This window comes from Lissotriton vulgaris, chromosome 9 (assembly GCF_964263255.1).
Source record: "Lissotriton vulgaris chromosome 9, aLisVul1.2, whole genome shotgun sequence".
In the NCBI taxonomy this organism is placed as follows: Eukaryota; Metazoa; Chordata; class Amphibia; order Caudata; family Salamandridae; genus Lissotriton; species Lissotriton vulgaris.
The window spans coordinates 749,236,056-749,380,234 of NC_141697.1; positions in this window are offsets into that span (position 1 = coordinate 749,236,056).

A 144,179-nucleotide genomic window follows, 5' to 3' on the forward strand; every position below is an offset into this window, starting at 1 on the left:
AAACATTGGGAGGTGGAGTTGAAGTGTATATATGCGCCTCTATTATGCTGCCAAGTTAAAATGTTTGGCTGTCCATTCAGCTTGGATATGGGGAATGAGTGACCACCAGTGTCTAAGGAAACAAACCTTCACCTCTATAATGCTAGTGCTTAGATGTCTCATCTAAGTCCAAAATGTCATGCAAAATGGGCAGTTTAGCAGACTCCGGCAAAGGGGTAGTGACTGGTAGTATGTAATGTCCGCATAACCGTCCACCAATAGTCATTGAGATTAGGAAAGGCCCACAGAATGTGTTTCAGGTCACATTCTGCAGCTGTGCCTCTCCAGCAGCTATCATCTGGTGTCAATCTGGCCTTTTTTATTAGCTTGTAAGGGGACCAGTACCAATTGTGCATTATTTTGAAATAGGTCAATTTCAATCTTGCTTTCCTAAGAGTATGACCATGGTGCTCCATGACAGCAAACCAGTGATGACCAGTATTGTACAAGCCTAACACTGTCTATAAGTACCCCTTCACGAATGCACATGTGGATCTTGAGTTGAGGTGGTTGATAATTGAAATAAATGAGTGATCACTCCACAGGACTTACCCCAGGTTAGCAACTATTTCTGTATTGGAAAACTGGTATAGGGGCCTACGCTGAATCCAAGGGTATGCAACAAACAATGCCATACTTGGAGGTAGAGCCGGTGCTGCAACCTAGGGCGGCCACTGTCAGTACAGAGTGACTGGAAGGATTTGATGGAACCGTCTACATTGTAAAGATCTTCAACTGTCTGAATCACAACTTCCACCCATTGGGGCCAAGATATAGCTAATTCTCCCACCTAAACAGCAGTGTTCAACTATAGTGGGGTGTCCCTGTGCAGGTGGTCCTTAGTACCTAACACCCTGTTTCCATCCACCAAAGACCGACACATTGCTTGCACCATCAGCAAACACTCAGCAGAATGTCGGAGTGTCCTAATATAAAGGATACCAAGATGCAGTGGGGCCTCAGGAAGTGCCCGCTCAATGTAGACCAACGTGGACTGCTCAATATGGGCTATGAAGATGTGCACAAGTTTGGAATGTTGGCTTCCAAAGTGATAAAGGTACACCTCAGGTAAGTACAGTCCCCTCACCCTAATATCAGCATGAAGCCCTGCAAGTTTGAACCGAGGTCTTCTGCCTGCCCAAATAAAAAGCATGATGCATGTATTGAAAGTCCTAAGAGTTTCATTTGGTATGCTAAGGGATAGTATGTGAAAGATATATTTAAACTTCGGGTCTGTCACCATTTTCGCCATCTGTATTTGGCCCAACAGAGACGTTTGTAAGGCTGACCAGCAGAGGAAATCTTAATCAGTTTTGGTATTTAGGGTCTTCAATTTGCCTGATACCATGTTGTCTAATCCTCTGCTCACCAAGGTTCCCAGGTACCTTAACTTAGAGGCTTTCAAATTGAAGCTGTAATTAGTGTCATCATAACGCTTTGGGTAGTCGGATATTGAAAAGGCCACACCCTACACCCAGTCTATCCATTAGCTGGAAAATACCAAAAAAGAGTCAATGGTGGAGAGCAATATGAGGGCAGAGATATCCGGAGTGCTGAGAGTCATCAAGATATAATCCACATTTAGCAGGATCTTGACTGGTCCTGCCTTTGTGTCTGTCCTTGTTTTGCGCCCATCCTGTCATATAGCAGCAGCCAGTGGCTTTAGGGAGATAATGTTAGTATCCCTGCTAGATGGGGACAGTGCAATACCATTTCTTGGAACACCATCCGTCCCTCTGTAGATGGAGAGGTATCCATATCTTTAGACCCAGGGAATCCAAAATCTGATTACAAGTCCGCTGGGTCATCAAATTCCCTATGAGCACCAATCACTGTCGAAAGCATCCAGGCCAGTTCCAGAAGGCCAGAGCAAACGTCCAGCTTTCACAGGGGTACATTGGCAGATACTTTGTCTGAAACATGGTGTCATGCAAAAAATCAGCAGTAATATCAGCATTAGAACATTGATACAGGAAGGGGCTCCCATTGTGCTTTGCTGTGGTGATCAACTGTCGAGCCTGTTCATATCGCAGAAAGCAGGAGATGACAGGATGGGGCATTGTTTTGTGGCGATCAGTCTTAGTCGGGATCCAGTGCGCACGTTGGAACTAAAGTGGAAGTGAGAATGTAATGCAAGTCAAGACAGGCAGAAACATTGTCAGAAATCCCTCCATATCAGATGCCTCAGTGCCCTCTAGGACCCTGAGAAAGTGAATATTATTGCACCTGCTGTGGTCCTCCATGTCCTATCTCAATAAGGAGAGCAACCCACCTACTCCATGGGACAAGGTACCTTATACAGTCAATGTATCAGTAGAAAAATTTGCTTGGAGAAATCAACTCATTCAAGTATCTAACACTCTGCTATGTTCACATTCAAACATTCCTTAGTATCAATCTTAGAGGGGATTCAAAAGGCAATTATAAAAGACTTTAATAAAACAATCAATAAAAAACAACAATACAATTATATAACATTCATATTTTCGTGTTATTCAGATTTCTGAAAAACATTCTAAAAGACAATCTGAACTCCTACTAGAATATTGCACATAATATCAACAAGGGGTTATATTAAGAGAAACAGTAAAAGAGACATACATATTTGTCATTACAATTTTGTTAATTTGAAGGAGTCAATAAAATATGAACATCTAAGCATTATACTAAAATTAACAAGACAAAAAGGGGGGCAATGAAGTGTTTCAGTGGAAAAATAATGTAGGACCACCTTCTTCAGGACAACAATAATAATTATATCCTTCTAAACGAAATAGCAGTGTTCGCCTGCATAAAAGACAGAACATGTATCAGAATACAATCTTTTAACTCTTTTCATGCTCATGACGAGCTGAGCCCGTCATGAGCCAGGGCGCTCCGGTGGTCATGACGAGCTCAGCTCGTCATGAGCCGTGGAATGCTGGCATGCACGGATAATTCTCTTGCTGTGCTGCTGAGCGTTCCACGGGAACGGGTGTGGTCATGACGAGCTGAGCTCGTCATGAGCACAGGAGCGCCGTGCCTCATGATGAGCTCAGCTCCTCATGAGCATGCGGGCGCCCTGCGCAGGCCCGGACTGGCCTTAGCGGGCACCGGGCAATCCCCCGGTGCGCCGCACGGGTGGGGGCCGATTTTGTTACAGGGCTGTTTTTGCAGCAAATCGGCCCTGTAACAAAACTGGCACCCCTAACCCCAGGAGGGGGAGTGGCAGAGGCCGTCCAAGCACTTTGCCAGGGCCAGTTTTGGTTCCCTGTCCGGCCCTGGCCGTGCGCGCCCCCCTCCCCCCCAGCACAGCGGGAAAATAACCCCCACAGCGAAGGGGTTAAATTGTGAAACAAAATTACACTTATTTAAATTAACAAAAACGAATCATTGCATATTTTATTTAAAGAAAAAGTGACCTTTTGTCCTACCATTGTGTACTGAAATATTTTACCTTCGTCCTGTTTTTTATCAGTCACTGCCCTCACTTTGGGGCCGATTCCAATTCGGGAAATTCACGTACAAATTGCTGTACAGAGCATTTTTCCCATACAAATCGTATCCTCGAGCGTCCCTGTACGTACGATGTAGTACGATGCGTACCCTCTGGCAAAACGGACCCCCAGTACGATTCGTACACCTCATGAACTTAGGGGTACGGTTCGTACACCTACGATCATGGGATGTGGTTCGTACACCCCATAATTGTAGGGGTACGATTCGTACACCCCATGATCGTAGGGGTACAAACCGTACCCCTATGATCATGTGGTGTATGAACAGTACCCCATGTGATTGTGTGGCTCTATGTACGAATTATTCATACGCAACGTTTACCGTACAAATCGGGTACTCATTCCCCGCTCCGGATCGTACTTGTCAGGTCGTACCGCACTTTCAGGGTCTGTATCGTACGGATTTTCCCTTGCTGTTCATACGGTTCGCAACGATTCGGACGTATTTTTTTACTACAGATTGTACTACGCGATTCGGACGGATTTGTACGATTCGTACTGGCAAAGAGCTCGGTGGCACCCCTAACCGCCGGAGGGGGAGTGGCGGGGGCCGGTCGAGCACTTTGCCAGGGCCGGTTTTGGTTCCCAGTCCGGCCCTGGCCGTGCGCGCCCCCCCCCCCCCCAGCACAGCGGGAAAATAGCCCCCGCAGCGAAGGGGTTAAATTGTGAAACAAAATCACACTTATTTATATTAACAAAAACAAATCATTGCATGTTTTATTTAACCCCTTCCGTGCGGCCGCGATTTTCCCCGTGTGCAGCCGCCGGCAGAACACGGGCGGGCCATGACGAACCCCAGCCGTCATCAGCACACGAGCACCGTAGTGCATGACGGCTGGGGTTCGTCACCAGCATGGAAGGGGTTAAAGGAAAAGTGACCTTTTGCCCTACCATTGTGTACTGAAATATTTTACCTTTGTCCTGTTTTTTATCAGTTACTGCCCTCACTTTGGGGCCGATTCCGATACGGTAAATTCACAAACGAATTGCTGTACAGAACATTTTTCACATACGAATCGTATCCTCGAACGTCCCTGTACGTACGATGTAGTACGATGCGTACCCAAAGCAGTTCTCCGTCTAAATCGTACTAAAGCCCATACGGGACACTCACACGCCGAGGGCTTACCGGCGTTTTCCTATGATCGCTGTCGACATTGCTGTAGCCGCCTTTTGCTACAACTACCCGCACCCGCTCCGCGGGTGCCGCGTCGCAGTTTTGGGCACGTGAGGCTGTTGGGAGCACGTTTGCTCACAGCCTTCAGGAAGGACTCGAGGGAGCAGGGACACGCTCTATCCATCAGCGCTGCCGCTGCAGGGACTCAACTAACCAGGAGCCCCTGCGTTCCGGCACACCTGCTGACCTGTTGCCCCTCCCACCCCTCGCTCAGAGGGTGAAAAGAAGCGGAACTCTCCACTCCAGCGGGACACTCACACGCCGAGGGCTTACCGGCGTTTTCCTATGATCGCTGTCGACATTGCTGTAGCCGCCTTTTGCTACAACTAGCCGCACCCGCTCCGCGGGTGCCGCGTCGCAGTTTTGGGCTCGTGAGGCTGTTGGGAGCACGTTTGCTCACAGCCTTCAGGAAGGACTCGAGGGAGCAGGGACACGCTCTATCCATCAGCGCTGCCGCTGCAGGGACTCAACTAACCAGGAGCCCCTGCCTTCTGGCACACCTGCTGACCTGTTGCCCCTCCCACCCCTCGCTCAGAGGGTGAAAAGAAGCGGAACTCTCCACTCCAGCGGGACACTCACACGCCGAGGGCTTACCGGCGTTTTCCTATGATCACTGTTGACATTGCTGTAGCCGCCTTTTGCTACAACTAGCCGCACCCGCTCCGCGGGTGCCGCGTTGCAGTTTTGGGCTCGTGAGGCTGTTGGGAGCACGTTTGCTCACAGCCTTCAGGAAGGACTCGAGGGAGCAGGGACACGCTCTATCCATCAGCGCTGCCGCTGCAGGGACTCAACTAACCAGGAGCCCCTGCGTTCCGGCACACCTGCTGACCTGTTGCCCCTCCCACCCCTCGCTTCATGCCTCCATAAAGGAACGCCTCTACCCCGCTGTACGGGAGCACGCGGGAGCATCGCGGGAGAAGCCCGGGACAAGGGCGGGACCATCTTTGGCCATCAGGGGCCAGAAGAGGCCGGGCCGGGCCACATCTCTTGGCTCTGCTAAGCGGGCATGTGAATCACAAGAGCATGGCCACAGGCACTAGAGCAAGCAAATCTAGGAAAGCTGCGGGAGACGTAGTCATAGGCACAATGGATCAATTTATAACGCGGGCTGTCTCCATTGTAGAAAAGGAGATAATCCTAGCTGAACGAAGATTATCCCGGGACTCCAGGGTTCTATCACACAAGCGCTCATCTCTGGGCGCCCTTGCCCTAGCCCCCAGCCCTGTAAATGTACCTACTACACCATTGGTGGTAATTGACTCCCCGGACATTGATGAGAGAGTGAGTCGGATTAGGGCAAGCCTAGAAAGGGTAACTACCACTGCACTAGACATTGCTCATGATTCAATACACCCAAACCCACCCGATCCAACTGATCCTTCGCTGGGGGCACAAAATTATGAACTTGATTCTGAGATCAATAATGCCCTTAGCCCCTCTGCGATGCCCAACAAAGCCCCAAATCTTCCCTTCACAGCCGTACCTATCGAAGCTAGCACATCCCTAGCAGCGGCTCCAAAAACTACCCCATCAGGGAAACAAGCTCCAGGACTAGCTGCACACACGAAGAGAAAGCGTCCTGTTAGTCCTCGCAGGGGGGGCTCCCAAAAGCCGCACAGTAAAGTAAGTAGGCACAACGTGACCAAAGGGGGTACCACCACAAACCATGTCCTACACCCAAAAACCTCTACCATCCATACTAGAGACACTGTATCTGAGGGCATATCAGGTCCGTCAGCTTCTCTAGGTACCACCACACTCCCCCAGGCTGTGCATACTGACATCGCCACCCCACCTTTAGATGTCGAGAGCATAATCAGGTCTGTGGTGATGCCCCTTGTAGACAAGATTGACAGTCTCACACGTAAACTAGCTACCCTTGAGCAATCAATGTTGGATAATTTTTACGCTGTGAAATCACTGGTTAAATTCCACTCCAAGGCGCAGGGCGAAGACAATGGAGGGTTAAGGAGTGTTGCTGTCAACTTAGTTCCCTCTGAGCCAATGTCTCGCCAAAAAGCGCCTGCACCGGGGGAGGCCACTCAGTCACATCAATCTAACACTGGAACCAGCCCTGCCCCACAAACCCCTACTCTTGGGCCCAGCTCAGGCCGCCAAAAGAAAAAACCCAGTACCCAAGCGCTTAAGGCCCCCAAGGTTAACTTTGCTCCAAATCCCGAGCCTATAGCGTCCAACTTTAAAGCAGCAGGAAATTTGCCCGAATGGAAACATAACTCCATCCTTTTCCACTCCTGGCAATCAGGCTGCGCCTAAACCCCTAGCTAAACCCTTAGCTAAATCCCCAGGTAAAACACCAACAGACAGGGCGAAAAGGCACACACCCAACGCTAGCCTCCCCCCTGGTTGTAAACCGTATGTGGTAATTCTAACGGGGGTTCCGGAGCTTGAAGAGGGTTCTTGTGAGTTGTATTCTGATCTTAAACACAAGACGCTCTCCTGGCTCAAAGCAAATAGACCCCTCCCAGGGCACATTGATGGCAGAATAGCCTATGTTCGTCGTGTGGGGTGGATTGGCAATAGACGTAAGGATCTAACTGGGGACTGCGTGCTGATTAACTTCAGCGATCCTAGAGCAGCAGGTATGATCTGCAGCCAGCAGTCGCATCACAACTTCTGCGACATTCAAACTAGGGACTTGGGGTACTTTTATCGTCCCCCCCCTTCATCGGGGCACAAGAAGTTTTTGCCGGATGGGGGTAGAGGCGCATGGTACCCGCATTACCCAACCTTGGATGTTAGAGCAAGGGCATGGACACCGACCCAAGCAGCCCCATCCCAGGGTTGGGGTTGGTGACTTGGTGATAAAGTGGTAATAAACGCCCCCCCACCTGAGGTTATCGCACCATGCATAGCTGGGAGGGTCTCCCCGTCACTAGTTAACACCCCTGCGCCCCAACCCGCGCCCAACTCCCCCATCCCCTCTTCCTCAGGCTATCGGACTGAGTTCACTGAGTCCGTGGATGGGGTACAAATCTCGGGGGCACCGGGTGGGGAAGCTGGATGTGCTGAGTTTTCGAATCGTCCTACCCTGAAAGCTATCAGCGGAATGTGGCAGGTTTAAATAACAAGTTGGACGCCCCGGACTGGGTGGCGCTCACTGAGCCCCACGCAGTCTGTGCATTCCAAGAAACGTGGTGTGTGGAACCAAGGCATAGAGTAGGTTATGCTACCTTCTCTGTCCCGGCAGGTATCCCAGTATCGGGAAGAGGGTGCCCATTTGGAGGTCTCCTAGTCTGGGTCGATATATCCTTAGGATGGGGAGTACACCATCATCCCCAAAAATCTCCAGACTTGATGCGGCTCACTGTAAAATGCCCAAGGAAAGCTGAAAAGCTGGAGATCTTTAATATTTACACACGTGGGGTTTCAGGGAGGGCCTCGTCACCAACCCTCATGGCTCTGGAGGCAGCCTTAGGGGAGTGCCGTGGAGACTCCCTAATTTTGGTTATGGGGGACTTTAACTGCACATTTGAGCCCCTGTTGACCAACGAATCCTTGGACCTGTATGACGAAGATTCAAGGAGAGGCGTCCCGTCCCTCGATCTTCCAATTGTCAAAAGATGGACTCCTAGAATCGTTCAATTAAATTCCCTCACACTAGAGTACGGCTTGAGAGCAGCCAACGGGAGAACACGGTCAGACCTAGCGGGGGCACACACGTACAATAGGGTGGGTCACTCATCTAGGATAGATTACATCCTTTTAAACTTTCCTTTGTGGGCCCACATGAAGGACATGATAGTTCTACCTTCCTTGGATAGTGATCATAATGCACTCTCATTATCCCTAACATACTGGTGGAGGGATAGCGGCTCATCTTGTGGAGCTCATGACGCATCTGAGCTAAGGTCATCGGGGGGGTGGTCCCCTCAAATTGCCTCAGACGTTTAAAATGGGACAAAGTGGCTATTGATGAAGAAAAACTATCCTGCATCAGAGCCGTTACTGCTGCTGCTTGTGAACTTCTGGAAAGTCAGCCTCCCAGCCCGCACAAGATTTCAGCCATGTTTAGCGAGGTTTCGACGTCGATTGGGGACTTGTTCATGGTTAAACTAAAACCCAAGGGAAACAAAAACCTTGACAAGCGACAGGGCAAATCAGGCTGGTACTCGTCGGAGTGCCGTGCTGGAAAGAGAGCCCTAATTCTGGCAGTAAAGAGCGGTGATGCAACATTAATAGCTACCAAACGCAAGTGCTACAAATCTGTGCTAAAGGCAGCAAGGAGAGACTGGGAAGATGCCTTTTGGCAGGAACTTCGTGTCGCCAGCATAGAAAAAAATGCTAAAGGTTTTTGGGACTTGTTGCGAAAGAAAAACAGACCTCTAGACACTGTCATCACATGCAATATAACCGAAGATCTGTGGTATTCACACTTCTCAAAACTGTACACAGCATCTGCAGTAGAAGCGATGGACTTCCCACTACCACAGATCCTTCGAGGTGATGGGAGCTATGAGGAAAGTCTATTCTCCAGGAAAGAAGCTGAAATTGCCATAAAATCTCTGGTCCCTCGCAAAGCAGCTGGTCCTGATGGCCTTCCTGGCGACCTTCTTCGCATGGACACAGGCGAATGGGGTATGCTAATCGCATCGCTACTGAACGCTGCTATGGCAGGGGCCCCCCTCCCTGCTTCTTGGATGGCTGCCGAGGTGGTCCCCCTGCACAAGAAAGGCTCAAGAGACGACCCAGCTAATTACAGGCCGATCAGCCTTGATAGATTGTACCCAAAAAGTAGCGGGCAAGGTCCTCTTATCTAGAGTTCAGCAGTGGGCAGACGAAAACAAGATACTCTCGGACTTCCAGGCTGGGTTCAGAGCCGGCACAGGAACAATAGAACAATCGCTAAGGCTGCTCATGATCCACTGGAAGGTCGTCACGATTGGGAAGGGTACCTTATACCTGGCCTTCATTGACCTCCGGACGGCTTTTGATTTGGTGCCCAGAAACAACCTATGGAAGGTACTGTGTGACCTTGGTATGCCACCCTACTTGCTCCACTTGATCATGAGGTTCCATGAAAATAACTACGCCCAAATATGCTGGGGGCCAAATGGACAAAAGACCCCAAGAATAGAGGTGAATAGAGGCGTGCGGCAAGGTTGCGTACTTGCCCCAACCCTATTCTCCCTCTATGTAAATGGGGTGGTGGACTTCCTGACCCAGATACCAGCAGATGCGCCCCGTCTGGCAGGTCGTCTAATCCCTACCCTGCTCTTTGCTGACTATACTTTACTTCTGTCAAAATCCCCAATGGGCCTCCAGCAGTTTCTCTCTGGTTTTGACGATTTCTGCAAGCAGAGAGGTCTCTGTATTAATACAGATAAAACAAAGTATCTCATTTTGAACCCCCCACAAAAACTCGGCCCCCCTCCAACATTGGGGCCCGTTGCACTGGAAAGAACCAAGATGTTCGACTACCTGGGCATCCGGCTGGTGGACTCCATGAAATGGGACTGTCACTTGACCAAAATGTTGTTGAGCCTGAAAAGAGTGACTGGGGCCCTGCTGAAAGAGCAGAGAGCAGCTTCCACAAAACCAATAGCGGCAGTAATGGACATTTACTCGGCCAGAGGAGTAAGTGCAGCACTTTATGGGGCAGAGCTCTGGGGGATGTCAAACATGAAAGAGCTAACTCGAGCCGAGAATACCTTCTTGAAAAGTCTAATGTCTCTCGGTCCATCTGTCCCCATCCTACCATTGCAACTGGACATGGGCTGTCGGGCGATTGAAGACCAAGCAAAGTTACGCCCCCTGCTACTGTGGGCCCGCATCTGGAGAGTGCCAGAGCTCTCAAGTTATGCGGATGGCCTTCGGGAGATAATCAAATCCACAGGTTGGGCAAAAATAAAATGGCTAAGGGACATCAAGGCCCTACTTGCCAACCTGGGGCTGGAAGAAGCATGGCACCAACAGTCAGCCCCGCCCAAATCTACGTTAAAACAACTCTATTGGTCATGGGTGGCAAACAAAAGAAACTCTTCTACAACGACCTGCAAATCGACCAGAAACTTCGTGGAGTTCAAAGATGTCCCCATCAGAGAACTGTATCTGGACATTATCTCTGCCCCATGGGAAAGATCCCTGTACTTTAAATTTAGAGTAGGTCTTCTCCCTGTAATGGAGCTCACATGCCACTGGAAAATTCCATATCAGACTGCTCCATGGTACCCCTTCTGCCCTCAGCGCCGTGAATCTGTCCCCCATTTGTTATTCGAGTGCCCTGCCTACAAGGTTCCTCGTATGAAATGGATTAAACCAATGTGTCTCACCTTGGGCACCAGACATTGCAACGTGGCACTAAGAATAGTACTTACAGACACTCGTACATTTTTTGCATGCGCCACCTCGAAATACCTAGGGTGGGCATGGCGGATTCGGTCAAAAAGACTTAGGCAAATTGTTTAATCATTATTTTAAACTTACGGTCTATTTTCGGCCTATCTCTTTTAGCTAATTTATATAATTCCCCCTCTAGAAATTGTAGGAAAAAACGTTGATTCCTAGTATGTAAGGGGTTTTTTATGCTTTTTATCTAGCAATGTTTAAAATTGAATTTATCATGTATGTATGCTTTTTAAGATATTTTTTATGTCGAAATAAAGCCTATTTGACTGACTGACTGCCATACGTCTCAATAATCCGTATGAATCACATTCGGAACGCACAGTACGCGATGTCCGTACAGATCGAAGCATCATTTTTCCGACCCAGCAAGTACAATTCGTCCAGTCAACACTCCGTACGACTCTTTTTTTACGAGAGCTCAAAACGTCCGGAAAGCAGAATTTGACTCGAATGGGTGCAAAACGGACCCCCAGTACGGTTCGTACACTCCATGAACTTAGGGGTACGGTTCGTACATCTACGATCATGGGGTGTGGTTCGTACACCCCATAATCGTAGGGGTACGGTTCGTACACCCCATGATCGTAGGGGTACAAACCGTTCCCCTACGATCATGGGGTGTATGAACAGTACCCCATGTGATTGTGTGGCTCTATGTACGAATTATTCATGCGCGACGTTTACCGTACGAATCGGGTACTCATTCCCCGCTCCGGATTGTACTTGTCAGGTCATACGGCATGTTTACGATTCGTACGGTTCACTTTCAGGGTCTGTATCGTACGGATTTTCCCTTGCTTTTCGTACGGTTCACAACGATTCGGATGTATTTTTTTACTACGGATCGTACTACGCGATTCGGTCGGATTTGTACGATTCGTACTGGCAAAGAGCTCGGTGGCACCCCTCACCCCCGGAAGGGGAAGTGGCGGGGGCCGGTCGAGCACTTTGCCAGGGCTGGTTTTGGTTCCCAGTCCGGCCCTGGCAATGCACGCCCCCCTCCCCCCCAGCAGAGTGGGAAAATAACCCCCGCAGCGAAGGGGTTAAATTGTGAAACAAAATCACACTTATTTAAATTAACAAAAACAAATCATTGCATGTTTTATTTAAAGGAAAAGTGACCTTTTGCCCTACCATTGTGTACTGAAATATTTTACCTACGTCCTGTTTTTTATCAGTCACTGCCCTCACTTTGGGGCCGATTCCGATTCGGTAAATTCACGTACGAATTGCTGTACAGAGCATTTTCCCATACGAATCGTATCCTCGAACGTCCCTGTACATACGATGTAGTACGATGCGTACCCAAAGCAGTTCTCTGTCCAAATCGTACCAAAGCCCATACGACTCAATAATCTGTATGAATCACATTCGGAACGCACAGTACGCGATGTCCGTACAGATTGAAGCATCATTTTCCGATCCAGCAAGTACAATTCGTCCAGTCAACACTCCGTACGACTCTTTTTTTACAAGAGCTCAAAACGTCCGGAAAGCAGAATTTGACTCGAATGCGTGCAAAACGGACCCCCAGTACGGTTCGTACACTCCATGAACTTAGGGGTACGGTTCGTACATCTACGATCATGGGGTGTGGTTCGTACACCCCATAATCGCAGGGGTACGGTTCGTACACCCCATGATCGTAGGGGTACAAACCGTTCCCCTACGATCATGGGGTGTATGAACAGTACCCCATGTGATTGTGTGGCTCTATGTACGAATTATTCATGCGCGACGTTTACCGTACGAATCGGGTACTCATTCCCCGCTCCGGATTGTACTTGTCAGGTCATACGGCATGTTTACGATTCGTACGGTTCACTTTCAGGGTCTGTATCGTACGGATTTTCCCTTGCTTTTCGTACGGTTCACAACGATTCGGATGTATTTTTTTACTACGGATCGTACTACGCGATTCGGTCGGATTTGTACGATTCGTACTGGCAAAGAGCTCGGTGGCACCCCTCACCCCCGGAAGGGGAACTGGCGGGGGCCGGTCGAGCACTTTGCCAGGGCTGGTTTTGGTTCCCAGTCCGGCCCTGGCCATGCACGCCCCCCTCCCCCCCAGCAGAGTGGGAAAATAACCCCCGCAGCGAAGGGGTTAAATTGTGAAACAAAATCACACTTATTTAAATTAACAAAAACAAATCATTGCATGTTTTATTTAAAGGAAAAGTGACCTTTTGCCCTACCATTGTGTACTGAAATATTTTACCTACGTCCTGTTTTTTATCAGTCACTGCCCTCACTTTGGGGCCGATTCCGATTCGGTAAATTCACGTACGAATTGCTGTACAGAGCATTTTCCCATACGAATCGTATCCTCGAACGTCCCTGTACGTACGATGTAGTACGATGCGTACCCAAAGCAGTTCTCTGTCCAAATCGTACCAAAGCCCATACGACTCAATAATCTGTATGAATCACATTCGGAACGCACAGTACACGATGTCCGTACAGATTGAAGCATCATTTTCCGATCCAGCAAGTACAATTCGTCCAGTCAACACTCCGTATGACTCTTTTTTTACGAGAGCTCAAAACGTCCGGAAAGCAGAATTCGACTCGAAATGCGTGCAAAACGGACCCCCAGTACGGTTCGTACACCCCATGAACTTAGGGGTACGGTTCGTACACCTACGATCATGGGGTGTAGTTCGTACACCCCATGATTGTAGGGGTACGGTTCGTACGCCCCATGATCGTAGAGGTACAAACCGTACCCCTACGATCATGGGGTGTATGAACAGTACCCTATTTGATTGTGTGGCTCTATGTACGAATTACTCATACGCGACGTTTACTGTACGAATCGGGTACTCATTCCCTGCTCTGGATCGTACTTGTCGGGTCGTACGGCATGTTTACGATTCGTACAGTTCACTTTCAGGGTCTGTATCGTATGGATTTTCCCTTGCTTTTCGTACGGTTCGCAACGATTCGGACGTTTTTTTTTTACTACGGATCGCACTACGCGATTCGGACGGATTTGTACGATTCGTACGGAAACGGCTACGAATTCGAATCGTCGTACGGATTTGTTTCCCGAATCGGAATCAACCTCTTTGTCTCCATTCCAGGTGGTGACCCTATTTTCCAGGATGAGCCCTCAAGCAATGCCAAGACTCCACCAACACCTTTAGATATCTGCTCAGGTCCTATTCGCAAAGATATACAGGGCCAAACATACATTCAGTGACGCAAGTATAAAGTGAGGAAAGACTGAAAAGAAGATAAAAATATATAATTCATACTCATCCACTCAGACTGTTTTCTGATCATTCTTAAGAATAGATTAGTGCAGCAAATGTTAAAATAAATAGAAGTACTTAAAAGATTAATAAAAGAACACCCATTATAGTCACAGGGTAGAAATAGAAGCCTCACGATGTATGATCTCATCATAGTGTGTTATTAAAAAATCCCACATATAGTTTGAGATAAAAGAAAAGAGAACTTGTGTGGGACAGGATGCTTACTGTTTAGATTATAGCGGGAACTGTCTGAGCTCTCATCTGCTGGGTCTTGAAATAAAAATCAGCAAATTAAGTAGTGAAATTGTGATGATATGTACCTCGAGATGTGTGGAATGTGTGTAATTTGCTTTCGTGTAATTTCGCACAATTAAACTAAAAGCAAATCCATACCTTTGTACCTAATTTTTGTACAAATTGTGTATTTGCCTCGATTTTTGACGCAAAGATGCATCATGCACTAAAAAAGTAATGCAAAAATAAAAGCAAAACTAAAAACAGCCTCTCCCATTCTCGCACCTTTGAAATACATTTTTACGGCAAATTGCGTCTTCAGTGTAAATTCTACTGCAAATAAAGTGAAATTATGCAATGTAGCAAAATGGCATATTTTCACATAACAAGCATAAAGTGAAAATCCTTAAATTATGCTTGAGTAATATGGATCTTTTCTAGGCCTACTCCTATTCTACTACTAATATCTTTAACAACAGCGTATTGGGTTTTCAAAATGAAGTTTAAGAAAGAGCTTGCAATAGTGAAACCACAGCTTCAGTGTGTGAAGATACGCCTTTTTGCTAAGAAAAATCCAAACTACTTTTCTCTCAGAAGACATACTAGTCACGAAATACAGAAAATCAATAAATATGACCTACAAAAAAGAAAGTCAATAAAAACTTTTTTATGATATTTCACATATGGCAAAGATGTCTAAAGCTGTGCCACAGACAAGAATGCTTATGAGTTGATTTGTTTTGGATAGGTTCCCGGTGTAAGGTCTCTAGTGTAGTGCTGCTAACTTCCTAATACCAACTGTAAATCCTGGGAACAATCCAACCTGTAAACCCTGGGTGCAATCCAGTGGGTCCCATAGCTGGATTAAGCATGGTGTTTGATGCAATTAGATATGCAGTTGGCTCAATGCCAGGGAAGACTCTTTGTCAAAAGACTTTAGTCAGGATAACTAAGTCAGAGGCACACATTTGTGTTTTTTAATGTCCCCACAACACCTCCGATGGGCACACTTTTTATACTACACTTTTCCCTGAGCTCTATCTCTGGCCAAGGCTTATTTAGTAATCTGTGCTACGGCTCCATTGCATAACCTGTTAGGTCATTACTGATTAAAGAGGTAGGATCATTGGGCTCACCATCTGCACTCATCCAATTGTCAACTGGTCCCCAAAATTGTACATTTTTCCTCCCCTGCAGTACACTTCTGATCCAGCTCTTTCAAATATTTAGCTGATCATCACCACTCACAGCTTGTGTGGGATTCTGATTGACATAATTCTTTACATATCATTCTCCATGCCAGGAGAATTAGGTAAACATTTGATGGTCTTGAGGGGAAAATGGCAGCAGCTAGAGCAGCCAGTCAGGAGCTCTCTCCTTTGGGATAACATGAATTGGAGTTTATATCCCTTAATCCATTGCTTACCCCTGTAGCACTGGAATCGCTGACATTCTTTTTCCTTTTTTAGCTGGGAAGGTGTCAGATGCATTTGTCAATGCATTTGTTGGAGCTGCATTTGTTTACAGGAGCTGGAGATCTTTGGAGAAGGCGAGTCGTGCAGTGCTTCTCATTTGGAACCACACTGGCAGTCAGCGGAAGCCCAACAGCTGGCTGCACAGGAAGATCACACGAGGGCTCTGCTTTTTGCTGGAGCAAAAAAATCAGAGAATACCAGGAGCACATATAGTAGCGGCTTGCACCGGGTGCGCATGTTGCCCACAGTAGATGGCACCTGACAGAGCGAATGATCTATCTGGTAGGGCAGACCTGTTGCTTGAACCGTTCCAAGAGAGTGAGATGGAAGGGTGCCATGGAAGCTTTTTTTAGCGTCATGTTGTGACATCTAGTGGAAACCAACAAGGAATATCGCTGCACATGTACAAGGAAATGTCAGAGCGTGGAGCTGCGCCAAATTTGGCAGCACCCTACTACAACATTTCCAAAACGCAGGCATGCTCTGTATTTACAAACATAAGGCACACCCCTAGTGCTGATGCTAAAATTAGCTGCTTAGCGCCAATGCAGGAACCCTTGCACCATAGTGTGTTGAAGGGAATGACATAGAAGTAGCAAATTGCCATAATTTAATGATTGTTTATGTGCAGGAATATGTCTCATCCTGCACATAAACAATCATGTCATTTTGCTCTTTCTATGTGTGCTGCAGAATGCAAAACACGGAGAAATAAAAGTATTTCCCCTTGTGTTGCTTTTCTAACGCTTGCTCTTGTATGGCGTTAGTTTTTGGCACTGCCTCAGTTTTGAACATTCTTGTAAATCTGGGGCAGAGTAAGAAAGCAATTGGTATTGCTGTGGAATGCCCACAGCAACACCCAATGCGTGCCCCTTTCATGCAGATACCTGAGTAAAACGGTCCCATATTTACAAAGTAGTGTTAAGCCACAAAATGGGGGATCCTGGGGGTGTCACTCGCAGAGTGCACACGCCCGGGCGGCTTCGGGCAGCTAGTTTGGCCCATGGAACAGGTAGGCAATTTTGATCAGCCCGCGCGTTAGCTTGAAGCGCGAACGTTCTGCCTTGCGCACTTTATCCTGTCCGGGTGAGGTAGGAGGGGTGAAATTTGGGCGCTGCGGGGAGTACATTGTTGATACTGTTGTCGGAGTATGTTTAAATTAATTTAAGGCATGGAAGCCACCGCTTCAGTGCGTGAAGCGCTGCGGATGCTCTGTGAGGCCGCGAAGGGGATTTGATTATGCCCGGTGTGCTCTCCTCTGCCTGGGCTGGTTTAGAGCAGGGAGAGAGTCAGGTGGCTGGCGGGGGAAAAGTAGCTGTGTCTGCTTGGTGTATCATTAATGGTTGATAAAGTTGGTCAGGGACTTAAGGAGGTGGGTACAGCAGAGGATAAGGATAATACAACGGTAAGTGTAGATAATGTAGATAAAAAGGAGTCGGAAGATAAGTCCACGCTGAACTTTAAACGCCTGCCTTATATGGGGTTGTCCATACCTTTGGGGGCACATTTAAACAAAAACACAAAAGACAAAATATGTAAAGGGCAATTTATCGACGTAGTCAAGCTTCTCCATAGGGAAATACAAGCTAAAGAGGGCTCAAAGGAAGAGGCATGGGAGCTGTCTAAGAGACCTAGGGTACCAACAAACATAGACATGTGGACTTCGGCTTTTCCCATATTCGCTAGCATGTACTGCGAGAAATTTCCCGACAGGTCAGTGTCATTATTCAAATATTAGGACAGGATTCGAAAGGCAGCGACAGAATTTGGGGGCTATGCTTGGCTGCATTACGATGAAGAGTTTAGGGCCAGACTAGTCTTATTACCTGAAAAGCCGTGGGGGAGGTTGATAATGAGCTTTGGGTCCAATGGATGTACCCTCAATGGCCCCCACCGTCCAAGCACACGGCCAGTGGATTACTGGTTTCTTATCGGCCCTTTCATAGTAGACCCACCCTGGGGGGGTGATTGGAACAGACCTCAAACAAGCGTCTCCGGAGCCGCTGGAATTTCAATAAAGGGTACTGTGCGAAGAACCCCTGTAAGTATAAACATGAATGCTCTAAGTGCGGGGGTAAGCATGCAATGTTTTGGAGAACAGGCTAATTGGGGAAGTGGCTTGCCAAACCGAGGAAGAGTTTTCCTTTCCAATCTGGAAAAAAGGGCTTCTACTCCAATCAGGGTGGACAATTTATGTAAATGGTAGGTATTCTACCCTGATACACAAGAAGCAGCCTTGTTAGAATGGGGTTTCAAAGAAGGTTTTAAGTTGGGATATCAAGGGCCCAGATTTCGTAGATTTGCACAAAATCTAAAATCGGCAAATACATTTCCACATATTGTCAGATAAAAACTTCTAACAATAAGGAAGAATGGCAGGGCCTTTTGATTCTTGGCCTTTAGAGAATCTAATTGTGTCACCCTTAGGCGTAGTTCCTAAAAAGGCTGAAGGAGAGTTTAGAATGATCCAGCACCTTTCATGGCCCCAGGGTTTTGCAGTCAATGATTTTATTGCTAAAGAGGATTCCATGGTGCAATTTACATCAGTTGATTCAGCTTTAGCAATTATTAGAGACTGGGGGGTATTTTGGAATTGGCAAAGTGTGATATTAAATCAGCTTTCAGGTTATTGGTTCATCCATCTGATTTTTCATTGCTCGGGATCTTTTTTGAAGGAAAATTCTTTGTAGACAAAACACTCCCCATGGGCTGCGAAATATCATGCAAATTGTTTGAATCATTTAGATCCTTTCTTCAGTGGTGTTTTTCTTTCCGTACAGGGCACACTGGAGTCACGCATTACCTTGATGATTTTCTTTTTATGGGCAAGGCAAATTCCCAACAATGTGAATGGGAGTTACAACAATTCAAGATGTTTGCAAGGGTCATGGGTGTGCCTTTAGTAGAGGATAAAACTGAGGGCCCTAGCTGTTGCCTCACATATTTTGGAATTGAAATAGATACTAATAAAATGCAGGCAGGCTTCCTCAGAAGAAAATAAAAGAAATATCCAGACTTTTCATTCATGTATGCTCTGTGGAGAAATTAACATGGGAAGCCCATTGTTTGCTGGGCCATCTTCACTCTGCATGCAAAGTCATACGAACAGGAAGGTCCTTTTGCAGACGCTTGGGTTTTTCTATGTCAGGTGCAAAATTTCTGCCCCATAGAATCTAGATTACAGCACAAATGAGAGCAGATTTTGAGGTTTGGTCCACTTTTTTGTCAGATTTTAGTGGCATAACACTCTGGTCGCTTGATGAAGATTTCATCTGGCAGATGCAGCTGTTTTCTGATGCTTACGGAGCCAATGGTTTCAGCCTTTTTTGGGAGGGGAAATGGTGTGCAGAAAGATGTCTGACCAATTGGTTGCTTGAGAAGAGAAGTATAGTCTTTTTGGAATTTTTTCCACTAATAGTAGCTATAGCTGTGTGCGGTAAGATGCTGGCTAACAGAACTGTGATATTCAATGTGGACAATAAGACAGTGGTTGATTTAGTCAACGGTCAAAAAGCAAAGCACAAGCAGATGTTGAAGTTACTGCAAACTTTTATGCTAGGTTGTTTAAAGTTTAACATCACATTTATGGTTAAAAATATTGCAGGAAGAGAATGATATCGCAGATGCACTATCTCGTTTTCAGTGGGAGAGATTCCGTGGTTTGGCGACCGGAGCAGAATTACGGAAGACTCAGATACCCAGCGAGATATGGAATTTGGCAATGTGAACATTTATCAGCTCATCGAAAATATATCAGCAAAAAGCACTAAACTGGCATACAGAAGATCATGGCTGAGTCCATAGACTCAGGTGCAACGTATAGAACTCACGATAGAGCAGGGATGCATCGGCGTAGAGAAGATGTGGTTAATTTCATTATGCGTAACATCAGTAGGAACATTTCTTCCACTACAGTAGCTGGTAAATTAGCTGGTATAGCCTTTTATGGGAAGTTCTTTTGGGGTTATGAACCATCTGAAGATGAAATGGGCGGAAGAATATTACAAGGATGGGCAAAGACTAAAAAGAGAGGGCTATACAAAAAAGAGCTGATTTCTCTACAGTTGTTATATAAATTGATAATTCATTTTCAAGAGATCTGTTTTTCCGCATTTGAATTCCACTTGTTTAAATTGTGCATGATCTGGCTTTTCTTCGCAGCATTCAGGGTATTGGAATTATTGGGAACTGCCATAATGATGAAATGAAAACACACAATGTAATTTTGAGGCATACCGATATAGAAATTTTTCTTGAACATTCGAAAACTGACCAGACAGGCAAGGGTTCACAAATAATGATACAGGCAATAGGTGGTATGCTATGCCCCACACAAGCATGGTTAGAATTTTTAGCAATAGGGGGTGCAAATCCAATCTTTGTTTTTTGGCACCAAAATGGCTCTCCACTAAAAGCATCACAATTGTTATCTGTTTTGAGGAAGTCATTAACACAAATAGGAAAGGACCCAAGCAAATTGGGAACACACTCATTTCGCATTGGCGCAGCATCAGAAGCAGCAAGATGGGGGGTTTTCCATTAATTATGTTAAAAAATTGGGGTGATGGTCTTCAGATTGCTGCCTTCGTTATATCAAACTGTTGGAGCATGATAGGTAATCGGTAGAGGATATTAATTGTTTATTCTTTTTAGGCACGGTGGTAGGCTCAACAATGCCGCAGCATCAAGTATGGATTATTGGGCACTCCTTCATCAAGTAGGCGGCTAAGCAAGCAGAAAAACGTCATTTTGGGAAAAACTTAGGCTTCTCTTCAGAAGATGTGGTGCTATCTTGGTGGGGGGAAACGCGGCATGAAATGGGGCCAACTCAAGCCTATGATGTACGAGTTATCGGCAAAGAACAAGCCTGAAGTGCTCATGTTACACCTGGGGGAAAATTATTTGGTGCAAGGGGTGCCGCTCGTAGCCGTGGACAAAGGGAGCAAAGACTTTTCACTGCCACTTACCTGGGACCACTAACTACAACTCTGTGGGACTCTGAATCGCTGATCGGACTGAGCAGAGGAGCTCAACACAAGAGTGCAGGACTGCGAGGACCACAGGCCAGTGCGCGAGTGATAAGACGCACCTGGCACTCTTCACGTCCTCTTCCCGCCACTACCTCCCTGTAAGCATTAATACGGCTCCCGGCCCCCGCTCCGCGGGTGCCGCTCGTAGCCGTGGACAAAGGGAGCAAAGACTTTTCACTGCCACTTACCTGGGACCACTAACTACAACTTTGTGGGACGCCGAATCGCTGATTGGACTGAGCAGAGGAGCTCAATACTAGAGTGCGGGACTGCGAGGACCACAGGCCAGTGCGCGAGTGATTAGACGCACCTGGCACTCTTCACATCCTCTTTCCGCCCACTACCTCCCTGTAAGCATTAATACGGCTCACGTCCCCCGCTCCGCGGGGGACGCTCGGAGACATGGACAAAGGGAGCAAAGACTTTTCACTGGCACTTACCTGGGACCACTAACTACAACTCTGTGGTATGCTGAATCGCTGATCGGACTGAGCAGAGGAGCTCAATACTAGAGTGCGGGACTGCGAGGACCACAGGCCAGTGCGTGAGTGATTAGACGCACCTGGCACTCTTCACGTCCTCTTCCCGCCCAATACCTCCTCCTACTTAGCAATGCCCCTACTCCCTGCCCGCGGGACGCGCCCGGGCGAAGCCCGGGCCAAGGGCGGGCCAGTTTACATCCATTCAAGGCCGTTCTAGACCAGACTGGGCCCACCCTCTTTCTCCTGCGCTAGTGGACTAGTATGTACGATTCTAATCTGTGTAAATTTACTAACATCTATAATTTTAATTACACTTGAGCTGTGGGTACATACTTTGTTTGCTTTTTATCATGACCACACGAGTAAGTAGGAGTAAGATTGCAGCGGGAGGATCACAGTTAACTGGTACTCTAGACAATTTCATAATAAGGGCCAACTCAGTCATTGATCAAGGAATTAGCACAATGGAACGCAGAGTGTCCGAGGACATAGCGCTGGTAAAAAGATGGTCTCTGGGTCACATTGCGTCCGCGCACACTCCTGAGCATGCAAAACGAAATAATACAATAGAGATTCAAGCTGTTGTGCACAGCACGCATAGTGCGCTAGACCAGGCAAGTTTATGTCCTTCATCTGTTACACAACTTCTCCTGACACCAGAGAGTACCCCGGAAATTAGCATAGTCAGCGCGCAGGAAGAAACAAACACGAGGCAGTTGCGGTAGAGGAGGGAGGGAGCTATACAAAAAAGGAAACGTGTTAATATGACTGCCCCAGGGGTAGGAAAACCTAAAGTAGCTAAATCCGGCAGCATTAGTGATATATCAAGCAAGCAACGGGAAGCACATGAGCAACCTCAACAGACCGGGCGCGAACAACTGCAGTTAGGTGCAGTGAACAAGGCCACGGATTCTAGAAGCGTAGAAGAGCCCGCAGGCATTAATGGGGAAATTAATGAGGACGCTGAGAGTAAACTATTGGCTAAAATGGGGAAGCTATTTAAATCCATTCTTTCACCTTTGGAATCGAGATTACTGCACATTGAAAAGCAGCTCACTGAACTTGACAAGTTCGCAAGGAACTTGCCTGGTTCTGGGGCAGAAAAGCTAGTGTGCAATAGACCAGCAATTATTGGACAAGAAGGACTACCAACAAAGAAAACCCCGCTATTAGCACAAAAAACAAATCCTAACCCCACAATCGTACCTGAGAAGGAGAAGAAATCCACAGACAGACCTCCGGGTGTAACCGAGCAATCTAGGGGGAACAGATTCGAACTAACGCGCCTAATCTGAACCCTAGAAACAATTGGTCAAGGGGGGCCCCAGAGGGTGGACTTGTTGTTAATCTGCCCCCAGAGGCCAGTCCGTACATAGTTATATTGACTGGGGTCCCAGAACTGGAAGAACCCACTGAGGAACTGACTTGGTTATTGAAGAACAAAGTATCTCACTGGCTTAATACCAACTGACCACTACCACCACACATGATGAGTAAAATTCTAATGGTCCGTAGGGTGCCCTGGGTAGCCCACGATAGGAAAACAATTCACGGGGATTGTGTATTGGTCAACTTTGAAGACCCACGCACAGTCGACTATATATGCTCATGGAGAACCCCAAGTAGTAGGGCAGGCACGTAAACCAGACTGTTCTCATATTTCTACCCACCAAGGGGTCATTCTGATTGTGGAGGGAATTGGTCCAGGGCAGGACATCAAGTTTGGGGAGGGAACGACAATAGGGATCAAGGACATAAGGATAGTTGGGGAGGGATACCCACTGCCAATAGGTTCAGCTGCCTAGAGATTGTAGACTGACTGAAGCTGACCCCTGATAACATAAAAGCTTCTAACAAGGGGCAATGCAAGAAAAACTTGAGCGTTACTCACTCTCTAAATATAGGACCTGAAGTAACGGTCAACCACGCTGTTGATCATTCCATCTTAGATAGCCCAACAAAAAAGGGAGTAGACATCAGTGATATAACAGAGATTATGTCCGGTACCGAATGTGTCACTGGAGGCACAGAATGTGGGGCTGATCAACATAAGGTCATATGTGATGAGCTGGGGGAATTTGGAGAATGTTTAGATCCCGTATCTAGGGTAGACGGTATTCCCATTCGTGATCGGGAGATCCATTGAGGGTAATGCCCGAACCCAGGGGAAACGTCGCTCTGCTGTCTTGGAATATTGCGGGTTTGTAAGGACCCTGCTTTCCTTCCATTTATAGACAAATTTAACGTTGTTTGCCTACAGGAATGTTGTGATCAGTCTGAAACGCACATAAATGGTTTTCGTACCTTTTTCTCACCTGCTAAGCAGACTAGCAGGGGTAGAAACTCAGGAGGGCTGTGTACATTCAAATAAAACATGGTTAACATAACGGTCAAGACACTTAACACAGGGTGGAATTTTTATCAGCTTTTTTCGCTCAAGGTGGGAGGTAATCAACATGCACTCTTTATTAATTTGATTAATTTCTATAACAACATACCAAAGGCTGACTTGAATAAAGTTTTTGAGGAATTGGTTAATATCTCGCATAACCTATTTGAATCGGAATATACTGATAAATGCATTATACTGACGGAAGACTTAAATTGCCATATATGCCCTCACAATGATTCAGACATGTGCGGGTTGGTTAACCTTAAGGGTGACCCCTGTACCCACTTTGAGCATACAACAACAAGGAGTCTATTCAACAATTTGTTATTTGAGTGGGACTTGGGATTTGCACACGAACTCTGTTGCCTACAGGCTGTTTTGCAACCTACCTTCAATGGTCGGGGCCATCAGTCAGTGATCGGCTTTATGCTGGTCTCTACTAGCTATCACTGCAGTGTTCTCGGTTTTAATACAGAGGACATTGCATTGAGTGACCATTTCCCGATTAGTACAATTTTCGACTTGGGTCTTAGTCGTAGCCAGAGTACTAACGTGGTTGATAACTTATACCGCCACGGGATTGCCATGACTAGAGTGAATGGTTACTCTATAAAATGGAATAAGGTTGATCCTTATAACTTTCTTGAGAGCTTAATAAAAAGCCAGTTTAAAGACTTTATGACTTGTCTTTCGGAAAACTCTGACCCTACTTTGGTCATAGTAGCTTTCCAAAAGATTACTGAGCAGATTTGCAGTAATTTAACAGGGACGGCCCGGGAAGGTGAGCGACATAAGGCGGAGGGTTGGTTTGATACTGAGTGCAGTAAATCACACTCACTTTTAAAGAAAACCCTTAAAAAAGAACCAAGAAACACCCAAGACATAAGAAATGCCAGAGCACAATATTATTACGCATTAAAAAAGAGGAAAAAAGAGCTGAAAGAGGCTGCGTGGGAAGCGCTTCACAAGGCCTGTTCCTTGAGAGATAATACCGCCTTTTGGAAGGCCGTGAATGCTCCCTTTTTGCAGAAAGGAAATCTGACTCGATTGAGATTGCAATTGAGGAAGCTACATGGGTTACCCATTTTACGAAGTTATATGAGAAGGATGACCTAGTGAGTTTAATGTACCCAGAACATCAGGGAACTGTGGAGCCTGACCCCATTGGAATGTTTCCTTTGGAAATAGTCTTTTCCTTACCTGAAGTGGAATTAGCAATCTCTGAAAGCTCTATGGGCAAAGCCCCAGGACCGGATGGGGTTCCGATAGAAGTCTAACACTACATTGTGGACACCCCTCCTGACCAATGTACTTAATAGCTGCAACAAAAAAGGTTTCTTATTGACTAGGCAGGAAGCAATCGTAATACCTATATTTAAAAAGGGAGATCGAAACGATCCCAAGTGCTACAGGCCCATATCATTACTTGATTCCCTGATGAAAATTGCTGATAGAATCATACTGAATAGATTAGAGACGTGGGCTGAGGATCCGGGCATTCTCTCTAAGTTTCAGTACGCCTTTAAAGGAGGTTTGTGTACTGTTGAGCAAGGATTAAACCTGGCCCTGATAACGGGAAAGTATGTGGCGGCAAAAAAGGGTAATTTCTTCGTGACTTTTGTCGACCTGAGTTCGGCGTTTGACTGTCTGAGTCATGATGTGATGTGGGATACCCTATTAGGCCTTGGCATTGACCCTAATATTCTTAACTTTATTAAAGATTTATATAGAGGGGCTGGGGCGAAGGTGCGTACGGGAGGAAGGGCGAGTGTACAACTAAATTTCCCAGAATGAAAGGCGTCCGCCAGGGTTGTATTCTTGCACCCTTTTTATTTAATGTATATATTAATAGCGTGGCTGCCTATTTAATCAATAAAGATCTGGACTTCCCCCAAATTGAAGGAGCTGCAGCGCCCATCTCATTGTACGCAGATGATGCGGTTATTATGGCGAGAACCCAAGTAGGCCTCCAGAAAGCGTTAACCAACTTCTCAGAATATATGGGATCCAAGGGCCTAAAGATTATTATCAGGAAAACCTTCACCATGTGCTGCTCATCTAAAACTAACGTTCAATGTAATACCTTTTTAGAACAGTCAAAGATAGGACTCACAAGTACTTTTTCATATTTAGGGATCGTTTTTAATTAAAAGGGTACTTGGGCAACAGCTGCCACCACAAGAAAGTTAGCATTTATGTGCGCAATTGGCGTGGTGAAGCAGTTTGCTAATAATCTGAGGGGCAGGCCGGTTCGCATACTGCTCAATATATACAAGGCTAAATGCGTGTTGACTGCTATATATGGGGCTGGAATCTGGGGGGTCGCAGATTGTCAGGAAATTCAAATAATTGAAATTGCTTTTCTTCGATATCTGTTGGCCGTCCCTAAATCAACTTCCACCTATGTATGTCATAAGAAGCTTGCCTTGGTTTATATTTCAGACTTAATCAAGGTAAGCCCGGTCTTGTTGTGGCACAAGGTGTGGACCTCTTCAGCTACTGAGTTTAATAGGGCCATTATACAGGACTGTTTTAAACTTGAGGGGGTAAATAATATTGGTTGGCTTTCATATGTATAGGCATTTTTAATAGACATAGGTTACCCTGGCTTCTATGATACCCCGTCCTCATTGACCTCCATTACCAGAAAGGCATTAAAGGATGTTTACCTTGAGTTTCTGGAAGACAAACGCTGGCGATCAGAGGAGATGAAGGTATCTGTTATTCAGAACCAACTATTGTTACAGGGCCCTGGCATGCAGGTTTACTTGTCTTCTGTACAGAGCAGCTATATCAGGATATTATTAGCACAATTGAGAACAGGTAGCTTCTTTAGGCTGATCACCTTCCCAGACATAAATGACTGGTCAAAAAACCTAATACGGTGTCCGTGCGATGATTTTCATTGCAAACTACGATTCACTGTATTTTATTTTGGAAGTTCTACTTGTATGGCAGGAAGAGACATTTGTTACCTTTGCTGAAGGCCTGGGGCCTGAGACAGTGCAGACCTGCCCTCTTGAAAATCCAATTGTTAAAAGATGACATGACTATACTTTCGGTATCAATGTTTTTAAAAAGTAGTGTTAGATGTCGATCTACCATGCTTTAAGTTATTATCTATGAAATGTACTCGGGATTGTATCAATGGATCTTATCGTATGTATGTATTTTTACTGTGCTTTTATGATTACACTATTTAAATCGAACAAAGCTATCTTTGACTGACTTTGACTTTGATTTGGTGCAATTGTCTGATTTGGAACTTTTATCTAAGGCATGGCCCAACATAACAATCATCTTAACCGCTCTAATACCTCCCAGAATCTGGAGAGGGGCAGACAGATACGCTGCTGTTGAACGAGCAAGAAGGAAGGTCAACAGAGAGTTAAAGCGTTTTTGTTATATTAATAAAATACATTGGTTAATTCACGATGAGATTACTAAAGAAGATTATCAATTTTTAAGACATGACGGCGTTCACTTGTCTTTCATTGGAAACAAAATCTATCTTCTAAATATAAGAGAAATGATTGCTAAAATTTTGAATTTACACACATGGTATTGATGTTAGTCTGTTGAAGCGACAGAACTGATTGGGCATTATCTAGATCATAGAGGGTTCCTCTCTTAGAATAAGCTTTATTAAGTACTGCATATTTCAGTTATGTTAGTTTTTTCCATCTCTCTCCACCCGCCCCTCCTCCCCTCTCTCCTACCCCAAAATGTTTTTCCACATCTCCTGATTGAATCAATATTTATTAGTCTAGTTTATGGTGGTAGTTCTTAGACATACATTTAGCTGATGATCATTATTATTACCTGTTTGGGGACAGTATGTATTATTTGGAGATAACATAAAATGTGTAGATGATAATAAAATGTCACCTGTTGGGCGACAGCAGTGCTGGTAACAAATTTTTATTTACAACGGATGACAAGCATCCAGTTTTGTCAAAAACAGATGTACTTAAGGGGGGGACAGGAAAAACTCCTGAGTTAGGGTTTTTCCTGGTGACAGAGTTGGAGGAAATCAAGACAGGCAGGAAGGGATAGGGGGCATTAGGAATAGCTTTGGGCAGAGGGAAACAAGGGAGAGATGTTGGAGGCAAGAGGTAGGCAGGAGATGGAGATAGGGTTTGGGGAGGAGGATCCGGCAAAACAAGGTTGGGTAATAGTTGCTGCGGGGATACTGCTTAGGGGCAGGGGGTGTTAGGTTGGAACATGTGTTGTATTATGATCTGTATGCCAAAATATATTGTATTGCCTACCTGTCCAATAAAGTGGCCTTTTACCCCAGATTTTGGACTTGGACTTGCTAATTGCCTGAAGTGGTTTAATGCCATTTTGTAAGCATAGAGCAGTAAATTGCTCCACAGGAACATCATTAAAAGTGGTGTTCCTGTTGTATAATGCCCTTGTAAATATGCCCCATCTATTTTCTAGCAATACATAAAGCAGACAGTTGGCATTCTGCGGCGCTAGAAATGCGTGATGTGTCATTTGCCCTGAAGGTGGAATCAGGTGGGTGATGGTTGGGAGGGGCTGTTGTAGCTGGTTGGCTAAATGAATAGAAAGACAGCCCCAACTAATTATTGGTATGACGCTACTGAAAAAGAGTTAGAGTCTCAGAAAAAGGCAGCTATTAGTGGGGGGGGGTAACAAAATAGTGGTGGCAAAGAGTGTGAAGACAAACTCACTGAACCATGCATGATTCATGTAGGTCATTGCCCTGCAGACAAAGACAACGAGGCTTATTTACAAGCCCCATGCGCTGCCAGTATGTAACTTTTTTCCCATATTAAAAGTGACACACCTGTGGCGCACGGGGCTTGAAAATTAGCTCCAATGTATGCAACCAAAGAAACAAACAAACCACCTCGGACACTATGTAGGGTCTCTTGACAATAGTTGGCTAAGCCTCTTCTGATACGTATATTGAACATTATTTTAAGAGTGAAAAACATATTAGGTGTTCTACTTCGAAAATGGAAGATGCAGTAAATGTATATTATGAGCATTCAGATGTGTCTAACAAGAGCTTTGCAGACACAGAAAAAGCTTTAGGGAACCATAAAAAACTGGCAAAAGAACATCCTCCTAAACTTAAACTACACTTACAGTGGGTTATGTACAATCCAACTGCGTTGTCGGTGTGTCACCTTTTCCCATATTAAAGGTGAGGTACCGGCGGCAAGGGGCTTGTAAGTAGGCCCACAGTTTGTGAATCCCATAGAGGTGATGAAAATCAAGCATGGTCATCATAGGTGCCGTTCACGGCCCACCAAATGCACTCTGCACACAAGCACCAGCAAATGTTTCACGAAATAGACGTTAATCTCATCAGTATCAAACAGTGCAACACAATTTACATGACATAAGCGAGGATAGCGAAATGAAGAAATAAAATTGGCATAAGCCCAGATACAAGTTAGAAATTGTGGATCAAATCGATATGTTTGGGACTTGGTGGATTTTGGGAGATTTTTGTATTAGAATTTTTTTCAAACATTATAGCATGCTACAGATACCCGTATAGCCAGAATTGCTTAGTATATTTTTGTTCTTACATATATTGGGCTGATATTCCATATATTGGTTATGGAATGCTGATGATTTAGATCTTGAATACCGACCCTGTTTTATATTTGAGTGGTGGGGAGACATGAAAACTGGGCGTGTGCCTGAACATGTAGTGGTGCAAGTCTGCGGCATTTTAACAACATTTTGGAACATTTTGGAGTTGACTCGAACATTTTTTGATTAAGTAGGTAAAGATAAATGTTCTTGTTTTGTTCCTTTCCTTCTCTGCTTTCTGAATCTAGAACAACGTGTTTAAAAAACAAAATAAAAAACTAGCACCTACAAATAATAACTTTCCAAAAGAGATATGATAAAAGGCGGGCTTAAACTATACACAGTCTTGTTTCATTTTGTGAGAACCTGTTTGAACAAAATACTGATACAGACTTTATGCAACATATTCACAGAGTGCAGAAAGTTCCTTTATTTGTACAAAGTGCCAACAGAGACTTTCTTAGACACTGTGTTAGATATTGCATGTGGCAACAATCCAGTAACTGGATGTTCATTGGCTTGATGGACTGGGCTTTTCTAAGGCCCAGCGGTGCCAGGGGACAACACCTGAAACCTTCGTGGGTTACCTGTTCCGGCGTACAAATTACAGAGACACGGGACACTTCCTTCGGCGTCAAAGATCGAGGTTTATTTACTGCAGGGAACACAGGAGTCACAAGAAGTACAACGTATGTAGGTTCTAGGAGACTGCTTCAAATTGCAACTGTGGATCGCTCCTTTTATACAAATTTCTGTCATAGAACAACATGGCGAACAAAAGGTTACGACTCAGTGCCCACAATAAAGTTCAAAAGGGTCACTTTCATGTATTCAGGGTCCCGGAACATAATTACAGTAGCATCGCCGGTTCCCAACTGTAAAAGTACATTTTCCCACCATGAGTGCATTCCATTCCGGCTGTAAACAAGTTAAAGTAGAAGACAGAAACAGGTGCAAAGGAAGACAAAGATAGTCAACAGATTGAAAAGAGTGTAAGGGGGTGATATCGGAAACACGATTGCAGAATCAAAGGAGGCATGCCTAATGAATGCACGGCTGAAACAATAGACCAACACGGCAAAATGAGCCTCGAGCGGGGCCATCTGCCTCTGCAGTGTCATCCCCCTTGTCATACAGACACCCTCAAAGGAACACGTGTCTTCCGCAAGAGCTTGGGAATCCCAGGGTCACGAAGCGGACAGTGTCCGTTCGCTGGCTACTTGAGGGCAAGAGACAAAATGGCTGCTATATCTAAAATGGAACCCGTGGGTTCAGATGAAGAAACCCACGAACAAGATGAACGGTTCAAGTTAGTGTAGCGAAAACGCGGACACCCACTAAACTCGTCATTTGCGGTTCATAGATACCAAACTCGTCCATATTCGAGCGAGTCGAAAACACCACTTTAATTATCACGGAACCTCAGACGCTCCTTTTGCCCTCATGTAGGCAAGCACTAGTCGATATCAAAATCGATCTCGATGTTCATCAGACCATCCAGATGTTGCTGCAACATCATTCTATCCATCAATGCTTCCTTGGTAACAGGTGGCCGTCTTATACACGTCGTAGCACAAAGGCCACATAAGGCAGGACCACACTGTACACAAAGACAACACATGAACAGAAATGCTACAATAACCCCAATGATCATCAGAATCTTCCAACCCCACGTCGACATCAGGCCCCAAAACCATCCTAGTAGCGTCCAATCACCTACGTCCACGTGTATGGACTCGGAGATCTTATGCAACTTCGAGATGGCTTGATAGACAGTTGGAGCGTTATCAGGAATGAAAATGCGGCAACTCGAATGGATCACCTTACATACACCACCTCTATCTGCAAGAACAACATCTAAAACCATACGGTTTTGCAACGTCATAAGCCTGTCCGCCTGAAGCTCTGCTGTTATATTACCAAGGGCACTTGCAGTGATATTAGCAGTCGATTCCACCACTCGAGTCAACTGTCTCAGGTTCCTACTATTGATCATAGGTCCCCAAAACGGCAAGAAACCCTTAAAGAAGTCTCCTGCTTCTTGACCGGCAGTGTCTTCTTTGCTAATACCACCTCTCACAACTCTGGTCTTGTGATAATCTGACCCGACTGTGAAGGTCGGTGGCAACAGATTCGCAATATAACAGGTGCCTGAGAAGTCACGAGGCAACCATGTATATGCACGGTCATAACATAAAAAGTATGTACCCTTGGCAGTCAAAAGAACAGGGGAAGAGGCTGTTGGTAAAACATACGTTTCAGTACAGGCATTCCTCCCGAGCTGAGCTCGCGGGCTTCGGCCAAGACCTTTCAAACAGAAGTTACCGAGATGGGGTACGATCCAGATCGGAGACGAGCTTTTAAGCTGCCGATCACCCACTGACATGCTATACTCAGCCTCACTCAGATCTCTGTATGCTCGCACCTCTTCCTCTGGAATAAGCGATGCGTCAAAAATATCTCTATCTAAATCGGCAATCGCTCTTGCCAAAGGCTTGTGGTACGGGCCAGGACCATGATCTGCAGTGCGTGGCTCTCGATGGGGGTAGGAATCTAGTGCGCTACGAAACATAGTTTGGAATGCTCGAGCTGACCCCTGGGAACTGTAAGGAAGGACCAAGTACGGAATTCCCCTATCCATGGTATGTGGCATTAAACCACACACCCAACAGTTGGTAGTATTCATCACCAACTGATGTTGATGAAGAAGTTGGACAAAGGAGTTGTTCATGAATTCCGCACGTCTAACCTGTTCGTGTTGAGGCAGAGGGTGAAAGGAATTTTCGAGAAACAGTGGGAACAGATTTTGGTTCAGAAGAAAAAGTAGGTGAAGCAGAAAACAATAATGACTGTATTCCATAATATACTCCACCCACCAATAGCATGGAAACAGTCAAAAACAGCAGGACCACCTGAAACAGAAAGCATTTAGTTCGTACAACCCTGTGTAGTACTGATCTTTGCGCCAGAGTCTTCTCCACTTCCGACAACTTTGAGAATTCCATCCTCTAAAAACCGTCCGCAACTTTCTTGACGCACTTTGTTCTGAGTAGCGATTATCAACTCCCAGGAGTTCCTAGGAATCGACAAAAGTACTGACCTAGTGTCAGGAACCAGCTAAACAGAAGGAAGTACCCGCACGGCCCTACGGTCAACCCGGATGTAAGGTTCTTTAATCAAATATTCAATTATAATACAAAATCTCCTAGCTGTGGAAAAACACACATGGAAAAGAACTCAAAATTAACGAAGGCTGCAATTGTTCATAATATTCAAAAATGACAATAAGGGGGGTAACGTGAATTTCAAAAAAGGGGAAAAAAGCAAAAAGATATTTATTAGTCTTTAGTATGAGAACGAAGAAAATATCTGCTTCTTCCAGGACGAGTCTGCTCTTCGAATAATTGTTCAGATTGCGGAACAGAGTCCTGTCGGTCAGATGATAGTTCAAGTCTTGAGTTTTCCAATGATGAAGGTTCAACAAAGTTATCTGATTGCACTGAAGTGTCTCTTACAGGCTGAGCATCACTGAACGGCACAAATTTCACCGGAGTTTCTGTTTCTGTTGCAGCGATACCAGTTCTTATCCACGCGTCCGCTGATAAAGGTATGGGCACCTTCTTTGTGTGGGTGGCATGCACCCAATTTTTGCGGCCCTCCAAACGAACTGCAGTTCTCGTGGCGAGAAGAACCTGGTAAGGGCCCACAAATCTCGGCTCCAAATTCTGCTTCCGGCCAAAATTTCTGGTGACCACCCAGTCACCCGGTTGGAGCCGATGTCCAGGACCCTCTGTCTGTGCCGGCAGTGCTTCAAAGACCGGTTGATGAATTAACCTCAGTTTAGCAGTCAGATCATGAAGATAATCAATTAACATTGGGTACTCAAGACTATCGAAGGACTTAGGCCTAGGGACCCCCCAAATGTTTGCAGGACAGCCAAACACAATCTCATATGGGCTAAGCCCTACTCGAGAGTGTACAGTCGCCCTGGTTGACAAGAGAGCCAGGGGCAAGGCATCAGGCCATGACAGACCAGTCGTAGCCTGAATCTTTGCAAGTTTCAATTTTAGAGTACCATTGTACCCTTCAACCAAACCTGCTGACTGGGGATGATTGGCACTATGGAATTTTTGTGTAATTCCAAGGCCCTTACACACACTCTTCATCACACTCCCCACGAACTCACTTCCGTTATCAGACCATACAATCCGTGGCATTCCATACCGAGGAAAGTATTCCTTCAGTAGGACTTTCGCTGTGGACAGGGCTGTATTATCTTTGAGAGGATAGGCTTCGATCCATCTGGAGAACGCGCAAACCACAACTAAAACGTACTTCAGATTATTACATCTCTCCATATGGATGAAGTCTAGTTGGATAACCTCAATGGGACATGTGGGAGGAGCGAAATGGCCAGGTGGTGTAGGGGTGCCTTTGCCGGGATTGTACATCATGCATACCATACAATTCTTAACCACTCTCTCAGCACAATTAGCAATACCATCATTCTTCCATACAGGGGACAGCAACTTGCATATACCTTTCGCGCTAATATGTGACAAGCCGTGCGCCATAGTCACAACAGCTAACACATATGCATCCGGCAACATCCACTTCTGGCTTTCCGACAAATCAATCCAACATCCGTGCGCATCTAGCTTTCCTGTGCTCTCCTTCCACCTAGTCTTTTCAGTTTCGGTGGCCTCATTCTGAATTGCTTTCACGCTCTCAACAGTGTCCTCACACATACCAGTTTCTGCAGGCCACCTTACTGAACTTGTCACGTACATTCTGGTTGCAAGATTTCTAGCTGTCTCTTTAGCAATCTCGTCCGCAAACGCATTACCACGACCAACATCATCCGTCACCTTTCGGTGCGCATTACATTTAACAATCGCCACCTGCTTGGGCAATGTAAGTGCGTCCAAAAGATCGTTCACGAGCTGTCCGTGTTGGATCTTCGTGCCATGCGATGTCATAAAGCCTCTCTCTCGCCACAATCGACCAAAGCTATGTGCAACGCCAAAAGCATATTGACTATCAGTAAACACATTCACTTGCTTTCCCTTCGACAAAACACACGCTCTCGTCAATGCAATCAACTCTGCTGCCTGCGCGGAATTCTGATTCCATCTCGCAGTTTCCACAACCGTACTCAATGTCACCACAGCATACGCAGTCGTCACATCACCATTCGGCAACTTAAAACACGAACCATCAACATACAAGGTACCATCGGGATCTGCCAATGGAGTGTTTTTTAGGTTAACACGACCCTTCGTTTCTTCCCCAGTTTGCAAATAGCAATCATGTGGCGGTACGTCATCTGATTCCATATTGGTTGGCAACAACATCGCCGGGTTTAGGACATTACAACGCTTTATTTGAATATGACTTGCCAAAAGCGTCAACTCGTAACCGGACAACCTTGCGCTCGTCAAGTGTTGAGTTTTTGTACGATTTAAGAGAGTGTCAACTGCATGCGGAACCATAACCGTAAGCATATTATCCATGACCAATCCTGGGGATTGTCGAATGGACACCGCAGCCGCCGCTGTCGCTCTTAGACAACTCGGCAACGCTCTAGCTACTGGGTCCAAGGTCGAGGAAAAATATGCACATGGACGCTGCTTGCCGCCAAATTGCTGCGTCAAAACACTTAACGCACAACCCTCTCTCTCGTGAATGTATAGTGTAAACGGCTTACTGTAGTCAGGAGTACCTAACACAGGAGCCGAACACAACGCATCACGCAATTCAGAAAAACTTTTCTGACACTCGTCCGTCCATGGCAAAGGAGTTGGAACATCCTTGCACGTGAGGGCTACCAATGGTTTTGCTAGCAATGAAAAATTTGGAATCCATTGCCTGCAGTATGACGTGATACCTAGAAAGGCACGCACATCTCTCTGAGTTGTTGGCACAGTCATTCGAGCGATCGCTTCAATTCTCTCTGGGGTCAACCTTCTTCCCTCCTTTGACAATAAGTGACCTAGATAGGTTACTTCTTGACAACAATATTGCAGTTTAGAAGGTGACACCTTGTGATGTAAGTCACAGAGATGCTGTAACAGCGACACCGTAGCAATTTTGCAGATGTCTTTAGTATCAGCAGCCACCAGCAAGTCATCCACATACTGGATCAAAGCCGCACCAGCCGGTAACACAAACGCGTCAAGTTGACTCTTCAGGGCTTGGCTGTATATCGAGGGACTCTCACAGTAGCCCTGAGGAGCGCGTTTAAACCTAAAGCTGCGACCTCCTAATGAGAAGCCGAAGAGATATCTGCTTTGCTCAGCAATCGGAATGCTAAAGAAAGCATTCTTCAGATCGATCACTGAGAACCAAGAAGCAGAGGCTGGAATCAGAGTCAGTAAGGCCGTAATGTCGGGCACCACAGGAAATTGCGGAATCACAATTTTGTTCACCTCCCGTAAATCAATAACAAAACGATAAACAGGAGGCTTAGATGGATCAGTGCGTTTCAAGATAGGTAACACAGGACTATTACACACGTTTCCCCGGGTCTCCTCGATAACATCTTTCTCGATCAAGTCATAGGTGATCGCTAACAACGCTCGTTCACCATCAAGAGAGATACGATACTGGGGAATACGTGGCAATCGCACATTCGATTTCAGTTGAACAACATAACGAGAGATGTCGAGCAGGCCCACGTCATTGGGACCTGTTGCCCACAAAGATGCAGGAAGAGAACTCAATTCCGGTGGGAGCTTATCAGATGACAAGTACTCTCTGACCCAAAGTAAGCTCCACTCCCGCAGGAGAACAGTACAAGGTCGCATATAACCGTTTCAGCAAATCTAGGCCCAAAATATTCTCACCACAACCAGTAGTCAAAATCAAAGGAGCTTTCAGCTCACGAGGCCCAATTGTAAGGGGCAAAGGGCTAGAAACCGGATTGCTAACGGGGGCGCCAGAGAATCCAACAGAAACATTTGTTAAGCCAGACAAAGGTGCGCCAGGGAGTTTCGAATGCATGATGGAACTTTTCGCTGCACCAGTGTCCAACAGAAAAGGCTCAACTACGCCCGATGTGGCAACTGCGACGTAAGGCCCTCTCTGATCAACCGGAACTGATACTACTCCCTCTCTTTGTCTGTGGCTGTCCTAGTAGTTACCGTCATCAATATCATGCTCGATGTAATAATCATCCCCATGATACTGTGCAGATCTACCTGACGATGAACCACGCTGATCAAAACAATTATTGAAATCAGACGAATTATTAGAACGCTCATTTTGAGTCTGAGTAACACCACGACCTCTACTTCGCGAGGCCTGTTGAGGACCACTACGACCTCCTCTAGATGAACCACCACTATTTCGGTCGCACAAAACCGGACAATCAAACTTCAAACGACCCTCACCTCTACAGTATGCGCATTGATTGTATCCAAGCATAGATCTCGGCGTAGAAGAGTCATTCCGCGACTGTGACCTAGCAGGTTGTGATTGCGATCTATTCCGCTGCTGAGAATCATTCTGGTTTGAGCGCGGAGGATACGCTTGTTGTAACGAAACTTTAGTTTTAAGATCTTTTGTTTTCTTATCTGCACGATCATTTTCCTCCTTTTCCCTATTTTCATAATATTGAGCCGTGGCTAATATTTGAGCTGACATAATATCGACAGACAGAATATCGAAATGCAAAAATATCGGAGCAAAAATATCGACATCAAAAATATCGGAATCCTATCTTCAGAAAGGTAAGTACAAAAATATCAAAAAAATAATATCGTAGTACAAAAATATCGGAATCAAAAATATCGTTTTTTTAAATGTATTAATAATAATGTAAAAATAATTTTAAAATACATATAATTTTACAAATATTAAATAAAAATATTAAAACAAAATTAAAACTAATACATATACATTTAAAATAAATAAAACACTTATTAATTTAATGTAATTTTTTTTTAATGTTATTTATTTGATTTAATGTCATATTTTTTTGTTTTTACCCTGTACGCCTGTACCCCAAAAACCCAAAACTGACCCTGAACCCTAAAAATATCCCTGTATCCCAAAAACCCAAAACTGACCCTGAACCCTAAAAATACCCCTTTACCCAAAAACTGAAAACTGACCCTTATCCCTAAAAATACCCCTTTACCCAAAAACTGAAAACTGACCCTGAACCCTAAAAATACCCCTTTACCCAAAAACTGAAAACTGACCCTGAACCCTAAAAATACCCCTTTACCCAAAAACTGAAAACTGACCCAGAACCCTAAAAATACCCCTTTACCCAAAAACTGAAAACTGACCCTGAACCCTAAAAATACTCCTTTACCCAAAATTAATTAATATTATTTAATTACCAATTGATTATTAATTAACAATAACAATAAAGTAAATATATTAGCACATTAGCTGTAATTAATTTAATTTAATAATTAATATTATTTTTCCAAATTAATTAATTAAGAATAACAAAAAATTATATATAAAAAAATTACTATAATTAATGTAATTAAATAATTAATACTAATTATTTACCAACTAATTAATAATTATAAATATGTACAAAATTATATTAATTATTTAACTAATTAATATAAATTAATTACCAATTAATTATTAATTTAAATATGTACAAACATATATCAATTAATTAATTATTATTAAATTACTTCCCACCCTATTCCCCTATAAACCCATACCCCGCTACAGAACATATTTATCAATTATTCAATTAATTAAAATTAATTAAAAATTATTTCTCAATTAATTAATTAATAATTCCTACTAATTACTAATTAATTTAACATAATTAAATTACTTCCCACCCTATTCCCCTATAAACCCACAACCCGCTACAGTAGTAAAAGACAATATTTAATTAAATTACATTAAAAATAAATAATAAAACATAATAAATACAATATAATATACACTAAATTTATTTAAAAATTGATATTAGTAACATCGAAGTTATTTATTTCGATATTATTGACATCGATATTTAAAACTTCGATATTACTGATATCATACTAATATCGATATTAAGACTGTCGATATTACTTACCTTCGATATTTTGTCCCATCGATATTTAAACTTCGATATTTTTGTATATCGATATTTAAATATCGATATTTTGTCTGTGTACCGGTAGAAACAGCCCACGAACTCTCAGAATTTTTCAATTTGTTGCTAAGGTCAGGCAACAGATTCGATACAAATTTATCTACAAACAACCTCTGACCTCCCTCTGTGCTCATATCCTGACCACTATGATCAATGAATGCCTCCTCAAATCTCGTAAAGAAATCAGAGACACTCTCGTCCTTCTTTTGCTTACACGCAGACAGTTTATCCCAATTAACTTTCATTGCTGGCATAAGTGTCTTCATTAGCGTAATGATTCTTTGAGGCAAAGACGTAATTAACTGCTCAGGCTTAGCCCCACCAATCTGCAATGCATCGGCCGCTATAAGTGCAGCCCAATCACCACCTAACTCTGCTGCGTGATTCTCTTGACGTATTTTTGCCCAAACCGGTTGAGGTACTACGTTGCCGAACAACATGTCGATGTCGGCAAGATTCATGATAGTAGCATCCACTAATTGTGATAACTCTTTATAGTATCCTGCAGGATTTTTACGGGGATCAGGCAAAGATTGTTTCACCTGCAAGACTTCCGATCGCTTCCATGGGAGATGTATCCAAACTCTCTGAAAGTGTGGCGGAATAGCAGGATTGGCAGTCGCATCACCTGGCATGCACACTGGGGGAACTTCTCGCATGGGGTACTGACCAGGCGTTGCCATCCATTCCTCAGTTTCATCTTTAAACAATGCTCGAGGTATGACAGTGGGACGAAAAGATAGAAGATGTTCTACAGCACGTCGAACATTGCTACCCACAATCATACCACTTGAAAACTGAAGCTGAAGTTCAGTTACGTCAAGCGGTACATCGTTTACTTCATCATTTGATATCGCTTCACGTAAACATTTGCACATTTCCTCAAACACAAATCTCTGAGTGGGCTCATTGAATTGAAAGAAGGTCTCAAAAATTATGCGTGGGGTGTTTTTAAGGGGATACCTAATCCAATTACGCGCCATCCTAATTAACGTATCTCGCTCCCTACCACCAGGAAGCTGACTTCGTCGTTGGGGAACATCGGAAACATCGGACCCAAGAACCGGTCCGAAAGGAGAATATAGATTAGCAACAGCATTAGGAATGCGTCTTCGAACAGACGGAGAAGAGGAGAGAAGTACAGGGGCAACGACATGAGGACTAAACACAGGAGCAGTAGGAGCAGTAGGAGTAGCCAAAAGAGCAGAAGTAGCGGGAACAGTAGACTGAGAAGGTATAGGCAGTGGAGCAGTAGGAACAGGAGCAGGCAAAGGAACAGGAACAAGAGGATTCGCAAGAACAGGGCCGGCGACAGGCTGACCAGCAGCTGCCGGAACGACAGGTTGAGGAACAAGGGGAACCACAGGAGCTGTAGTGTCCTGTGCATATGGAGGTGGCGACTTCAATAGATAGGATAAAAAGGGATCCTCTACTGCTTCCTCTCCCTTCTTATCAGTACTCGATGGTAGAGCGGGATAACACTTATCCACCGCCATTCGTTGTAATCTATCAAAAACTTCCTTTTCCTTCTCATCTCTGTCTCGCTGAAACTGCTCTGCATTTCCCATCGTCGTAACGATACCTTCCCTCTTATTACGTTTAAGCTGTTTGATTTCTTTCTGCTTGGCTTCTTTACGCCATAACCGAAAGGAATTGAACATGGCCGGCCTTGCTTTCTTTTTAAACAATTTTGCTTCTAAATTATCCAAAATTGCTGTTTCGAAACTACCATGAGGTGGCCAACTAAGGACACCATCGTCTTTAGTGTAGCGGACCCATCACTCATTATATGCAATTGGACCCACACCATGACGACTATATAACTCATAGATCTGAGTTCCAACTGGAGGTATCGGACATGAGTCCTCCAATCGGGAATCCGCACCACAACCTCTAAAGCAGCTAAACAAAGTACTACGGCCAGGCATCGTGCACACTAACCGAGTTTCACAAACTTCAAGGGTTATCGATTTACGATAGCCTCACAAAAAAATGCAAGACCCTTGGTCTTTGGCGGTTGCAATCGTCAAATAAAACAACTAAGAACCAAATAATAAGAACCACAAATGCAATGGAACCATGAAAACAACCAAGCACCAACAACAACTAAGGACTCTGGGAGCGACCCACAAATACTTAACTGAAAGAGCAATAGCGTCACCAGGAAGGCCCGTCAATCGTCTCGCTGTACAAAGGTCTACGCCAGTCGCCAAAACAGGTCGACAGTCAGGGCATCAGTCCGTCGCAGCCGTCAGGAGGCAGAATTCTTCGCGGGAAAAGTCTTCGGGCCACTTATTTCGACAACAGGATCGATGAAGCGGGGTGCACCTTCCCTCGGAGATTTCACACGAAGTTCCTCACGATCGTCGGGCTTTGGATCGGTACCGCTGATGTCGCCCCACATTGGGCGCCAACTGAAGGACTGGGCTTTTCTAAGGCCCAGCAGTGGCAGGGGACAACACCTGAAACCTTCGTGGGTTACCTGTTCCGGCGTACAAATTACAGAGACACGGGACACTTCCTTCGGCGTCAAAGATCGAGGTTTATTTACTGCAGGGAACACAGAAGTCACAAGAAGTACAACGTATGTAGGTTATAGGAGACTGCTTCAAATGGCAACTGTGGATCGCTCCTTTTATACAAATTTCTGTCATAGAACAACATGGCGAACAAAAGGTTATGACTCAGTGCCCACAGTAAAGTTCAAAAGGGTCACTTTCATGTATTCAGGGTCCCGGAACATAATTACAGTAGCATCGCCGGTTCCCAACTGTAAAAGTACATTTTCCCACCATGAGTGCATTCCATTCCGGCTGTAAACGAGTTAAAGTAGAAGACAGAAACAGGTGCAAAGGAAGACAAAGATAGTCAACAGATTGAAAAGAGTGTAAGGGGGGGATATCGGAAACACAATTGCAGGATCAAAGGAGACATGCCTAATGAATGCACGGCTGAAACAATAGACCGACACGGCAAAATGAGCCTCGAGCGGGGCCATCTGCCTCTGCAGTGTCATCCCCCTTGTCATAAAGACACCCTCAAAGGAACACGTGTCTTCCGCAAGAGCTTGGGAATCCCAGGGTCACGAAGCGGACAGTGTCCGTTCGCTGGCTACTTGAGGGCAAGAGACAAAATGGCTGCTATATCTAAAATGGAACCCGTTGGTTCAGATGAAGAAACCCACGAACAAGATGAACGGTTCAAGTTCGTGTAGCGAAAACGCGGACACCCACTAAACTCGTCATTTGCGGTTCATAGATACCAAACTCGTCCATATTCGAGCGAGTCGAAAACACCACTTTAATTATCACGGAACCTCAGACGCTCCTTTTGCCCTCATGTAGGCAAGCACTAGTCGATATCAAAATCGATCTCGATGTTCATCAGACCATCCAGATGTTGCTGCAACATAATTACAGTAGCATCGCCGGTTCCCAACTGTAAAAGTACATTTTCCCACCATGAGTGCATTCCATTCCGGCTGCAAACGAGTTAAAGTAGAAGACAGAAACAGGTGCAAAGGAAGACAAAGATAGTCAACAGATTGAAAAGAGTGTAAGGGGGTGATATCGGAAACACGATTGCAGGACCAAAGGAGGCATGCCTAATGAATGCACGGCTGAAACAATAGACCAACACTGCAAAATGAGCCTCGAGCGGGGCCATCTGCCTCTGCAGTGTCATCCCCCTTGTCATAAAGACACCCTCAAAGGAACACGTGTCTTCCGCAAGAGCTTGGGAATCCCAGGGTCACGAAGCGGACAGTGTCCGTTCGCTGGCTACTTGAGGGCAAGAGACAAAATGGCTGCTATATCTAAAATGGAACCCGTGGGTTCAGATGAAGAAACCCACGAACAAGATGAACGGTTCAAGTTAGTGTAGCGAAAACGCGGACACCCACTAAACTCGTCATTTGCGGTTCATAGATACCAAACTCGTCCATATTCGAGCAAGTCGAAAACACCACTTTAATTATCACGGAACCTCAGGCTGCACCCACACTACAAGTGCTGCAGACATTTGAGATTCTATTACCGGACCGGAGGCTTCAGATTATGCTTCTCATTCTTTTACTGAAACTCACAGCAGCCAATGAAAATACGTATTTTTCATTCAATAACAGTAAACAAACTACATATCCCATCATGACATGTACTTAGGCACGCCCCCATAGTCCCCCATAGTCCATAAGACCCCTTGTGTGCAGCCATCATCCTCTTTCTTTGCTGCTCACAGCGAGATAAGTGCACTTGTTCCCTCTATCTGCTGTTTGGCATATTGGTTTTATTCAATGCTTATTAATATTTGATTCATGCTTGTTTTTAGCGTAATTTAAGGGTATACACCCACTTTTATTGTTGAGGGATTGTGTTGAGGGATTGTGCTTAGTGGTCGAGCGCGGGCCTTAGGGCGCGTCGCTTTGGGATCGCTGCAACCGCGTCATTGTTTACTTGTTGCACGGCATTCCCTGTGGCACGATTTTGCGCTGTATTGCGCGTAGGCATTGCAGTCGCTGACCGGGGGCAGACCGCAGACTGTAATACATTGAGCCTTTTGTTCCCGGTGCCTCAGAGTCCCTTTCACTTCAGCGCGCTCCACGCGCATGCACAAGGGCTCCCCTGATCGCCCATTGACGCTACACCGATCGGGTGGCTCTCGGTGTGCACGCGCTCCCACAGCACTGAATTGGGCTGCTTTTGGTCGCTTTTTTAGGCGCGATTGGGCGGCGCGTGTAGCGCACGATTTTCTAAGTACTTGTTACACCAGTTAGGAAAGGTCTTTGCTCTGTCCTGGACATCGCCTGATAAAGGTCGTAAAATACGGGCTTATTGAGTGGGCACTCGCTCAGAGGATCATTGATTTGGCCGGGGTCACTGACCCATTTGATTACAGCTTTGCTGAGGGGGTATTATAAGAATAAGATCTAGTGTGCAGGTGGGCTGACCACCCATTACTCTCCTTGTGGCTTACTAAGGGCTTATCAAGCTCCCCTTTGTTTAGTGTGTTATTAATACCAGATCTTTCACGCCACCCCTGATAATGGCTGAATGGGAGCAGTACCCAGAAGAGTACACTGAGGAGGAGACATATGAAGGACAGCAGGAGGCTGTCTTGGAAGACAATTTAGTAAATGCTTTGGAACTTCCGTCCAGTCCTCGATGAACAGGGCTATGGAGACCACGGTCCCACAAACTGTCCAACAAGCCCTAGCTGCAGCCCTACGCCCTATCAGGAAGCAACTGGAGGGCTTCGCTAAGAGGTACGGCTATGACAAGCCGCAAAAGAAGAAGGCAAAGGCATCTGCGTCAAGTCAGCCAGCAGCTGATTCTGCTAAGTGGCCACATGCGCAAGCCTTATCCACGTTGCCCGCCGGCGAGGCAGTTGATCACTCCTATTCCGGGGGCAAGACTAAGTCCAAGCGTAAAACCTATCCGGACACGGATACCGACACAAACACCACTAACACGGACACAGACACAGACACCTCGGAGGAGCCTCCTCCAAAGAAAGCGAAGACGTCGCAACCAGCTGGGGTGGCACCTATAAATACCCCATTTACTTTCGACCCGTCAGATATCATGCACCCCAGGTCCTCGGACTGGGTGCCCCCGGCCGCGGTCACGGCTTATCTGCATGAGAATCTTAGGAAAAGTTTCCAGAGGGAGGTGTGTAATTGCCTCAGGTCTGAGTGCCCTCGGTCAGATCTCCCGGACAAAGTGGCGGAAACGCTAGTCTTTTGACCTTTCTAAAAAAGTTTTCGAAGGACCCCAAGCGTGGTTTACACCGGGCTTGGAGGGGTTGCCAAGACAAAATGTTGGATGTGGTAGGCCCTTTGGCCAAGATCCTGGAAATGGCCCTAGCGGCCAAGGAATCCTCTACACCAGTGGACCCAGATGTACTGGCAGGATAAACCCAGTGGGCCATATGCCTTATTGGCAATGCGAATTGCACCATATCTTCTGAGCGGCGCAAGTCCCTCTTGATTAAAATGGATGGCAATCTGACTGAATTGGCAGACGCGGAACCGGGACCCCTAGCAGGGGTCAGCTCTTCAGGGATAAGTTTGTAAAGGACGTATCAAAAAATTTCTGGACTTTCACGGCGCTGGATAAGGTGCCGTCAGGCATCAAAAGAGCGCTAAGCCAGGGTGTTTTAACAGGGCTGGACGAGGCGGGGGTCGCTCGTCGGGCCGTGGAGGTCCCCAAGGCTCCCAGAGAGGCGATTATGGTCGTGGCAGGAACGACTACGATTCGACCAGAGGAGGGACCTTCTATCCCTCACTCAGGAGGTTCCACAGGAATCGTTTCCAGTTGAACAACAATAGAGGAAACTTCAAAAATCAGCAGAGCACAGGTGAGAGTTGCAGGTCTTTCTCTTCTTCCTTTGGGGGGTCGGACGCAACACTGCCTTCGACAGTGGCAAGAGCTTACACAGGACACCTCGGTGTTAAAGACAGTGCAGGGCTTTCACTTTGAGTTTTATTCTCGTCCTGTTCAATCAGGTATCCCTGCAAGTCTCCATTTTTCCCAACTAGATCTCAGTTTTAGAGAAGAGGAGATCGGTGGGTTGCTGCAAAAGCGCGCGATCGCACTGGCCGACCAGGGGCCTCATGGCTTTTGCAGCAATATATTCATTGTTCAGAATAAGGGAGGTGGAAACAGGCTGGTTCTGAATCTCAGGGATTTCAATCAGTTTATCACTTACAATCACTTCAAGATGGAGGGCATCCATCTCTTGACAGACTTGCTGCAGGAAGGGGACTGGATGATTCGACTGGACCTCAAAGACGCCTACCTCTCCGTCCCAATCTTCCCTCCACATCGCAGGTACCTCCAGTTCAGGTGGAAGGGCCGATGGTACGAATATTTGGCTCTGCCTTTCGGGCTCTCCTCAGCTCCTTGGTGGTTCACCAAGATAATGAAGCCGGTCGTGGCTTATCTCATAGAGAGGGGGATACGCCTCATAATCTATCTGGACGACATCCTGATCATGGCGCAGGATCAGATGATCCTTCAGCAGCATCTCGCGCTTACGACGACGCTGCTTCAAAACTTGGGTTTGTCATCAATTCAAAGAAATCTGTGATGGTCCCCACTCAGGTAATAGATTTCCTGGGATTCACGATAGATTCAATGGCGGCACAACTGTGACTTCCAAAGGAGAAACTGAGGGATCTAAAAAAGGAGATCCGGAAGTTGCTGAGCAATCAGACAGTCACCCTCAGAGCAATTGCCAGGGTGGTGGGAATTTTGGCCTCATCGGTCCAAGCGATATTCCCGCGCCCTCTTCACTATAGGGCCCTGCAACAGCTAAAGATCAGGCACCTGCAGAAAGGACTGTCCTATTTGGACGTCGTACCTCTCTCGCAGGAAGTACGAACTGAACTGCAATGGTGGCTAGGCCATGTAGACGCCTGGAACGGCCGGGAAATATTCGACTCCCAGCCGGAGGTCATAATCGAGTCCGACGCCAGCCGCTGGGGCTGGGGGCGCGCTGCGGAGACATTTCTACAGGTGGCAGATGGCCTCCACAGGAGCTTGCGCTACATATAAATTGCTTGGAGCTGCTCGCAGGGTCGTTCGCCGTGCGGACGTTATACCCGAGGCAAACCTCTTGTTGTATCCTCCTTCGCATGGACAACGTGTCAGCAGTGAGGTACATCAACAAGTAGGGCGGCACGAGGTCGTCGCTACTTGTACAGATAGCCAAAGATTTTTGGCATTATTGCCTGACGAATCAAATATCCATAATAGCGGAATATCTGCCGGGCCAATCCAATCAGGTGTCGGATTGCAACTCGAGATACCTCAGGGACTACAGCGACTGGAAGTTGCTCCCGGAGGACTTTCAATGGATACAGACTATTTGGGGTCCATTCCAGACGGATCTCTTTGCCTCCAGACTGACATACCAAATACCTCAGTTCTTCAGTTGGAGACCGGATCCATTAGCAAAGGCGACTGATGCCTTTCTCCAGGACTGGTCGAAGGACATTCAATATGCCTTTCCCCCCTTCATGTTGATCCCCAGAGTAATGTCACAGGTGATCAGACCACAGGCGGAGATAGTCATGGTGTCGCCGTGGTGGACGTCCCAGTCGTGGTTCCCCAAGTTATTACAATGGAGTTGCGATCTCCCCAGACTACATCCGGTGTCGGAACTGCTATTGCTGGGCCCTCATCAGGAGCGGGATCCATTGATAATGGAGGGCAGACTTCAGCTGATGGCTTGGAGGCTTTCAGGGAACAGTGGCAGTTGCCAGGCGTTTCGAGCAGGATTTCCGATTTTATCAGGCAGGCCTGGCCGCCATCCTCAAGGAAACGGTATTCCTCAGCCTGGAAAAACTGGGTGGATTGGTGCGTGGAACGACACTTGGATCCCGTGGGGGCAGAGCTTCCCCACGTGTTACATTTTTTATCGGATAAGGCAGCGGACGGATTGGTTTACAGATCGGTGAAAAACTTCCGGTCCGCCATCTTAGCGGGGCATGCACAAATAGACGGGAAACCTGTAGGCATGCACCCAGTAGTTTGCAAGTTGCTTAAAGGTATTAGGGTGGCCAATCCCCCAAAGCCCAAATACACAGGTTTGTGGGACGTGTCTTTAGTTCTAGCATTATTTAACAGATGGCCTGTCAATTCACTATTAACTAGGAAACAGCTATCGGCCAAGTTAGCCATGTTACTTTGCCTTTCAGCATGTAGGGGTTCGTCGGACGCGCACAGCTCTCGACGTAACAGGTAGAGTATTTACTCCGGAAGGAGTTTCCTTTACCATTACAGGACGCACAAAGACAATGTCACGTCATATTAGTTACAATGCATTTCATGATAATGAGAAGTTGTGTGTAGTTCAATGTTTAAAAATGTGTGAGGAATTCACAAAGGCCATTAGGCCTCAGGGCTGTTCACAATTGTTAATTGCTTTGCAGAAACCTTTTAAAGCTGTGGCGGCTGCCACCATTGCCAGATGGATTTGTTATATCATGAAAGAAGCTGGCATTGACATTACCATATTTGGTGCTCATTCTGTGAGAGGCGCTATGGCCTCAAAATCATTCATGTTGGGTTCCAGCATCCAAGACATTATGCATAGTGCAGATTGGTCCTCAGAGTCCACTTTTAGGACGTATTACTATAAGCCGGTGGGGGATATTACCTCTGTTGTTTTCAATAAGCGTTAAACTAGCATAATCTGAAGCCTCTGGTCCTGTAATAGAATCAAAAATTTGCTAACATTCGTGCCAAGAATTTTCAATTCTATTAAGGACACGGAGGCGAGGATTATCCCACCCGGCATGGTTAGGTGTACCTGCTTGCCCACCCAGTTGTTTCGGTGGTTACGGTTTCATCTCCTTCATTTCAGGTTCAGACAAGAAAGCAGACTGAACGTAGAAGATTACCAGGAAATTCAACCTGAGATGTTTGTTATTTCTTCCATGTTGGAGGAGTTATGAAGTTTCAAGTAATTTTGGACTTGTTCGCCTCAAAGAAAGAGGAAGATGGCTGCACGCAAGGGGTCTTATGGACTACGGGGGCGTGCCTAAGTAACTGTCATGATGGGATATGTAGTTTGTTTACTGTTATTGAATGAAAAATACGTATTTTCATTGGCTGCTGTGAGTTTCAGTAAAAGAATGAGAAGCATAATCCTCGCCTCCGTGTCCTTAATAGAATTGAAAATTCTTGGCACGAATGTTAGCAAATTTTTGATCCTTCCTCACATTTCACGGACAGTTAAAAGCTCTTTTCCTGAAATAGCCCCAGGCATTGCATGGTGTTCTTTCATTATCTTCACTCTGCTGGAAACGGTGGTGGACTGGCTGCATTACAGTGAGAAGCTATTCCACAATTATTTTTAGCAAAGCCAAACCTCACCATGGTAGGTCAATGTTGGATAAAGCTGAAGTGCTGCCATTAGGTTATGTGCCTTTTCACAGATTCTGCTAATCCCCCTCTTGTTGTTTGTACTGTGTTTGATGCCTTGCTCTGGGAAGCCTTTCGGCATCCATGCACTCTACAAATTCTTATGACGTAACAAAAAGCGTGGTAAAGTTTGCGTGATAACGGAACATGTTGTAACTTAACGAAAGGTTCTGTCCCTGTTGTAAATGCAGTTTCCCGCTCAGGGTTGTATGACAGAACCAAGCATGCAATTAGCAACGCAGGATTTACTACAACAGCATGTTTACCACACATGTCTTTACCAGGCATGCCTTTATTACTCATGCCTTTACAACAAATGTCGTTCTAAAGGCATGATTGGTAAAGGCATATGGGTGGTAAAGATTACACCCCTGCCATGAGACCCTAAAATCCAGCCCACGATCTAGAAAATGTCTCCACCCCAGCCCTCTGCCCTGATCCCTGAAACTGACCACAGCCCTAAAAACAACCCCGCCCATACCTGAAAAACACCCAAGTCCGCCTCCCTGTGCCCTAAAACCGACCTCCGCACTAAAACGTACCCAGCTACATCCCTCAAAACACCTGAGCCCCCCGTCCTGAGCCCTTAAACCAAACAACAGCCTTGAAAACTGCCCGAACCCCCGCCTGATGCCCTAAAACCCAGACCCCAGCCAAAAAATGACACTTACCACAGCCTTTCTAACACAGCCACTGACTAAACCTTCCGGTTCCTTCCATTCTCATGCCCATCCGCTCTGAATCTAGAGTGCTGACCGCCTTTACCATGCATATGCATGGTAAAAGGCATATGCGTGGTCCTGGAACGCGTGGGTCCGTCTGCTGCTGTAAATGCTGTTTCCCGCTCAGGGTTAGTATTCTGTAATCTCTTCTAAATTTATGCATTTACTCATGACGCCTTGTATTTCTAGCTTAGATTTTAATTTAGCTCACAGGACTCCGGGCAAATAGATGACATTACGGTTTTTATAAAGATTGTCAAGAATATGAATTTTTGTTCCTCTTAATGTCTAATCAAATTGTGCAATGTTGACAGTAAGGTTTGCGAACTCCAAGTGAATCAATAAAGTAAATTCATTTTTCAAACTGTTAATGAAAATATGAATGTGATTGTTCCAGGACTGTCTCTGGTGGATCATATTAAAGTGGAAGTTATCTTCACGAGAAAACACCTCCTGCACAAATGTATGCAGATATAGAAAAGCCATTTCTCTATGCATATTGACGATAATTCTAATGCAGAGGCAAATCAGTAATATCAAAACTCGTGTCAATTTTAGCTTCCAAATATTTGCTATCCACAAACGTGCAACCTGCCTCTTTTCTCCTGAATCATTTGCGATTGTTGATGGAGGATGTTAGAAATGGGGTTCTCTAGTTGGCAGTGACTGGCCACAGACCAAGTAGGGACCCTTCTTCCTAAGTCAGAGTAAGGGGGCTACACCCTTTATTAACCCCTGTGGTAACGTAGCACAAGCAGCTATGCTTATCTCAGAGGCAGTGTGTAAAACCTTTATGATCATACACAGTAACACAGTGAAGGAAACTACAAAGGGACACCACACAAGTAGTTATAAAAAAGAAGTATCTTTATATATAGCCTTAACACAAGACCAATAACGGTAAAAAGCCACAATACTGAAAAAGGGGGTTACTCTTGAAAGGTTGGAAAAAGAGTTCAAATTGTTCAAATAGGGGTTCAGTTCAAAACAGGGGTCTCTGCGACCCTTTTACTCACAAAGTACCTGAACTTTGTAGAAAAACAAACAAAAGGTCGCAAAGGAGCTGTAGAGATGATTTTCCTCACGCTAGGCCGGCGATGCATTGAATCCTGGCCGCAAGGGAGGATGATGCACCGGGCTGCGGGTGTGTGCGGGACAAAGCAACAGGTTTCATCACTCTAGGCCAGTGATGCGTTGAATCCTTGCCGCGAGGGAGGATGCTGCGCTGATCTTGTTACGTGTGCGATCTTGTTGCGATGAAAGAAAATGGCGCTCCGCCAGGAAGCGACGATCCGGGTGTGATGCGAGGAAAATGGCAGACGCAGGGCGTTCGCGCTGCGATGATCCGGGGTCAGCGAGCCTTCGAAAAGCCCGCAAACGTGCGATGCAATGATCTCTGAGGTTAGCAAGCTCTTTGGGGCCTGCAAGCGTGTGATGCGATGATCTTTGGTTTGCGAGCGCTAGGCGGCAGCTGCGCGTGGATTTTTCTTACGCTCTTCAGCTGCAGCAGCTCGCAAACGGTGTTAGCGACGATTTTCAGCTCTCTTTTCTCTGTAGTAGAAAGAGGCCCTGGAACTCTAAGGGGCCTCACCTGCAGATAGATATCCTCGCTGGGAGGAATCAGGAGGCTGGTGGGGGAGTCAGATGTGCCTGTGACTCCAGCAGGAGGCTAGCTCTATTCTAGCCCTTGGGTGCTTGCTTTAGCAAAAATAAAAGTCTCTCAAAAATTATTTTCCCTCTTCTTCCAAGTCCAAGGGGAATTACTGCAGGCCAATCCAAGAAACAGCACACAAGCACAGGGACAGTCCTCTCCTGCAGATTCCTTCAGTAACACGGACAGAGGTTCCTCTTGACATTCAGGAGCAATACAAATTTTAGGGGTTTGGGCACAGATATGATACCCCAAAAGTCTTTGTTCTCAGAAGTCTCTAGTCACTGAACCCAGCCAGAACCAGTTCTGCTCACGCCTGGAGCACTTTGTTTACCAGGCTGAAGTCTTTCTTTCAGAAAGAGGGGGTCTGCCATCAGACGCACAGTAGGAGGTGGAGCCAGCATTCACCTTGCCAGGCACAGCCCTATTCAGGACAAGGAGCTACCCCTCCCCAGTACTCAATGCAGATCTCTCTATTAAACCCAGGTCTGACTCAGCCTGCCTTGCCCCTCTAAACCCAGACAGCCAATACACATAACAGCAGAGCACACTGGAGGCTTAGGCAAGAAAATACCTACTTCCTAAAAGTGGTATTTTCAAACACAGAATATTAAAACCAACTTCACTAAAAGATGCATTTTATTATTCTGAGCTCAGGCATACTAGATTCGATTTTCTACCAGGTTCCCTAAATCAGATAGGACTATAGGATGAAATAGCCAGTCTGCCCATTCTAGCCTATGGAGAACAGGTAGCCTTGCAGCAGTGAAAAACAAAATGGAGGGGGATTCACTACCAGGAAATGCTACACACATCAAGCCATGTCCTACCTTATGCACACAATGCACCTACCATAGGAGTGACTGAAATGAAGCTACGGGAAGGGTCAGGGGCTGGGAAGTGTGGGCACTTCCCAGGCAAGATGGTAGTTCTGGACTGCGCGCAGACACTGCATTGGCAGGCCTGAAGTACACTTAACAAGCTACTTCTGTGGGTGGCGCAAACCAGCGCTGCAGGCCCACCAGCAGCATTTGGGTTACCAGCCCTGGGCACACAGGCCACGCTACTAGGGACTAACAGAGAAAACAAATAAGACAATCAGGGATATACCAATTTACAAGCATATTTACACAGGGAGCATTTGCGCTGTGGCACTGAATGGCAGTGGCACAGCGCCCAGTGTATCAAATACCAGCAAAAACAGAGGATAAAACAGCAAAATTGGAAGGGAGACTCACGCCAATGGTGCCAGGTCTAACACGTGTCACCCCCAGCTGAAATGTGGGGAGAACTACCCATCCTCTTGGGGGTTCTCTTCACTAAGGCAGAAAAATCTGGACAGATCATCAGCATTGGCGTGTTCTGTACCAGGGCGGTGTTCCAACTTGAAATCCATACCCTGTAGGGAAATGGACCACCTCAACAACTTGGGATTCTCACCCCTCATCTGCATCAACCATCAGAGGGGCCTGTGGTCTGTCTGAACCCGGAAGTGAGTCCCAAACAGGTATGGGCTCAGCTTCTTCATCGCACAGACCACAGCAAATGCCTCACGCTCAATTGCATTCCACCTCTGTTCCCGGGGAAGTAACCACCTATTGATGAAGGCTACAGGTTGGTCCCAGCCCTCCTCATTGATGTGTGACAGAACAGCCCCCACCCCATGCTCTGAAGCGTCTGTCTGGACAAGAAATTCCTTAGCAAAATTGGGCGCCTGGAGGACGGGTGCTGTACACATGGCAGCCTTGGGGGAATCAAAAGCTTTCTGACAGGTGTCAGTCCTATTCACAATCTTTGGCTGCTTCTTGGAAGTCAGCTCAGTCAAGGGGCAACAATGTTGCCATACCCCTTGACAAACCTCCTGTAATAACCAGTGAGACCTAGGAAGGCTCTCTCCTGGGTCTGGGTCCTGGGGGGCTCCCATGCCAGGATGGTTTCAATCTTAGGCTGTAGGGGTGCCACCTGGCCACTCCCAACCTGGTGTCCCAAATACACCACAGAACCCTCTCTGCAGCACCATCAACACTTCCCAAAGGTGGCACAGGTGGTCCTCCCAGGAGGAACTAAATACTGCAATGTCATCCAGGGAGGCGACACTGAAATCCTCCAACCCAGCCAACACCTGGTTGACCAACCTCTGAAAGGTGACAGGGGCATTCTTCATTCCAAAGGGCATCACATGGAACTGGTAGTGCCCATCTGGGGTGGAGAATGCTGACCTCTTCTTGTCCCCATCAGTTAAGGTGATCTGCCAGTACCCAGATGGCGGATCAAACATGCTGAGGTACCGGGCAGCCTCCAACCGATCTATGAGCTCATCAGCTCTGGGGATGAGGTGCGCGTCGGTCTTCGTGACCAAATTGAGACCTCGGTAATCCACACAGAATCTGAATTTAGGGGTGGCACCAGGCGCAGCAGCTTTTGGCACCAAGACCACAGGGCTGGACCATGGGCTGCTAGAGGACTCAATCACCCCTAGGGCAAACATTTTGCAGACCTCCTCATTAATGTAGGCCCTGACCCGGTCAGTCACTCGGTAAGCCATGTGCTTGACAGAAGGGCTGTCTCCAGTGTCCACAACGTGGACGCACCACTCAGTGACACCTGGCACCAGGGAAAACAAATCAGGAAATTGCCCCAACAGCTGGTGACAATCTCTCTGCTGCTCAGGGGTCAGTGTGGTGGAGAGGACCACACCCTCCACTGACCCATCCATCTCTCCTGCACACAGGTCAGGAAGAGGTTCACTCTCCTCCTCCATTCCAGCATCTGTGGCAAGAAGCATGCCCACTTCAGACCTCGCAAAATGGGGCTTCAGGCGGATCACATGCAGGACCCGCAAGGGGTTCCTGGGAGACTGAAAGTCCACCAAGTAGGTAACTGGACGTTTGCACTCCACCACCTCAAAGGGACTGGTCCACTTATCTTGGAGCGCGGCAGGCTCCACTGGGGCCAGTACCCAAACCTTCTAACCCGGTTGAAACTCGACCAGAGTGGTGTTCTGGTCGTGCTAGCGTTTCATTTCCTCCTGGCTGGCTTCCAGATTTGCCTCAGCAATTTTTCTGAAAAGCTGAGCATGATTCCTGAAGGCCAAGATGTAGTTGAACACATCTTGGAGAGGTTTCCTGGGAGATTGTTCCCAGCCTTTGTTGACCAGACTCAGAGGCCCCCCTACCGGATGGCCATAGAGCAGTTCAAAGGGACAGAACACTAAGGACTTCTGTGGCACCTCATAGTAGGCAAACGACAAGCATGGCAAGAGGACGTTTCACTTACGCCTCAGGGGCTCCTCTAGGCCCATAGCCATGCTCTTCAAGGTCCGGTTGAATCTTTCAACCAGACCATTTCCTTGGGGGTGTTGAGGAGTGGTGAACTTATAAGTTACCCCACACTCCTTCCACAGGGACTTCATGTACTGGGAGATGAAGTTGGTCCCCCTGTCAGACACCATCTCTCGGGGGAACCCCACAAGAGAAAAGATCCCCATCAGTGCATGTCCCACCACGGGGGCTCTCATCGTCCTGAGTGGGATGGCTTCAGGGTACAGGGTGGCATGGTCTACCAGGACCAGGATATACCTGTTGCCCATGTCTGTCCTGGGATCCAGAGGCCCCACAATGTCAATGCCTATTCGCTCAAATGGGGTACTAGCAACTTGAAAGGGCTGGAATGGGGCCTTGATCTTCCGCCCACTCTTCCCACTTACCTGGTAAGTCTCACATGTCCTGCAATGAGTGACTGAACTCTTGCGCATCTCGGGCCAATAAAAGTGGGTGACCAGCCTCTTAAAGGTCTTGGTCTGCCCGAGATGTCCTGCCAATGGAATGTCATGAGCCAACCCCAGTAGGAAGGCTCTGAAGCATGCGGGCACCACCAGCACACGGGCTGACTCCAGCTCAGCAACCTTAGGCTCGCTATACAGGAGACCGTTCTCCCAATAAATCAGATGTGAACCACACTGGTAACCTGCTGCCTGGGCTGCGGCCTGTTGCCGCACACCCTCATGAGAAGGGCAAACTCTTTGCTGCTCACAAAACTCCTCCCTGGTGGGCCCTCCTTCCTGCTGCCAATGGGTCAGCTCAGGCAGGTTCCCCAGGTTGGTACTCTGTTCCCCGGTAGGCTCCAGGGCATCCCCCTCGGGGTCTGCTCCCTCCTGGGCCATGGGAACCAAGGGGGCCGGCTGCTAGGGCCCCCTGCCCTTTCTCTCCGAGGCAGGAACCCGGGCCATACTTTTAGGCTCCAAATCCTTGTCAACACCCTCCTTAGCTGCCATGGACCTGGTGGTGGCACATGCCCACTCAGGCAGACCCAACATTTGCAAATGAGCTCTCCTCTCCACCGTAGCCCACGGGGAGTTCTCCAAATCATTGCCCAACAGACAGTCTACAGGCATGGCGGGCCTCACAGCTACCTGAAGAGTTCCTGAGAACCCCCCCCCACTCAAAGGGAACCTGAGCCATCTCACATTGGCTCTCTGAGTTGTCTGCTGACACTACAGGGTAGAATACATTAGGGACAACCTGCTCTTTGGACACCAACTAGGAGCTGACAGCAGTTACACTGGCCCCTGTGTCCCTTAGAGCATCCACTCTATGGCCATTGATGGTCACCCACTGCCTGTACGTCTTAGTGTTCTCAGGCAGTGAGGGCTTAGGGACTATCTCAAAGTCTCCTAATGAAACTAGGGTTAACTCCACAGGATCCCACCCTTCTGGAGCGTGCATCTCTTCCTCTCCCAGGGCTACACTAGCAAGTTGGCGGGGTGGCACCCGGGGTGGTGTGTGGTGATCCTCATGGGACACTGGGGATCAAAATACTGGTGGCCCACTTGACCACACTTAAAACAAGTAGCAGACCCCCTCTGAACAGGCCTACCTGTCAGGGGCCCTGACCTCTGTTCCTGGGGAGGCTGGGAAACCACTGCTTGGTTCCCTTGGGGATTACTTTGGGGTCCTCTTGGAACTTCCCTTGGTTTACCCCTGTCCCCCCACTTCTCTGCTGGGGACCCTGCCCACCTCTGGCGAAATCTCTCACTGGACCCTTGCGAACCCTGGTGCTCACCCAGCGGTCCGCCTCCTCAGCAAGCTTCCTAGGGTTAGTTAGCTTGCAATCAATCAGGTGCTGGCGTAGCTCAGGAAAACAGTTACTAGATAAATGCTCCCAGGCAATTAAATCATACAGTTGCTCAAAGGTTTCTACTTTGCTACCTTTTACCCAGCGCTCCATTGCTCTGCAAAAAAAAGACACATATTCAACCCACGTGGTACCCTCCAACTTCTTGCAGGTCCTAAACCTCTGCCTATACATTTCAGGGGTTAAACCATAGTGGGCCATCAAAGCCTCCTTCATGTGGGCATAAACCATTCTACTTTCTTGGGGTAGGTCCAACAAGGTATCCCTCCCCTCGCTAACAAAGCGTCCCCACAACCCCGCTCCCCAATCCTTCTCAGGGACCCAGTGGGACCCCATAGCTAACTCATATGCTGCAAACCATTGTCCAATATCTTCACTTTTGTGGAAATCCTTAATAACCTCTTTGGGGATGTACACTCTACTCTCATTATGTACTACCGGTATGCTGCCACCAGAGGGGGAGATCTCTACACTCTTGGCCTTGATCTCCAACTCCCTCAATGCTCTCTCATGTTCAAACTTCATCTTCATCATCCCAAATTCTAACTTCTTGTTCTTTAGGTCCCTCTGACCTTCCATCTTGAACCTAGCCATCTCTATATTATGCCTCCTATCTCTCTCCCTGTCCTTCATCTCCTCTGGAGACAGACCCCTTGAGGACACACTTGTGCCCGGGCTAGACAGCGCTTTTTCACCAACCAAATCTACCACTTCTACCTGCTGCTCTCCCACATTCTCTCCCTAGTCCCCAGGCACTCCCACATTCTTAGGAGCCTCCCTGGCTTCTAGCCAGGCCTTCAGGGCTTTGTAAAACTCCTCTCTCTTAGTGAGGCCTGTGATAGGGACTGTGAACTTTTTGCAAAAGAAATTGAGCTGCTTGGCATTGTAGGTATCTATTCTCTCTTCTTCCCAGGAGAGATCCTCTGAGGCATTGGATCTGGGCTTGCCCATTGTAGAAATAACTAGTGATATCACTCAAAAATAGAATCAAAAATCTCAAAAATGTATGTGGTTGCGTTATGGGCTGCACTCACTAGTAGTGTACAATATAGTTACTGTATGTGATCACAAATGCAAGTCCAGATCCTCACCGCTGACCACCAATGTTCGAAATGGGGGTCTCTAGTTGGCAGTGGCTGGCCACAGTCCAAGTAGGGACCCTTCTTCCTAAGTCAGAGTAAGCGGGCTACACCCTTTATGACCCCTGCTCAACCCTGTGGTAACGTAGCACGAGCAGTTAGGCTTATCTCAGAGGGAGTGTGTGAAGCACTTATGATCATATACAGTAACACAGAGAAGGACACTACAAAGGGACACCACACAAGTAGTTATAAAAAAATAAATATCTTTATATAAAGACTTAACACAAGGCCTATAACGGTAAAAAGCCACAATACTGAAACAGGGGGTTACTCTTGAAAGGATGGAAAAAGAGTTCAAAGTGTTCAAATAGTGGTTAAGTTCAAAACAGGGGTCTCTGCGACCCTTTTTCTCACAAAGTACCTGAATTTTGTAGCAAAACAAACAAAAGGTCGCAAAGGAGCTGTAGCGATGATTTTCCCCACGCTAGGCAGGTGATGCGTTGAATCCTGGCCGCAAGGGAGGATGATGCGCCGGGCTGCGGGTGCGTGCGGGACAAAGCAACAGATTTCCTCACACTAGGCCAGCGATGTGTTGAATCCTTGCCGCGAGGGAGGATGATGCACTGATCCTGTTGCATGTGCGTTCTCGTTGCGTTGAAAGAAAATGGCTCTCCGAGGGGAAGCGACAATCTGGGTGCGATGCGAGGAAAATAGCGGATGCACGACGTCCGCGCTGTGATGACCCGGGGTCAGCGAGCCTTCGAAAAGCCCGCAAACGTGCGATGCGATGATCTCTGAGGTTAGGGAGCACGTTGGGGCCCGCAAGCGTGCGATGCGATGATCTTTGGTTTGCGAGTGCTCGGTGGCAGCGGCACATGGATTTTTCTTACGCTCTTCAGCTGCAGCGCATCGTAAACGGCGTTAGCGATGATTTTCAGCTCTCTTTTCTCTGTAGGAGAACTAGAGGCCCTGGAACTCAAAGGGGTCTCACCTGCAGATAGATATCCTCACGATGATCTTTGGTTTGCGAGTGCTCGGCAGCAGCGGCATGTGCATTTTTCTTACGCTCTTCAGCTGCAGTGGCTCGCAAACAGCGTTAGCGACAATTTTCAGCTCTCTTTTCTCTGTAGGAGAACTAGAGGCCCCGGAACTCAAAGTGGTCTCATCTGCAGATAGAAATCCTCTCTGGGTGGAATCAGGAGGCTGGTGGGGGAGTCAGATGTGCCTGTGACTCCAGCAGCAGGCTAGCTCTCTTCTAGCCCTTGGGTGATTGCTTTAGCAAAAATAAAAGTCTCTCACAAATCCTTTTCCCTCTTCTTCTAAGTCCAAGGGGAATTGCTGCAGGCCAATTCAAGAAACAGCAAACAAGCACAGGGACAGTCCTCTCCTATAGATTCCTTCAGTAACACGGACAGAGGTTCCTCTTGACATCCAGGAGCAATACAAATTGTTGGGGTTTGGGCACAGATATTTGTACCCCAAAAGTCTTTGTTCTCAGAAGTCTCTAGTCACTGAACCCAACCAGAACCAGTTCTGCTCAGGCCTGGAGCACTTTGTTTACTAGGCTGCAGTCTTCCTTTCAGAAAGAGGGGGTCTGCCATCAGACGCACAGTAGGAGGTGGAGCCAGCATTCACCTTGCCAGGCACAGCCCTATTCAGGACAAGGAGGTACCCCTCCCCAGTACTCAATGCAGATCTCTCTATGCAACCAAGGTCTGATACAGCCTGCCTTGCCCCTCTAAACCCAGACAGCCAATACACATAACAGCAGAGCACACTGGAGGCTTTGGCAAGAAAATACAGACTTCCTAAAAGTGATATTTTCAAACACAGAATATTAAAACCAACTTCACTAAAAGATGCATTTAATTATTCTGAGCTCAGGCATAATAAATTCGATTTTGTCCATGTTTCCTGAGTCAGATAGGACTATAGGATGTAATAGCCACCTGCCCATTCTTGCCTATGGAGAACAGGTAGCCTTGCAGCAGTGAAAAACAAAATGGAGGGGGATTCACTACCAGGACATGCTACAGACATCAAGCCATGTCCTACCTTATGCACATAATGCACCTACCATAGGTGTGTCTGACATGAGGCTAAGGGAAGGGTCAGGGGCTGGGAAGTGTGGGCACTTCACAGCCAAGATGGCAGTTTTGGACTGTGCGCAGACACTGCAGTGGCAGGCCTGAGGTACACTTTACAAGCTACTTCCGTGGGTGGCGCAAACCAGCGCTGCAGGCCCACCAGCAGCATTTGGGTTACCAGCGCTGGGCACACAGGCCTACTAGGGACTAACAATTAAACCAAATAAGCCAATCAGGGATATACCAATTCGCAAGCATATTTACACAGGGAGCCTTTGCGCTGTGGCACTGAATGACAGTGGTACAGCACCCAGAGCATCTAATACCAGCAAAAACAGAGGAGACAACAGCAAAAATGGAAGGGAGACTTACGCCAATGGTGCCAGGTCTAACAGAGGAACTCTCTTGTCCAGGAACTCATTAGAAACTTAATTCAACTCATGCCACCTCATCCTTGTCCTTCAATGCAGATCACCCTACGTGTTCTGTGTCCTATGTGCATTCTTTTGTGAGCCAGCGCTAGCATCTATACCTCCTATTCAGTTAATGTAATGAGACTTCAGCTGCAAGTCTATGGAAATACATTGTCAGATCGCTGCAGTGGACCTTGGTTTATTCTCAATCCCCACAGAGAAAACGTTTAGTTGAACATCTGGGGTTAACCGTTATCTAGGATTTCAATCATGTCAGCATGTGGCCAATTACATAGAAATTACTATGTGAAAATAATTTACCGCTAAAAAACTGCTACTGCTTGCCTGTTTGCAGGATCAGGTGTTTTCATTTCAATAAAATGGTCCCATAAATACCAACGTTTACAGCTATTCCAACACTTACCCATTTATTTTTAATAATGATTACTTTTATAAAATCCACAGACACTTTTAACTGGAAATGCGATTTTCTAAATAAGGGATGGACAGAAACAAGACAATAACTTCTTACGCTCTTTTCAATGGTATTTTGAATGACGATGCAGAATAGGGTAAGAATATAACTAATCATTGCATGGGTGCATTTGCTCCTCAGCATATTTATATTTAAATATCCATTTCAATCAGGAATTTACCTTCATATTTGGTGTTAAGAAATGATTTTACAATGTCTCTATAAAAAATTTAGGACACTCGATGAATCATGAAAATATTTTTTGCTGCACTACATATTTTCAGAATTATTTGACTGAGACTGAGCTAAACTGTGGTCCAGAATACACGTTTTGTTTCATTTGAAGTCTAAACTGCAACATGTGGGAAAAAATGAGATTATATGTCATGAACAATTTACATTTGAGAATCCGAGACCCTGTGAAATTATGCTCATTTTACCTATAAACGTAGAAGGGTTATATGTCACGATAGCGTTAAAATAAGTTGTCTAACAAAAATATTGGGGCATATTACCAAGCGATAGCGATAATTATCGCTATTGCTTGGTTAGAGACAAAAATTTACAGCTGAGCTGCGGCGATTTTTACCGCAAATAAACCTTGGTATTACCAAGGCTTGTCGCAAATGCGATAAAAATCGCCGCAATGCATGAATATCGCTGAAAAGTCAGCGATATTCATGCATTACCGAGCTAATGCTCTTAGCCATGTTATCCACCTCCCATTGGATAACATGGATAAGAACTGCTCAGGGCAGGTGTTAGCTTAGCTAAGCGCGAATATCTCCAAAAGTTGGTAATAGGAGATAGCGATGTTAGCGACTGTTTTCAGTCGCTAACATCTTGGCACGCCCACTTTGCATGTCATTAGTGATAAATATCACTGACATCCAAAGTGGGGCCCAAGATGGTTGCTATCTCCTACTAGCTGTCGCTAACTGGTATTAGCGACAGCTAGGTAATAGGGAGATAATTTTATCTCCGCTTTCTTGGCTTTTAAAGCCAAAAAAGCAGAGAGAAACCCCCTTGATAATATGCCCCATTGTTTCCTAAAAGTTGTTTACAAAACTATGCCTCCTCTGGGTGCAACATTTCTATTAGTGACTCCAATTGGACAATATTATTGCAAACAATATAAGGACGCCAATATTTATGACAGATGATATTTTAGTTACAGTATTCTGATACCATACCACTCTGCAGGAGTTGCAAATTGCACTTCCTTCAATAACCAAAAACCGCAATAGCTGTAAATAACTAAGGGCAGATTTTCAAAAAAGTGACGCATCTATAGAGATGCGTCACTTTCCTTGTGCCACCCTAAAAATGCTTGCGCCACCATGGATGCACCGTATTTACAATATGGCGCACAATGGCGGAAGGATTGACAGATGTGTCAGAAATTCTGACGTATCTTTTGGGGCAAAAGTCACGTATTGCTGGAGTTGTGTCGCAAGCACGACGCAACTCCAGCAATGCATGTTGTGGCCTATTCCTACTACACTGCGTCACTCCTTACGCCTGCTTCAAGCAGGCGTAAGGTTTTGAAGCAGCGGGGTCCTAAAAGTGATGCAGTGAAATCTTGTAGATTTCACTACGTCACTTTTACGAGGCTTTCCTGCGTACGAACGCCCCCTGCATACATTATACCTGAGACAGGTATAATGTGACACAGGGCTTTACAACATGACGCACCTCCCTAGATGCGTCACGTTGTAACTTGGCGCATTGTTTGCTACGCAGTTGCGTCAAAAAAAGTGATGCAATGGCTGCGCAAAGATGCAAGAGGCTTGTAAATCTGCTCCCTAGTGTGCAAACTCTACTTGCAGATGAGCTGCTATTGCAATCAAAATCTATTTATTCAATGCTTGGTTCAAATGTAGACTAAAATATGTTCGCTAACTTTATTAAAGTGTGGATCTCAGGTCTTTCGCTGACCCACAGACCGAGTATATTCCTAGCTGGAGCTCGTTTAAAAAGTTGCCAATTCAGGATAATAATTCATATTATGACACGTGAAGGCGATTCCCAGCCTCGTTGATTGTTATGGATTTCCCTTTTCAAAAACCAAGGTTTTTCATAGCTTTTTCATGTCTCTGCTTATTAAGACGACTTCTTGGGTTCTTCTTGACTTACCATTCATCTGCAGGCAAGAGATATTATATGACACTGAACGAAGACGTACAATTGGGGAAAAGAAAATTGTGTTTTTTTCGACTCAAGCATAATGTTTTAATGTCATCAAGAAGGACATGCAACAATATCAAACTCTTTGGAGACCATACTTTGCTTCTTCATTTTTTTTAAATTCTAGCACAAGCGTACATGTTTTGGGAAGTCTCACTCATTTGTTTTCCTCGTGTTTATAGAAATTAGCATGAGCCATTTAACTCCGCCTTACACTACTTGAGTCCTGGAAATGAGGAAACATTCTGAGCAATTTGATGTTTGAGAAAGCAGAATTTGTTATTGCTACATTTCTTAATCATTTGTTGAGTTCTCATGATCAGGAAGACGTTGAAAATAAGTATGTTGAACAATGGTGCAATGAATTGTATAACTTATCAGAATTAAAATATGTGGTTAAAATCTGAGCCCCAGTGTATACATATGTTCAACAAGCACTTTAATTAGGATGAAGTAAATACCATGGGAATAGTATAATATATATTTTTTAATGTCATGTTGTCACTTTTTAGTTGAAAAAATGAAAGGTATCATACATGGCAAGACACAATTGCAGCATTCTGCATTATGAAGATGCCGCCATTATGAGGAAACAAAGATACATTTGTGAGAGGCTGGGTAGCAGTGTCTTAAAAGTACAGCAGTAGAGTTAACAGTTTTGTGTTAAATATGAAAGGATACTGAGATTGTGTTGGACGTTAACGACCCCATTCATAGTTTTCCAATTGTGGGTTTGCAAGATAATCCTGAATTGTTTGTGTGGCTAATACACAAGACAATAATACAAGCAACGCTGAGGCCTAGCATGAGCAAATGTATTGAGACCTAGAATGAGACTCTTTGCTCTGGAGAGGATCGAAAAGCATTTAATGCTTACTACACGGACAACTGTCCATGTACTGGCTTTTGGATATTTTCTTTTGGTGGCAATATACATTTATAGGTCGAGAGTGTGAGGTAGGTTCTTTCTTCATGCTACTCCTAACCAGCAAGTAGCTCTGCTGAATTGGAACTGGGGGGCATAATATCAAGGGGGTTTATCTCCGCTTTTTTGGCTTTAAAAGCCAAGAAAGCAGAGATAAAATTTCCTCCCTATTACCTAGCTGTCGCTAACACTAGTTAACAACAGCTAGTAGGAGATAGCAACCATCTTGGGCCCCGCTTTGCATGTCAGTGAAATGTATCACTAATGACATGCAAAGTGGGCGTGCCAAGATGTTAGCGACTGGAAACAGTCGCTAACATCGCTATCTCCCATTACCAACTTTTGGAGATATTCGCGCTAAGCGCGATTATCTCCAAAGGCTAACACCTGCCCCTGAGCAGTTCTTAGCCATGTTATCCAATGGTAGGTGGATAACATGGCTAAGAGCATTAACTCGGTAATTCATGAATAGCGCTGACGTTTCAGCGATATTCATGCATTTCGGCCGATTTTTATTGCTTAGGAGATAAACCTTGATAATAGCAAGGTTCCTAAGCGATAAAAATCGCCGCAGCTCGGCGATAAAAATATTGCCGCTAAGCCAACATAGCGATAATTATCGCTAGTTGTTGGTAATATGCCCCTGGGTCCTTATACTTATATCCCATGTGTCTGGTATCTGAATGTGAAGGTATATTGTGAATGGGAACGTGGGGCTGTGTGCAGAGGACTAAATGGTATCAGGCCATTGGGATCTATTATGGATTGCCACTGGTATAGTATAGCACAAGATGAAGGTTGGACACAGGCTCCCACACCAAAAAAGTGCATTGCTGACATTTTTCAGGCTTTTGAGATGCACTAGACAATTTGGTGTGTTAATCACAGAGACATGCATGTTTTTAGAAATCGAGCTGTGACTTTAAGCAATAGATTGCATGATTATTCCTTACTGAGCTCTCCCGTTAGATTAGATCGAGGATGTAGGGGGCTGGAAACAGTGGTCTCCCTTGTAGTGTAAATGGAACCATTTTGCAATGGTCTAGCGTTGGCCTTTCGCCCGCGTGTATTCTAGTTTGGATGTTCCACTTGGAGACACCACTCATCACTCTCTGTTGGGGAATTATCACCTGGAAACTGCCTAGAACTGTTTCCGAACAGTGACCATGGAATCAATATTTCCTGTCCGGAAAATTGGCTATAAAAAAGGGACTGAAATCTTTCAAAATTGTTACAGAAATTCTGCTTGACTTAGGAGGTGGCATTCGATGGGATTTTAGAAATTTCGAGTGATCCAGGGATGGTGTCACTGTCAGTATCACAGAGGTGAGGGGGCATCATCTGGATGTCTGCATCATCCACTGGAGGCAGACTGTGGGTTCGCCATGTTACAGAGCCTGTATGGCCAATAGGAAAAAAGATCAGAGGGTACTTCTGCAAAGACTGTATGAGTGAGTAAAGGAAAGAGATGGTCCCCCTCGTAGAGGCTCCTGACTGCACACATTTTTATTGATTGGAAGTAAATACCTAGTGACGGCCTGCCGTATCTGTGGTTGTAGGACCCAATGTTTAAGTTGCATGTAGTGATATTCTTCCGAGTGTTGTAGGTGAAAGGCTCTAACACATCCCTCAAACGTCATCAATTTCCCCTGCCTGCTCAAACAGATGAGAGAGCATGAGACATCCACCCTCCCGCCAAGCCTCAAATTACCCCTCCCGCAGTGTCGGTGGAAACCTAGGGTTGAAGTGGATGGGCGTGTAGCGGGAAGGGAAGGTGGTAAGGGGTGTGGATCTAGCTAGCTCATCCCAGACCCTTAAGGTGGTAGCCATAGGGGTACTGATATAGGCATTGCGTAGTCGCTGGAGTTTCTGTTCCCACAGGAGGTCCCAGATCGTCCTATCCACTATTTGTCGGCCCATGTGGAGCCAAAGTTTTTCCGATTCTTGGAGGGGCCACTCCGTAATCCCTCTAAAATTAGCTGATCTATAGTACCCCAAGAAGTCCGGCAGCGCCAAAACCCCCTCCTCTTTTGACCTAGTTAACACGCGGTTGAAAAGTTGGGCTCTCTGCCCATGCCAAATAAACTTGGTAATCATTGTTTTCAGCTCAGAACAAAGCGCCCGGAAGAGATACAGCAAGCATGGGAAAGCGTCAATTTTGATGGCATTGACTCGCCCTATTCAGGAGAGATAGGCCGCCGGCCATCTAGACAGATCAGCTTTCATATGGCGCAGCAATGGAGGGTAATTAGCTCTGAAAAGGTGTTCTAGCTTGGGGGTGAGTTTGATGCCGAGATATGTGACATCTTTTTGTGCGCCCCGGAAAGGGGACGCTCCTTCAATAACCCGCATGGACTCCTCAGGCGTGGTTACGTTAAGAAGAATGGATTTTGAGAGGTTCACCCTAAATCCTGAGGCCTGTTCATATGGTGCAGGCTCAGATTGAATCGCTGGGAGAGAAGATTGTGGCCTTGTGACTGGAAGTAGCACATCGTCTCCACAGAGAGAGATCTTGTGTTCGTACATGCCAAACAGGACCCTCCCTATGTCTGGATTGGACCTAATGTGGTCCGCGAGAGGTTTGATGCTGAGTGCAAATAGCAGGGGGGACAATGGGCACCCCTGCCTGGTTCCCCGGAAAGGGTTCTGAAGCAACCCCATTTACCAAGACCCTGGATTTCAGAGCAAAATAATTCTCCCGTACCATTACAATTAGGTCTCATTAAAACCAAACTGTTGTAGTGTACAGGACAAAAAGTCCCAGTCAACCTGGTCAAAGGCCTTCTCCGCGTCTAGCGAGAGAAGAACCGCAGGTAAGGCCTTCCTCTGTGCCTTCTCAATAATGTGGACAACCCTCTGGAGGTTATCATGAGTTTACCTCCCCTTGATGAAGCCAGCCTGGTCCAGCTGCCAGAGTGTCGGCATACCATGCTCCAGGCGTGAGGCCAATATTTTAGAATATAACTTGACGTCCACATTCAGGAGCACTATAGGCCTGTAAGAGGAGCAGATAATGGGGTCTTTTCCCAGTTTGGGGGTGACAGAGATCAGAGCATCTCCCATAGAAGGGGTCACCTTTTGCAAGTCAGCTACATCGTTGAAGAGCAGTACTATACGGGGGACTAAATATGCCTCAAACTTGCGATAGAAGTGGGCATTGAGACAATCAGGGCCATGTGCTTTTTGGAGCTTGAGAGAGTCTATTGCCTTTTGGACCTCTTGCGCGGAAATGAGTCTACTAAAGTCTTCGTTTGTTGAGGCCGGGACCTGGGATAGGTCCAGATCCTCTGGGTATCTGCGTTATACAAGGAGGGATAGAATTCCCCAAAAGCCTTGGCTTTCCCTAATTCGCTTTGGTGGGAGACCCCCTTTCCATTGATTATGTGCTTATTGTACTCCGTTTCCTGTCTCACTCGCAGTTGGAGCGCTAATAGGGATCCAACCTTGTTTCCCCCCTCGTAACTACAGGCCTGCAAGTGTAGGAGGTTCTTTTCAGCCCTATTAGTGTAAATAGCCTGAAGTTTCCCCTTAACCTGTGCAATCTTAAAGAGGAATTGGGTAGAGGGATTATACTTGTGGTCATTCTCAGTCTCGACTATAAGACGTCCCCCTTGCATTGTTTTTTTATGGTGGCGTCTAGTTCGATACACTTCTCCCGAATAACTGCCTTGAAGGTGTCCCAATTGTTGGCCAGGGAGGTTTGCGCCGGTTCGTTAACCTCTGTGATTGCCTTTCTCAACTCATCCCTAAGAAGCCAATCCCTGAAAAGGAAGTTGGGAAAATACCACCTGACAAGCCTAGAGCATAGGGCGGGCCTATCACAGACCAGTTCTAGAGGAGCATGGTCAGATAAGCAAATTGGGTGCAACTGGGATCCCGCTATTGTGTGGAGAAGGGACTGACTAATGAATGCATAAACAATCCTAGAGTATGTCCTATGTGAATGCGAGAAGAAGGAGTCATGACTGGTCACGGGATGGGCAACCCTCCAAGCATCTGGTAGCCCCAGCCCCTACAATGCTGCCATAAGTGGTTTGCTAAACAGCCCCTGCTGCTCTATGGGGGTATGTAGTGTCAAGGACTGGATCCCATATCAAGTTCAAATCTCCAAGCAATAAGATGTTGCCCCTTGCTAATCTCTCCAGCAAGGCTAGGAAAGAGCTCAGGAAATGATGTTGCCTTGAGTAGGGTGCATAAATTGTGGCAATAGTGCAAAATCTTTCCCCTATTTCACCCTTGACCATCAAGAACCTCCCCTCTTTTTCTGTTTTAGTATTGTGGTGGAGAAATGGGAATGATGAGTGAAAAAGAAGCGCCACCCCATTGTGTTTAGTGTTGTGTTTAGTGTGTGCAGAGGAGCGAAAAATATGTGGGTAGGCCCCATGTTTCAATTGTTGTTCTTCTTTGCGTGGGAGGTGCATCTCTTGCAGGGTAGCTATTTTAATCTGGAGGTCAATTAGGAATTTCCAGATCTTGTTGCCTCTTGTTAGGGGCTTTAAGACGCTTTACATTCCACCTTAAGCAGTTAATCCCCATCAGCCACCAAGAAACTTGTCAGCACGTCTCTCTAACTTCACCCTTGAGATTGTTACCCTCAGCACCCCTCCTCCCTATCCCCATCCCACTAAAGCAATGTAAAATAAGTGAAAAAAGTACTGTGACACCAAAACAAAGTGAACATTAACAAAAACAAACCAGAACATTGAGATCGGGGGTTCTCAATCCCAGAGGAGAACCTCATTTTGAGCAGTATCTGGGGCAGTCCCAATTCCGCCTCCAAAGCCCATAGAACAGTTACTCCCCCCTCAGCCTCATCATAAGAGTCAGAGTGGCCGATGCCTGGCTGGCATGTTCCTAAGGCCCCTGCAAAGGCCCGAAATTAGCAAGTCTGTCTGGATTCCTCAGGCAAAACAAAGCGTGCAAATGACACAGATCGAGGACCACATCATCTCATGGTGTTCTTGCCTGCTCTCCGCTGCTGTAGTCAGGCCTCCCCACTTCTTCGAGCCCGCAGCAGCTACCACAACTCTGGATTCGGCTGCCTTGTTGGGGGTGGCACCTCAATACCCAGAATAGCCGCCGTCTCTTCCGATTCCAAAAAGTGATATTCTTGTTGTCAAGTGAAAAAACTAAACCAAAGGGGTAAGTTGGAACTGCTGGCGCTGAGCAAGTGTGGCTTGTGCTATATCTTGGTATAGCGAACTGTTGCATTCTGAAATGACACTTTGTCTAGGGATCTCGTCTTCTGGAGGACCAACTCCTTGGATTTAAAAGAGCTGAATTTTGCCAGCACATCCCGGGGGTTCCTGGAATCTCCCGGAGCTTAAGCCCCACCCTGTGACCCCGCACCAGACGAACCTCTGGTTCAGAGTTTCCCAGCACTGTTGAAAAAAGCCCCACCATAAAGGCCTTCATATCGGGGCCTTTGCATCCTTACTCCAGGCCCCTCACTCAAATGTTATCCCAATGGGAGTGGTTCTCAAGATCTTCGCATCTGAGCACCGTGGCTTCCAGCTGAGCACCTAGGTCACCAGAAGGGGCCTCCAAGGGCCGCACGCAGTCTTCGAGCTCCAGGTATTTTGCCTCAAGATCGAGAGCGCGTCCCCAATTGAGTCAACAGCTGATGCAGGGCCACCAGTCGGCCTCCCATTTTGGCCTTAAATGCATCAAAAGAGGTTCCCATATCAGCCTTGATATCGTCTCTGAGTTCCTGTTTAAATTCTCATAGCGAGGCCTACAAGTCTTCTCTTGTGAGCGCCATATTGCCGCCAGTACGCGCTGTCTCTTCACTGACTGTCCCCTTGGTAGTGTGGGTAAGGAAGCTGGAGACTTTTGTGGGCAGCGCCTTGTTGAGTGGCATAGGGACCCGCTCCCACCGCTTGTTCAGGGCCTCCTCGCAGCAGGAAAAATCAGGGGGAACTGGAAACTGCACCAGCACCCTAACTCTGCTCCCCTGAATTGGCTGAGAGACCGTTCTGTGTCGGGTGATAGATGCCCACTGGCATTGGAGTAAGGCACTGCTGGGTCCAAAGAATGCCTTACTGTAGAGGCGGACGCTCAGTTTGGGTGTACTGCAACCACTTGTGACTGCCAGCTGGGGATTACTGCTTGAGGTGGCGAACCGAAGTCCGGGATGCTGTGTACTGAGGACAGGCCCCGCATGGCCCGAAGACCCCTGCTACTCTTCTACCTGCTCCTCGCTGCCCACAGGAATATTGAAGTCCCTCGCAGCCCACCCACTGCTCAGTACTGCCTCCGTACACAAACTTGAGGTTATCTTCACCAAGCCTGCGTCTCAACCCTGGGCCTCTTGGGGACCCCACCGATCGGCGCCTCAGTTCCTATCTGTCCGGGTGCTCACCTTGCCCAGGCCACACACAAAGAGAAACTGTGGGGTGGGTTGTTGTTTGGCTCAGGGACCCCCAGGTGTGTCAATAGGTTGCTGGAGAAGGCGGCACCATAAGGGGCAGGAAGCCTCCAGCCGGGCCCTCCTCACGAGGCTGTGTGAAGGTGCCTGACCAATGCCATCATAAAGTCAGGCACCGCACGAGTGTGGATACTCCTGATAGCCCACTTTAGTGTAGGGGGAGATTACCCGCTCCTCTTTGTACCTGGCATTTTTGGAAAGGCAGGCCCTCATGCCTCTGCTCCACCAGGGGCTCCTCTCCCCAAATGGGGGTCACAATGGGGAGATCGCATCTTCTGCCGCAGTTGCCAATGAAGCAGGGCGCTGCCCTCCTACAGCTGGAACAGACTCCTAGGGCAAACTGTATGGAGTCGCAGGAGCCCTCATCTGTCTCAGTATCCGTGCAGCCCCCCGCTGGTCCCGGAGCCACAGCATTCATCTCGGCGACAAAGCGTGGAGACAGCCACCATCTTGGCTCGCGCCGCGGGCTCCGGCGGCAGGAATAATCTTTCACCGCATGCATCATCAGGGGCTCTTAACTCACCGTCGGGGAGCCCCCTTACCTCTGGGTACTGCAGGGAATCGGGCGACCCGGTTTTGTAGAAATAAGTGCCTCTCAAACCGTGAATGTGGCTGGGCCTGGTGCAGAACCAATTGGAGGTACGTCTGGCTGGCCATGATGGTTGTCTACGCCCTTTCCTTATTGTATTTTTTTCATTTTTGCGTCATTTTATTGAGTAAAATCACAAATTTCATTGAATCCAACTCGATCCTCAAGACTTCTCAATCCAGATTCCACAGTACCCACAGCACCAAGACCGTCCTCTAGCCGCCACAGCTGACATCAACACTCTCCTTGACCAAGACCACACAGCAGCACTCATCTTATTAGAGCTCTTGGCAGCCTTCTACATCATCTTGCACTGCACACTAGCCACCAAACTCCATGACGCCAGCATACAGGGAATTGCCCAAGACTGGATCCGCTTCTTCCTCACTGATAGAACTCTAAGAATGAGACTCCCATCCTTCCTCTCCGAACACACAGAGGTCAGATGCGGAGTACCCCAAGGCTCCTCACTCAGCCCCACGCTCTTCAACATCTACATGACCCCTTTTGAAGCCATCATCAGGAAATACAGGAAAGCATAGTATCCTATGCTTACGACACCCAGCTCTTCCTCTCCCTTACCAAGGAACCCAACATCACAAGACTCAGCTTCCAGGAAGGAATGAAGGTACGATGAATCCTGGATGAGCAGCAGTTGCCTGAAGTTCAACTTAAAGAAGACAGAAGTCCTCGTCCTCTGAACCACCCCCTGCGCTTTGAACAACACCTGGGGGCCACATGCCCTCAGCAACCCTCCCACACCCACCGACCATGCCCGCAACCTCGGCATCATACTTAACTCCCCACTTACCATGAACCGACAGCTCAATGGTTCAACGGATCAATACCGGAACTTCCGCCTGCTTCAACACACTCTGCATACTTTGCAAGACCTTCTAGTGGATCCCCATTTGAAGCCAGGAAGACCTTCACCCACATACTCATAACAAGCAGACTGGATTATGGGAACACCCTCTACACCAAAATTAACAAATCTCTACTCCACAAACTCCAGACCATCCAGAATTCCGCAGCCAGACTCGTCCTAGGCATCCCACAATGAGACCACATCACCCAGCACCTTCAAGACCACCACTGGCTCCCCATCATACAGAGAGTGCCTTACAGTTGCTCACTGCTGCCTACAAATCCCTCCACTGCACCAGACCCCAATACTTCAACTAAAGAATCTCATTCTATGCCCCCAAGAGAATCCTCCACTCATCCGACCTCGCCCTGGCTGAAATCTCTCGCATCCAGAGAGCCAGAGCTTGAGGAAGAGCCTTCTCCTACATCGCGGCCAATACCTGCAACTAACTACACCTCAGCATCAGACAAACCCCACACTGCAAGCACTCAGGAAGAGTCTCAAGACCTAGCTCTTCGAATGATGTGGAGCTGCCCGATATTCCCCCCTCCCAGTGCCTTGAGCCCCTCATGGGTGAGGTGTGCGCTTCACAATCCCTTGAATGATTGATTCTAAATAATCTCTTTATTTATCAATTTATTTTCATTGTGTTTGTTTCAAGCTACCAGACAGTCAAGAATAGGTTTAATTAGTGACTATAATGCATCCAGACAAGGATTGTGATTATTATGTGAGATGCATTCTCTCCTCTCTCAACTCCTACTCAAATTTTCTACAGGTATGTTAATGTCTTTTACTGTAGAACCTCATAAGAACACTGTACCGCTGGTTACTTCATTTTTGTGTAGGACTCTATAGTGGATAATAATGTACTTCTCTTTTCATAAAGATAAGCACTGAATTGGACATGTCTTATTTTGCTTTGGTAGTTGATTGTTGAGTTCTAAGTCTATAACCCCACACCACCTGCTAATAAACCTTGGTCTGCTCACCCCCACTACACTGAGAGTCAAGAACTGAAATGGGGTACTTGGTCCTCCGTTTTTAGTGCTATGGTAGGTCTGTTTTGCCTATAAACACAAGAAGGGGGACAGGGAGCGTTTAGGAAAAAACGTGCGGGTCCAGTACCAATGCTCCCAAGAGTCGTTATGTATCACCAAAGGTAACAGTTCCCAAAGTTATGAAGTCCGCAGCCGTACTTTGGTTGCAAGCCAAGGCCTAAATAGGCACAGAGTTAAGAGAGAAAGGAAGAGGTAGTAGAAATGTCTCTAAGTGATCAGGTTGAGATCAGATGAAGCAGTGGGAATTTCTCCTTTAGGTATTAGTGCCCTCACACACTCTTGCGAGTGTCATGCATCATCATTGGGCGGTGCTCCTCGTGTGGGTGGCGCTGCAGTCCTCCACGGGCCTCTTTATCGGAGATCTTTAAGGAGACGCCGCCGTTGTGCATGTGGGTGTGTGGGCCTGTAAAAGATGTGGAAGTGCCCTACTGGTACCTAATGAACACACTTGATTCAAGGGTCCAGGAGCTAAAGAGTGGTGTATCTATACCACGCTGGATGAGAAGCACCTCCAGGAAACAAATATAATGGAGGGGAGAGTATTGCTCTACTGCTTTCTTTAATATTCCATGCTTGTGTCTGAAGTTGAAAGTGTGGTCAGCATGGTCGACATGTGTTGCGCAGTATTAGTTCCAAGTGGATCCTGGTGCTTCTTCAGGACCATGTGAAAGTGAGGTAAAACAATAAAAATAGGGTTCTATGACGACGACACCCTGTGCCCTATGGCACTTAAAATGAGGTGGTGTTGCATCTGAGTAGCGCGATGGAACATCAACTTTGTGTTCCTTTGAACAACCCTTTAGAAAATCATGGAGTGCCTCTATGGCAAAGTCCGCGGAGCAGAAGCCGACAATTCCAGCATTGTGTCACAGCTTATTACCTGCCCCAACTGCTTGTGGACTGCCGGAGAGGTCTGTTTTATCACCACAGTGATAAAACGCATAAGCCAATGTGTGACAGTAACCCCAGCTTGCTCCAAGACCCCCTAATGGGTTCTGACAGGTTGCCTGTTCCCCAACATTGGCAGACGCTTTTTTTATTGCATTTATTTTTGCAATAATGCTATTCACTTTTATTAATTTAAGTTATAGAGGACTACACACCACCTTTCACTTATTTCATAGTGTTGCAGCAGAGCAAATGCCTGTGCTGATGGGGAAGTCAAATTCCAATGAACACACAGTATGCCCAGTGGTGTCTTGTAATGAAAGAACACTGAAACTCTTTTGGTTCCCACTGTATAGCGTAGGCCTGTGGCATAAACATTGGAGGGATGAGTTGAAGGTAGGCTTAGAATGTTGATTTCTGAGTTACATGCAGAGGAATAAACATGTGTAAAATTAATATCAGTGTGTGGCATACTTATTGGCGTGCACTTAGGCTAACAGAATGCTACAACTGGAGATGAGATAGGGGATCCGAAGCCCATACACTGAAAACAATCTTCCAGGGAGTTTGCTGTGGTCCAGGAAACTGTTTGTGCGAGCCACGTGTGTCACAGTCAATGTGTAAAGTCGGCGCTGGCACAGGTGGAGCCTCAATGGAACCCCAGTCTGTGTAACGCTTGAAGATAAAGAAAATGACATTGAACGTCTACATGTCGGCGGCCAGGAACTGAGTGAAACAGCAGCAAATAAAAGGTGCTTCATCATTACGTACATTAATGGCATATGCTATATAGAGTAAGATCGATAAGGGCAGTTGCAACTAGGTTACAAAACCAGTACACAGCAATACTTCAGTACAAATCAAATTGAAAATAATTTGCTACGAAGCAGAAACAAACCTGGTGTTTGTGAAGAAGTATTTAAGCACAAAGCATCCCTAAAATCATTACTTTACCTAATATCATGGACTAGTGGAATGCAAAGTTAATCTATTTATCAAAACCATTAATGAATCATCGTGCCAAAATGTGCTTTGGAGTGACCCCAGAAGGAGGAGCAAGGGTTGAGTGTGCTGAGTTGTCCCCAGAGAAGCGACACTCCACCAAAGCTACCACACAGGGGTCCAGGACCAACTCCCCAGATAGCCATCAAGTAGAGAGCTACAATATAAATCGAGGGCAATATCCAAGCTTTACAAGTTGTTAATGCTGACCCCAACCCAAAGCCAGCATGTCCCAAGGTGCTAGAGAAGCTACACCTAATCAAGTTCCACATGTTGGTCTGAAAGACCACTAATGTCCACCAATGTATATACGGCTCCTGCATTCTTACAAACCACCAACTGCATTTGATACTGCCAAAAAATGCATTATTGGCAATAGATGGATGGAATGGATAGATATTTTTGAAGACTTGAAGGCTGGTGAAGGAGTGAAAGAAGCCATGAAAAAAATAACACAAGAAGTTGAAGGGAAGTACGATCAAATCAAAACAGCCTTAAATGTCAAGTTTAATCCAGTGCCACATGTGGATTAGGAAAGATACATATTCAGCAAGAGCACCAGAGACCAGGTGAAATCAAAGATACGTTTGTGGAGAGACTGAATGTTCTGGTGAAGCATTGTAAATTCAATGCATTTAAGTATGAGGAAGCTACCCACCTCAGAGCAATCGACAGATGTCTGGCAGATTACTTTGGGGAAGAAAGCTGAAGGAAACTCTGAGTTTACAACAATTCCTTAAAACTTTTGAAGAGTGTGCTGATCGCCAAGTGACTGACATGGAGGCTGGAGGTGTCCAAAGTGCGCCACTCATGAGCATGAAAAGTAAGTAAAGGTACACGGCTGAGGGTCACAAGGTGATGTCTCCACAGAAAAAGAGAACGTATGGTAGATGTGGATTGTCATTTCCACATGAAGGTAAATGTCCCACCAGTGGAAGAACAATCCTCTGTTGTGGTAAAGAAAACCATCTGGTGATGACTTGCAGGGTGAGGAAAAAAGTAAGTGTGTCACAGAGTGAAGATCAAATGACTGACTGAACGTACCTCAATGATATTTGACGCGCTCCCACAAGGCTAAGCGGTTACATCACCTAAGGCAATTCGACACCAAATGAAGTTGATCATCCTCAAAGTCATTGACAAAGAGTTCCTCAGTTTCCAGTGAAAATTACAATTATAATTGTGCAATGTTGACATTTACATCAGAAAGGCATGTATATATGAGACTGGTCAAATGTGAGGAACAACTTAAAGTGAAGACAAATTGGCATGAAAAACTACCAAACACATTTAAACATTGTTGAAGTTCATTCTAAAATAAATGGTTGTTTAATACAATTCATAATTGACAGTAGTGCATCAATAAATATAATGCCTGAAGTGAAATATCAGAGACTGTCTCTGTCACCACAACTTACTATGTCAGAAACAAAAGTATACACATGGGCAGCTTGGACACCCTTAAAGAGTCAAGGATCCTTTGTAGCCATGATGAAATACAAGAAAAATGTGTTACAAGCACCTATTCATGTACTTCAAGAAACAGCTTCAAGAGCTTGTTTGCTGAGTTTTAATTCTGATGCTGATAGGGGACTGATATCAGTGAACTACAATATGAATGCTCATCATGAAATTGTAAGTCAATTTGCTTCCTCAATTCACCTGCTAGCAGAAACTCAAAACATTGAAAGTAAAGTTACACATAAATGAGGATGTTCCTCCTGTTCCTCAAAGACACATCCAAATTGTCTTTCACTTGCAAAAAACTGCTGAAAAGGAACCTACTTTGTTACTTAAACATAACATCATTGAACACTCCACTGGTCTGACACCATGGGTTTCTTCCACTGTAGTAGTCCCCAAAAGACATAGTGAAGGAGCTGTTTGCATATGTGTTGACATGAGTCAGGCCAACAAGGCAACTGAGAGAGAGACATCCTGGTCCTCACATGTATGATATGATAAATCAACTAAATTCTTCTCTTGACTTGACCTAAATAAAGGATATCACCAATTGGAGCTTGAAGAACAATCGAGGTACATTGCAACATTCTCTACGCATATTGGTCTGTTTCACTTTAAGCAATTGAGTTTTGGTGTATCGTCTGCTGCAGAACCATTCTAAGACATCATTCAACATATCATACAGCCGGTAGTACATGCATTTAACTATTGTGATAACATATCAGTTTTCAGAGCCACAAAGCAGGAACATGACAAAGCTCTCATGCAAGTGTGTCATTTGTTGACAATTGTAAGCTTAACTCTAAATGCCGATAAATGTGAATTCTTTGGCCATGTATTTTCTGATGGGGTATAAAACCTGATCCAGCCAAAGTGCAAGCATTGTGTACTGCAAATACCCCACAAGACATTTCTAGGTTTTGATCCTTTCCTGGACTGGCCAGTTACTGTTCAAGATATTCCTAGACTTTGCTACAGTCAGTGCACCAGTACGCCAACTAACGAAAAATAATGTATTCTTGCATTAGTCACATGAGTGTAAAAAGAGCTCCCAACACATCAAGTAAGCAATTGAGAGTGCCACTGAGGATGGGCTAATTTGGTCAAAAACTACATACAGAGGTTGTTAGTTGATTCTAGCCCTGTCCGGTTGGGTGCAATCATTGCACAGCACAGTGGACAGCCAAATGCCCAGACATATAGCATAGCATTTGCCAGTGAGAGCCTGTCACAAACAGAACATGCTTATCGCAACATGAGAAAGATAGTTTGGCAGTGGTCCGGGCTTGTAAACATTTCCATGGTTTCTTGCACTTTCGCCCTTTCACTGTAGTGACTGATCATCAAGCACTGTGGATGATATTTGGCAATCAAGAACTCAAAATGCCTCCTCAAATTGAATGTTGGGGTTTCAGGTTACAAGAATACAGCTATACGAATATTCATCATCCAGGGAAAGATGAGAATTTGGTTGATTATTTTTCAACAGTGTCATTACAATGTCCTGGTACCCAATCTAAGACAGCGGAGGCCTACATCAATTTTAATGCGAAATCGAGCACAGCAGCTGCCATGTCTTTAGAACAATTGTCCTTGCCACGAGCCAAGATAGTAACTTGTCAAGGTTAAACCATATTATTGCTCATTAATCTTGGATCCAGCACTCCAGACCTTTCGCTAAGGACAGTGAGTATTTGATGTTCAAAAATGTAAGAGATGAACTTTCAGTGACTCAAGAAGCCCTCATTCTGAGACGTACACAACCTGTTGTTCCTGAGAGTTAATGACAGCAATCAATATCATCCATGAGGGACATCATGGAATAGTTGTCACAAAGAGAGCTCTCCATGATCGAGTCTGGTTTCTGTATCTCAACAAAAGGGTCACAAAAACAATTAAAGACTTGTAATATATGCAACTGTCTTGTATCTCAAGTCATTCATCACCCTTTGGACATGTCAAAATTGCCACATAATGCTTGGGAGAGAATTATTATTGATTTCTTTGGTCTTCTTGAGAATGGACGTCATTATTTAGTCATTGTTGTTGAATACCCCTGTTTTCTACTGGTGGAAGACCATTCATCTACTACACATGAAACAGCCATTCAAAAATTAGATGCCATCTTTGCGACATAGGTATACCGGCAGTGTTAAAGTCTGACAACAGACCACCTTTCAATAATTAAGAATGTAAAAGCTTTCTAAATTGCCTCAATATTGAGGTGATTTAGAAAGTCTTTGAAGCATCGAAAACATACTCTCCTTTGGCCCAGGCCAATGGCCTTGATGAAAAGTTCATGAGTACTCTAAAGAAAGCTATTCAGCATGCTGCATTGGAGAAGCTCGACCTCAAAGCTGTTTTAAACATTACTTTTTGAGTTTACCATTCAACTCGTCACTCAGCGACAGAGGAAAGGCCTGCAACCCTTATGTATGGAAGAGCTATGACGACCAAGCTGCCCCAATGGACCAACCTCTGGTCTAAGAATGAGGAAGACATGCACACTATAGACTTTGGTAACAAGTAGAAGAGGAAAATATATGCTGACTGACAATGTCATGTAGGGACATCACTTTTGCAAGAGGGGTTCAAGGGCTTGTTAGACAATACAGGCAAAGGAAATCTGATGCTTGTTCTGAGCATGAACCCTTTACTATCACCAACACCAGAGGACACATGGTGACTGCCCAGCATCCTGGGAAGTCCCTTATAGGAGAATCCTCTCATTTTTGACATGTGGCCATCACTCACCCAACATCGATGTCAATGCAGAAACTGCACCTAGACAGACTGTTGAAGACTCTGTGTCTGCTGATAATTCCACCTCATCTGTGCAGATCACTGACACTTCGAGTGACAGTTTCTGGTTTCCAGTGACCAGATCAGGATGTGTGAATTATGCGCCATTACGCTTAATTGTAAAATTGTAATTGCTTGTGTATCTTTGTATTTATTCATGCATTTATTTGTATATTTATTTATGTATTTATTGTTCTACCTATTTCTAAAAGTTGTGACTTTTTTATTCACAAAGTTGGAGATGTAGTGTCTTGTAATATGAGGATGCAGGAACTCTTTTGGTTCCAGCTGTACACCGTAGGCCTGTGACGTAAGCGTTATGGGTTGATTTGAAGGCAGGCTTTGAATGTTAAACTCTGACTTACATGAAGCTGAATAAAGATGTGTAAAATTACTCTCCGTGTGTGACGTACTTATTGGCGAGTACCTAGGCTGGCAGGATGCTACCTGCCCCAGTCTATTGGGTCTTCAATTCCTAACCCCATTTGGACAGATTGCACTTATAGTTGATTTGTAAAAGTTCCACTTTGAAGCTTCTTATGCTACATATATCATTTGGCTTGGCTTCAGTGTTGCACAGGCTGGGTTCCTCAACTCCCATTGATTTACCTCCAGGTTTGGCAGTTTCTACGCCTGTCGTGGTTGTGCGCCTATGCTGGAAATCCAGTCAAAGGGTGATGTGTTAAATTCGAATAAAGCAAGACCCTTGACTACAAATAATAATATTTATCCGACGCATATCAAACCAGCCTGGTCCTCAGTTTCCCCAAAAATTTCAGAAAGCGGAAGTGACATCAAGCACCCTTTGACCCTGAAAAAAATCTTCGTGTTGGGCCTTTTTCCAAGATGTAGTCTAATAGCCTATTCTTATGGTTGTAGAGTTAGGGAAAGGACAAGAGGTGGAGAATGCAGAAATAAATAAACACGACTTTTAAAGCTCTTTTATCTCCTGTTTCTGTTGCTATCTTTCTGGCTGCTTTGATTGGGGTTGCAAGGGCAGTGGCAAGTGTGCAAAAGTCACAACAGAGATAGTAGATACAAACCCTCTTTCCCCCTATTTGATGGTCTTGCCAGTTTTGATCATCAGTGCGAGACAGGAAAGCCCGAGGAGGCGAAACCACTGATAAAACAAGGGAGCAGACAATGTTATAATATGCAAAAGTAACTTCCCAGCTTATGATTTGTTTTTACATCCTTTCTTGGTGCTACTGAGTATTTATAAATGTGACGGAAGCTAATCTTTTTTAAAAGAAAGGATCCAAAAAGAACTAATTAATGTCACAACACTTGAATGTGAGGGATTAGGCAAACAGTAGACATTTAATACAACAATCAGAAGCTGTAATTAAGCACAGCTCCAGTGAAAACAAAAAGATTACTGTAGCCAAAGGGATAATTATTCAGAGAAACAAACACCCTTTACTCTCCAATACAAAATATACGTCGGTGCATTATTTCAAAGCAAACGATTCCATGTAACAAAATGTTTAGGTTGAATTATCATGACATCATTTTAAAAGGTGCTGTCTAAGCATATAAATTGTACATATAACTATTTTCCTCTCGCAGTCTTGACCCTCGCCTAATATGAAAGTATAAAAAAATGGAAAATGGTTTTGGTCTGGTCGCTGAAATCGTTTACTAGGAAAGTATTAAGAAAGTAAATCAGACAGGCCTGAACAGGGGAGCTAAAAATAGCCCTGAAAATGTTTTAATATTGACGTCAATTGCTCCAAGCGAGACAGTCTTGTTTGGGGCATTTCAGGTTACAGCTTGGGTATGGAAATATTCTGTCCCCAAAGATATTACTTTTAAATAAGCATAAATAAATTATTTTGCAGCACAATATTCGATATACGGCTATTAAAAAGCCGTTCGTTTTCACGGGCACTTCTGGAGGGACACTTTCAAAAGTGAAATATTGCTTCCAATTACTATTATACCTACTCCTATTTTATTTTATTATTTTCCCACACTACTCATTCATGTTTGCGACTGTCGGACAATCTTGTGCTCTTCTTCCTCCTGCTACTAAATTGGCATGGAATGAGGACTTCCCAGCCCATCAAGCCCGATTTACTCCCTCTATCATCCTGCCTACACGTTTTCCTACTGTGTACCTTATGGCTAGTATAAGCTGAAAAGCACTACCGAAAGACGCATTATATTCACGATGATGGTGTTACCATAATGAAAAGCACTGCAAACCACAGCCTGATGCTAACTGGAAATGGGTAAATGAGTCGGATTTCCAGTGAAGCTAAACACATACTGATACAGGCCTTAAGATATTTCCCATGCGGACTTTTGTGAAGCAATAGGTTATGAATAGTCTTCTAAAATCACAAACATAATCATAGATCATCATGAAAATCATAGACACAAAACCAAAAGAAGAATAACTACCATCTCCCCAAAATGTAAAAAAATAGCATTGCTTTGGGTAATCTGTATTTAATAACATGTGTGACACTGAGTATCAATTATAAAAGTTGGGTTAGAGATAAGAAGCATCAGAAGATATATGTATATTTGTTGTGAATTCGATTCTAGCGGTTCTGTATGTTTTTTTTCTAAAACCAAGGCAGAATAAATTCCAATTTTGGTTTCTGACATGCAAATCCTACGTTTTATTCTTGAAATGTATATTTTAAGTGTTCATTATAGAGCTTTAAAATTCATACCATGACTAGCATTAATGTCCTAACATGGCAGGTGCCATGCCCTGGAGAAATCCTGCTTTGAGGAGTGCCAGGTTGAAAGCAAAAGAAAGCACAACATTTTCCATAGTCTGATTGGTCATTGGTTCAATGGAGGCGTAGTTCAATGACAGCCCTTTGTGAGTCACGTGGTAATTTCGAGAGGGCTCTGTTGGAGAGGTCCTGCCAGGCAATTTGTGTAAAAGGTGAAAAAGTGTGCCCAGCAGGGTTCATTTGACATGTGAACTTTACTAACGCCGGACTCTGGTGAAACATACTCGATAATACATAACTAAAGGGGTAGTAAGAGGAGCCTGTAGGGCCGCCCATACATCCTCCCAATCCATGTAACCATACTTAAACATACACAGCACAACCTATTTCAGATAAGAGTACATCTCTGCCTTACTAAATTTGTGTTACCTGTCTAGATGACCTGGTTAGGCTTAAGCATAGGGCAGAAACATCATAAGTAACACGTTTGCGACTTTGAGGTTTCAATTACCAATCTTTCTTTTAACCTTGTTTTAGGTAGACGCAATAGAATGAATGTTCCACCACACCAACACATCATTTTGACCCCTTTGGATGACCAATCACACTTTAGGTAGTTTGCAACACCATTATAATTATGTTTGAAGATTCCAATCATGTAAGGTCTGGAAGCTCATGATTTTGAAAAAATTGAAAGATCTCATGATGAATGCACTGGGGACACCTGGCCTCAGTGAAAAGGGAGTAAGTGATGAAGCACGCTGTCTCGTGTGGTTGAGAATCCAGCATCTTTTTTAGATAATACTCAACTGAAAAGCTGAAACAGGTAATACTGCTTATTGCAGATTTTGTGTTTTGTTTAGCTCTCTTTCAATGCCTTTAGACTTATTACTTTTACTCTAGCATCTATATTTCCTTTATTTACTTGTGTTCCCCCTTAAGTTCTTAAGCTCTTTTTTTTCAGAAGGTGTTTTCTTTGTTCTTAGCCGACCTTCCGGGAGAGTTGGCAGCGACTCATTCCTTTTCCCTGAAAATCGGAGGGAGACGTGCCGTGCTTACTCTATGCAGATGATTTGACAATTCTGGACGTGACCCAAGTAGGCCTGCAGAGAAAGTTGACTACATTTAATTATTATTGTGAAGCTAATAAATTGAAGGTAAACATGAGAAAAACTAAAATAATCATATTTGGGGAAAAAAGTAAACCATATAAGTGGCTGCTAGGTAATAGTAGGGTAGAGATTGTGTCCTCTTATCTGGGTATGATGTTTACCAGTCAGCTGAGTGGGACCTTGCATAAAGAATAGGTGGAGAGGAGGGCACTAGCTATGATAGGGGGACTTGTTTGTTTAAAAAAAACCTATGGTGGCCCTTCCTGGACTCTCGTTTTTATAGTTTATAATGCAATGTTCCCCATGCAATGTCTCTATGGGGCTGAGGTGCTAGCCTTGAGTATGGAGGTAAGCTGGGAGAGATGCGAAAGTAAATGTTTGAAAAAATTGTTCGCCCTCCTCAAAGGTGCAATGTCCCATAAAATAAGATTAGAAGGAAATTTGGAGACCTGGAGCTTCCTAGACTATAAAACAACTTGGCGATTTTGGGCAAAACTTTGGGTCTCTAATACACTGAAGATATCAGCCTTATGTGCAATTGAAATAGGAAAGCGTGGGCAAAGAAGGTTAAGAAAAGATTAGGAGCCTTCTCAGAAACCAGAAAATTAGAATAAATAATATCTGAGTCCTCACAACTTTCTAAAGCAGAATTAAAAATAGCTTGTAAAAATAATCCAACGTTGGCAGATTTGAAGTATGTAAGGAATTGACCCTCAGAAAAGTATATGGTAGATTCATGGTAAAATAGAAATGCATTCTCCTATTTAGCGACTTCCAGACGCCCCACTACGTTTAGGACTACTAAAATTTCAGGTAGCATTAAATGTGCATTATGTAAGAGCTGAAACATTTGAAGATTTTTTAGACAAAGAGAATAACTGCACATGTGGATTGCCCTTTCAACATTTTATTGTCCATTTCTTAATTGATTGTCTTTATTTTTATAGGCTTCGTTGCCTGATTTTAAAACCACTTTTTAAAAGATATACCATAAACTGTCGTAATGATGCACTTGTACTTTTGCTAAAATTGGAATCTTTTGAAGTGGCATGTGCACTGGTAAAAAAAATAAAATATGTTTGGTTTAGTGTCTGTGACGGGGCATGCGGACCTGAACTGACTATCACTACGGACTGGTTGTCCGCCACCCCCCTTTCACCATGCCCCTTCTCCCCACAGCTACCACCTTGTTTTTGGACCGAGGAACCTGAGTCCGGCTGGACGGATGACAACAACTCGTTTGGTCCCTTTAGGAACACGGACCAGGAAGATGGGGCTCCACCCCTCGACAGCGTAACCACATCAAAAGAAGGAAGTAGCTGAGACACGAAGGACGGCGTTTTCCAGGAGGTAGCGGTTATCGTGGAAGAAGGACGGAGGTATCCAGAGCCGAGAGAAACCGAGAGCGACACGCCTGGAGGGCAACGTTTCAATGCTTCGCCCCGCCACGTTCCCACGGGAGGAGCGTGGCTACAAGAGGTACGGGGCTGGGTAGCGGGTTGGGTCGGGTGGAAGAGACAGCCCTGTGTGTAAAGTGTACAGACCTAAGAATCCCCCCCCCTGCCTCTTCACGTGCACCTCCACACCCCCCTTTAGTTGAGAAGTGTGCACCGGATCACTGTGGTTTTCCCTCACTCCCGGCCCCTCTTTGTTCCCGGAGCTTCCCAAATATCTGACCCACGTTTCCTTTCTTTTTTTGGTACCGGAGTGGATCCACGAGTGGAGAGACGTCCCCTCCCGGAACACGACCGCTCCTGTCCACAGACCGGAAAAGTCAAGCTGGAGAAAGCTACCTTTACTTTGGATCCTACAGTGTTTACGAGAAACCGAACAACCCCATTGATGAAAAAGAGTTACATACCAATAAAGCCTTCTTTGAAACCTTTACTGAAGGCGCCAGTGTTCCTCTTTTCCCCGACCCCTCCCACAGGGCCAAGCTCAGTCGTTGAAGTCCCGCACGTTCCAACCCCCTCGGGACAACTGGTGTCAGAAGTGGGATCATCTCCACCATCCGTCTGTAGCAACAAGATGGAGGCCCTAATTGAGCATATCATCAAAGGCCAGGAAAAACTGGAAAGGGCCGTGGAAAGCCAGCTTACCTCAGCACAGGCAGACCGAGAAATGTTCACCACAACCATAACGGCCCAGTTGGAAAGCCTGAGAAATGTGCCGCCTCCCGCTCAGGTCATCCCCGGTGAGGTGCGCCTGCACAGCCCCCATCCCACAGGTATGGCCCTCCAGAAATATGTGCAAGGAGAAGACCCGGACGCTTTTCTTTTAAACTTCGAAAGGGCCGCCCGTGCGATGAGTTGGCCGGAGGAGAAATGGCCGTTCTTTTTGGCTCCTCTCCTCGCAGCGGAAGCCCAATCCGCCTATCAGGCAGCTAACCCCCTAGGCACTACCCCATATGCAACCATTAAGATGGTCATCCTAGATCATTTAGGTCTGGATCAGGAGGCCTATCGAGTTCGCTTTAGGAAAGAAAGAGGGGTTCAAGGGGAGAACCCGAAGACCCTTTTCTTTAGATTAAAGATGGCAGCAGATAAGTGGCTGCGTCCGGACCTGTGCAGCAAAGAAGATATTCTGAACAAAGTGTACCTAGAACAGTTCATGGAGGCATTGCCCTATGCCACCCAACATTGGCTGCGTCAACAGGTGGGAATTTCAGTCGAACAAGCCATAGAAATGGCGTCCCAATATGCTAGGGCCCAGCCTAAGACCCCCTCTTGGAAGCATGAGAAAGCCCTCAAACCAATACATCCCCCAAAGGCGGACAAAAGACCCAAAACCGGGACCGAGGTCCCCAGACTGTTTCGGCCTGCCGGAATGATGTCTACCCTAAGTAAATAAAGGTCCTCAGTGCTTCGAGTGTGGGGAGTGGGGCCACATAGCTCCAAAAGAAAGACCCAAGAGGCGACCATGGAGGGCGCATATCTCCGGAGAACAGTGATGTACTCCACGGAAATGGGCAGCACTTTCTATGTGAGTATGAGGATGAATGGTTACCGGGTAAGGGCCTTGTTAGATTCGGGGTGCAGACAGTCAGTCATCCAAACACGCTTTGTCAAACAAGAACAAATGAACCCCCAGAGTCCTGTATATATACGGTGAGTGCACGGTGATGTAAAACCCTACCCTGTAGCCTCCATTACCATCACGCTGCCGGATAGGGAACCCTGTAGGGTCCGGGTTGGGGTGGTGGATTCCCTACCTGAGGACATGAACCTGGGGACAGACAACCCCGAATTCCTCTCCCTGTTTAAGGGGACCCTTTCCCGACCGGTACAGAGAGAGAGCCAACCCACATATCTATCCCCCGAACTGTGGGTTATTGACAGGAGTTTTTGCTTTGCCCAGGGAGAAGATAGGACCCTATTCCATGCCTGGGAAAACGCTCACGCCCGAATGGACAGCAACCCCAGTCTTACCCCCGCTTCTTGATTAAGAACGAACTGCTATACCGGCAGACTAGACCAGATGGAGAGCTACAACTATTGGTACCCAGATCATTTCAAGAACAGGTTCTCTTTTTCGCTCATGCTCACTTGACAGCGGGGCATGCAGGCAAGGAAAAAACCACCAACAGTATAATCAGACATTTCTTTTGGCCTGGTATCTATCGGGACGTACAGGATTACTGTGCCAAATGTGAAGTATGCCAAAGGCGAAACACCCACCGACCAACCGCTGCACCCCTACAGAAGATGCCCATCATAGGAGTCCGGTTCGAACGGGTCGGCATGGACATTATCGGTCCCTTGCCAAAGTCGGGTCGAGGACATCTGTATGCCCTCGTGACAGTCAACTACGCGACCCGATTTGTGGAAGCCTTTCCTTTGCGTACCACCACAACATCTGCCATCGCTGAGAAGTTTGTAGAGCTGTTTTCTCGAGTCGGGTTCCCCAAAGAAGTGCTGACAGATCAGGGGACCCCCTTTATCTCGAAACTGATGAAAGAAGTGTGTGTCTCACTGGATATCAAGCATCTGAAGACCTCGGTGTACCACCCCCAGACCGATGGCCTTGTTGAAAGGTACAATCAGACCCTCAAGCTAACACTGAAAAAAATGCTGACAGCCGAAGGACCTACCTGGGACCGACTTCTGCCTATCGCCCTGTATGTTATACGGGCACAGAAACAAAGCAGCCTGGGGTGTTCATCCTTCGAGCTCTTATTCGGAAGACTGCCACGATCCCTCCTAGACATCACAAGGGAAATGTGGGAAAATGAGGAATCAGAAGAACAGAAGAGCAAGTTGGAGTAGACCACGCAGCTGAGAACCAAACTGGGGAAACTTCAAGAACTAGTGTACTCCAACCTGGAACATCAACACGAGAGGTACAAAAAGACGTACGATAAAGGAAAGAAGCTAAGAAAACTCGACGTTGGGAAGTGGGCTCTCGTGTTTTTACCCACTATCAGTAATAAAAACAAGAATGAGTGGCAAGGCCCCTTCCAGATCGTTGAAACCATCGGGCAAACTACCTATAGATTACGCCTATCGCCTACTAAAACCCAAACGTACCACATCAACCTACTGAAAGAATGGCTGGGCCCAGTACCCCGAGCGGGACATTTCGTCGGTCAGATGAGCCTCCCCAACGCATCCACCTTGGATCAACTGGTGGTAAACCAAGGCTTAACCTCCCAGGAAAAGACCGAGTTAGCAGACGTCCTGAAACCCTTTGCCGACGTCTTCTCTGACCTACCCGGGAGGACTAACTTAGCCGAACACCGCATCGAAACCCTTCCGGGAGAAGTTGTGAAACAAAGACCTTACAGGATTCCCGCCGCCAGAAAAGAAGCCGTCCAAAGGGAAGTCCAAGACATGTTGAGACTAGGTGTAATCCGGCCCTCCAAGAGCCATTGGTCCTCCCCAATCGTGATGATACCCAAACCTGACGGGTCCAAACGCTTCTGTATGGACTTTCGGGCCTTGAACGCAGTGTCCCACTTTGATGCCTACCCTATTCCTTGGGTGGACGATTTAATCGAGAAAATAGGCGACGCCCGATACATCACCACCATCGACCTCACGAAGGGTATTGGCAGGTGCCTCTTCGTGAGGAAGACAGGAAGAAAACAGCCTTCGTGACGGATGAAGGAGCCTATGAATTCACAGTTCTTCCCTTTGGACTACATGGGGCCCCGGCGACCTTTCAACGCCTCATGAACCGGGTCTTACAACCCTACACCTCGTTCAGCTCGGCCTACCTGGACGATATTGTCATTTATAGCCAGGATTGGAAAGAACATCTGCTACATCTGCAAACCATCCTCTCAGCGCTACGTAGAGCGGGACGCCACATTAATGCAAGAAAATCTAGAGCCGCATTCCATAGCGTGAACTATCTGGGGTATGTACTGGGGGAGGGTACTATTGCTCACCAAAGCGAAAAAGTACGAGCTATAGCGTCAGTTCCGTTTCCCGCTACCAAAAGAGACCTCCGAGCCTTCCTAGGGTTGGTAGGATACTACCGCAGGTTCATACCATGCTTTGCCGAGGTGGCTGCGCCCTTGACCGATCTTCTCAGAAAAGACACAAAGTCCTGTTAATATAGTCATCTGTCACCAGAATCCTTGAAAGCCTTTCAGTTCCTGAAAACCACCATGACCACGGCCCCAGTCCTGGTATCCCCAGATCACACTAAGCCATACGTGTTAGCCACCGATGCCTCCAATGTAGGAATAGGCGCGGTGTTATCCCAAGTCAGCAAGGAAGGGGTTGAACACCCAGTATTGTATGTAAGCAGGAAGCTTTTCCCAAGGGAGTGTAAATATTCCACTATTGAGAGGGAGGCCCTGGCTATAAAGTGGGCGATAGAAAAATAAGATACTATTTGGAGGGTAAGCCATTCATCCTTCATACCACCATGCTACCTTGAAGTGGATACACCAGAACAGCAGCCACAACCCCCGAGTAATGCGGTGGTTTCTGTCTTTACAGCCGTATTCCTTTACGGTGCAGCATCGGAAAGGGAAAGACAATGGTAATGCGGACTTTCTTTCCCGGATGTTCCCTGTTCCCGAACGGGAGAAGCCAGGGGGGGAGGAATGTGACGGGGCATGTGGACCTGAACTGACTATCACTACGGACTGGTGGTCCGCCACCCCCCTTTCCCCATGCCCCTTCTCCCCACAGCTACCACCTTGTTCTCGGACCGAGGAACCCGAGTCCGGCTGGACGGATGACAACAACTCGTTTGGTCCCTTTAAGAACGCGAACCAGGAAGACGGGGCTCCACCCCTCGACAGCGTAACCATGCCAAAAGAAGGAAGTAGCCGAGACACGACGGACGGCGTTTCCCAGGAGGTAGTGGTTATCGTGGAAGAAGGACGGAGGTATCCGGAGCCGAGAGAAACCGAGAGCGACACGCCTGGAGGCCAACGTTTCAGCGCTTCGCCCGCCACGTTCCCACGGGAGGAGCGTGGCTACAAGAGGTACGGGGCCGGGTAGCGGGTTGGGTCGGGCGGAAGAGACAGCCCTGTGTGTAAAGTGTACAGACCTAAGAATTCCCCCCCTGCCTCTTCACGTGCACCTCCACACCCCCCTTTAGTTGAGAAGTGTGCACCGGATCACTGTGGTTTTCCCTCACTCCAGGCCCCTCTTTGTTCCCGGAGCTTCCCAAATATCTGACCCACGTTTCCTTTCTTTTTTTGGTACCGGAGTGGATCCACGAGTGGAGAGACGCCCCCTCCCGGAACACGACCGCTCCTGTCCACAGACCGGAAAAGTCAAGCTGGAGAAAGCTACCTTTACTTTGGATCCTACAGTGTTTACAAGAAACCGAACAACCCCATTGATGAAAAAGACTTACATACCAATAAAACCTTCTTTGAAACCTTTACTGAAGGCGCCAGTGTTCCTCTTTTCCCCGACCCCTCCCACAGGTCCAAGCTCAGTCGTTGAAGTCCCGCACGTTCCAACCCCCTCGGGACAGTGTCCTAATGTGTTTAGGTGGCAGGGGTATGGAGATTTTAGGCTTGAATTATGGTGAATTGGTATTTATTTATATGGTTAAGGCTATTCGGCTTTAAAATGTGTGTTTTAAAGACAGTGTCTGAACATTAATAAAGTATGAACTGAGCTGACTTTGAGGTGTCCATTACCAATCTTTCTTTTAACCTTGTTTTAGGTAGATGAGATACAAATTATTTTCCACCCTACCAACATAGATTGTTGACCCCTTTGGATGACCAAACGCACTTTAGGTAGTTTTCAACACCATTATGATTACTGTTAGACCTGGCATCTTTGGTGTGGTTTCCCCTGTCTTTTTGCCTCTGCCTCCTGTAATTTTGATGCTGTGCTGGATTTCGTTTTTGCTGGTTTAGATGCTTTGGGCACTTTGCCACTGCTGATCAGTGTCAAAGTGCAAGTGCTCCCTGTGTAAATTGTTATTGTAATTGGTCATCCATGATTGGCATATTTGTATCACCAAGAAGTCCCTAGGAAAGTGCACTGAGTGTGCCAGGGCTGGTGATGCAAGTGCTACTAGTGGGCCGGCAGCACTGATTGCGCCACCCACATGAGTAGCCCTAAAATTGTGTCTCAGGCCTACCACCGCAGTGCCTATGTGCAGTCTGTGAACTGCCATGTCCCCACTGATCAGGCCTAACCCTTCCCTTTCTGTACACATTGGTCACCCCTATGGAAGGCCCAAGGTTCCCCCTTGGGCAGGGTACAGTGCATGTGAAAGGTAGGGCATGTACTAGTGCAGGTGACATGCTCTGGTAGTGAATTACAGCTATTTTCGTTTTTTCACTATTGTAAGGCTATCTTGCCCATAGGCTATCATGGGGAATGCTGGCTACAGTGGTTACCTGCATATCTTCCCATAGGAGCAAGATAGGACATAAAAGTCTGGTATCCCTGAACCCAGAATTTAATAACACGTCTTTTAGGAAATGTGTTTTTTTAAATACTGTGTTTGAGAGCAGCACTTTTAGAAAGTGTCTGTTCTCTTGTCTGACCTTTCTGTGTGCCTTGGCCTGTTTGTGAATTGACTGTCTGGTTTGAGAGTGACAAGGGCTGGGGAGCCCCCAGGAGGCTGGATGAGTCAGCCCTAAGCTGAATGATTGCATCTGCATATTGAGTGGTGGGGGAAAGCACCTGGGCCTGAATAGGGCTGTGCCTGCCTTCCACAATGCTGGCTCCAACTCCTGCTGGGCGGCTGATGACCCTGTCCCTCTCTCTGAAAGGAAAGGAGAAACTAGGAAAACAAAGTGCTCAAGGAACACCCAGAACTGGTTCAGACCGGGCTCAGAGCCCTCCTGAACAAAGGGAACAAAGACTTTTAGGGGTATAAGTACAGGACCCCTGACTACAGAAAATTAGATCATCCTGGAATAAAGAAGAAACCTCTGCCAAGGAGAAAGCTGGAAGACTGAAGAAGGAAGACTGTCCTGCTGTTGCCTTGCTGGACTAACCTGGAGTTGCTTTGCTGCCAAGGAGAGAGGAAGGACTTTGCTTTGTGCTGTGTCCCCTTTCTTGAAGGAATCGCCAAGGGCCTGAAGAAGAGCTGGCTCCCTGTTAAGAAGTCCCAGGAACAAAAGGATATCACCTCCAGCTTCCCGGTACTCTGCTGACAGAGTTATGACGTTCCTAGAGTGCTTGGGCCAGTTGTGGTACCTCTGGAAGTTGTACCTGTGTTGGGAAGCTGGAAACCAAGATTTTAAAGACTTTCTGCAAGTTTTAACGCATTGCTCGCTTGCGGAGCACATCCCAGTCAGTGCGAGGAAATTCCCGCAGCTGCGAAGGCCGAGATCGTCGCAGCGCCTGTTGCCACTGCCAGAGTCATCGCATCCTTCTCTTGCGGTACGCACCAGTCTGGTGTGGGAAGATTACCATTGCTGCAAGTATCGTCGCAGAGCCTGTCGTCATTGGGTGAGATCGTCGCACCGCTTGCTTGCAGACCGCATCACGTCACTGCGAGAGTCGTCGCGGAGTCATCGCATTGAGGGGCCGCGAGAGGAGAAGATTGACGTTGAGCCGCGCAGCGTCACCGCACCGGAGATCGTCCTCGCCCCAAAGATCATCGCATCGTACCTTTTGCGAGCCGCTTCCACCGAAACCTGTGCACCGGAATCCACGCAAGGTATCGTATCTCTCCCCATACAGATCGGAGTCACCGCAACACGCCCGCTACGGTTAGCAGGGTTGTCGCATCGCCTCCCCAGGGTCAGGAGTAACGCATTGCTTGCTTTTCAACTCTACAGCTTTCACTTGGAACTTTTGTTGCATCTAAAGGTACTGTTGGCTAAAAGGTGACGCAACTGTGGATTCTTTTAACGCAACCTGAAGAACTCATTTTAAACCATATTCTTGAACTGTGTATGTTGGATTTTTGTCGTTTTAGTCTTGTGTAGTTTAGATCAAATACCTTTATTTTTCTAAATTGTTGTGGAGTCAGTTTGTGGTGTTTTCACTGTGTTACTGTGAGTGTTGGTACAAATACTTTACACATTGCCTTTGATAAGCCTGACTGCTCGTGCCAAACAACCAAGGGGGTGTGCAGGGGTTATCTAAAGAGCGTATCCTCCTTACCCTGACTAAAAGCAAGGGTCCCTATTTGGACAGTGGTACCTACCTCTGCCAACTAGAGATCGAACAATTATGTTTGAAGATTCCAATCATGTAAGGTCTGGAAGCTCATAATTTTGAAAAGTTTGAAACGTTTCATGAAGAACGCACTGGGGAGACCTGGCCTCAGTGAAAACTGGAGTCACTGATGAAGCATGCTGTTTCATGTGGATGAGACTCCAGCATCTTTTTTAGATAATACTTACCTGAAAATTTGATACAGTTAATACTGCTTCTAGCAGATCTCGTATTTTGCTTAGATCTTTTTCAATGCCTTTAGACTTATTACTTTTACTCTAACATCTATATTTCCTTTATTTACTTATGTTCTCCCTTAACTGCTTGTGCTTCATTTTTCAGAAGGTGACCCTTCTCAGTTTTCTCGATATTTGCAATTTTGTTTTGAGAATGTAAATCTTGAGCCTTTCATCTTACTTGTCAGCAGTTGTATCACTCCCCATTATTTATTTAATAGTTTTTCCCCTTTGTTATATGTTTATTATATGTCCTCTTCTTGCCATGCCACTTGCTCCTGTATTATTGAACTCATATTTATTTTTATTGCCTGGCTCCACACAGGGAATCCCACTACTGAGCTTAACCACAAGCAATGCCTTTTTGCTAAAGCGTCACTGCTTGCACACAATCTCTGCGATCCCCTTGTTGCCTAACCGTTGCATCCCTGCCAGTTATCTCATTCACTGGTCTCTATTTGCACTTACTTCCTTGTATGCATTTGATGTAAAAATTCAAGATGACTTGACACCAAGGTGGCCATCTTAAGAGTGGGCCTATCCCTTCAACTTCTGGGATTTCGTCTTTCCTTGAGCTGTATTTCAGGTCTCAAATCGCACAGCTGGTCAACTTAGCAGTTGTCCTGCCTGCCCTGGCATGCTTATTGTTGCTCCTCCACTGCTGCACTGATATAAAAAAGGAAACATGCTGCAACAATGTTAGGTTGGATGGGGAAGTTAGGCTATTTTGTTGGCATGTAAAGGGACAGGCAGCAGATTTCCTTTGACTTATTGCTGCCGATGGGATAAATCGCAAGCCATTACAACGTGGTTCTTACAATGACTGTGTTGTTACATAGCATACCATTACAATGCAAGTAGATACAACGACTTGCTGTAGGGGGCGCTGGATATTGGAATAGTATAATTTACTATTCCAACTCCAGTCTGTGCAACAGTAGGGAAGGTTTTGGAATTTAAATCCAACACCTTCTACCCCCTACAGCAAGTCGTTGTAACGACTTCCGTTGTAATTGTTGCAATGTAACAATGCGGTCGTTGTAATGCGCGATGTAATGGCATGCGATGTATCGCATTTGATGTAAACGATGTCTCCAGTTGCTGGCATGCATGTCTTCTGCCTTGCTGTTGTCCTCTCTACAGGATTTGATGTCTGACAGGCCCCCTGTCCCTGTGCAGGCCTCTGACCACCAAGCCCTTGAAATATCAAGCCTTATGTTGAATGTGGAAACAAAAGCCTCCAGTATGTCACAGACTAGTTCCAACAGTTAAGATAGGATTCCCCCTGAAAAGTGCAGACATTTGTAGCGTAAGCCTTCCCTGCTAAACTTGCTCGGGCTTTAAGCATCATTCTGCTCACCATTTAGACTTCTACTCCAGGAGGACGGGAAGATTTTTACTGATGACGAGGACTGTTGTTTCTTCTCCACTGGCAGTAAGCAAGAAGGTGGATTTTAATGTAGAGATTGACGATGGCTTATCTGATCATCTACTACTCCTGCACACTGATCCAAGTCACTAACCAGTTTTTTGGCCCTTCAGTACTCAATCTTAAAACAACCCCCTCTTTATATCCTCAAGTACAGCTTTCCCAAGAGCTGTGTTTCGTTCCCCTTGACAATGTGGCTAGGTTTGCCATACACTTGCTCCATGGGCTATATAAATAAGTCTACTAGACCCACTTTGAAGACATCTCAGCTTGAGAGATAAAGCTCTCAACAGTCTTGAGTTGGGTCCTAATTTACAGCCTTATTTAGTGTTCTGAGGGAATTGAAAATGCTCCAATTTCTGTAGGAAAATCTAAATCTGGTGGACAGGGCAATCATCAAATTTTGGCACGTCCGGCATTTGCAAAACTCTAAAAAAGGCTCTTAGTCTATTTCCTTAATGGTTCAGAACAGGATCCTTAAAAGACCATTTATTGCGCCCTGACATGCTAACAGAACTATTCCTTGACATGAAAGGCACCTTACCTTGAATAGTGGACATATTGGGAAGGGGTGTCTACTCCCCAGATGCAATTGGCCTTGGAGTACTTAGGGATTGACCAAATGAGCTATATTCTTTTTAGGTGCTGTCAAAGTCATCTTGTCGGCTGAACTCAGGACATCAAGCCTCCTCCTTAGGGAGGAGATGTGTCCTAACAGTCAGAAGTGCCTACTTCGGAACTGGGGAACCAGGTTTGAGTCTTGGTGAGGGCTCAGCATCCTATGATTCTATATGTAATCTGGTGCACAGGTAAAGCAAACTAATGCACCTGAGTTAAGTTTGCATTATATAAAAACGGCAGAAAACATCCTGCGGTCCAGATCTTAAGATTATCGATATTGGCTCTGGCTCTCCCATTGCCTCCCTGGTTGGCCTGTTATCTGATGAATCCTTTCTAAAAGACATTTCATAGTTTGTCAATTTCTTCTCATCTCTGAATCACTATCTGTCCTTGATCAAAAAGACTTATTCTCAAGGGGTAATTTAGGATCGACGGGTGGAAGGTGGTGGCATCCCAACAGCATTTCATTTGGAGCACTGGTTCTTTATACATAAAATAAACATAAAACAAAGCAGCAAGTTACAATAAAATAGCACCATAAACATTTTGTCCGATTTAGACATTCCAATACATCAGTATTCATTTCATACAAAACCTTAAAATGCAATACATAGATACAAATATGTGCATTAATTAGGGACTGCTTTTTTGCAGATGTTACCCCAACAGGAGGGACAACTCAAAGCACCAGTTAAACCTTGGGATATTCTGTAGGTCTGTGCCAAATCTGGGGTAGAGGTCCCTCCCCACTTCACAAGTAATCCATCACAGATCCATTTCCGATCTATTACATGTAAACATTTTCTCTTCTCTTCTGCTTCCTCTCTTATCAGGGTTGATAGTCAGTCAGTCAGTCAGAATACTTTATTTCGATAAATCAATATCATAAAAAGACAATAGTACTATACAGAGCATGCATAAAATACAGTATTTATACACAGTAAAAGCAGAATATTAAACCAGTTAAAAATTTCCCAAAAAGTTTCATAAGATAAGATCATGATAAAAAGAATAAAAACATCAATCATTGTGGTTACCCTGACTATCATTTTTCCCAATGCAGACATTATACAGAATTACATCCAAATTCATTTAGGAGCATTCAATCATTTTCCTATTCCTAGTCCTGACAGCACCCACTAGAAAACTAGCAACATGGAAAATGGTCCTGGGGGTCTGTAATAATTGCAAGTACAAGAGGGCAGGCTTGACCTGCAAGAACCAAGCCTCCTTAAGTATTGGGACCAGGAATTTCATCCTTAATTCTGTGTAGTGACCACAGAACATCAAAAAGTGCATTGTGCTCTGGATGGAAAAATTGTCACAAGAACACGGCATTGCATTTTCAGGGGTACTCCAGTTGGGAAAGTAACCTAGATTCAGATGAATCATGTTAAGACGAAAACGAGTTAAAAGAAACCTATGGTTTGGACGGTTCACCACATTAAGATAGATTTCAGGTCCTAGTGGGCTGGATATAATGAGATTAGCCCTTACAGTGTTTTTTTTAAATTCTAGTTCCTCTCTCTCCAGAGTCAGCCTTTGTGCCATTGCGCCCTTGATTAGTGCAATGTCCTTCGATGTTATTGACTCTGGTGAGGAGAAAAGCTCCGGTCTCCCTAGTTTAAAAAGACTGTTTTTAATATATGTCAACCACTGAATCTTATTGTAGTTATCTAAATGGAGACAATCTTTCAAGATAATGTGGTTCAAGGGGATTTCCTGATTTAGCCAGGTCTTCATCCAACATATTAAAGGAGCCATTCTTATCATGTCAGAAATAAAGCCTACCCCAAGTTCAGAATGGATAGTGTATGAGGGAGTAGACTGTGGCACTGAAAGGACAGATCTCAGGAATTTATTTTCGGTTATCTGTAAACAATCAGGGGCACTGTAGCCCCATACTGAGCTACTGTATGTGGCCACTGCGAGGCATTTTGCTTTATATATCTTCATTAGTGCTACTAAAGGCCTTGCCCCCAGTTTTTTTGTGAAACTCCGGAGTGCAGAAGTAGTTCTTGCAAAGGAGATGCTTCTATTTTTAAGCTGCGAGCCCCAGTTCCCTCTCTCATCAAAGGTAATCCCCAGGTAAGGGAATGTTGGCACTCTACAAAGTTCTTCTTTGCAGCAAAAGAAAGTTTTAGATGGCTTCTTCCTAGAGCACCTCCCCATAATCATAATCTGGGACTTCTTTGCGTTTATTTTATGGTCCAGAGATCCCATAAAGTTCCTGAAGACATCTAGCAGCCGTTGTAGTCCAACCCCGGTCCGCGAGAGAAGGACAGCGTCATCCGCGTAGAGGAGAACTGGGATACCAAGTTCCCTTATACGCGGAATGTCAAGGGTGGCCTCCTTTAGTGCAGGTTCTAGGACATTGATATATATCGTAAAAAGAAGGGGAGCTAGAATGCACCCTTGCCTGACCCCCCTTTCCGAGTTAAAATGGCTAAAACAGCGCCCCTCAGTAGTGACCCTAATGGAAGCTAATAGACCGGAATGTAAGTCCGCCAAACGGTTAACTAAAGCCTGATCAAGTCCCATGTTAAGTAAAATTTTCCACAGCTTTGACCGGTTTACAAGGTCAAATGCCAATGAGAGGTCCATGAACCCCAGATACATGGACCCCTCCTTGGCCTTGGTGCATTTATCCAGTAACAATTGCAAATTGAGACTTTGGTCCAATGTACTCCTTTGCGATCTAAACCCATATTGCACATACGACAGGACCCCTCTATCGTTGACCCATTCATTTAATTTGTGCAAGATAACCTGTCCCAGAATCTTGACTGAGGAATCTATTAGGGAAATAGGTCTGTAACAAGAGGGGTCCTGCCTTTCTCCCTTCTTAAAGACTGGGATAATGATAGATTTTTTCCAGGAGGCCGGTATGTTGTTTTGATTTAAAGCGTTAAAAACACTACACAAAATCTTCGACCAAAATTTTGGCGCGCATTTAAAAACATCTGCGGGAACCCCGTCAGGACCTGGAGCCTTGTTTTTTAGGGTCAGTTCAATCGCTCTTTCTACCTCTATGACCTCAAAGGTCATTTTGGGTCCCTCAGGTCTAGAAGGGGTATCAACCATTTGAATTTCAGGGCCTGGGATAGAGTATATTTTACCAAAATGTGTTATCCAGCCCTCATCTGGGATATTAGACTCAAGTGGAGAATTCTCCTCACCCGAGAATAATGGTTGATTTACAATTTTCCAGAACTGCCCACTATTTTTTAGGGTCTCAGGGGCAAGTATTTGTGACCAGGCCTCTTCTTTCAGCTCATTTTTCTTATCTAGAATAGCTTTCTTATAGGCAGATCTTAAGCTGGCTATTTGAGCTTGGTCTTTAGGGGTGGCCTTCAAAGCCTTAAGTAAAACACCATGTGCCCTAGAACATCTTTTATTAAACCATCTTTTACCATAATGTGTCTTCTGTCTAGGACCAGCAAGTAAACTTTGGTTAATTTGCCTACAGATGTTATCAAAAGCAGTAACCACATGTGTGTTTTGAGCCTGCTTCTCTAGGCATACGGCCACCTCGTCCTCAACCTTATCCAATACTTCTTGCAAAAAAGTTTCAGGGACTATATTTGACCATTTTAGCCTACGTCCTTGGTCTTTAACGACCACGTTTAGGCCACCCTTATGTGTCACAGTTTTCAGGGTTAATAAATCCGCAGACATTATCTCTATTAACACCGGATTTTGGTCACTGAAGACCAAAACCTCAGTCTTATACCTTAAAACTTTACACAACATAAAAGAGGACATAAAAATGTAGTCAATGATAGTACCATCGTTTGATCATTTGAATGTGGGGGACCTAGATCCACCTTCCCCGCAACCCGACTCGTAAAGGTTCCATCTTGCCAGGAAGTTTTCAAGGGCCTCCCCCCGTTTAGAATGTTCAAAGTGCATGGGTGAAGAATATGGGCGGCCTTCTTCTATGCTGGCACACGGTTGGTTACAGGGATGAATGTTAAAGTCCCCAAGGAATATTAATTCAAAAGTATTCACATTAGTGCTATAGACTGACAGACCTTTCTCCAATAAATCCAGATTATAACTGGTGCACTCGTGGGCGCATGAATTATAAAAGTCAATAAATAAGATCTTAGGGTTATCAGGAGGGGATTGTTCAACAATTAAACAGTTCTGGCATCGTGAATTACACTGAGTTAATGTACCCTTTAGGTCAAGTTTAAATAAACTTAGTAAGCCTCCCTTAGCTCTACCTGCCACGCTACTAATTGCTGGGATGCAGAAGTGTCTGTACCCATCTAGAGAGAAACTGTTTGCCTGGTTCCATGTCTCTTGAAATGCTATAATGTCATAGATTTTTTATGAATTAATCCAAGTATCATTCCCTGCTTTAGCCTTAATACCAGCAATGTTCCATGTCATAATCCTAGAAATAGGGTGTGGGGGCTGTACATTAGTCCTCAATTCATTTGACTGTCAATCATTTTCCTCCAAAGATGACAGGGGGATATAACGATCGGCCAATGGGAGGACTGATCAAATTGGTTATATGGCCTGGACAACCTGTAACAATATGGGTCCAGTCTATTTGAAGGTTGATATCCAATTTGCGGAGGAGTAACAAAACCACGCCTGGGTAAGGATGAAGAGAACTTGGGCTGATCAGTATGTAAGTACGGAATATTATTGAGATGATTATAAAAGAAACCAAGAGGGCGTGCACATACGAAGTTATCGGCAACAGGTAAGGAGGCTGCTCTGAGTAAGACTGTGGCAACATGCTGCGGATGCTTAAAATTAACAATAATACAAACCCCGCTGTTGTTTTTCCTAGAATTTCCTATCCAGCTAACTCTTCGGATAGATATTATGTCATTGGAGAAGGCAAGTGGAAAACCACAATTCCTATTCAGCCACGATAGTGATTTATTTTTCAGGGCCTCGTGGGTTTCTAGCCGAGAGTCAGTAAGATGAGAATCCACCTCAGGTACGTTTGTTAATACAACTGTATATGGAACACAATCTGGGGGGAGATTAACTGATGCTCTTCTCTTAGCCACGCTCCTCCCCTCGTTGTTCCCCCCAACCATGGTCGGTTGGTTACTAGAAATCATTGCTGGAAGTTGGATAGCTGGTACAGGGAGTGGTGGAGTGGCTGGTACAGGGGGTGATTGAGTGGCTAGTGCAGTTTGTGCAGTATGTGTGACCCTATTCCCCCCATTGCTAGGAGCAGCTGCATCTCTATTGTCATTATTGCCAACCTAGGAGCTCTTATTTGTTTTAGTCAAGGTTAGATGAGAATTCAAAAGGCCACCCAATCTAGATACTTCTTTTGTTACCTGATCTAATTTTGCCACAAGAGGTTTAATCATGAGTTCTAATTTGGATTCAATAATACTGGCCAAGAGGTCAATTTGGTCAGGGTACAGGTTAATCATCTCTGCCTTATTTGAGGTCTCATTTACACCCCCTGTGCTTATAGGTGGGGTCCCAGCCTTTTTGGATTTCCTAATCCCTCCCGCTTTACAGGTAATTTCCTGCAGGCCCTTACTACTCTTTGAACCAGGGAGGATGCCGGTGAAGGTGTTGGGGAAAGTTGTAATGAAATATCCAGAGGTTTATCCAGCACTTCCAGCCTCTGTTCTGGAAGTGTTTCGTTATCGCTAATTATTTCCGGGCCTTCAGTGCGGCTACGATCTAGGACAGGGGTGACTGGGGGGACATGCAAGTTTGTAGGTGAAGCCGGAGGGCTTACCCGATTTAATGAAAGGCGCTTTTCTTTATTAATTTTGTCTACTACCTTGACCAAGTAGTTGTCCATTGTACTCGTCACAAGAGGGGTTTTAGCCGATCTAAGTTTAGACATTATTATGTTCCAAGGTGACATTTACTGAACAATATTTTAGAGGCACCGTTACTATTGCATAAAGCGAGCTTTGCTAAAAGTAGCTACAACTAAAACTACACATACAAAGGTCCACAATACATAGCAAGAATAGTCTCATGGTTTTGGGGTGTCTGGGGGCAGGATGAACCAAAGTCCGTGGCCCAGAACAGCCTCGGTCTGCCACAGACAGCCACAGACGGCCCTGCCCTTGTCACGGGCTTCTTCCGGCGCGCGCCTGCGCGCGTCCCGCGGGACGAGGGACCGAGGGTGCCTTTATGCGCCTCCTGGCGCTAGTCGTCCACTGTTGCTGGTCACGGGGTGGGAGGGACCCGGCGGAGCCAAGCCTGGCCGGTGGAACTGGCGGAGCAAAGCCCGACCCTCTGTTGCTGGAGCTGCGGATCGGCGGAGCCAAGCCCGGCCCTCGGTAAGAGCTGGAAAACTGGTAGGACTCTCCCCTGGACTCCGCACCGAGGGTGCCTTTATGCGCCTCCTGGCACTAGTCTCTGACGTCCACTGCTGCTGGTCATGGGGTGGGAGGGACCCGGCAGAGCCAAGCCCGGCCGGTGGAACAGGCGGAGAAAAGCCCGGCCCTCTGTTGCTGGAGCTGCGGATCGGCAGAACCAAGCCCGGCCCTCGGTAGCAGCTGGAAAACTGGTAGGACTCTCCCCTGGACTCCGCACCGAGGGTGCATCTATGCGCCTCCTGGCGCTAGTCTCTGACGTCCACTGCTGCTGGTCACGGGGTGGGAGTGACCCGGCAGAGCCAAGCCCGGCCGGTGGAACAGGCGGAGCAAAGCCTGGCCCTCTGTTGCTGGAGCTGCGGATTGGCAGAGCCAAGCCCGGCCCTCTGTTGCAGCTGGAAAACTGGTAGGACTCCCCCTCAGGGTTGATAGAATATGCAAAGTAATTTGCTGCTTCAATGAGAAAAGATTACAGCAGGCCTTTGAGTTCTTCAAATAATTTAAGGTTCGCTAATAAATTTCGTAGGGAGCCTTTTTCTACTTTTTCATCTCTCTTCTCATTCCTCCAAAGATGAGTCAGTTCTGGCGGCCCAGGAATTCAACAAGTTTATATGACAAAGTACTCTTGTTCAACTTTCTCCCCACTGGTGATCCCTCAGTTCAACTATACTTTTCCGCAAGAAGCTAATGGTCCTCTTTTCAGTGATAACCATCATTTCCCTTTGTGTAGCACCAAGCTTCTTCGAGATGTAGTGATATTTCTGAGCACTCGATGTGTTCGATTTCTTTTTTTTTAATTTTTTTTTTTTTCAAATTGCAAAGTAAGTATACATACAAATTAACATTGAAGGTCTGTCGAACCACCCCCCACCCACCTATGACAATGAAGAAAAAGGTTACAGCGGGAATTGGAATAAAGGGCACAAAAATAAACAGGAGGAAAGAAAAAGAAAAACTAGAGGAGAAAAAAAAGAGAAGAAAAAAAAAAAGAAAAATAAGAGGGAATAGAAAGAAGCAGACATAGAAAGATGCAGAAAAAACTGGCTGGGAGAGCTGGCACCGAGTAGTACAAAGAGGAACAGAAGTACACGGGCTAATCGGGCAGAGTCAGCCAGTTAGTTAGATTTTCCCACACCTTGGTGCCCTTTCTCCGGCCCTTACGTCCTTTTTTTGCATATACAGCTATTTCCAGGTGATATGTTGCCATAAATCTGGCAAGCCATTGAGAGGACGAAGGGGGCTCTGGGTCTAGCCAGGCTGTAGCAACACAGATCCTCCAGACGCCATTGCTATAAATGTTAGGCCCTCCCTTTTCAGATGTGGGGCTTCTGTTTGTGTCCCAAGCATGATGGTAATATGGTTCAGAGTTATTGGCTGAGAGGTGACTTCTCTTAGAAACCCCTGTATTCGATTTAAAGTAGGCGCGAGCTTGGTGCAAGAAGCAAATATATGTATGGAGTTGGCCCCGAATTCAGCGCATCTGGGACAGAGAGTACCTTGGCCGGTCCCCCATTTTGCTATTTTGCTAGGAGTGATATATAAGAAAAAAATTGTTTTAAAGTGCTGAGCTTGTAGTTTAGCAGACAGTAAAATATTTTGTGAGAGGGTAAGTGAGTTAAAGAAAACATTTCTAGGAGAGTCAAGTTTGGTAGACCATTTGCCTGCAATAGTTTGCAAATCGTCAGGAGTCTGTCTATTTAGGATGCAGTATAGAAGGCCAATTCGGGGGGTCAGAGGTTTCTGTAAGACATTAAGGAGTTCTACCTCCATAAAACCAGAGGTTCCCCCTACCTTTCTAGAGAGAAAGTCGTAGATAGACATATATTTAAAAGCGTCCTCTTTCTTGAGGCTGAATTTATCTATAAGGTCAGGAAAGGGGATAACTCCCTCATTGGTAATTAAGTCACCTAATTTTCTAATACCAGCCCTGTACCAGTCAGATAAGTAGGCCCTTCCAAAGATGTCAGGGAGATTACTATTATTTAGAATAGGAGAATAGTGGTTGTATCTGCCTATGCCAAGGTATCTGCGGATGCTTCGAAATACTTTAAATGAGTTGAGCAAGGTCTTAAATCTGACCCGTTTAAAGTATCCAAAGGTAGTTTCTCGTAGCAGACACCCCCAGTGGTGTTCCCCCACCAGTAGTTGGAAGGGAGAGGGCAACATTGTAGGAAACACATCAGGACGTTCTTTAGTTAGCTCAGTACTGTATTGCATGACCGTGGCCCAGTAATACAAAGTGATGTTGGGAAAGGACCAGCCGCCTCGGTCTTTAGACAGGCATAGTTGTCTGAGTGCCCTCCTAGGTTGTGAATATGCCTAATAAATTGTGTGTAGATTTGTTGGAATTTCGTGAGGTTGGCTTTACTAAATTCTAAAGGTATTGTCTGGAAAAAATATAGAAGTTTGGGAAAATAGGTCGTTTTTACGACGTTGCATCTACCAACTAAAGTGAGGTGAAGGTTATTTATTTGTTTCAGTGCTTTCCTGGTTTGTATTGCGAGCGGGAGTACATTATTGGAAACAACTTCGTCCAGATTAGAAGAAATACATACTCCTAAATATTTGGCTTTAGCTACCACCCTGTGATCGGTCCAGGAGATTTTGCTGTTAGTAATTATCTGTGTCTTATTTTTATTAAGAGTGTAGCCAGAGATCTTTCCAAATTTTTTTGCCTCATGTTCTAATTCCGTTATGGCTTTTAGAGGGTCTGGTGATGTAATGGCCAAGTTGTCTGCGTATTCTAACATTTTTGTATTAAAGCCTTGGAAACTAATCGGTGGGATGTTATGATTGTTTTCAATCTGTTTAATAAAGGGGTCCAGGTACAGGGCAAACATCAGAGGGGAGCAGGGGCAACCCTGTCTGGTGCCTCGGGATATCTCCAGTTGCTCGGTTAATTGACCGTTTATAGAAACACAGGCTGAGGGGTTAAGGTAGAGCGCTTTCACGGCCTGTATGAACTTCGGCCCAAAGCCCATCCTCTTCATGACTGCCCACAAGTATCTCCAGGAAACCCGATCAAAGGCCTTCTCGGCGTCAAGTAGTGTTAATGACATCGGGTCTCCTGCTGCCTGTGCGGCGTCAAATAGAGTGATGGCTCGCCTGACATGTTCTGTGGTGCCCTTTTTTGGGATAAACCCATGCTGCCACTCTGATACCAGGGATTCCACCACAGAAGAAATTCGGTTTGCCAGTACTTTGGAATAAATCTTAGAGTCACAGTTGATAAGTGTTATTGGCCTGTATGAGCTCATCTCGAGTGGAGATTTGTCTTTTTTGGGAAAAATAGCTATCCTAGCGTTAGACCAGGAATCTGGAGGCGAGGCCCCACTGAAAATAGATGTTATCAGATCAGTTAATATTTTCTGAATTTGGGGCGCAAAAACCTTATAAAATTCAAAGGGGATCCCGTCCAGACCTGCGGCTTTACAATCGAGGAGGGACTTAAGAGATTTCTGTATCTCTTCCCAAGTAGGAGTAAGTTCTAATATGTCGGTAGAATTTGTGGAAAGTGTTTCAAGATTAATCTCGTTCAAGTAACTGGTGATATCATTCTCAATTATGTCAGTCGGATCTTTATTCTCCTCAGTGTACAGTTTAGCGTAAAAGTCCTGAAAGCCCTTACGTATTAAGTTAAAATCTTTGGTCTCCTCTCCTGATTGGAGTTTAATGGTGTGTATTTCGCTGTTCGACACCTGCAGTCGGGTCTTGACCGCCAAGTGGTGCCCTATACTGTCGCTACATTCGTAATTTTCTTGTTGTGTAGCGGCCCACTTTGCAGCGATTTTTTCAGAAAAAATTGCTCCAATTTTAGCTCTGACCAAAACAACCTCATCTTGGATAGCCTCGGTATTTAACCCTGCTTGAATGGCTTGTGTTAGTTTGGTTTTGGTATTCTTAAGCTTCTCCTGGAGATCAGAGATAACAAGTCTCTCCTTTTTGTTTTTACCCACTGAAAAACCAAGAGTTTCGCCCCTGAAGCCTGCTTTAAGTGTGTCCCAAACTATGGCCAAGGGTGCTGTCCCCACATTTATTTCTAGAAAATCCTGTATCCATCCCTGCATATGCGTCTGATATGTTAAATCTTGCAGTAGGGCTTTCTCAAAGCTCCAAGTGGAAGGAGTTCTAGGTTTTGACAGCCCCTTGATGTTGAGAATAAGGGGAATGTGATCGGACATAAAACGCGGGACTATCTCAATGGTACTGTTGTTAATAAAACAGGATGATATGAAGAAATAATCTAGCCTGACAAGAGTGTGGTGAGGGGCAGAGTAGAAAGTGTAGCAGGGGTTGGAGGGTTTCCAGCTGGCCCAAACGTCTTTTAGGCCATGCGTCTCTACCAGATTAGTCAGGGCCTGAAAGACCAGTGGTTTTCTGCCCTTATACTTCCAGGTACTATCGGTAGCCCATCACTGGGTAAGTGTAGGTTGAGGTCGCCACAGAGAATTATTGGGTTAGGCCAGTGTGCTAATTCCCCTGACACTAAGTTGGGGACCCCTGGGTCATCCGTGTTGCTACCATAATAAGAACAGAGTGTGAAAGAGGGGCTGCCAGGAAGAAGACATTCCGTTATGACCCACCTACCGAGAGGGTCTGCTTTGGACCTGGGAGTGTTGAGAAGGAGCCTTTTTTCAGCAAGGATTCCCACCCCCCTGGTTTTTGATCCTTGAGAGGTAGCCCCCAGGATTTTGAATCCTAGAGAGTCAAGTAGGTATTTCTGTGAGCCTTCAACATGTGTTTCCTGCAAACAGTAGATGTCTCCCCTCAAGGTTCTGAGGCCCTGCGAAACACTTTGTCTTTTGGAACGGTCATTTAGCCTGCAGATATTTAAGCAAATGATTCTTAGAGTATCAAGGTTAGCCATTTAAAAAAGAGTGTTGTTCGTCATTCAGTGCCATGAAGTATACAGTCTGCTTGAGTGTGTCTTCAATAATTGAGTAGTGAATTGAACCAAACAAAGTATAGTGCCCATTCTTCCAATAGAAGTGCAAGTACCTCCCTCTTCCCCCCCTCCCCCCCACCCCCTCCTTTTCTGAGCAATCAGGTAAACCCTGAATGATGGATATCTACATGAGCCCCAGCCGCTAGCTACGCCAGAATGACAGAAAAAAACAAAGCACAAATAAGCTGTCTCCTCTAGAAGCTCAGATGTCAGGAATCCTTATACAGTTGCTATGTGTTGATTGACAAATATAGGAGAAGAAACTAAAGAAAAAGATAAGATTATAGCGTAAGGGCATAAGGTATGAAGGCATCATTATTAAGCATGGGCGGAAAATCCGTTTCGCTCGCGGATTTTGCGGATTTTTGGGAAATTCGCAATCCGCGAGATTTGCGAATTTCCCGCAAAATCCGCAAATTTGCACGCAGCGGATTTTTTTTGCGGCGCGCGGCGTTGGTGATACAGTTTTTGCGGCGCGCGGCGTTTATCATCGTTTGCCGGGTTGTTTTTCTCGATAGTTTGCGAGTGCTGCGCCATTTTGGATCTTGCTGTGTGATCCCGCGGGAAATGGCGAGCGCGCAACGTCATCGCGGATTGCCAGCGAGAGTTTGTCAACGCGAGTACGGCGAGATCACGTCTCGCGGTACTTCGCAATTGCGAGATTTGAGATGCGGCGAGCGAAAATATAAAATTTGCAATTCTGCACAAGAAATCCACCAGCAAGCAGCATAAACCTTCTAGAAATGATGATTTTTATCTGAATAACTCCTTAGGTTGACATTTGCCTGCACTTTTTTAGCGAGGAGTCCATTTTGGGGAGGGGGGAGGGGGGGTGGGAGGAAGGAAGTGCCCCACAGTCTTCAACTTCCTGTTCCTGTTCAGCAGGCTCCTCCCAGTGCTTTGTCCATCTCCTGGTCACTTTTCATTTGGATCTGGAGCTGGAAGGATTACTTTTTGTGGATGCTGCTGGATATTTGGATTTGAGGCCTTTTTGACTTTCTTTGGATCACTGTTGGATTAGAAATTTTACAAGTAAGTTTGTTTGGGGCATTACAGTTGCTGCAACTAAAATTTTGGAATTTTCGATTTTTGGGCTGTTTTGGGGCCTTTTGCCCAGGGGTACTCAGTGGTGGGTGGACTGAGTCTTTCTGTGGGTTGTCTTGAACTTAAACATCATGGAGGCCATGGATGGATTGGGATTGTGCTGATTTTTCAGTGATTTTCGTTTTTTGGGGCTGTACTTGTGGCCTTTTCACCAGGGGTATTTGAGTCTAGCATGGGCCTAGTCTTTCTGTAGGTTGTCTTGAATTTAAACATCATGGAGGGCATGGATGGATTGGGATTGTGCTGATTTTTCAGTCATTTTCGTTTTTTGGGGCTGTACTTGTGGCCTTTTCACCAGGGGTATTTGAGTCTAGCATGGGCCTAGTCTTTCTGTGGGGTGTCTTGAACTTAAACATCATGGAGGGCATGGATGGAATGGGATTGTGCTGATTTTGCAGTGTTTTTCGATTTTTGGGGGTGTTCATGGGGAGGGACAGGCCATGTGGCTGGTGGCCATTTTGAGTGCAGCTACAGGCACTGGCCATGTGCTGGCAGGCAAGTGGCCATTTTGAATGCAGGCTTTGTTGTTAGGCCTGCAACCATTTTGCCTACTTTTCAACCTTTATTTATGCCCAGGGGTAGTGAGTCTTGCATGGGCCTAGTCTTTCTGTGGGTTGTCTTGAATTTAAACATCATGGAGGCCATGGATGGAATGGGATTGTGCTGATTTTTCAGTGATTTTCGTTTTTTGGGCCTGTACTTGTGGCCTTTTCACCAGGGGTATTTGAGTCTAGCATGGGCCTAGTCTTTCTGTGGGCTGTCTTGAACTTAAACATCATGGAGGCCATGGATGGAATGGGATTGTGCTGATTTTGCAGTGTTTTTCGATTTTTGGGGGTGTTCATGGGGAGGGACAGGCCATGTGGCTGGTGGTCATTTTGAGTGCAGCTACAGGCACTGGCCATGTGCTGGCAGGCAAGTGGCCATTTTGAATGCAGGCTTTGTTGTTAGGCCTGCAACCATTTTGCCTACTTTTCAACCTTTATTTATGCCCAGGGGTAGTGAGTCTTGCATGGGCCTAGTCTTTCTGTGGGTTGTCTTGAATTTAAACATCATGGAGGCCATGGATGGAATGGGATTGTGCTGATTTTTCAGTGATTTTCGTTTTTTAGGCCTGTACTTGTGGCCTTTTCACCAGGGGTATTTGAGTCTAGCATGGGCCTAGTCTTTCTGTGGGCTAGTTTGAACTTAAACATCATGGATGGCATGGATGGAATGGGATTGTGCTGATTTTGCAGTGTTTTTCGATTTTTGGGGGTGTTCATGGGGAGGGACAGGCCATGTGGCTGGTGGCCATTTTGAGTGCAGCTACAGGCACTGGCCATGTGCTGGCAGGCAAGTGGCCATTTGAATGCAGGCTTTGTTGTTAGGCCTGCAACCATTTTGCCTACTTTTCAACCTTTATTTATGCCCAGGGGTAGTGAGTCTTGCATGGGCCTAGTCTTTCTGTGGGTTGTCTTGAATTTAAACAACATGGAGGCCATGGATGGAATGGGATTGTGCTGATTTTTCAGTGATTTTCGTTTTTTGGGCCTGTACTTGTGGCCTTTTCACCAGGGGTATTTGAGTCTAGCATGGGCCTAGTCTTTCTGTGGGCTAGTTTGAACTTAAACATCATGGATGGCATGGATGGAATGGGATTGTGCTGATTTTGCAGTGTTTTTCGATTTTTGGGGGTGTTCATGGGGAGGGACAGGCCATGTGGCTGGTGGCCATTTTGAGTGCAGCTACAGGCACTGGCCATGTGCTGGCAGGCAAGTGGCCATTTTGAATGCAGGCTTTGTTGTTAGGCCTGCAACCATTTTGCCTACTTTTCAACATTTATTTATGCCCAGGGGTAGTGAGTCTTGCATGGGCCTAGTCTTTCTGTGGGTTGTCTTGAATTTAAACATCATGGAGGCCATGGATGGAATGGGATTGTGCTGATTTTTCAGTGATTTTCGTTTTTTGGGCCTGTACTTGTGGCCTTTTCACCAGGGGTATTTGAGTCTAGCATGGGCCTAGTCTTTCTGTGGGCTGTCTTGAACTTAAACATCATGGAGGCCATGGATGGAATGGGATTGTGCTGATTTTGCAGTGTTTTTCGATTTTTGGGGGTGTTCATGGGGAGGGACAGGCCATGTGGCTGGTGGCCATTTTGGGTGCAGCTACAGGCACTGGCCATGTGCTGGCAGGCAAGTGGCCATTTTGAATGCAGGCTTTGTTGTTAGGCCTGCAACCATTTTGCCTACTTTTCAACCTTTATTTATGCCCAGGGGTAGTGAGTCTTGCATGGGCCTAGTCTTTCTGTGGGTTGTCTTGAATTTAAACATCATGGAGGCCATGGATGGAATGGGATTGTGCTGATTTTTCAGTGATTTTCGTTTTTTGGGCCTGTACTTGTGGCCTTTTCACCAGGGGTATTTGAGTCTAGCATGGGCCTAGTCTTTCTGTGGGCTAGTTTGAACTTAAACATCATGGATGGCATGGATGGAATGGGATTGTGCTGATTTTGCAGTGTTTTTCGATTTTTGGGGGTGTTCATGGGGAGGGACAGGCCATGTGGCTGGTGGCCATTTTGAGTGCAGCTACAGGCACTGGCCATGTGCTGGCAGGCAAGTGGCCATTTTGAATGCAGGCTTTGTTGTTAGGCCTGCAACCATTTTGCCTACTTTTCAACCTTTATTTATGCCCAGGGGTAGTGAGTCTTGCATGGGCCTAGTCTTTCTGTGGGTTGTCTTGAATTTAAACATCATGGAGGCCATGGATGGAATGGGATTGTGCTTATTTTTCAGTGATTTTCGTTTTTTGGGCCTGTACTTGTGGCCTTTTCACCAGGGGTATTTGAGTCTAGCATGGGCCTAGTCTTTCTGTGGGCTGTCTTGAACTTAAACATCATGGAGGCCATGGATGGAATGGGATTGTTCTGATTTTTCAGTGATTTTCGTTTTTTGGGCCTGTACTTGTGGCCTTTTCACCAGGGGTATTTGAGTCTAGCATGGGCCTAGTCTTTCTGTGGGCTGTCTTGAACTTAAACATCATGGAGGCCATGGATGGAATGGGATTGTGCTGATTTTGCAGTGTTTTTCGATTTTTTTGTGCTGTATAACTGAACTGATGTTCCTCTGTCTTCCATTGTTTTTAGGTGCACAAGACTCAAGAGAACCACCAGTGCCAGGAAGAAGTCCTGCAGCGGTGTGTGTGTGCAGCATAACGTCACGCGACGTCACGTCTGGCCTCAGACAACTCTACAATTCGTGCAACTGCGGCCTGCTGTCTGACCTGCTCTGAAGAAGATGGCCCCAAAAAAAGGTCTCCGTAGCTCCTCTAGCAAGAAAGTTGCTAGTAAGGAGCAGAAGAAGCAAGTTACCAAGGAGGCTGGTGTGCCAACCGCCACGTTTTTTGGGAGCAAAAAAAAAAGTACGCCTGCAGCAGCAGGATCTGCTGGGGACCAAGCTGGGAGCAGCACCCCTGCTCCATTGGGTTCAGTGCCTCCACCACCACGCCAACTTAAGTCAAAGCCCTTGAGTGCTTCAGAGGCAGTCAGTGTGCTTCTCCAATCACCATCGACCAGTGATGTTGGCTCATCGCAAGAAAGTAGCAGCAATGTCCCTGAATCAACACAGGTTGTTGTAACTCATCTGACAAGTGTTGAACAACCACAGCCGCAACAACAACATGTGCAAGTAGTACAAGCCCAAGTACATGTGGAAGGAGAGGCAGCGCAAGGAGATGCGCAAGCAGAGGTGCATGGAGGGTCACAAGTGCCCACAATAGTTGTTCCTCCCGAAGTAGGGGCACATCAGGAAATTGACAATCAGACCGAGGTATCATTTGAGGAAGCCACTCCTCCTGCAAGGAAAAGATCAAGGGGGGTGTCTACATCTTCAAGCTCACCTCCTACTGATGATCTGGATGACGAATGGGTACCACAACGGCAGCCTGAGAGTGAGGCACACCATGATCTGACAAAGATACCTAAGCGTAAAAGGAAGGTCGTCGAAAAACTCATACCTATGGAGTGTGATGAGGCTCAACAAGAAGTGACAGATACTGCTGGTGATGAAGCCTCTCACGATGACGACGAGCCAGTCATCACAAAGGTAACTGCAGCCCCACCGGGCATGCAGCAAAGAGACATTTTGACCCTATCCCGAGAAGCTGCTGAGCGTGATGATGATGTCGACGAGGAGGCAATGGAAATGGAAACACAACAATCATTAGATTTGGAGTTAAGTAGTACACCAACACCTACCGCTTCCATATTTCTTCCTCGCAAGAAGGTACCCACCTCGACCTCAATTCGTGGTGGTGAAAGTGCAAAACGTACTGAAGTTCGGCAATCCACATCCTCCACCTCATCTGGCATTAGCAGCAGGACCACCACCACCAGTATCGCCGCCTCCTCCGGCCCCCAAAGACATTTCAAGTCCACAGTTTGGGACTTCTTTAGTGTTTCCACAAAAAAGGAAAACCTCGCCATTTGTAGCATTTGTAAGTTGGCAGTTAGTCGTGGTAAGTTTGGTTCCAACTATGGTACCGGAGGCCAGAGAGGTCATCTTGAAAGAAAGCACTCTGTCCAATGGTTTGCGCACCTACAGGTGATCAAGGAAGCCCGAATTGCACGTAATGAAAACGTTGATTTTTCATCTGATGACGACGAGGAGGAAGAAGACGATTCAAACACTTCACTTACAACCAGTACCCCTGTCAGCAGCACACCCCATGTGAGGCACACTAAGAGTGTGGGAGAGAGTGAGACATCAATGCGGAAAAGTTCATCAGCGAGCGTAACTGGGTCGAAGATATCATCATCATCCCGTAAATCCTTGGTCCAGGGCAACATTAAAAAGATGTTGTTTACAGAAGCGCAATATGAACGCAACCACCCACTGACGCGTCTGTATAACACTAAGCTGGCTAAAATGCTAGCTCTGGACCTTCTCCCTTTTTCTTTTGTAGAAGGGGTTGGTTTTCTAGAATTAGTGGCAGCGCTCTGCCCTAAATGGAAGGTTCCTAGCCGGTTCTATTTTGCCCGAGTTGCGGTTCCAGCACTACATGAAGATGTTCTGAAGGTGATTGGGGCAGCTTTGCAGAAGAGTGCTGTTCACACTATACATCTGACAACAGACATGTGGACCAGTGGCGCAGGCGCTGATTACATGTGCATCACTGCACACTGGGTCTCTTTTTCAGGGGCTAAAGCAAAGCTAAACACAGGTGTTGACACGGACATTGTTTTTAAAGCTGCTCGGAAACATGCAACACTAGCCATGTTTGGTTTGGAGAAACGTCACACAGCAGAAAACATTTTGGATGTCTTTAACACAAAGGTCCTTAACTGGCTGTCCCCACTAAAACGCCAGGTTGGTTATGTTTCCACGGACAATGGCGCCAATATAGTTAAGGCCATGAGGGACGGTTACTATTTCAGAGTGCCGTGTTTGGCGCACTGTATAAACCTGGTTGTCCAAAAATTCTTGGCTAATAAAGCCAGTGCAGCGTACAATGTATTGGACACCTGCCGAAAAATGTGCAAGCATTTCAGCCATTCTTTTAAGGCCCGGAAGCAGCTGAGGAGCCTGCTATATCAACGTAAAATGCCAGTGAAAGCACTCATCCAGGAGGTGGTAACACGTTGGAACTCAACCTTCTACATGCTTGAGCGTCTGTATGAGCAGTATATGGAACTCGATCAATATTTCCTTACAGAGGGTACAGAGGAGCTGAGGATGGGTGGGCCGCAATGGAACATAGTTCAAGGCCTGACACGCATGCTTCGTCCTTTTGAGTTCTTCACGCGTGCAGTCAGCAAGGAGGACTCTAATTTGGGAAAAGCTATCCCATTGTTGTACATGCTGGAGGACCAACTGAAGGAGGTGTGTTCTGTGTTTGAAAAAGATGACAAAAACCAAGACTCTTTGCTTCTGGCTGAGCAATTATTAGAGCTCCTACAAGGTGATGAACGTCTTAAAAAGATCCACTCAGAACAGCATTACATTTGTGCTACTATTCTGGATCCACGCTACAAAAAGGCGCTGGCAGGCCAAGCATTCTTTCCTTTTGATGATGAACATGTTCCAAAGTACAAACGTTGGCTAGCCTTGTCAGCCAAGAGGTTTGAAACAGAACGGCTGAAAATTGAAGGAAATGGCAGTACATCAGCAGGCCATCCCCAGTCAAAACAATCCACTTCTGCACCTGTGGCTGTGGCACAAGTGACCTCTCAGCCGTTAAAGACACCGGCAACCGGATCATCTGCACGAGACACAACAGAAACATTGGAGGCTGAAGAGGATTGGCTAGCTCTGCGTGGGTTTGGTTCTCAAAAGGTCAGAGGCACAGCAAGAGCTAAGCAAAGTGGAGGAACCTTGGAAGAGGACCTTGAGTCGATGGTGAAGGACTATCTGAATGACTCAACAGAGGTCTATGTTAATTCTGACCCATTGGCGTATTGGCATGGGAAAAAAGAATTGTGGCCACAGCTCACCAACCTGGCTTTAAACTACTTGTCTTGCCCACTCGCAAGCGTGTCTTCTGAACGGGTTTTCAGTGCTGCTGGTGGCATTGTAACTCCCAAACGGAGCCGCCTCTCGCCCAAAAATGTGGAGAGGTTAACAATGATCAAGATGAATCAGCACCTCATACCACCAGATTTCAGAGTACGAGAAAGCGTGCCGGATGAAGAGGAGGTGGCCAGCAACATAGATGAGGGAATTTCTACTCTGTCAGGTGACACTGAGCTCACCCTGCCTGAATTCGCAGAGTATGATGACGAAGCCTTATTCTTATTCCTGGACCGTGATACCGAGCCCTGAAAATGAGACAACGAATCAATAACTTTCTTTTTCGTCCCTATTCACTTTTATTCCTGTCTGTCTGTCTTTCTTTGTTGTGCACAGTTAATATATTTCAAACTTTAATCAGATAATCACAAAATCAAGCCCATCAGCAGAACTGTCTTCACTGGTTTGCTAATTGATTTGAAGTTGCCGCAGTCTGCATTCCTCAGGTTCACAATTTCAGAAGAACATGCTCCTCTATCCTCCTCCTCCAGACTCCTATTTCCATCAAACCAGAGGGCTGGTTTACGCCCAATGAAGAAAGACTCAGCACTTGTGGGGGTGTTGTTGTACCTCTTTGCAGGTGAGTTGACGGCTCTGGGGCCATTGCTGGGAAGCTCTAATACCGGATAAAAGTGTTTTGGACCAAATCCCAGGCGGAAAATTATTTGTGTTTTTGATGACTTGCTTGCCTTTGAGGTGCTCTTAGGGGGGCTTCCTGGTGTTTGCGGGTGAGTTTCGTGGTCTGGGAGCACTGCTGGGACACTCTAATCTTGATTGCATTTGCTTTTCAGGAAATCCGTCGTGGCAACCCCGACTTATGGCCTAGCTACGCAGCGCGTTTGGACCGAAGGCCGAGAAATATTGCAAGTATGAGATTTTGCTTTTGGCCTGTTTGGGGGTGTTATGCTTCTTGGCGGGTGGGTTGGCGGGTCTTGGGGCATTCCTGGGAAGGTCTAATACCAGGTAGAAGTGGTTGGGACAAAATCCAGGCCGATTTTTTTTTGGCTATTTCTGACATTTTGCTCAATGTAGCGTTTTCGGGGGCCTGTTTGGGGGGCTTCCTGGTGTTTGTGGGTGGGTTTCGGGGTCTGGGCGCACTGCTGGCTATATATACTTTACTTTGCAAGAGGTTTGAAGCAAATCCATGGTGGCAGAGGGGAGTTAGGGCCTAGCTGCAGAGCGTGCGCGGAGTGATTTGGGAAATTTGTGAAAAATTGACTAAGTCCCCATTTTTGTACTTTTGCTCTTTGGCTGTTTGGGGGTCTTCTACTCGTTTTCTCCTGGGTTGACGGCTCTGGGGCCATTGCTGGGAAGCTCTAATACCGGATAAAAGTGTTTTGGACCAAATCCCAGGCGGAATTTTTTTTGTTTTTGATGACTTGCTTGCCTTTGAGGTGCTCTTAGGGGGGGTTCCGTCTGTTTGTGGGTGAGTTTCGTGGTCTGGGAGCACTGCTGGGACACTCTAATCTTGATTGCATTTGCTTTTCAGGAAATCCGTCGTGGCAACCCCGACTTATGGCCTAGCTACGCAGCGCGTTTGGACCGAAGGCCGAGAAATATTGCAAGTATGAGATTTTGCTTTTGGCCTGTTTGGGGGTGTTATGCTTCTTGGCGGGTGGGTTGGCGTGTCTTGGGGCATTCCTGGGAAGGTCTAATACCGGGTAGAAGTGGTTGGGACAAAATCCAGGCCGATTTTTTTTTGGCTATTTCTGACATTTTGCTCAATGTAGCGTTTTCGGGGGCCTGTTTGGGGGGCTTCCCGTTGTTTGTGGGTGAGTTTCGTGGTCTGGGAGCACTGCTGGGACACTCTAATCTTGATTGCATTTGCTTTTCAGGAAATCCGTCGTGGCAACCCCGACTTATGGCCTAGCTACGCAGCGCGTTTGCCGAAGGCCGAGAAATATTGCAAGTATGAGATTTTGCTTTTGGCCTGTTTGGGGGTGTTATGCTTCTTGGCGGGTGGGTTGGCGTGTCTTGGGGCATTCCTGGGAAGGTCTTATACCGGGTAGAAGTGGTTGGGACAAAATCCAGGCCGATTTTTTTTTGGCTATTTCTGACATTTTGCTCAATGTAGCGTTTTCGGGGGCCTGTTTGGGGGGCTTCCCGGTGTTTGTGGGTGAGTTTCGTGGTCTGGGAGCACTGCTGGGACACTCTAATCTTGATTGCATTTGCTTTTCAGGAAATCCGTCGTGGCAACCCCGACTTATGGCCTAGCTACGCAGCGCGTTTGGACCGAAGGCCGAGAAATATTGCAAGTATGAGAGTTTGCTTTTGGCCTGTTTGGGGGTGTTATGCTTCTTGGCGGGTGGGTTGGCGTGTCTTGGGGCATTCCTGGGAAGGTCTAATACCGGGTAGAAGTGGTTGGGACAAAATCCAGGCCGATTTTTTTGTGGCTATTTCTGACATTTTGCTCAATGTAGCATTTTCGGGGGCCTGTTTGGGGGGCTTCCCGGTGTTTGTGGGTGAGTTTCGTGGTCTGGGAGCACTGCTGGGACACTCTAATCTTGATTGCATTTGCTTTTCAGGAAATCCGTCGTGGCAACCCCGACTTATGGCCTAGCTACGCAGCGCGTTTGGACCGAAGGCCGAGAAATATTGCAAGTATGAGATTTTGCTTTTGGCCTGTTTGGGGGTGTTATGCTTCTTGGCGGGTGGGTTGGCGTGTCTAGGGGCATTCCTGGGAAGGTCTAATACCGGGTAGAAGTGGTTGGGACAAAATCCAGGCCGATTTTTTTTTGGCTATTTCTGACATTTTGCTCAATGTAGCGTTTTCGGGGGCCTGTTTGGGGGGCTTCCCGGTGTTTGTGGGTGAGTTTCGTGGTCTGGGAGCACTGCTGGGACACTCTAATCTTGATTGCATTTGCTTTTCAGGAAATCCGTCGTGGCAACCCCGACTTATGGCCTAGCTACGCAGCGTGTTTGGACCGAAGGCCGAGAAATATTGCAAGTATGAGATTTTGCTTTTGGCCTGTTTGGGGGTGTTATGCTTCTTGGCGGGTGGGTTGGGTTGGCGGGTCTTGGGGCATTCCTGGGAAGGTCTAATACCGGGTAGAAGTGGTTGGGACAAAATCCTCGCGGAAAAGCCTTTTGGCACTTTTTGTAACTTAGGGTTCGTTAGGGTTAGCCCTAGCAGCAGGATTGCATGTGTTTCGGGGTGTTCTCTCTTAGAGCACTCGTGAGAATGTGTAATTTTGGTTGCAAGTCATTTGAAGAAAATCCATGGTGGGAAAGGGGGGATTTGGCATACTTAAAGAAAGCCTTTGCCACTATTCTTAACTTAGGGTTCGTTAGGGTTAGCAGTATTTCTATTGCATGTGTTTGAGTGGGGGGGATTTCGAGTCTTGGAGCGATGCTGGCTATGGCTAATTTTGCTTGGTTGCTTGCAAGTGGTTTGAATGCAATCCACGGTGGGTAAGGGGTAATTAGGAAGGGGGTACTTCGGCCTACTTTTACTTTCAAAGTAAGTTTTGTCATCAGTTTTCTGCTAGGCCTCGTTTTTTGAGATTTGATTGGGGGTCTTCTACATTTTTCCGACTGGCTTTAGTAAGGGTCTGGGTGGGAGCACTGCTAGGAAGATCTAATTTTGTTCTAAAACACAGTTTACAGTACACCTAGCTTGAGGGGAAAGATCCGCTACATTAATTTGCCCATACTTATTTATCCTTCAAAAGGTGACTCAGACAGAGTACGCACTTTCAAAAATATTGTACTGTCTACTAGGAAAATCAAATTGTGACTTTTTGCACTCCACAGCCTACATACCTTATATTTATTTATCAGTGGTGTTGTAATATTATATCACTTCCTGTTTTTCGTTGAATAATTACAGGCCGGGTTTCAGTCTCTGCAATGGGGAAAAAAGGATGGAGTCAGGCTTCACAGTAGCGAGCCACAATTCAGCATCAGGCAGGCAGTGGACAGGGTGTCTTCTGGTGACCAACATCGATGGACGAAGCGTCGGCTGCAATGGAGGAGTGCCGCTAATAAGAGGATTTTTTTTCTGCAGGCAACTTACTTACCACTTCCAACAGGACCACTACAACCACATAGATACAGTATCCCTTGCCTTTTTCTCTGACTGTGACTGCATTTCTTGGATCTCTCTCTGCTTCTAAATTGATCCCTTAACACATCACTTACTCCACTCCACTATCACATCTGCACCACACATAGTCATTTGTAAGTGCTCCTACGTAATTCGCAAGTCGCAGCACGCCCCAGGCCGTAGAGGACTGGGATGGCCCCAATGATGAAGCATGTCACCAAGGGGCAACCCTGGTGAGTGAGGGGACACCTAGAAAAAAAGCAATTTCTCCTTTTCTATCTACTATACCTTCCAGACCAACCCCACTGAGTGTTGTTGTGAATGGATTTATAGTGACCAGCAAGGCTCTCGGGTATCTGGCTACAGAGACCTTATGTTGAATATCGTTATCAATAATTCCACACAGGCCCTGTACTGTCGCATTCTTTCTTCCACAGTTGTCGAAAGTACTACTTACTTTTCACTGACATGCATGCAGTAGTGCATGCACTTTCAAAGATTGATGGATAGGTTTGTACCCAAAGAATTGTTTATGTTCAGTTGTTTGTCTATGCTGTGCTTTTTTTTACAGGGTGTCTTCTGGTGACCAACATCGATGGACGAAGCGTCGGCTGCAATGGAGGAGTGCCGCTAATAAGAGGATTTTTTTTCTGCAGGCAACTTACTTACCACTTCCAACAGGACCACTACAACCACATAGATACAGTATCCCTTGCCTTTTTCTCTGACTGTGACTGCATTTCTTGGATCTCTCTCTGCTTCTAAATTGATCCCTTAACACATCACTTACTCCACTCCACTATCACATCTGCACCACACATAGTCATTTGTAAGTGCTCCTACGTAATTCGCAAGTCGCAGCACGCCCCAGGCCGTAGAGGACTGGGATGGCCCCAATGATGAAGCATGTCACCATGGGGCAACCCTGGTGAGTGATCGGACACCTAGAAAAAAAGCAATTTCTCCTTTTCTATCTACTATACCTTCCAGAACAACCCCACTGAGTGTTGTTGTGAATGGATTTATAGTGACCAGCAAGGCTCTCGGGTATCTGGCTACAGAGACCTTATGTTGAATATCGTTATCAATAATTCCATACAGGCCCTGTACTGTCGCATTCTTTCTTCCACAGTTGTCGAAAGTACTACTTACTTTTCACTGACATGCATGCAGTAGTGCATGCACTTTCAAAGATTGATGGATAGGTTTGTACCCAAAGATTTGTTTATGTTCACAATTGTTTGTCTATGCTGTGCTATTTTTTCTTGTCTCCCAAAACCTTTCCCAAAAACCCCCGTACCCATCCATTTTTCACACCCTAACCCTCTTCCCCCGGGCTGTGTGGTTTTGATTGATGTGTGACTAAATTACAGCAATAAATCCACACACTTGCTGGGGAGGATAAGGTGATAGCAACAGGCTGGTGAAGAAATCCGAGGATATATTCTTACTCTGCTTGACAAAGAACCATTGCTAATGTGAAAGAACTTCAACCGAATTAGTAGTTATACTTTACCATTTGTTAGGCTACAATGTGGCACTGTTCTACTGTACTTCTGTCACCTGCTATATTCTCAGTTGTACCTTTGAATTGGTCAGGAGGACAAACCAGATTTCATTTTCTTTTTTTTCATAGGCATGCAACTGCCACTGTGTCACACCACTAGTACCACCGCTATGAGGAAATTTTATCGGACCAAGATTGCCAACCTTATTCGCTGTTTCCCGTGGAGCCAGCCCTGGGTCTAGCCCTACTTTCAAACACAAATTACAGGTAAGATAAGCGTTTGGTGGTTTGGGGGTATAATGGAGTATTAGTAGGAGAGACGAGAGACTGAAGGTAGTACTACTAAAGTCCTAGGACTCTTGGATTCACTTCACTTAGTCTGTGAGAGGCACTTAGTGTTGAAAACATTTGGGCATTTACACTTAAAGGAAGAAAATGGAACTAAACTTTCAGGAAAACAAAGTCACTGTTAAACCCCCACCCACCAGGCAAGCAGTAAGAAACGGGTATGCTCAGATAAAGTTTGAAAAAGTATATTTATATCCCTAACAAAATAATCTCCCGCAAGACCCTCCCTAACCCCAACGATTGTCCTTCAAAAGTCCCCAAAAACCCAACTCCCAATTCCCACCCCCCGAAAGTCTCTAAAAAAGTGGCAAGGGACACTATGGGTGGATGCTGTCAACTTTTTGGGCCAGGGCATCATGCTCCTGGCGGAGCAAGGCGTGCTCTACGCGGAGCCCCTCCAACTGGTTGGAAAAGTGGTGGAGCTCCTGCTGGAGGCGGGACACCATCAGGGTACTGCGGCGCAGGCGTGCCTTCAATGCCTTGTAGGTGCAACGGCTGTGAGAGGAAGCTGTAGCTGTTGTCCTTGCTACTCGGCGGTGGCGTTTGGCTTTGGCAGCCCGGCTCAGTCTGGGTGGACCACTGTGCTGGGTGGCACTGGCAGCCCGTGGGGGAACGGAGGCCGATGCAGACGAGGTAGTTGTTGTGGTCGACTGCACACTTTCTTCGTCCTCCAGGGCCACCAGCCGCCGATATTCGGCCACAGTGGCATCGATCCTCCGTTGCCGGGCCGCTCTAGCCAGCTCCTTCCTCCTTGTTCGTTTGGAAGGAGAACCTATATGAAGAAAGAAAGACATAGTCTGTAACCAATGCTCTTTAAGATTAACTCAATCATTCAGCAGAAATGTGTGTTGCACTACAACTAGCAACTTGCAAACGCATTACATAACTATTGAGGCCAGTATCTATCTAACCTCACACTTCTTCATCCTTGCTCTAACATTAGTGGGAGTTTAAGGAACAAATTCTACGAGCACTATGGACTTCCATTGGAGTCGACTATGAAAGTCCACCAGTCTTATTCTTCTTCTTGTCTCTTGTTTTGGAAAATTGGTACGTTATCTTCTGCAAGCCGGCATAATGCCAGCGCAGTAAACTTGCACCCGAGAAAAAGAGACGCACGCCATGCGGAGTGACCTAGACTTGCGTTGCGTTACTGTACCCGTCCAGTACATGCAGGTGGTGAAGCTCTTACTTTTCTATTGCGGGTGGCACTGAGAATACTCTGTTACAACTCAAGGGCTACTGCTTAATTAATTTAACTTTCACCCTACAGTGGAAATGAGTACTAGAAATGGAAAATTGAAGAAGATAAATAATCTGATTATCTATCACTTCACATGGGATGTTTTTGCTTATATATGGGATGACTTTAGGTGCTTTGCTTTTTATTGAGTGACCAGTGATACATCCACACATGAATGACTGAGTACTACTAAACTTATTAAGAGAGGTAGGGAGTGGCCACCGTAATAACCGGATCTATGCAGTGCTTGCAATACAAACTACTGCTACTATTGATGGTAGTATTTGGACAAAATTAAAAGTTCTTTTCCTTGCCTTTCCTACACTGGAACGGACGTGCGGGTGCAGTGTTACATGCTCTTCAAAGTTACACTTAGTTCATCCACTGACCGTCTACTCTCTCTAGATCATGGGTACTCACAAACTTTCTCTCAGGGGCTACATTTACAGTGTAGTTTGGGGCCGAGGGCCGCACTGGTGGGGGCGGAGTCAGATGGGGCAGGGCTAAAGCAAAATGATAACTTGTGACCATGAGGTTGCACACAGGTCCCTGCAGCAGATGCCCTCATCCACTGAGCCACCAGACCCAGCATTTACATACATCTCTCTCCCTCCTGCTCTCCCTCCTGCCCTCCCTCTCCATCTCTCTCTCCCTCCTGCCCTCCCTCTCCCTCCCCCTCTGTCATCTCACTGTGTGTGTGTCTATCTGTGTCAGCCTTCAGCCCGGGTTGAGACCGCTTCCTCAACGCGCACACACAGACAACAACACCAAAGTACTTAACAGGTCTTTAAAAGACCATTAACATATTATTGAGGCTTTGTTTGTTGTAGCGCCCCTGCTTCTCCACCCTGACAATCACTGCTTGCCCTCCCCACAGAGCAGAGGCTTTGTTCTATTTCACCTCTTTGTGGCCTTGCATCTCCACTCTGCTCTGTGGGGGCCGGGGGAGCAGTGATTGTCAGAGTGGAGATGCAGGGGCGCTAACAGGTGAAATACAAAAAAGCCTCTGCTCTGTGGGGGCCGGGGGAGCAGTGATTGTCTGCAAAGTCTGCGCACCGCCAAGGAAGGCTTGCCGGGCCACCACCGGCCCGCGGGCCGTACTATGAGTACCCCTGCTCTAGATACACATATGCTATCTAAGAGTCAGATAGTAGCATGATCCAGGTATATGGACACATACAGTTTCTGTGTCACCCACCCAGGCTGTTGTCCTTCCACCCATCATTGCTTCATCATTCACCCAGCCATGCATCTCATATTCTTGCCTTCCCAGCTAGTCTTCAATCTCAATAAGTAAGGAATATATAAGAGCTTACCTCTGGCCGCCACCACCACCGTCTCAACTCTCACAGCCGCCGCCTCCTCCCCTGAAGAATCGCCCTCCGCCTCCGTGTCGAGCACCAAAACCTCCACACTGGCCCCGCCACCAGATGTTCCACCTACAAAGTACATTTAAGAATGTTAGAATAAAGCACTCACTAGTCTTTGGTCTAGGAATGAAGACATGTGAAAACAATGTAATTTGTGACTGTCTACGTTAAAGTTAAAAAAAATGTCCCTTTTTCCAGGGAAGGTTGTCTTGCTGCACTTTTTGGCACAACTGATTAAGGCTGGTTTTTTAACACGCACCATTTTTCTCCACACAGACAGAAGATGGACTTCTAACAACAAGATCAAGTTGAAACCAGGTGAGAGCTCGGCTCGACCACAAGAAATGTCTTCAATTAATCGTCAGCACTAACCACTTTTCCATTATCAGTTAAACGTTTAGTTTTATTATGACTTCATTTTAATAAATGTGTTTACTTTTAATAAAGCTTTTAAACTTAAATACAATCTGTGTTTTTTGGTCCAGACTAGAGTGACTGAGCGAAAGGTTTTGCAATTTTTGCAAGCATGAGTCCAGATAGAACACTTCAAAAGACATTATGGACAATCCCAGAGGACTGCACTAAGTTGATAGAGCTATTGCTGACTAGAATCATGGGAGTTTCGCCAACCGTGCAATCTTAGTTAGCTACACAGACAGACTAATAAGAATAATCTAGTAATACCACAGGGAGTCATAGTAGAGGCAGGATAAGAATTTAGATACAGTCTACAAGAAGAGCAAAGACAATTTTGAAAAAAGTCAAATGAGGAACGCTCGGAAAAATAGGTACTAGTCTAAAATGAAAACTTACTGGGGCCAGCAGAGGAGCCCTCGCCTGCCCGATCCTTGCCCTGTTAAACAGCATCCGCCGCCTGCTGCTCCTGTGTCCTCCTCTCGCCCCTGGGGGGAGCTGACGTACAACATGAAAGAAAGAACAGAAAACATGGATGATTGTTGCTTGTCAATGTCAACCAAATCAAACATTTCAAAAGAACAATAACAAAATATTTCTGCGAAATTATATTGATTAGGGTTAGTTTTCATTTATTTGCGGACCTGTGACTTCGAAAGTCACGTAACTCACTAAACAAAGTACTGAAACGTTCACCTATGACTGGCAGGCAGCAGTCCGCAGGCAAGACGCAAAGTGACAGACAAACTCCATTGTGATTTCAGTCAGATCAGTGACAACACTAACAGTTGCCTGCTACATTACCAGTCATTTAAATAGTCAAACTATCAATCCACCGCCACTATTTTTCTTATTGTCAGGGGTACAAAGGAAGGGGCAGATTTAAGCCCCTTGCGGCTCTTTTGCGCCGTTCTTGCGTGACTTTTGTGACGCAGCAGCTAAACAAAAAAGGGCGCCATGCTGCGGCGTATAATATTATAACAACGTGACGCATTTGGGAGATGCATCCCGTTATAAAGCCCTGCGCCATCAGGGGGCGTTCCGGCGCAAGGGAGGGCATTCCTGCGCTGGAACACATCCTAAAAGTGGCTGAGGGAAATCTACAAAATTTCAATCAGTCACCTTTAGGACAATGATGCGTCACACAAACCCTGCCCCTGCTTGAAGCAGACGTACGGCTTGACCCAGCATTGGGGAGATAGGGTACCCCAGAGCATTGCTGGAGCTGCGCCATCGTTGCGACGCAACTCCAGCAGTAAAGCTTCGGTGACGTTTTGGGCCCATGGTGCGCCGCATTGCAAATACGGCGCACCATGTTTGGTGGTGGTAGCGGGCCGCACAATTAATGGCGCATCCCTGCTACTTTGCAGGGATGCGACGGTAATTGCAATTCTGCCCCTTAGGGGCATACTTACTTACGCATTCTGGCGCATCTCCACAGATGCGCCAGATCAAATGCGTCACGCAAAACTACCCTTGCGACACGGCAGATGCGCCTCATTTACAATGCGGCGCGCCCTCGCGCAAGGGTAGGCACTTGCGTGACGCATCTCGTCACGTAAGAGCGGCGCATCGCTGGAGTCACGTCGCCAACGCAATGCAACTCCAGTAATGCTCAGGGCCACCCAATACTTAACATGCTGTGTCAGTCCTTTCGCCTGCTTCGAGCAGACATAAGGAATTGAATTGACGTAGCAGCGTCGCAGAAGTGCCTGCGTTAAATCTTGTAGATTTCACGCAGGCAATTTTGCGAGGCGCACAGCCGCCGGACCGCCCACCCTGCGTACTAGGAACGCACCCATTGTGGTGCAGGCCCATGGCTTTATAACGTGACGCATCTCCCTAGATGCGTCTTGCTGTAAATGACTCGCAGGGATGCGGCACGTTTACGCCGCTGTTGCGTCACGCAAGGCAACATAAACGTGGCGCAAGGGGCTTGTAAATGTAATCTGCCCCCTAGTGTCTAGCATTACGCAGTTCTGTAAAGTACACTCATACATAATAGTTACTCAGGCCAATGAGACCACGAAATAGAAAACAAATAAGCATAGTAGCAACGCCACTGAGAAGGAGAGCAGTGCACCTGAAATGCACAGAAGATTTTGAAATATAATTTAACTACAATGTAATAGTCATCAGCGGCATTATTGGCTTGCTCCATGTAAAAAATAAATATTTGCAATACAACAACACAGAGCAGGAGAAAACATCATAGTAGTGAGTGATTAAATGGCTACTACTACTCACCAAGCCCGGGGATCTCCAAGCCGAGCTGGTCCAGCAGGTCGGGCTCGCGGTCCAGGAGGTCCGTCCAGCGATGGGTGACCTGGCTGTAGGTGCGCTGGACCCCGTAGAGGTGGGATATGGCCCAGCACACCTTCTCCCACCGCTTCCGGCGCTCCCGCATGTTGTAGCCGCCGGCCGCGATCCTGCCGCCTCCCGCGATGGTCCTGGGCAGGCGGCGCTGGACGAAGTAGACCAGCGCGCCCACTTCCTCCGGGCTGAATATCTCCCGTCGCGTCACCTGCTCCCCCCTTAATCTCCCGCATGCTGTCCTGGCACTGGGTCCAGCACTACTCCCCGCCGCCGCTGCGGCCCTCAAGTGCCTGGGCAGCTTCACGGCGCCTGGCTTGACCATGGTCTGGGCAAGTAAGGTAGGAAGAAGTAGAAAATTAAGAAAGAATAGGATAGGGAAGAAGAAAAGAAAAGAGTTTTAAAAAGTAGTTTAAAAGTAAAGAAAAATAGCAGAAAAGACAAAAATATACAGCTAGGAAAAGAGAGGGATAGATAAGAAGCAAAATCGTTAAAAAAAACCTGAAAACAAGCAAAGGATGGCAAAGATACCAAGAGGATTAAACACCATGCCCAAACACAGGAAATGAATGAAAAACAAGATGGCCGGCGCCCATTCACGAGCGCGAAAGTAAGTTCGCGCGAGATTTTCCTCGCGATCTCGTGCGAACCTCTAGATTTCCCGCGCGATCTCGTGCGAACCTCTACTCGCAATGCGCTTACTGCGCGAGATTATACATAGCGGGCGGAAACGGAAATACGTCACGCAAACAAAATGGCCGCGCCCGTACTCGACCTCGGGGTAAATTCGCGTGTTGCGCTGCAAGCGGCTCGCGAATACTGCAAAAAAACTCGCGAAACAACAAGCCGCAAAAAAATAAAATGCTCATTCGCATGAATTGGCGGCTTCCGCGGTCGGTTTCGCACGACGCCGCGCCCCACGAATAGCGCGAAAAAAAAGAAAAACGATTTCAGCAAAAGCAAAAGCAATGAGCAGGTGCAAAAGGTCAACCTCATGATTTGTAACGATTCTCTGTAGTGCTTCCTGAGGGGGCCCTCCAGAATTCGGTTGCCTGCTTGCAACTATTGTGTGACCCTGCTCTGACCTTAACTGTATGCCACAAAGGTCCTGATTTACAGCTAAAGGAGCAGACAAGCAGGTGCCAGGCTGGAACTTGAAATTCTTTCAGTGACACATTAATTAGCCCCTAATTCATTATTGTCAGTTGGGGCAGGGCAGGTGTTGTTAATAAACTAACCCCAAATTAATTCATGTCAGTTCAAGCAGGGCAGGTGGGCTTTCTTTCCCCCCCCATCTTCTACAGTGATGATGAACCAGAGGGTGGCATTGATGTAACAGAGGGTGGCATGGGTCAAAGAGAGGGTGCCAGTGGTGAAACAGAGGGTGCTGGGAGGCTGTGATGATGAACCAGACGTAGAAACAACATAGTCGCGACCGTTGCGAGCCGACAAGTAAGTTCGCAATTGCGAACTAGTACCAAATCCTCGCGAACTGGTAGAAACACTTGCGAACAAAAAAAAAAAAAACGCAAATTCGCGAGAATTCGCGGATTTTGCGGATTGCGAATTCGCAAATCCGCAAAATTCGCGAACGCGAGATTCGCAAAATTCGCCCATGCTTAATCATTATGTGTGGCAGGAGGGCCAGACATGATCAATAGTCAATAGTCCATAGTCAGTGATGGCTTATAATGGGCGCCTTGCCAGGATTCTTGCCGGGTGGGTAGCGTCGGGTGAAGATAGAGCTAGAGCTAAAGCTATAATTTGATTCATCCGTTGTTTTTCTTGGACTTCAGTTCTTCTAGGTATTCCCCGGCTTTTATTTCAGATAAAAAGATTTTGGTTGTTCCATTGCGTATAACCTTTAGTCTGGCGGGATTCATGAGAAACACGTCTGTCCCTTGTTGCTGAAAAGGCAAGATTAAATGTCTTAGGCGCCATCTGCGCTCGACTGTCTGATGGCAAAAGTCTGGCTTTGCGAAGAAGTTTATCCCATTGGCCCCTTTTTTAGAGTTGAAACGGGCTTTATCGTAAATCATCTCTCTAAGAAGAAAGTTTCCGAAATAGACCAGGAACACCCTCGGGTGTCCTCCAGCTGAATTATGCTGTCGTTTTAGGTGAAAGGGGAAACGGTGCGCCCTCTGTACCTCACGGTCCCAGTCCCAGATGGATTCTTCAGGGAAGGATTCTTGAAGTAGCTTGACGATGAAACGTCTTGGATCTTCCCCCTCCTTCCCTTCGGGAATACCAAGTAAGCGTAGGTTGTTTCGACGCTGGCGATTTTCCTGGTCCTCCATCTTTGTCATTAGATCAATCATGCTGGCTGTATTGGACTCCCCCTGTTGTTTAGTGGTCAGGGCCTCTGTTTCCAGGTGTTCCGTTCGGGCTTCCACCATGGTGACCCGTTCGCTGATATCGGAGCAGGTCTTATTCAGTCGCCTTAGCCCGCCCTGCAACTTTTTAGCGGCATTCTTAGCAATGCGATTATCTGCCCGCACTTCTTCCTGAAAGTCCTTAATGGAGGCCAGAATGGCTGCTAAGGAAGGTTCGGAGGGGTCTGTTCGCAGGTTCTTTGTGTTTCCCCACTGAGTAGAACTTGAATCTTCTTCATCCGGGGGGTAGGACACTTGAGAATCTGAGTAATCCCACTTAAGCTGACTGCGGCGCTTATTTTTGTTAATGGGTTTGTGACCTGTGTGAGACCTCACTGTCCCTTTCGCTGTCTTCCTCAGAGCCATCCTCGATAGAAGAGGTTGGGGTACTGTCTGACACCGAGTAGAAATCTTCCACTCCTGTCTCAGGAGTCCAGGGTGATTGGGAACCGGAGGGCACCACCAGGCTTTGAATGACTTTGTTGGTCCCTGCTTCGCCAAATTCGCAGGAATTCAGTGGTCTTTCAAGTACTTCAAGTACTTCAGGGCTGTTCTCCTCACTATTCTCCTCGGGTGTGCTCTCAATGGCTAGCGATTGTGGGGCGGGCTGGTTTAAAGAGACCGGGGTATCATCGCCTGGATGTATTAGGGCTTGGGGAGTCCCGTTTTGACCTTTCGCGGACTCAGTTAATTCTGCCAAGCTGGTTTCCGGGGTGGTGGGCAGAATGTCAGTTTTAACAACATTCCATGCTTGTAGAACACCAGTAGTTACAGTTCCGGCTGGTGGGTTGCTAATGGGAAAGAGGGGGGTTTTGTTGTTAAGATTTGGCAGGGGTTTTTTGCCTCCCAGGAATATTTTTGCAGGGGGGATGTAAAGTCTCAGTGTTTTTTGTGTCTCTGGGAGGAGCCCCCCCACCTGGTTTGCCCTGCGGTACCCCCCCGCTTTCTTGTCCCCACTGACCTCAGGTTTTGCTTTGGGTGCTCCTTCAATGGCAGCAGAAGCAGCATGGCCGGTAGCATCCTGGGCAGTTGGTGTTTTCATTTTAGCACCTCTGCGGGCCCCTCGGGCACTCATGATGACCCAGCCAGGTTCAGGAGGTCCTTTCACGAAGCAGATCCAAAGGGCCGTAAATCCGCTGTCTTTGCCCTCGTTGAAGGCTGTGCGCAATGCGGAGTAAAAAGATGCTGCTGCCGCGGCAAATTTCCAAAAGGACCGTGTTCAAAACGGAACAGTCTTTTGAGTCCTTTGAGCAATGCGGGCACCATTTGTGGGCTTGGGGCTTCCAGGCGCCTCCGCAGAGAGGTCCCCACCCGAAAAAAGCTGCCTCGAGTTTCCTGCTGCACTGTGGAGCTGGCGTGAGAAATGAGTCAGCATTCCGATGACAGGCGCAGGGCAGCTAGTCGAGTGATTACGCTTCCGGCGTGAGCGGCCAGGCAGCGTGAGCTCAGGCAGATCCCATCTTGCTCTCCTGGGCGACTATACTTTTCCGCAAGAAGCTAATGGTCCTCATTTCAGTGATAACCATCATTTCCCTTTGTGTAGCACCAAGCTTCTTCAAGATGTAGTGATATTTCTGAGCACTCGATGTGTTCGATTTCTAATCAACTTCAACTATATACTTCTAGGTAAATACCTAAAGGTTCTCCACTTTGTCTTGCCTCTGACCATCAGCCTTCTCAGTGCCTTGGGATTATTGCTACACTTCGAAAAGGCATCTGCAGAGAAACCAATACAGACAATTTTCTTATGTTTCTGATGAATGTCCATTCCTGCCTGCTTAATCATCAGCTACCCCTGGTTTGACCATTCCTCTTGTTATGGGAATGGAACTAGACAGCCTTTTAGGCTCCTCTTCTCCTCCATTAAGGTGATAATCATTCTGGGCCCCATATATTAGAGAACTCATCAGAGAAGTAAAGCTATGCAACTCACAAGGATGTTTCCTGGTCATCCCTGGTAGCCCTGTACTGAGATTTTGTGGGAAGAGATACTTTGGTCATTGGCCAACATTGAGTCTTTAAAATTGGAGAGCCATTTTTGGTCCTGACCCAGATTTCGTGATCATGTTGGATGTAGCGAAACATGTCTTGGTTACCAATATTGTGTATCTGTATACCAGAGGTTGCAGATCTCAGGAAGAGTCTTCACTTCACATCAATTCTTGTGATTTGTTTGTGGGGACTTTCTCTGTAAAGAGCTTGCTCAGGCCAATATTGCTGCTTGCTATGTCAGCAAGATAGGATGAACCAGGTCCAGGAGCTTGGAGGGTCTCTCTCTGAAGTTATGTAACTACTGTTTGGAGAGAAACCTCCCGATCACTGCAGAGTACCATCACTGTGATTATTTTTTTGTCACCTAAGGAATGTAAGCAATTCAATGCTGCATCTTCAGAATTTCCGGATGTTTCATTAGAACTGGGATGCATTATATTTTTAGAGGTTATCCTCCTGTCTCAGCAAGCGATGGAGGGGTTTATGGGCTTAATGTTCCACAACTGTATTGCAGGTAAAATATATACCTATAAACATATTTCATAATCTATATAGACGTTAGCACTACATCAAAATGCCAGTCTAGGCAAGTGGAAGTGGAATTAAGAACAGTAAATGGATGTTTTCCTTTGAAATATAGTGAGAGGTGAGGTAGCATATTTGGTATTTTAAAGTTTTAAGTTTGCCATTTTGACTGTGTTAACGTGACATACACCAAAGTGCTGATGTCTGGAGCTGGATGTTTGGGCAGTGGTTGCTTTTCTCCAGGACTGGAGTCCACTCCTTTGTGACTGATTACCCCTTTTTAAGTCCTTTTAAGCTTGTTTCCCCTTTCAACATTGTACAGTGGATCTGCATCAACTCCTACCATCTTTTTCAGACATTCTGCTGGAGCTTGGTGTAACACATGTAGGCTAGTCATGGACATTCAACTGACCCTTCTAGATTGTTGGAGTAATAGAGCAGGAAGTCACCTTTTGCACAAACATATCCACATGACAGCTGTCAGCCAAGCTGTATTTCCTTCTCTGTCCAGTTGTCATTAAGAGAGATTCAGATCTGTGATCCTTAGATGTAACATTCTCTCTATCTGGAAGAAGCAAGACATGTTACTCCTTGGTTCTGTATCCTTGCTTCCTAGATCATGTGTAGCTGTGTAGTGCTAGCTCCCTCAAGGAGCATTAGAGACAAGGTTGAGCCTTTAGTCATCTCAACTTACCTTTTAGGAAGCCACATAATGCAATGAAGGGCTCCACCTTGGCCAGATGGGTTTGCTGGCTAAGGTTGGCTAAGTGCATCAATGTTTCTAGGTTCAAAGCACATTAAACTTTGGGGGCTAGAAGGGTACAGCTTTAAAGGCCTCCTTTGCTGGGTATGGCTTGAAAAATATTTGAAAGATGCAGATTGATCTAATGTGTTCATAATTGGAACCTTTTATGTTATGTCAATTGAACATGCAACATCTTTTGTGCTTGATAGGCTAAGAACATGGCACATAATATAGATTTTCCTAGTAATTTATGAAGAAAGTCTAAATTTGATTAAAGACATGGAGGTGAGTATTATGCTTCTCTTGTCTTGTTTTTAATCGAATAACAGCAGTCAAGAACTTAAGAAAGCTAAAAATCCCATGAGACTTGGGAACAACTAGCCAATGGGATAAGAAACGTAGTACAAACAATGACCAATAGCGATATAGTAACACCTATAACACTTAGCTTGACTGCAAACAGTCCTCTTTTCTTGTGTGAGAAGTTAAGAATAAATTTTAAGTAAAGGGAATTTAGATAACACAATGGTAAGTGCCAAAGTATACATGTACAATTCTTGCCAAAAGTCTATAAATCCGGATCCCAAATGGACAAACGGAGAGTGAAGATTTAGGAACGCCTGGAAAGTCTGTAATTGGAGGAGTCACAAACAAAAGACGGTGGTGGCACTAGAACCGCTGTCAGGGTAGTAAAACAAATAATAGATTAAACTGTGTTGAGGTGGGATAATACTCTCCTCCATGACTTTAAAAAAATTAACACTTTCCTTCATAAATTATTAGGTAAATCTACACTTTATTGCAAGACCGGAGGCTCCTATTATGCTTGTTTAAATCATGATAATTATCACAGAAGATGCAGTATGTACAGTTATATAATAGAATGTGCAGAAAACACTATCATTAGACCAATGAGCGGATCTCAGAATATCTTCTACACAAGAGCTGGCCCAGAAAGCTGTGAAGGCCATGGCTCCTCTGGAAGAATGGGCACCAAAAATGGAAGTATCAGTACCCTCCAAGGACATAACTCACTTAACCCAGCAAGCTAGAGTATGGGAAGACAGTGGTTTGTGGCGTTTTCTGAAGGAGATGTGAAGTTGGGTGTCTGAGGACATTCTGAGATCAACTATGTTCTGTTCACACACATTGAGACATTGTCCAACACAAAGTTTAGGTTGATCAGGAAAATAAGGATAAAAGAAATTAAATTTGTTTTAGTATGTTTATAAACTGTAAAAAGCACACCTGTAGGAGTAAAATGTCAAGAGGAAATATGTAATGCTTTAACATCAGAAAAGTGTTTGATTGATAACATTCTTAGTGAAAGGCCAGCATTATCCTGCCATAAGAGGAACAATTTTAATACAACATTTACATCCCACAATGTACTGTAATTTGGAACAGGAGGATTGCAAAATGTTACTCCCCTTAACAGTCGACATATTAGTGGATGATCTTCCACCAGGTTTCCATTGATGTAGGGATTATTGATAGATATGGTAGATCTGCAAAGATTTATAGTACAGTAGGTTTCCCACTGCTAGCTTTGGCTACCAAGAAACTAATGGTGTAGGATATATCCGCAGAAAAGGGATTGATACGTTTTCCCACAAACCAGTTTGACCCTAAAGACCGAGCTGATTTGAAACACTTGGTGATAGCTGGGGCCCACTATTTCTCAATGTACTTTGAAATTTCTGGCAAAATGTAAGGGAAAGACAGGGAGATCCTTCTTTTTCCAAGCTGAAAAAATGAGGGAGTTATATAACACCAAGTTGTGAGGAAGACCAGATGGATGCAGGAGGAGGTTGGGAAAAGAAGGGCGAAGAATTGTAAAGGAACCCATACCTTTAATTGCCATAATGGAGCTACTAGGACCAGGATTGCTCATTGACATCTGACCTGAGCCAAGACCATCCAGATCATTAGAAATGGAGGAAAAACCTAATTAACTGAAAGGGACCAGTCCGGAAGAAAAGCATCTAAGAATAAGGGATCTGGGCACCAGCTGAAGAAATTAAGAAAGTTGGCAATTTAGTCTAGAGGCAAAGAGGTCTATTTGGAAAGATCCCGATTTGCGAAGCAAAGACTTCAAAACCAACAGATGAAGCTTCCAATCACTTCAGTCTAGATGATAACTGGAGTGCCAGTCTGCTACAGTGCAAAGGAACCTGCAAGATTGGTCCACAACGGGCATCCCAACCTGTTATGCCTGCATCTGATTATAACACAAGATCAGGGTCTGATGCAAAGATGGTTCTGCCATTACAGGCATCCAAATGGTCAATACACCATTGAAGTTCTAATTGGGATTCAGGATTTATGTTGATGGAATTGGTTCACTGACATAATATCGATGTTAAAAATATCAATGGCAAAAATATCGTTGAAAAAATATAGAACGCAAAAATATCTACTCCCTATACTTAAACAGGTAAGTACCAAAATATTGAATCAAAACATCGAAGTAAAAAATATAGATGTAAAAAATATTGATTTAAAAATATATGTAAGATATAATATATTAAATATATTAATAATTAATATTATTTGTAACAAAATAAATTACATGTAATATACATTTTAACTAAATATAACAAATACACTTAATGTATAAAAATATAAATGCACAAACATATTAATTTATACATATACATATATTTAACTATCTAGTTTTAATTTTTAAACTTTAAAACTATATAAATATATATATATATAAATATTTTAAAGCAAAAAAAATCTATAATAAATTATAACTAAATTATATTAAAAAAATGAAAACTAACATTTTACAATACAATAAATGCAACAGTAGGGAAATATTGGATAGCAAAATAATTAAATGTGCCATTCCAACTCCTGTGAGTGCAACAGTAGTGAAAGTGTTGGATAGTGGAGGGGTACAGATTAATATTCGCACTCCAGTGAGTGCAACAGTAGGAAAAATGTTGGATAACGGCGGGGTAAAAATTGTTATTCCCATTCCAGTGAGAGCAACAGTAGGGAGAGTGCTAGATAGCGGAGAGGTAAAAATTACTATTCCCACTCCAGTGAGTGCAAAAGGAGGGAAAGTATTGGATGGCGGAGGGGGTAAAATTTACCATTCTCACTCCAGTGAGTGCAACAGTAGGGAAAGTGCTGGATAGTGGAGGAGTAAAAATTACTATTCCCACTCCAGTGAGTGCAACAGTAGGGAAAGTGCTAGATAGCGGAGGGATACATATTACTATTCCAACTCCACTGAGTGCAACAGTAGGGAAGGTGCTGAATAACGGAGGGGTAAACATTATTATTCCCACTAAAGTGAATGCAACAGTAGGGAAAGTATAGGATGGCGGAGGGATACAAATTACCATTACCACTCCATCCACAGTAGGGAAAGTATTAGATAGCACAGAGGTACAAATTGCTATTCCCACTCCAGTGAGTGCAACAGCAGGGGAAGGATTGTATAGCTGAGGGGTACAAATTACTATTCCCACACCAGTGAGTCCAACATTAGGGAAAGTATTGGATAGCAGAGAAAAAAAATTACTAATAACATTTGAACAATAGAAAATGTTTTAAAAATCATAAAAATAAATAAACAATATCAATAAACTATATGATTAAATATACGAAACATATAAAAGAACACATATTATAATATAAATTACATGTAACTAAAGGCTACAAATAATATATGAAATAAATTAATAAATATATTTATTAACAATAATTATTTAAAAGGAGCAAATATTACTAATTAATACAAAAAAATATTAAAAACATAAATGTCTTTATTTTATTTCCTACCCTATAACACCACACGAATAAAAAAATATAGTTGAAAAGTTGTATTTAAATGTATTTACATAATTAACATAATTAATAATCAATTTAAAAACTATTCATAAAAAATAATAAACATTACTTAAATACACATGCTTTACCACTATAATATCCACAACAGACACCTTAAAAAATTTACACAATTGCCATAATTAATTTCTAATGAATTAATTTAAATTAACAATGAATTCTAAATTCATCAATCACAAATAAAATACTTCCCATACTTCCCACCATTTACACCTATAAATTCCATCACATACACACCTAAAACTAATTACACAATTACCATAATTAATTGCCAATTAATTAATATGAATAAATTAACAACAAATTAATAATTCATTCATAATACATTATTTTACACATTTAACGCTATAACATCTCAATTAAACAAATAATAAAAAATAAAAAATATTCAATACATTCACAAATCTTATTTGGTTTATTTTCAGAATATCAATATAAAGAATTGGCAACCAAATTTATTTTGTATGTGATGGTCTTAGCGAGGCGGGAAATATGTAAGGCTTGGAAGGACCTCTTGCCCCCTAAATTTTCCGATTGTCTGAAATACATCATATATATAAGTGAATCGGATATGGCCTGCGATAGCTCTAGCCACGATAAAATCTGGGCGGCCTTAGTGGCCTTGCGGAATCAATGAGATTGCGTTGGTTATATTCCAATGATTTCACCTGGGCACTGTGGGTGTCGGCTCTCCAGTTCAATCCAAGGGCCGTACAGTTATCAAGAGTTGGAGTGGAGCCTGCAAATAGTTGCACTGAAGGGGTATCCATACCTTTTCTTCTCCTTTGCTTGAAGTGTGGAGGTCGGAACATCACTGCAAAGGAGGGAAGAGGGGGATTTCCTCATCTAGAATACCCATTTCTGGTATATGAGGAATATATAAAAAAAAAAAATACATTTTGATATAATGAAATTACTTCCCAACCTATTCCCCTACAAACCCACAACCTGCTACTGAACTAAAAACGCAAAATTCAAATAACAAAAATGTAAAACTAGTAGCATTTTAACACATATAATAAAAATACAAACAATTCTTATACAAAAAAATACATCAAATACATATAAAATATATACTAAAATACATAACATTAATAAAAAATCGATAATTTTATCAACTATATTTTTGCAAACGATATTAAACACTTCAAAAGTTTAAACATCAATATTACTTACCTAAAATCGATATTCTTGACCATGATATTGTATTTGTTGATATTTTTGACCCACGATATTTTTAAGTCGACATTTTTGCATCGATATTCTTCCTCTGCACCATGGACTCAGAGTAAGCTAGACCTCTGCGCAAGTGGTGAATCTTTCATCTTTGAAGAGCCCAACAATGAAGATGGCCTACGAAGATGACCTGTATGGAAGACAAGAGAGACCCACATTTCACGCTAGAGCTCTGATAGAAATGACCGAACGCCGAAGAATCTGGAGAATTTCAGATTTCATGTCTTTGACTTTCACTGAGAGGAGGTGTAGAGTAGCACTGAAAGAGTATAGCAGAAAACCTAAGAATTCTATATGTTTTGATGGGATTAACATTGATTTCTCTGTTTTGCTGAGAAATCCCAGATCTGAAAGGAGAGAACACACAAGTTGGACCTGTGCATGAAGAATGTCTAAGTTTTGCCCCGTTATAAAAATATAACATAGAAAGATGTCCTTGGGCTCTGAGAAAGCAACTACAACTTCAACAGCTTGGTAAAGCACCACTGTGCTGAGGAGAGTCTGAAGGGAAGAGAGAAAAACAATTAGTTGGTCCTTGTAATTGAGATTGGAGACATTTCCTGTGTTCTGGGTGATGGAAACAGTGAGATAAACATCTTGTAGATCAAACGAACCATCCAGTCATGCTGGAGTAAAGCATCCCTGAGATGGATGAAAGCCCCATCTTAAAATGGAGACAAAACCACAAACTGGTTGAACTGTCTAAGATTGATCACCAGTCTCATCTTCTTGTTTTTCTTTTAAACTAAGAAGAGGGAACTGAAGAAACCTGAGGGATTAGGAGAGGGAATCTGAATTGCCTGTCTTTGTAAAAGAGACTCTGGGGTATATTTACAATGAAGCGACGGAGTGCGACGGTAGCCTTCCGGGCTTAACGCCGCACTCTGCCACTTCAGAAACTCAGGGATGCACCATATTTACAACATTATGGTGGAGCCCTGCAGACGTTGCAAAATACCGTTTCATTTTGTTTCTGTGCAGGAAGGGACGCCTTACTGCACATGGAAACAGCATAAGTGAGGAGAAATAAAGCATTTCTCCTCATTTTGCCTCTTTAAGACCAGGTCTTCCCTGGTCTTAATTTTGGCGCGTCCTCCTATTTACGCCAGGCTTGTAAATAGGGAGCAGCGTTAAAATCAATGGGTGTTGAGGAAGAACACCCACCACAACACCCTTTGCCCTCCCCTTTCACGCTAAATACAGTGTAAAAGGGTGCCTTATTTACAAGGCCGCGTTAAGCCACGTTGACTAACAAGGCGAAGCCCCTATCACTATCACAAGAGAATTTTGAAGGGGAAAGAAACACTGGATGAACAAGCCAGGAGTAAAGTTCTGTAGCATAACACTGGACTGTGTTTAAAACCCATGGATCCGACGTTATGGATTTGCACTTTGTTAGAAACACACAAAGAAGTCTTCCTATAGAAAGATGTCCAGAAGGGAGACTCACGTGTTTGGGTGTTATATCTGGAGCCTTTCCTTGATAACTGTTTAAGTAGCCTCTGAAACCCTGGTTGTGGTAGGTATAACCTGTAAAGTGTATCCTGCCTCTACCTGCCCTGGTGAAAACATGCTGTAATACCTTTTTGAGCAACTGTTGAGCCTTATCAAGAATTGCAAAATTAGACACATATTTGTTCTTTTATAAAAGAATTCCCAAAAAAAGACCTTCATTTTGATTCCAGGATCCATAGACGTAAGGTTTGCTAACCTGGGATCCAATGTTAACAAATGTCTGTTCCTTCGTTTATGGGTTATGGCGGAGGCAGCATTGCCTATTATAGAGAAAGCTCTTTGCACCCACAAGGAGAGATGTGAGCTCAATGTAGGAGTAGTCAAATTTTGCAGATTCTTCCAGGTCAAAAATATGAGCAAGGTGACATACAATATCCAATAACTTGTCCTAGCAGGCGGACCAGGACTCATCCGCACCCTTGTGGGGGTCCTTAAGAAATTTTGAAAAGATAGTGAGAATGGAAGGGTTTATAGAAGGGGTGACAGATATTTTAGAAGATAGTGAAGGACTAGGCCATTCTGACTTTTATTTGGCTCTAGTTTCCTTGTCCAGAGGTAAGTGAAGTCTAGATACAATATACCCCCCTACATGTTCAGCAGGGAACCATTCAGTGGAATTGGGATGGTGAATACGTTTAGGCTCAAACATGGGAATACCCTCAGTATCTAGTACTGTTTTAGCAATGAAAGGATCATGAGAAGGTTAAGTCATCTTGGATTTCTATGAAAGGGGGCGGGAAAATAATTTCCATCCCCATTACCACCTTTGTCATTATCTGAATCTAGATTATCCATGTCATTGTCTGTGTCAGGAATAGGAGATATTAAAATAGGAGACGATTTAATATTTTTATGTTTTAACTTTGCCTTATACTTATTGGCTGCCAAACCAACCCTCTCCTTAGAAGGATCCCTGGGAGGAACCACTTCCTCTATCGTGTTCGAGGAAACCTCACAAGTAACAAGTGCAACCTTAGATTTTGCTTTAGTTCTGACATTAGGCACAATAGGAACCCCCCATCACTTTGCGCTTTCTGCTTTCACAGCAAAATGGGCCAAAATCCTCTTTGAAATTAGATTAATTTGTTTCAAAATTCTTTTTATGCCTAGTCACTTTTTCCATGGAGGCTGCAACAGCTTGTTCCACAGATGACTGAATAAAGTCATTTAATTTATTCTTGATACCACCCCCTTCTTCCTCATTATCTTGTAAAAAAAGGAGAGCGATCAATCTCCAAAACTGGCAAAGAGTGAGGTAGCTACATGAAAAAAATGGCAACAAAAGGGGTTAAATTATAAGAGGCAGGAGAAAGAACCCAAGGGCATATTCACAAGGAGCTTTCACTGAATGAACAGCACTTCATCACAGCCAAAGTCGTGATGAATTTACCTCCCCATTTACAAGCTGGTGTTAACAGCCCACAGCACCAGTTTACCTGTCATAGCAGCAGCAAAAAACTTCGCCAAAGAGGACCCCCGCAACTATCCCCAATGAGATGCAGAAAAGGCGTTCACATGCAAAAAGCTGCAACAACACGACACCACAGCATTCTCAACAACCAGCCGGATCGGCGATGAGAACACAAAACACCTGATAAGGCATGTTAGCAGCAGGAAATTAACACCTGCCCTGACCTGGTGTAAAGTCGGACGGCAGCCTGTATCACAAATGGGAGCCCACGCCAGGGAGTCCTTGGAAGGGCAACAGATGCCATGGAGCCACTCATAATGCAGGCCGGACACCCAAGAGGGCCACAACACCAACCGTCAGAACCCCAGGACCCCAACCCCTACTGGGACAACCCCCCCCCCCCCCCGGGCCACCACAGAGGCAGTACAGACAAAGACCACAGCCCCCCAGGAAACGCACCTGCCTCACAGACCCACCATCTGTCAATGTCACTGTCCACTACAGGCTGAAAGGGACAACCATCCTAGGCATGATGACCATCATTGCCCTACAGGCCTATGGCACCAACACAGCGTACAACCAATATCCTACCCCACACCAAGCTGCTGGCTGTGCTGCACCTGTTTGCCCCTGGCACACCCCAACCAACACCCGCCAGAGTTGGAGGAGTCTCACAGACAGCCATATCCAAGTCCCCCCCACCTGTCATGGACATCACCATCACCCTGTCACCCCAGTCCCCATACGTCCAAAACAATGCGCAGGATGCGGTGGAGACCAAACAAGGACCATACGCCATAGCCGGATGCAAGCATATGTTGGGGGCAATCCACAGCACACATATCCTACCTGAACCCCCTGGGGACACAGAACACAATCACCGCAACAGGAAGCACACGTCACACATCAATGTGCATGCAACTTTGGAACACCGTGGACCTCCACCAATGTCGCTTCCAAATACACAGTGTAAACAAATTGGCTAATAGTCAACATAAATCAGGGAAGAAAAGTAAAAAAGACACCAAACTAATAATTAAAAAAATGTGAAATTTCATTTAATTAATCCACCAAAAATCCATGTTTAAAAACAATTAATAAAATACAGAAATAATACACAGTAAATTTGTTAAAAACAACTAACTAATGCAGTATTCAATATATCCCATACAAATTTTTTTATAACATAACATATATTTTGTGGCAAACAGGTAGTATTGTTCGACGCGCGTTTCGGCGTTGTTTAGAACGCCTTCTTCAGGAACCACAATGTTATCAACAAACTAGGAAGTAGTGAATGCAGTGGATATAGCCCATATCGATCAAAGTCTTGAAGAAACAGTATAAGTTTCAGGACGGTCAGAAAATGACTTTTGTGATGTGGATGGCTTCTTATGCAACTAGCCTAGATAGATGATGTGTCTATCTAGCATGTAATGCCTCCATTTTCAGTTTCGGAAAAAACTGCTAACTGTATTATCGTAGCGTGAGTGATAGGGCCGGTAAATTAGGTGTTCATAGATAAAATGGTGTATCCGTCAGGCGAAATTAAAAATGCAGGCTTCCTTCAGGACGGTTCGTAATTTTCTCACTAAAAAAGGAATGCCGCTTTCGGTATGTCAGAGGTGCCGTTAGCACTCGGAATAGGAAGGGTAATTCCTGTTCTCTCTTAACGGTATTGATATGTCCGTTAACTGCAACCTGCGGGACCCGCGCTGAAACAGACTGCTGGCGTCCCGCAGCCGTTGTGTAAAAATACACAGCCAGAGTGCATGATTCCATCATCCTCCAACAGTCCATCAGCAACCATCATTCCCAGGATGGCACCAAGGGAAATGCACAGTCCCTTGGCAAGTTCCAAATTAACACCCCACTCACCTCAACTCCACAACCATGCAATCTACAACTCTGGCAATGCACAAGTCACAAAATCACAAACAACATGCACAACAACTTACAATGGTAACCTGGGCTAACCATGAACATGAGCCATCAACGGCATGGCACCTCAGCCACACAATAGTCGAATTTGGGGAGAGGTGGCAACCAGGCATGTGTGAAGGATGCAATAGAACCATGATTGGGAAAGTACACAATGCCAAGAGTGTCGGCGATGTGCTGGACAGACCACAGTATGCAGAACACACCCATATCCACGGTAACATACACCTCTGGTGTATGGAGTGTAGTGGACAGTGAACACAACCATGTCACCCCAGCCAGTGGGGGTACTCGTGGAAATGTGGCCTGTTACACCCCAGTAGGCATGAGCAGAGTGGGACGGCCCAGCGTATGCCAGGCCAGCGTAGGTGTGTGAATAAAAAGCACATAGCCCTGGGTGTGGTCCCTTCCGGAAAGCCCAACGTCTCTGCCAGGGTGGCGCCTCCAACCCCGTTACGAGGCCGATGCCGTCTTCGTGAGTGGAGTTGCATGCGATCCTGTGCGCCTGCCATACCCTGGCCAGCTGGACCACTAACTCATCAGGCACACCCCTAAATCAGGCCAGCGGCCACAGCGCCAGACCCCCGATCAGTGAGGCATAGTTCCATATGGGCATCTTGCGACACGTGTTGCCACTAACCCTGTCCAACGCCAGCTGGTGGAAGGTGGTGCCACAAACCCTGTTCACCACCAGCCGTCGACACGGGGTGCTACAAAACCTGTTTAACGCTAGCCTGCGACACGTGGTGCCACAAACCCTGTTTAACGCCAGCTGGCAACATGTGGTGCCACAAACCCTGTTCAATGCCAGCCAGCGAAACATGGACGAGGGACTAGGACTAGGACTACCCTGAGGACCAGTAGGTCTCACATCCAGTCCCTATTCACAAATTACGAATGGCAGAGCCCAAACCAGTGGTCGCACGGAGAGGAGTAAGCGGTAGATGTGGCTCAGTCCAGACGAAAGCCGGGTCACAGTCACGGAGGTGACCGAACACTTGGTGCAACTGAAACTGAACTACGCAAGCCGGTGGGGCCACCAACCTATGCCGGCGACACTCGGTGAATGTCCTGTGCTGACCGCTGCCTCAGGCATACTTTGCGGTCCAGTAGGTCACAGAGTCTTGATTTAGCAATCGCAGAGTTCAAATCAGAGTACCCGCAGCATCACAGATTGTCTGAGTCTATGGACTAGGGGCTAGTTTTCACCCTCATCTAGCTGATACCGAATCGGTGGTGAAAACGAGGCTTGCTCTTTTCACCCCACTATTTGCTGCTTGTGAATAAAATCAAACCTTCCGCATCATGCCCTGGAGGACACCTTCCACTGTCCCCAGCAACCCTCTGCAACATAAACCTCCGATATTGATGAGGACCCGCTCAGGTCGCAAGGCCCATCTGACTGCACCTCAAGTCACCGTCCCTTGGCTGGGTGCCTGTGCCGGCCGCAGTGCATCCGGGCCACTAACTCTTCTTCTGAGATATTGGATGACCCCTGAAGCTTTGGCCTTGGGGTCATCCACGCCATTTTTCTAGGGCCGTGTGCTCTACGCAGCCTCCGGGCCCAAATGCATACCTCCAGGCTCACACGCCAAAGCGAGTCCAGACCCACCCAGAAGTCACATCACCGCAGGAGGCACACTACACCACCTCAAGGATCACCTCCAAACGCCATCTACCAGAGTCGAAACTGTGCTTCTGACAGACTTATGGAGCTGCTCAGACCTGTCGTGGATGCCATCATCAGCCTGATACCCTGCTCAGCACTCCAGGTGCCAGTGACTCAGTGCACCGCAGGCCATTGTCCGTTGCTGACTGTGTTTTGTACTGTGGAGCGGTGCGCAGCTATGTCACCTCTAACAGTGTGGGGGCCCTGAGATGTTGATGGGGAAGATGATGCAGGTCTAACACACCCCACTGCATCTGCATCAGGAATATACCGAAGGGACACAATCCGAGACTTTTTCTTCACATGAGCGCGCCCATCTCTAGTGACCCAACCCCAGTGCACTGCAACTCACGGACACTTCTGTTTGCATGTTGCCTGTCCTCTGGACTTTCTCCAGCTCATTCCATGTTGCTCAGAGGTTGACTCTGTTATGCATGTCTTTTCTGTTTCTGTTGCACTGCTGTCCAATGTACAAGTGGTTGCCAGCACCAGACATTCTGTGTGGAATGGCTTACACTCACCCCACACACATCCAGCACAGGCGATACTGGACATGTGGCCCTGCCAATAAATGGTCCGGGCGCATGTGCCTGAAGCCAGTTCAACATGATATATGCATGTGTCCCTGTGGTCTTGCACGACATTGCATTGTGCTGTGTACATCGGATGCAGACATGTCACCGCAGACAGCGGGTGGAGCTTGGACATGTAGCTTTGTTGTCACCCACTTGATACATAAGGAGAGTGGCCAGGGCAGTCGTACGCAGAGCTAACATGGGTGTGTGCCTGCTATTTGAGCACCCCAGGGCGTGGTTCTGTACTGTGAATGTGCATCTGCATGTGTCTCTTTGGCAGTGTGGGTCTCCTTAGATTGGAATGGCTGGGCCCTGAAGGGTGATAGTCACCTACATATGTATCCTAGTTTGCACTCCATGGGTTCGGCCCCCACCAACACCTGTTGGGCCACCTCCTTTTGGCATGCTGACACATGGCATTGGGTTGCCATTTATGGATGGGTGAAGTGTTGTGCGCCAGCTGTGCTTATGGGTGCTTCTGCTGTGTGGTCTGTTGCAGGCTCGGTGTTCTCCTCTGAGAAGCCTGGCTGGGCGGGTCCTGATGGGGGTTTGCGTGGGATGTCCATGGGCTGTTGTAGGGCGTCTGTGTTGACGGTGTGGTGGTCCTCTCTGGCATCACAGATGTGTTGTATTCTGTGCTCTGCTGAAAGTGTTGTGAGCCTCTCTGCAATGTGAAGGGGAGATGCATGTTGACATTGTGTTGACATGTATGTTGGCGCATTGTGCTGGTTTGCATGCAGCCTATATGGCTGGGACATGAACCTGGGTAATTGTTGGTGTGCAGTGTGCTACAACTTGTTGTGCGTGTATGCCATTGTGCCCATCTCCCCCGGCCCCCCAGTCCCTGTTCGTTACACTGCCTGTTGATATTGTGTCAGGTCCTTTCGAGCTATGTCTCTGCTCCCTACTCCTTGCACTTTCTCCACACTGATGACTGTGACATGGGTTTCCTCCAGCTCCTCCTGTGGCGCTGGACAACCACCTCCTGTTGCCGTTGCTGCCTTCCTGTTGGCAGCGGCTTTGTGTCTGATTTAGGTTGTCACGTCATGCCGGCACCTATTGGCCTCCTCAGCACTCCGACTACATTCCAGGTGTCTGCTAGTGGGTCAGTTGCTGGTAGTGTTCTGTCACCTCCGTGACTCTGGTCTTGTGTTCCTGTGGTCTGCACCCCATCTTCCTCTCCCTCTTCTCCTTGGCCTTCCCCGACACCATTGTTCCTTGCTGGTAGTCTGTGGGGGTTGTGGCGTTCGAGTTGGCCTCTGCGCTGGGTCAGGGTGCATCCATGTTGCTATGTGCTTTGACTTGTTTCTGGTGTGTTGTTTCTTTAGTTTTTACGGTGCACTGTCCCGCCAGACGTGTGGGATTTGCAGGCCTGTGGCTAGTTTTCGCTACTTTTTGTACCGCGGTTGGCCTCATCGCATGTTTTTTAGCGTTTGTGTATCGTATTTTTGCGGCGTGGCCTTGATTTTTTACACAGACATTTGACATGTTATCTGGTGTCTATCGCATGCTATCACCACGTTGTGAATTCTACTTAGACACAGGGTTATTTTCCTGCGATAGGCCCGCGATGTTAAAAGTTGCATTACGTTACTCTTGGGGTAGTTATCACACGTTCTTGTGAATATACCCCCTAGTCTCCTCCTTATGGGTAGAAACAAAGCTAAGTAATCCTGAGGCGAGTGAGAGGGAGGACACGGAGGCTGGAACAAAGGCTGCACCTCTGGGAAGGACTAAGAATCCACATAGGAGAATAGACACTGACCTGAGCTCAATCGGTGACCTGTATGCGGCCAAACTAGTCATAAATAAGGGCCAAAATACAGCTGAAGCCCAGAAGGGAAAATGGAGCAGAGAGGAGACGTGCAACTCAGACTGCGATACCAAAATAGCAAACATGGTCTGGGATGCGTCGAAACGCAAAACAAATAAAGCGCTCGAGGGCAATGTGGCAATATGCCGACAGGGAGCTGAAATTCAAAGGTAAACAGTAATAATAATCAGTCAGTCAAAAAGGTCTTTATTCGATTTACATCATGAAAGACATACAATACATACACAGCATAAAACATATACAAGTTCATAATAATCCATAAAATCGATAAATACTGTATGTACTAAAAACCAGGGATTTAAAAAGT